Below are 118784 nucleotides of genomic sequence, written 5' to 3'. Positions count from 1 at the left end.
CACTGATCTGTATTGGCAGAGGGAATTTTCTCCCTGGGAAATGTTTACATCAGCAAAATTACAGGTCCTGACCAACCCTCCCTACCCCATTAGAAACTTAACATCAAAGATCAATACAAATAACTATGCTTGTTTAATAATATTTCTGTGGAAAATAATTCATTCAAATGCACCCATTTTCGGTGCATTTAATTTTTGTGTCTCTGTGTCTCCATTCAGATCCTCTCTATCCAATTCTTTGCATTACAGTATTGCTCGCTCGCTCTCATGAGTGGGAGTAATCTCAGATAACTTAATATTTAACCAGCTAAAATGTGGACTAGAACAAGAAAAGCAATGATAGAGAACATTTACTTAGCACTTAACTATGTGTCAGGCACTGAGTGCGAAGTGCTTTACAAATATTTTCTCATTTGATCCTCATAACAACCCTGGGGGGGGGTCAGTAGTATTATTATCCCTATTTTACAGTTGAGGAAACTGAGGCAGGCCATTTTATTATCCTAATTTTACAGTTGAGGAAACTGAGGCAGGCAGTTTTATTATCCTCATTTTACAATTGAAGAAACTGAGGTAGGCAGAAGTTAAGTGACTTGTCTAAGGTCACACAGCTAGTAAGCATCTGAATCCAGATTTGAACCCAAGTCTTCCTGACTTCAGGCCCACCTAGTTGCCTCATAGAAGGACTAGACTTCTTGTGTTTTGACTGGAGAGGACAGAACCAGGAGCAATGGAGAGAGGCATATTTCAAGACCTAGATCAAGTGTGAAGCTTTGCCCCTTGCATTCTCCTCCCTATTGTATCCCCTTATCTTGTACAGTAGACTGGCCAGGGCTTTCTCTGTTTTGTCTTTGTTTTACTATCACACCCTCAGTGGCCTAACAAATGAATAATAGGCAAATGTTGGAATAACAATGAAAATGCATGTTATAAGAGTAAACCACCCGAGAAGTGTCATCATCTACAAGCCAAGTGGGCAGCCTTGGGACCTTGTGGGCTCCCTCTCATAGAATGTCTTCAAGCAGAGGCAGGCTGTGTAACCACCTGACAGGGATTTAGTAGAGTGGACTTGTGTTCAGTATGCTTGGACTAGATGGCCTTTGGGGCTCTTGCCCTCTCTGACACTCTATGATTCTTTTGATAATCTGTGTATCTGGATTCAATTTTGAGAATCCTCTAATAATCTCTATAATTGATGCCTCCACTCAAGGACATGATTGTATGGAAACATCAGGATCTGGTTCATGTCCCTATGATGGCCCTCAACTCTTAGCACAGTGCCTGGCACTTAGTAGGCACTAAATAAATGTTTATTAACTGACTGCAAGCATTAGACTAACAAGCACAAAACTTTAGAACAGCTTATTTAAGAGTAAGGAACACAAGAAGGATTTTAATCTAGACCTTTAGCAAAGCCAAGATCAGAGAGAACCCCTCCTGGTGAGCTCCATTTCCCATACCACAAGTTTGGCTCACAGGCCTTGCAAACTCAGGACAGCTGGTGAAATCTCTGCCTCCTGGGATTCCACTTGAGATTTAGTGGAGGACCAGAATCCCTGGAGCAGATCAAGGTTCTCAGTGCCACTATCTGCCAGTCCAAGGAGGAACCTTCTGCCACTGTTCCAGATAGGCATTGGTTGGTCATTATCATGGCTCCCCACTCTATCTCATAGTCTGTCTCTAAAACTTATCTGCATCTGTCCAGCTTGGCTCTTGGTCCACAGTGTTAATGAGGGCATTATAGGTTTGAAGTGATGCCAAGTCTGGCTCATTCTCCAAACTGGAAACCTACAACATGCTTCCTGCACAGGTGCCACCAGACACTTGTGTGCCTGGGGACAAGTCCCTTCACTTGTGGAAACCTCAATTTCCTTCTCTCTAGAATGAGAACAATAATTCCTGCACTGGTTCCTGAGCTCTAGTCTCACATCACCACCTACATATTAGTGTCTCAAACTGGATGTCATCTTATAGGTACATCTAAAACAGAACTTGTTATCTTTTTCCTCAAACCCTCTCCACTTCCCAACTTTCTGATTACTGTCCAGGGTACCACTGGGCAATGAGCAAGCCTTAGACTGACTGTCTGGGCCAGGGGTGGGGAACCTGTGGCCACGAAGATGTGGCCTTGAGGCCACAGATTTCCCACTCCTGTTGGGCCCCCAACCCTAGTTTAAGGCGGCTTGGTGGGAACACTGGCATCATTCAAAAAACCCAACAGCTAGACCTCTGGGGTTGCCCCTCTCCTGATAAGCCCCTGTGAGAGAATAAAATGCCCAGCTCCAACAGGACAGGGCTACTCTTTACCTGGAGACAGACCATCACTGAAGGTGCTTGAGAAGAAGGATACCCATGATGTGGTGGGGCTGAGCATTTCCCTCATCTCCCCATATGGACCACTCCTTCTTCCCCCCTCTCATGATTTCTGTTGTGTGTGTGTGTGTAGGTGTGAGTATCCCACTGTGCTGCTGGATTGGACTGCCCAGACATTCCAGACCCTGTAACTCCCCTCGCAAGGATAATAAAACATTGTAATAGTCAGCACTTCCAGGTGTCCCTCCTAATTTGGCCAGACCAACCTTCATCCTCCCATCCAGGCTCCTTCCTTGGTGCATCATCCTGGACTCCTTGCTTACTTTTGCCTGCATAAATCCAATCAATAGTTGTAATACTTCCCTTTCCCTGCATACTATGCTTACTTTCCCTACTTCCTTTTCCACTCCCAGAGCCACCAACCAAATACAACAATACAAAACAGGCCCGTGGGAGGAATCAAGACAGCAGCATGGAGACATCAACCCAGCCAAACCCAGATTGTTCTTATCTTCCTATTGCATCAGGCAAAGTCTTCACATTCTTGGGGTAGACACCCCCTAACTCACCCAAGGATTTTGGACCTGTCAGTTACCCTCAACCAGATTTAGCCCATCTGCTGAGAAAGTTTTACCAGGGTGTGGCTGCTGTGCATGCTACGGCTTCTTGGAACCATAGGTGAGAGTTAGGTGCCAGGTAGACACCTATGGGGTGTTCAGGAAGGACTAGCACTTCTGGTGTGAGGGCTTGCTGAGCTCTTTAAAAAAAAAACTATATACACATATATATTACATAATACATACATACATACATATACATATATGTAGGCAACTAGGTAGCTGAGTAGAGCATTGGCCCTCGAGTCAGGAGGACCTGAGTTCAAATCCAGCCTGAGACATTTGACACACTAGCTGTGTGACCTTGGGCAAGTCACTTAACCCCAATTGCCCTGCCTTCCCCCCTCCAAATGTGTATATATATTGTTTCCTCCCCCCCACCAATTTCATGCTAAAACAATTTTAAAACTTTTTTTTTTTTAGTTTTGAGTTCCAAATTCTTTCCCTCCCTCCCTTCCTTCCCTCACTCCCTGTGATGGTAAGCAATCAGATATCAAATAAAAGAAAAAAAAAGAAAGTGAAAAATAAGCTTCCGTCTGTCTTCAAATAATATCAATTTTTTCTCGGGAGGTGGGTAATATCATTAGGTCTTTGAGATTGTCTTGGATCATTTTATTGCTGAGAGTATGTTTCAACAATGCGGCTAGCAGCTTCTGTGGGGGTGTAAGATCCACCCACAGCCAGCACCCAGAAAGCTGCCGGCACGCTGGGAAAGCACAGGTTCTTTTGATCTGCTTTAATAAGGAAAGCAAGGTTGAAGGGGTTGACAAGTTTACTTTAATTCAGCATACAGACAGCATTCATTTAGTTCAGGGGGAAAAAGCCAGCACCCTGAACTTCAGAACAAAATACAAACAAATTACAAATATCAACAGACAGACCCAATACAATTCATAGTTACCAACATCTAGCTTCAACCCGGGAGCTCAGAACAAGGGCTGGCCCAGAGTCACACGCACCACCACTGCTGTGGGTAAGGGAGCTCCAAAGAACAGACAGCCAACCCTTGGTTTTTATATCTTTTTCAGCATCAGGGGTGAGTCACACATGTGACTCACCCACGTGACCTAGAATCGTCACAAAGAGGCGGACTTAAACCCACATGGTCTGACAGCCTCTGCTCTCCCAGACATGTAAACTAGGCCCTCCCTGGAGTTAGCCCTACCTTGGGCCCCACCTTAGTTGCCAATCCACACCCACTAAGGTTTTATACCTAATAGGGGTTTGGGCCCTGGGGCTTAGCACTTAGTAAGACTCGATGAAATACACTCAATTAATCAAAGAAAACAAAGGCCATTTTGCTTACTAACACAGAATAGCAAAGTCATTCACAGTTCTCCACTGAACAATATTGCCATTGTGTACATTGTGTATAAAGTTCTCCCAGTTCTGTTCACTTCACTTTGCATTGGTTCATGTAAAAACCTTTCCAGGTTTTTCTGAGATCATCCTGCTTGTCATTTCTTATAGTACGAAAATATTCCATTACAATCACATACCATAGCTTGTTTAGCCGTTCCCCAATTGATGGGCATCTCTTTGATTTATAATTCTTCATTCCAACTTGGATTCACAAAAAGATATAAATATTTTTGTACAAATAGGTCCTTCCTTTTTTTGGATCTATTTGGGATATAGACTTAGAAGTGGAATTGGATCCAAGGGTAGGCACCGTTTTATAGCCCTTTGGGAATAGTTCCAAATTGCTCTACAGAGTGGTTGGATCAGTTCACAACTTCACTAACAGTGCATTAATGTCCCAGTTTTCCCACATCCCCTCCAGTATTCATCATTTTCCTTCTATGTCATATAGTCAATCTGATACGTATGAGGGAGTATCTCAGAGTTGGTTTAATTTTTTCCTGAGCCCTTTTCAGAGCTACTCATCCATCTTTCATGAGGTCACAAATCCATAAGAGAGGAAGGCAAATGTCTTGCCTCCTTTTCCCTTTCTATTTCCCTCATCTGGGCTGAGATGAAGCAGCTAGGTGTCACAGTGACAGTGGCACTGGGCCTGGAGTCAGGAAGACCAGATTTCAAATCCAGCCAGAGACACTTCCTAGCTGGGTGACCCTGGGTATGTCACTACAACTTTGTCTACCTCAGTTTTATCGTGAGAACCAAATGAAATATTTATAAAGTGCTTAGTACAGTGTCTGGTGCATAGTAGGTGTTATGTAAATGTTAGCTATTATCATTATTTTAATAATAGTAGTAATTATTATTATCATTTACCCCCCACCCTTGCTTCCAGCTGCTTTATCTGAAATCAGGTTACCAACCCCTCCCTGCCCTCTTTCCTTTTTTCCCACTGGGATCACTGTCTCAACTTGATTGTTGATCAGTAGGAGGTGGGGCTTGCAAAGAGTCTTTTCTTAGCACCTTGTTTCCCAGAAATAGGTTGAGTAGGCTCATCTGATACCCAGGGTGTCCCCTGGAAGCTATTGCAACTCCAAGCTGCCTCCACCTGGGCTTCTTATCAGATCCTGGCATGTTTTGGGCATTTGGTTCAAATCGAACATTTGCATCTGGCCCTCTCTCTCCACTCAGCAATCTCTACTCTAAGTCAAGCCTTTATCACCTTTCTCCTGAACTATTGGAATAGCTTTCTACTTCATCTCCCCATCTCTGAGTTCCCTCTTCTCTACTCTATCCTCTAAACTGATATTCCAGCTGCCAAACCAATATTCTTAAAACGCAGGTCTGATCATGTCATCCCTCCAAAAAAAAAATCTTCAGTGGCTCCCTTGGGGAACCTGGGGTAAAATACAAACTCCTCAGCCAGGCATTTAAGGCCATTATTAGCACCTCTCCCCTTTGAAATGATTTTTTATTATAATGCGACACAACACAACACAATGCAACACAATGCAATGCAACGTCACAATACAGCACAACACAACACAACACAATACAGCTTTCCTCTGGATTATCGCAATAGCCTCGTACTTGGTCTCCTTGCCTCCAGTCTTTCTCGTTTTAATCCACCCTCCATGCAGTTGCTAAAATGATTTTCCTAAAGCCTAGATTTGACCGTGTTCCTTCCTGTAAGCAGTGCAATACAGTAAACATTTATTAAGCACCGATTAGGTGCCAGGAACTACGCTAAGTGCTGGGGATGCAAATTAAAAAAAAAAAAAAGACAGCCCCTGCCTTCAAGGGTCTTACAATTTAAAGGGGAGGAGACAAAACTTAAAAGGAATTTGGAAAGGGGAGGGGGCACCACCAGGTGGTAGCTGGAAGAGAGGTGTCATATTCCTTGGATTTCAAACCAAGCCAGGCTGCCGACAGAAAGGGCTAATTTACTTAGAATCCAGATCCAGTCCTCTATAGGGCAGCTAGGTGGCTCAGTGGTTAGAATGCTGGGCCAGAAGTCATGAAGACTCATCTTCCTGAGTTCAAATGTGGCTTCAGACGCTTGCTAGCTGTGTGATACCCCGATTGGGGTCATGAAGAATTGGAAATGACTGAACAACAAATATATGTATGATATATTAATGATATGTAATATAATTATATTATTAATTACACAATATAAATTTATTATACATTAATATCATTATGCCATTAATGATACAACATACATTGTTGCATGCTAACATATTACATGTTGTTATAAACATTAATATATCATTATATAATTAATAATATAATGATATGCAATAATAATTATAAATGCATCTAGATGGCACAAAAGATGTGAACACTGCCTTGGAATCAGGAAGACTCATCTCCATGAGTTCAAATCTGGTCTCAGACGCTAGCCATGTAACCCTAGGCAAGTCACTTAACTCTGTTTGCCTCAGTTTCTTCATCAGTAAAATGAACTGGAGAAGGAAATGGCAAACTACTTCGGTATCTTTGCCAAGATAACTCCAAAATGGGATCATGGAGAGTCAGACATGACTGAAGCAATTGAACAAAAACGACAACAAAATAACCACAATATATCAATTATTAATTATACAATAATGTAGCTCATTTTGTAACTCTTTGAGCACCATGTGAACTATTCTTGTTATTACTGATTCTCGCCACTTTGTATCCTTGTAACCTGAGGCACTTGACATAACTTTCCTGAGCTTGTTTCCTCACTAAGGAAATGAGATAAGAATGTATTCTACTAAACCTAGTGGAAGTTATGAAAAAGTGCTTTCGAAGTTTTGAAGTTCTGTGAAGATGGTAGCTATATCTTGATTAGGCAGCTTCTAAGATCTTCCTGCACTATTTTATCATGAGGTGGAGATAAGGTGGCTGCTTGAAGGCCTTGCTAGCACACCACAAGCTTTGGCCAGCTTCAGCAACTGAGAAAGGCTTTGAGCATGTGACTGGGGTTCAACTGTCCCTCTGCAGATCTGGGTTCAAGTGTTGCCTTTTTCCTCATTTGTAAAACAGGGAGTTTGCTTGCTGGCCTTGAAGCTTTCTTCCATCTCTAAATTTGTTATTTCATGACCAGCCTGGCCAGATTCAGAGAGGCTCACTGCCAGTTTGACTGAATACAGGGTGATAAAAATTTGGGCCATAGCAAACTTCAAATGCCATTTATTAACTGAGAAGGTTGTTATTGGTGGGAAGAGGACCCTTAGCACCAGAATTGCTGACTTTGAAATTTAAAAAGTATTGTTATTATTAATTATAGCAGATGGAACAGCTGACAAACAGACCCAGACTTGGCACCTCCTTGTTTTGGGTGCCTGTTCACCTTGTAACCCCGTGCCAGCAGCTAAGCCTCCAGAGCCTGGGCCGGAGCCCAGCTATGACAGAGAAAGAAGTCTCTTAGGTTTGATAATGTGGATTCGGGTTAGGCCACATCCTGAGAGAGGCCAGGTGGCACCACTCAGCCGGCCCTTTTGGGTTGGTTCATTTCTACGTCTTTGTTCCCTAGCACACACCAAACAGGGACTGGGGGCCTCCTGTCATAAGAAAGGACTTCTCAGGAAGTCAGAACTGAGCTGCAGAGCCCAATGAGGTGTTAATTACGTTATTCACACTTTCCCAGGCTTCAAAATGATTCACTTCAGTGTGAAAATATTTTAGCTGGCTGCTCATGTGACAGCTGCCTTCTGTCAATGGTGATGGGGTGAGAGGAGAGGGATGGGAAGAAATTGGGGTTACCTGGGAAGGGAGGTGCTCAGGAGTCTTAGTGCATGTGGGTGACTGTGAGGAATTGTCTGGGGCTGCCTGGGAGGAAGCATGGCAGTAGAAAGTGTGTGACAGAATGTCTGACTATTGACTGACTCTTGAGGGCGGGAAGGAATCCCAGAGACTTGTACTCTCTTGTCTGGCAGATGAGGAAACTGAGACCTAGAGATGGAGATCAGCTCCGTGAAGTCTCTTCTTTATCCTCCCAGTTGTTAGTTAGGAAGGTACCAGTTCACCATCATTCAAGTAGGAAGCGGAAAAACTGAGATTTGAACTCAGGTCCTCTGCCTTCAAATCTAGAGCTGTTTTCCAACAATTATTATGAGGAAGTACTTTGTATCTTAAAATGCAATAGAAATAAGACCTGTTATTATCATTACAGGATATTACTATTCAAGTATGAGAGATAAATGCTATCCCCTCAGCCTTCACTTCCTACTTCCCAATTTGGAATCTGTCCATTGGGTTCCAGCCCTGGGTCTTTGGTCACTGCTTCTGTCTTCCCAACCCCAGATGGTTGAGGGCTTTGTCTAAAAGACTCCTTTCTTCATCTTTCTCTCCCTCTTCCCCTATTTTAGTTTGCTAAGATGAGGTAGCAAGAAACATTGATTTGTACCAAGGCCTAGATTCTATTCCCTAACTCTGTTACTGCCTGTCTCATGATGTAGCCTCACCCAAATCCACATTATCAAACCTAAGAGACTTCCTTCTCTGTCATAGCTGGGCTCTGGCCCAGACTCTGGAGGCTTAGCTGCTCGCAGCAGGTTACGGGGTGAGCAGGCACCCAGAACAAGGAGGTGCCAAATCTGAGTCTGTTTGTCGGTTATTCCATCTGGTGTAATTAATAATAATAAGTGGGTAACAACCCATCCCCTGAACCTCAGTTTCCTTATCTGTAAAATGGGCATATGAAGACTTTGTGGTATTTTCAGTCAACTATCATTTATTAAGCATGTGCTATGTGATGGGCACTGGTGAAGACCTAGCATTTATATAGCATTTTAAAGTTTGTTTTAGGGTCATGTGATCGCTAAGTATCAGAGCTGAAATTCAAATCCAGATCTCCTGATCCCAAGGGCCCTAACGGTTTCCATGAATTGCTGTGGCCAAAAGTCCTATCTCCTGATGGCCAGCTTTCAGTTTCTGAGCTGTTCCGTGTTTTGGATGGTTCCTGGACAACAGATGGAAGGTTGAGGAAGGCCCGTGGTCGAAGGGTTTCCTGGGTGGTAGTGACCAGGGAAGCACCACTTCCCTGACCCGGGCTCTGGGAAATCCAAGGTCTCCTCCAGAACATAACAGAGGCATATGTGGGCAGATGAGCATTTATTAAGCACCCACTGTCTGCCTACTATGTGCTAAGTTCTACAAATACTATCTTACTTGATCTGGCCAAGAACACGGTGAGGTAGTTGCTGCTATTGTCCCCATTGTGCTGAAGGAACTGAAGCAGACAGAGGTTAAATGACTTGCCCAGGGTCACACAACTAGTGAATGTCTGAGGTTAGATTTGAACTTAAGTCTTCCTGACTTCAGGGCTGGTGCTCTATGCACTGTACCACCTAGCTGCCCTAGGAAGAGGTATATGATACAGAATGAGGGAGGAGAGAGTCCCAGTGCCCTCTGCTTTGCTCAGGCCCGATTTGTAGTATCATGGTCTGTGTTTTAGGAAGGACAATTGCAAACCAGAGAGAGTCAAAAGAAGGTCATCCAGGACTATTTAGGATGGAGGAGAAAAGACTTGGGGATTGAGAGTTGTGATCATTGTCTGTGTTTGAAGGACTGTCATGTGGAAAAGGAATTAGCTTTCTCCTGCTTGGCTACAAGCCCTGGTCATAAAAACTTCTCAAAATTTCAGCTTACCCCAGAATAGAATGGAGAGCCTCAGAAGGTAGCAAGTTCCCCCTCATCTAAACAAAGCTTGGGTGGGCCACTTAGTAACATTGCAGAGGAGATTCCTGTCCCAGTATGGGGTGGACTAGATAGAAGGCCTCTGGGTCCCCTTGGATCCAGCATGAAAACGACCAGTCTGCTCTGAGATTGGATGTGTGGAGATTGAATGAAGGCTTCCTTCTTTGACAGAAACTGTGTCTTAGAAAGGGCAAAGGCAGAAAGCTCTTCTTTCCAGAGGTGATGACAATGTGTTTCTTAAACAGTTACTGAGGGATTCCCAATGGCTCCATAAAAGTGTGGTAAGGCAGGCAGATGGCATGGTGTCTAGAGGCTGGCATAAGGGCATCCAGGGTCTGGGTTCGCCACAGTCCCTTGGCCTGTCTAGCCTCATATTGCTCTCTTTGCCACAGGATCAGCTGCTCTGGGCAGTGATGAATTACACTGGCATTTCCACTAGGATTTTTAGGGGTGCCAGGGAGTAGGAATGTTTCTGGTGTACAAAGGATTTGGTGGAAGATTAGCTATTATTGGGAGGGTATATAGCAAGTGTGCAATGGAGTCTTATTTGCTGTGCAGAGAATATTTGGAAAGAACTGGAAGAATGAATACCTGGTGCATAGTAAGCTTAAGAAATGCTTACTTATTTTTTGATTTGGGAGCACAGGAAGCTACAGTCAGTCAGTAAGTCACCAATATAATTTATTAAGCACTTATTATGTGCCAGGCACATAAGGCAACTTGGTGGCAAAGGGGATAGAGTGTGGAATCAGGAAAACCTGAGTTCAAATCTGGCCTCAGATACTAGCTGTGTGACCCTGGGCAAGCCACTTAATGCTGTTTGCCTCAGTTTCCTCATTTGTAAAATAAGCTGGAGGAAATAGCGAACCACTCCAAGTATCTTTGCCAAGGAAACCCCAGATGGGGTCACAAAGAGTTGGACACAACTGAGATGACCTAACAGCAACAACGATAAATGATAGTGGGGATAATGAGGTGGAGAATCAAGATGGCATGTAGGGAGGTTGGACTTGGCAACTGATATGAGTGATAATCAAAAGATAAATTGGGGAAGATGTATGAGCGATGTGAAATGAGGAGGGGGTGGGGAATAAAGGGAACAGCTTTAGAGAGCTGTGTTCCCCATGGTGTTGATATTGCAACAGTATTAATAATATTTATATGGTAATTTAAAGTCTGCAAAATACCTTACGCATTCTCTCATTTGATATGCAAATAACCCTATTAGGCAGATGCTATTCTTCTTCTCCAGACAAAGAAACAGAAACTGACATTAAGTGACTTGACCAGGGTAAAGTTCCCCAAACAGCTAGTTAAACGTCTGGGTCAGGACATTTCCAAATTTGAAGTCCAACACTATGGAAATTGAGGTCTAGAAGGAACCTTAGAGCATAAAATGTCTGCTGGGAGCAAATCTCAACCTAAAATATTGGCATTCTTCAGGACCTGAAAGAATATTTAGCCCAGCCCTTTCATTTTACAGATAAAGAAACTGAGGCCCAGAGAGATTAAATGACTTGTATGAGCTGGTATAGCTTCACTTAATTTAGTAGTCCTTGAAGGCATCGCTGCATTACAACATGGTACAATGCCTGTTGTGGGTAATGACCTTGAGTTTTTAAGAAAAGGGTAAATTACATACACCATACATTGCCTCCTCCACCAAAGTCCATCTCTTGTGCTTCTTTGCGACCTGAAGACAGCCCTGGGCTCATTAAGGCTATCTCCTCCCCCTTTCAGTGTGCTATGTGGGCATGGTTAGTGGTACAAGCTATGTGTACACACCATGTCATGTTCTGTGTGTTGGTCACACACAGCAAGTGTCGGTTTGGGGAAGAGATGATGTTGAAGCTGTGATACTAGAACTTGCCTCTCTGATCTGTCCATCTCATCCTTGTTGTTATTGTTGAGTCATTTCAAACTCTTCATGACCCCATTTGGGGTTTTCTTGGCAAAGATATTGGAGTGGTTTGTCATTTCCTTCTCTAGCTCATTTTACAAATGAGGAAACTGAGGCAAACAGGGTTAAGTGACTTGTCCAGGGTCGCACATCTAGTAAGTATCTGTCAGATTTGAACTCAGGTCCTCCTGACTCCAGGGCCAACATCCACTGTGCCCCCTAGCTGTCCTTTATCCCATCCTTCCTTTGAGTAATCTGATAGATATTGGATCACAGATCAAGAACTCAAGGGGACCTAAGAGGCCATTTAGTCCAACTCTTTCATTTCTCAGTTGAGGAAACTGAGGCCCAAGGAGGCTAAAAGTAGTAAGGTTAAGAAGCAGAATTAAAATCCAGGTCTCCTGACTCGTCATAACCTTTTGCACCATCCCACAGTCACTGACAAGCATCCCTTGGGCAACTAACATGCCTAAGGTGGGTTCCCTATGATTGGCAATTTGCTTGACTCAATTGTCTCACTCCTTGAATGTCAGAACCCTGCCACTGAGATTCAGACTAGCTTGGGTGTGGTTGGATGGGGGTGTGGGAATTCAGCAAGGATACTCTTTTAAAGAACCCGACTCCATTCAGGGCTGGGAGATGGGCAGCCTTAGAGAACAAGGTGAGTATGAAAGGAGCGAGGGAGGATAGTACAGAGGTAGAGAAACCAGGTTGCCTCGATTGGAGTCTCCCTTCTGGCCACTAGTCCCACTGTAGAGTGCAGTACAACAGCGGTCTGGATGAAGTGCGAAACAGTTCTTTATTGTGTAATTAAAAACAGCTCCACAGTCAACTCTTGATACATGTCTTCCTGGTGGTAAAAGCCAGAATGACCTGAAAGTTGAGTAAGGACTATTCTTAAAAAAATGTGTGGTCCCCTGAAGACCTCGGACCCAGTACTGCTGGAACAGGGCTGAAGATCGTAATCTGTATCAGGGACCCACACATTTGCCATAGTCTCAAAAAAAAAAATGATGCCAGGTTTCAGTTGAGATTAAAAAAAAAGTCATTCCAGCAAGTCATTTACAGCACATAACCAGCTGCAAAATCATCCTGTGTGAACAGTAAAACACTTTGTACCACTTACAGATTCTAATTTTCAGAAACATTCAGGTGAAGGCTTGCTGGGTTAAAAGTTATTTGCTAAATCGAGGCATTTGCATCAGCTGCTGTTTTTGCCGTTTCCTTTCCTTACAAGTTTCAATAAGGCAAGAAAAGCCCAGCTGTGCACTCGATTACTAAAGTTACATCTACAAGTGCTACATTGTTAGTTATTTATTTAGAACAAAGAAAGAATATATTGTTGCTCAATTCAGAGCCCAGCTCGAGAAAGAAAAATGTCCAGCTCCGTCTCTGTAGCCAGCTGCAAAAGCTGATGAGTCCTGAAAGTTTTTTGGTTGGTTCCCCACGCTTGCTACGGTGTGGAAGGAGGACAGGTTTCTTAGGAGACTCAAGGCCCTGCAGTGCATGTAAAAATCTATACAGTACGACAGAGAGAGAAGATAGATACATTTCCCCCTATAAAACAGTAATACCACCAAGGTGAACAGATAGCTGTTTGTAAACGATCCCTAGTATCCACAGAATGAGTAAGAACATCAAGGCGGAAACAGCTAAAGAGAGCCTTTGAAAAGCAGTGAATAGCACTGGCAGAAATTCGAATGTTAAATAGAGTAAAATATAAAAATCTTCATTTTTTCCTCCCCCCTCCTGTCCCCCAGCTCCTTAAAAAGTGATAGAAGAAAAGTCATAGCCCTTCACTGGAGTTGGAAAATTTAATGGAGGTGGGAGGAAACAAGAAACAGGATGAAAATCCCGGTATTTAAAAAATGGGCCATAGGGACCTAGGATTAGGGGACTGAGAGTTGGCAGGGACCATGAGGAATCATCTAGCCCAACCCCCTTATTGTACAGGTGAGGAAACTGAAAGTTTCAGAAAGGTTGTGCCTTGTCCAAGGTCACACAGGTAGTAGATAGAAGAACAGGGATTCCGCTTCAGGTCTTCTGACTCCAGCTCCCATGCTCTTTGGAAAATGCCACTGCCTCTAGAGTAAAAGCCCCAGCTTTGGGGAGAAGCAGAAGGAAGGTTAGGAGACGGGGTGGGTGGGTAAAACGGAACTTCTGGGTTGTTTCACTTTGCCTTTTTCAGGACCAACTCTGGAACAATGGCTCCTGGCAGTGGAGGTGGCCAATGTGGGTGGTTGTCCAATACCCAAAGCTCCCCCCAGTGGAGGAAAGTGGTGGAGGTTTTCAGCACAACTCCATTTTGACCCCACATCCACGACAGAACTCGATCAGTGCCTTTTTCCCCTCCTGAGACAGATTTCCTTCCTTAGCCTCTGTCTGTCCTCTGGTCTGGCTAGTTGGATCCCAGTCTGAATGTTCTCATGCTGATCAGAAGGAAGGTTTCTCATCTTATGGGACTGGAAGGGGTGCCAGTGGCCGGAGGATTCTGGGGCTGATCCCACACTGAGTTTCCCTCCCTCTTTTCTGGACTGTGTCTTTCTCACATTCTTTCTAGGAGATTTAAAGTCAAAGTCGTTTGGCCCATCATCCATGTGTTAACTAAATGTGCTTGTAGGGAATGAGAGGGATGATTTAAACACATCAATTTCTCTGGGAAAGCTCGCTTCCACAGACCCAATAAAGATAGGCTTGTGTATGCTGCCCAATCCATCTTATAGCCAAAAGGCTATTTTCTCCCTGGTTAAAATATCACTTGGTAAGTTTCTTTAGACTCTAGCTCCATAAGGACATGGACCTTACATAAACTTTATTATATCCCCTGGATCCCAGCATAGGGGACTGCATACAATAGGTACTTAATAGATATTTGTTTAATTGAACTAGCAGGTAAACCACTTGTCAAATATTGAGGAGTGATTGGGTCCAGGACACATCACCAGACCAAGGCAACTCTCACTCTCTTGTTAGGGCATTGTCCATTGGATCTACTAGTCCAAGACTTCAGAGAGGCTTGTGACAGAGGCTATTAATGCCAGAAAATGAGGGCCATGAGGTTTAGCTCTGTGAGGGGCTGCCTCCCTTTAAATAAACTCAGGCCCTGCTGACATTGGGACTCCATAAGTTCTTCTTGGCTGCCATTTTCCCCCACAGGCCAGCTCACGAGGTGGGCCTTCTGGGAACAACTTGACAGCATGGCTTACTTGGGTTCTTCTCATCCTGGCCAGCCAATGCTAGGGCTGTGTCAGTGGCCTGAGGATAAGTTCTGATCCAGGTTCTAGTCGTTGGTTTGAAGGGACCAAGGGTGCCTACCATTGGGCTCCTGCCCGGGTTGAGTTTTGTGGGTGGTGGATACCACTCTGTTGCCTCTTCAAGTTCATTTTAAAAACTCATTTGGAAGAGAGAATTCTTTTTCCATCGAGAACATGAGCCACTGTTGACAACACCTGTCTATTTCCCCGACCTCTGGCCCATGCTAGCACTCTCAGATCAACCAGTTTGTGTCTCTCTGGGGAGAGGACAGGGATGGGGGCAGAGAGCGAAGGGGACCTGGAGTATGGCAGAAATGGCCTAGGGACTGCCTGGGCTGAGGCTATAGCAGGCTAGGAAAGAATTCCCAATTCAGAGATCAGACTTTGATCACCCGGGTAACACCAACTTTCAGAACCTGCTGGGAAAGTGTGGGGAGTAGAAGGGGCTGGAAGGAAAGAAGGGCTAATGCCCCTGCACGTCCCAGATCCTGAAAGGGACAGGGAACAGAAGGGAGTTTTGTATGTTGGGCTGGTAGTGAAAGGTTCATTCTATTATTGAATGACCCCCGCCCCCAACCTCGAGGGTTTTGTGTTGTTGTTTTTCTCTGCATGTGTATACGTGTGTTTGCAGTTAGTTAGGCCCCGCTATGGAGTGGGGCTAGGGAAGGCCTCCCCTGGTTACACAGTCCTATCAAGAAGGGTCTGGTACTCAGCTGGGGAGCTCTTCAGACTCTGAAGGGGAAGGAGCACATTAGGGTCATGCACTACAGTTTCATAGGGAGGCACAGTTTCTAGGGCAATAGTGGAGATGACCGCCTGTCCTTGGGGAGATCTGATGGAACAGCCAGGATCCCCCTCGGCCACAGGCAAAGAAGCTCCCTCTTCATCCTCATCCCTCTCCTCTGCCGCACTGATCTGGATGGAGACATTCCTGTCCAGGCAAGGGTCATTCAGTGAGTATGGTGGAGGGTCTTCAGTGGGGATGTAGATTTGAGTTGACCCTGGTCCCACACACTCCTCGTAGCTGAAAAAAAAAAAGAGAGAGAGAGAGACTTCTAAGGCCTAGGTCTCAGATAAGGGCCCTTCCACCTCTCAAAGTATTGTTTTCTCTGTTTTCACATTTAAAGCTCAAGGGTCCTTCCCAGTTCTGACATCCTGTATGCTGACATTCTATGCCTTTAAATCTCTTCCAGTCAACATTCTGTGTTCTAACACCATCATCATCAGCATCATCAATGCCTAACATTAAGATAGTACCTACTGTGTGTCAGATACTGGGCTAAGTGCTTCACAAATATTTTTTCATTTGATCCTCACAACAAGCTTGGAGGGGAGGTGCTATCACTATCCCTATTTTACAGATGGGGAAGGGCAGCCAGGTGGTGCAGTGGATAGAGCACCAGGCTTGGAGTCAGGAGGACCTGAGTTCAAATATAGCCTCAGATACTTGCAAGCTGTGTGACCCTCATCTGTAAAACGAATTGGAGAAGGAAATGACAAACCACTCCAGTATCTCTGCCAAGAAAACTCCAAATAGGGTCACGAAGAGTTGGACACGACTGAAATGACTGAACAACAGCAGATGAGGAAACTAAGACAGAGATTAAGTGACTTGTCCAGGGTGACACAGCTAGGAAGTGTCTGAGGCTGGATTTGAACTCTGGTCTTCCTGACTTCAGGCCCTGTGCTCCATCCACTGTACCATCTTGCATCACTAACATTTTGTGTCCTAAGATTCCTTCCAGGCCTGATGTTCTATATTCATGTATTCTATGGAACTATTCTATAGTTCCAAGGTACTTTTTCATCTTTGATATTGTCTGCATGGCCTACGAACATAGCTCTGTCCTTGACCAGTCTGAGATACAAGAGGGGATGAAATTGTCCCTGCCCTGAAGAACTTACAGTCTAGACCAGGGGAACAAGACACATAGAGAATAACTGTAGCATAACATTCACAGTGAAGGAATAACTCAAAGTAGAGTATGAAGTGAAAGTGTTTTTGGAGCTAAGAAGGGAGAGAGAAGAAGACTTGGAAGGAACCATCATGGAAGGGGTGGAGGAGGAGGAGGAAGTGGGGGAGGAGGAGGTGGGGGAGGAGGTGAGGGAGAAGGAGGAGAAGGAGGAGGAGGAGGAGGGGGACAATGACAACAACAACGACGAAATTGACCTTGAAAGATGGCACAAGGAAGCGCCAAGGGAACTTTGGGTCAGGCTGGCGCGACATAAAGTTACAATAAATCAGGCACAGGATTCATAGACTCAGACTATTAGAAATAGAAGGGGCCTTTGAACAGAAAATGCTATCCCAGAATGTTAGTGGTGGAGAGGACCTTCGATAACGGAATGTTAGAACTGGGTGAATCCTTATGGCGGAATGGTTGAGCTGGATGGAACCCTAGAATGTACAGTGATAATGACACAGCCTATTTGAGCTCAAGGGGAACTTAGAACATGGGATCTTCGTGAGGGACCTTTGGACAGTGATTTGAGAGATAGAATAGAGTAGGGACCATAGAGGCCAACCTTCTCAGTTTACCTTTTCAATCTTACTGCCCCTTACTCCCCTTCACAAACTCTATGGTTCTGTCACACTGGCTTTTTTTCTGTTCCCCACAGAGGATGCTCCATCTTCTGTCTCTGGATCTTTGGACAGGCTGTTCCCCATGGCTGGAATGCACAACCATCTCAACTCCACCTCATAGAAGGCTGTGTCTCTTTAAGGCATAATTCAAGTCAGACCTGAATGCAAATCCCACCTTGGACATGTCATAGCTGTGTGACCCTGACAAGCTGCTTTGCCTCTATTTTCTTATCTGTAAAATGTGCATAATAATAGCCCCTGCTAGATTTATTGTTGGGATCAGATGAGATAATATTTATAAGGCACTTTGCAACCTTTAAAGCACCATGTGAACGCTATAATGATGATTGTAATCACTATTATTTGAAGACTCTCTTGATCTCCCCAGCTACAAATGCCTTCCCCATAAAAACTGCCTTGTGTCCACTATATATACGAATATATAAGATACTATATGTAAACATGATATATACATGTCTCTAGATGGAAATGTCATGTCTCTTTTTAGAATATAAGCTCCCTGAGGATAGGGATGATTTCATTTCCGGTTTTGTATCCCTAGCACCTAACATATGCATGACATACACCAGAGACTTCAGAAATACTTGTTAGTTGATTGACTGATCGAAGTGATTTGCTCAGGGTCCCAAAGTTCGGTTGTGGCACAGTTGAGTCACTAGAATTCTGTGTTTTTGAAAAGCTGGGGCAAATCTGCTGTAGAACTTCTCCTGGTTGGGGTTGGGAGGGTGGTTCTTGAGTCATTTTTGCCAGTTGCTTTCCTCTCCAGGATCATCAGCATTCCTCTCTCTTTATCCTTTGATTCTTTATTTTATTTTTTTTAAGGCAATCAGGGTAAAGTGACTTGCCCAAGGTCACACAGCTAGTAAGTGTCTGATGCTAGATTTGAATTCAGGTCTTCCTGACTCCAGGGCCTTTCATTCTTTTCTGACACTTCCCAGAAGCCCTCATCACCCTTCACACTCTTCCTGTTCTACACCCCATCTGCCAGACTGCTTCACCCTGCTCACTTGAACCCCATCCATGATCCTACCTCCACCATGATGCCGTCCTTGATTAAGAGGAACAAAAAGGATGTCTTCTTTGCTTTTCCTCTAACAGATCCCTAGCCAGGATGACAGCCTTTGAATATTGATAATTTGATACATCAGGTCATTTTACTTAAAATAAAAATCTCCCCCATGGATCCCTGTTGTCTATCACATTGAGTTCAAACTCTTCTCCCTAGCATTGGGGGTTCTCTAGTCAGCTGCTACCCTCTTTGAAGTCATTATTTTGTTGCTGTTGTTCAATTGAGTCTGACCCTTTGTGACCCCATTTGGGGTTTTCTTGGCAGAGATACTGGAGTGGTTTACTATTTCTTTCTCCACCTCATTTTACAGATGAGGAAACTGAGGAAAACAGGGTCAAGTGACTTGCCCAGGGTCATACAACTAGTAGGTGTCTGAGGCCAGATTTGAACTCATGAAAGTGAGTCTTCTTGCTTCCAAGCCCAGTGCTCTATCTACTACGTAGTTCATGCTATGGCTCTCCATGCACTCTGGTACAGCTAAAACACAGAACTCTGTCCCCTGCACTCTCCCCATGCCTTCACTAAGACTTGTACCCTGCCAAGAATGTTTGCTTCTCTTTCTTTGAATGCTGAATTTCTACCCATCTTTTAAATCTCGACTCAGATGCTTCGGCCTCTAGGAAGCCTACCCTCATTCTTCTTCCCTTGCCCCTTTCCCATCAGGGCTCCTGGGACCTCAGAGCCTTCTGTTTATACCTCTCTAATGGACTTATCATGCCCTATTGTGAATCCTATTGGGTTTGTGTCCTATTATCCTGCTAGACTGTGAGCTGCATGAGGGCATGGACTATGGCTTCACCTAAATGATGCATCTCTCTCTGGGTCTAGCACAGTATTCTGTAAATAGTGCTTGCTTAATAATGTCTGTTGAATGAATGTCCAAGTCACCAAGCAACTCAATAGCAGAGATGTCACTGGTATGTGTCTCCTGATTCCTGACCTGTTATTCAAATATTACACACTTGTCCCTGAGTGTCAGAGAAGAGGGACAGGAGCAGGGGTGAGGAATAGTCTGTCAGCCTGGACAACAGCACCACTCTGTGGAGAGTGGATGACAGATGGGCAAAATGATGCCCAAAAAAAGTGACTTGTGAAAGGTTGTGACGCCCTCTGACCCTGAAGAAGTGTGTATATCTGCTTGGAGGTTAGCAGTTTGCTCTCAGGGCTCACTCATTGGAAGAGTGTTCATGTGACTTGGCCAGAGGAGACTCTGGGTAGCCGTTAAGGAGCCCCCGAGGTTTTGAAAACCTAGATGTTGGTGCTTCTCTCTGTAGTAACTATGTATGTATTGCTATGGACAGATAGAAGCCCTGTCTGCTGATTTGTGTTATTTGCTCTGTTTATATAATTTCTGTTTGTGTTTTCTCTGAAGTTCAGGGTGAAGACTTTTTCCTCTGAACTAAGTGAATGATATATGCATATTTAATTCAAATGGGATTGTAAACCCCTTAAAATTACTCTCCTTAGAAAAGCAGATCAAAGAACCTGTGCTAGCAGCCCTGCTGTGTGCTGGTGTTATTGGCCTTACACCTCCACAGCAACTGCAAGCAGCATTGTTGTTACACCAGGGCTCAGTGACTTGCCCAGGGTCACATAGCTACTAAGAGTCTGAGGTCACATTTGAACTCAGGTCCTCCTGGCTTCAGGCCCAGCATTCTACCCACTGTGCCACTTAGCTGCCCTGCAGAGGATTAATACTGATGAAATCATAGATTATTGAATCATTGTGCAAACAAAGAGCAGACATTTATTAGGCACCTAGTAGATGCTGGTGCTATGCTAGGTGCCTGAGATACAAAGTACGGTTATTATCTAATTTGCATTAATATGGTGCTTTGTAGTTAGGAGGCCTGTCCACATACATTGGAGCTTCACAAAAACTCCACAGTAGGCAGGAAGCCCATTTTATTTTGAGGAAACTGAACCTTCAGAGAAGTCACGTGCTTTGATAGAGGTCATATAGGCAATGACATGGGAGGTTAGACTCAAAGGATTCCAGTGGTCCCTTTTAGGTCCAAGAATGTGTCACAAGGCCAAGACTCAGGTTTTTTCCTTTATATCATATTTTCTGAATTTGCATTTGGGAGGACCTGGGTTCAAATATCCAATCTGTCACTCATTAACTGCATGACCTCGGACAAGTCATTTTTATTTTCTCAGTCTTAGTTTCCTCATCTGTCAAAAGAAGGGATTGGACTAGACAAGCTTTAGGATCTTTTCTACTTTATTTTTTTTTGGAGGGGGGAAGGCAGCGCAATTAGGGTTAAGTGACTTGCCTAAGGTCACACAGCTAGTAAGTGTGTCAAGTGTCTGAGGCCGGATTTGAACTCAGGTCCTCCTGACTCCAGGGCTGGTGCTCTACTCACTGTGCCACCTAGCTGCCCCTATCTCTTCTAACTGTAGATTCTAGGATGTGGGGGGGGGAGTCTTTCAATCCCTCTTGTTCGAACGTGGCAGACCTCTTTTGGAAGCTAAGTGTTTTAGACGTGGTGGCAAAAACAGGGTTAACATCTCCATCTGAGGTGATTCCCTCTGCACCAGGAAAAGAAGGTGACTGTGGGGACAGTGAGTGGGGGTACCAGGGAAAAGAAATTCAGATCTGGCTTTATCGTCTTCAGTGGGACTGAGTATAAGTTGGGTTTGCTGCCATGGAAACCTAAGAGAGTTTAACTAAATAGCTGTCATTCATGAAGAATGACCTTGGGAGGAGGGGGAGGCTCTTGGGAGGGGAGGCTGAAAGTTGGGAGAACTTCTGGCCTTCAGGATCTAGGTGCAAAGCTGAAAAAACAATATGTATCTTTGATAGAAATGTTATTTTTGGCTTCATAAATCATTCAAGAGCCAGATTGCCAGAGAGATTCAGAAAAAGGAACAGGAATCAGAAGACCTGGGTTTGAGTCTTGGGTCTGACACTGTGACTAGCTGCTTAGCTCTGGGTAAATCCCCCAGCCTCTCTGGCCCTTGATTTCCTCCTCAGTAACATGAGGGGCCTCAGTGAGATGATGTCTTATGGTCCCTTTAGGAATGACCTTGTCTGTGTTTTGTCCTAACTTATCTGTATATGTGTTGTTTTCTCCCAGTAGGATGTAAGCAGTGACTGTTCCTGTTTTATCTCTCTATCTCCAGCGTCTACTACAGTTTTCTTGCATACAGCAGGTGCTTAATAGCTAGCATTTATAGAGCACTTGAATGTTCTATCATTTGAACAACCCTGGAAGTGGTGTGCGTGTGTGTGTGTGCGTGTGCGCACGCGCGTGTGCTTATTCCCATTTCACAGATGAAGAAACTGAGGCAGACTGAGATTAAGTGACTTGCCCAGGGTCATGCAGATAGTAAGAGCCTGAGGCAGGACTGAAACTCAGGTTTTCCTGACTCCAAGTTCAAAACTCTTAACTACCGCACCACCTGGCTGTCTAATACACATGCTTGCTGAATGGAGTTGAAGTCTAGGTTTCCATATACACCATCTGCATCTATCACATTTGTGCCCCAAAGGAGCCTGGGGAGCAAACAGTGTTTCAAAGATTCTGCCAATTAAACCCAAGGAGAATTTGGCATCCTCAGCGAGAGTGAGGTTCAGGGGCTTGTGTAACATGATGGCTTAGTTAAGACCATCTGTTCTAAGCGTGAGGCCTGTAAACCTTACCAGTTCTCAGCCACCAGTGTTGGCACCATACCCATCAATTATCACCATCATTCATTCAAAAGTCATTTAAGGGCTCACTATGTACAGTGGCACAGCGGATAGAGAACTGGGCCTGGAGTAAGGAAGACCTGTGTTCAAATCTGGCCTCTGACACTTCCTAGCTGCATGACCCTGGGCAAGTCACTTCACCCTGGTTGCCTCAGTTTCCTTAACTGTAAAATAAGCTGGAGAAGGAAAAGGCGAACCACTTCGGTATCTCTGTCAAGAAAACCCCAAATGGGGTCATGACTGAAAATGACTGACATATAGTTTCCTGAGGACATCTTGAGACAAAAGGGACTCCACTTACATCCTCACGGAATTTCACAATTGAATTACTAGCCTCCATTTCTGTAATACTTTAAGGGTTTTAAATTACTTTCTTCACAAGAAACCTCTGAGGTCAATAGGGCTTCAAGGGCTTCTTCTCCATTTTACTGGTGAAAAAACTGAGCCTCAAAGGGAGGAAAATGACAATTTCTCTAGGACTCAGTTTACCTAATTGTAAAATTAGGGGTTTGGACTAGATGATTTCTTTAAGATCCCTTCCAGCTTTATACCCTGTGACCCCATGCCCCTTACCAATGGCAAAGACCTGACTCCCCAATCCCTTGCTCTTGCTACTTCATCTCAGGACACACCCACATTCACACATTATCACATGAGATAATATTTGTAAAGTACTTAGCACGTACACAGTAGGTGCTTATTAAATGCTTCTTCCCTCCCCTCTCCCAATAACTCTATAGTCACAGTTCTAATTAAATGTGAGGTCCAAGGGAAGGAAGGTAACTAATTTCCAAGGTGGGGATCAGGAAAGCTTTCTTGGGATTGGCCCTGGAAGGGTTACAGGGCAGGGAGCAAGGTTAATGTTCAGTCTGTGACCAAGGTTAGGGGAGGTTTTCAGTCCATCAGCCAAACAGCATGCTCTATGTCAGGCACTGTGCTAAGTACTGGGGATACAAAGAAAGGCAAAAAACAGTCCCTGCTCTCAAGGAGCTTACATTCTCACTGGGGAGACACCATGCAGGCAACTCTGTCCAGACAAGATATAAACAGGACAAGGGGGTAATCTCACAAGAAGGCACCAAATAAGCTTAAAAAGGGCTGGGAAAGGCTTCTCATAGAAGGTGGGACTTTAGCAAGGGCTTGAAAAAAGCCAGGGAAGAAAGGAGGCAGAGATGCGAAGGGAGAGTGTTCCAGGCATGGCAGACAGTTGGTGAAAATGCCTGGAGTTGGGAGATGGAGTGTTACTGGATTACAGAGGTCAGATTTGAATTCAGGTCCTCCTGACTCCAGGGCCGGTGTTCTACTCACTGCGTCACTGAGCTGCCCCCTTTTTAATTTTTATTTTTTAGAAAAACTTTTAACTCTGTTGGTAGATGAACTAAGTTACTAAGGACCTACTATGTGTATGGTAGTGGATCAGTCTCTGGAAACACAGAGACAAAAAATGGCAGCCCTCGCCCTCAAGAGGTGCCATTCTCCTGGAGTGGGCAGCATTAGGTACTAGACTTGGAGTCAGGAAGATGGGTTTGAATCCCATGTCAGACTTGCTGTGTGACCTTGGGCAAGTCACTTAGCACTATCATCTCAGTTTCCTTGTACATAAAATGAGGGAGTTGGATTTCATGGCTAATCTAAGGTCCCTTCCAGGTCTAAAACGATGATTTAGATTTAAATTACATTGGGGGCAGCTAGGTGGCACAATAGGTGGAATGCTGGGTCTGGAATCAGTGAGACCCGAGTTCAAATCCAGCCTTAGATACTTACTTCCCTGGGCAAGCCACTTAATTTCAGTTTGCCTCATGTCCTCATCTGTAAAATGGGCATGATATGAGCACCCGCCTCCCAGGGTTGTTGTGAAGATCAAATGAGATGATATCTGTAAAGTGCTTAGCACAGTGCCTGTTGCATAGTAGGTGCTTTATAAATGTGCTATAACATAACATAACATAACATAACATGACATGACATAGCACAACATGATCTACGATATGATGTATAATATTGCTACATAAATATAATCATAATTATTATCTTGGGATAGTATGAACTCATGGCAGCCAGGTGGTGCAGTGGATATAATGCTTCAGAGCCTTACTAGTTGTGTGACCTTGGTTTTGTGTTTGCCTTGGTTTCCTTATCCGTAAAATGAGCTGGAGAAGGAAATGGCAGACCACATAGTGAAGAATGCACACAACTGGACAACAAGTATGAACTCAGAGGTGGGGACATTTCCTTTTCAATGCCTTCTCTACGACTGATATAGTCTTAGTTGCCTAGAAGAGTAGTGTTAAACTCCAATAGAAAGGGATCCCTGCAGGGTACAGGTTGGTTTAGAAAACCACAAATTAACACCATTTATGTTGGATTGTACATTTATTTCTTTTGTTAAACATTTCCCAATTACTTTTTAACCTGGTTCTGGCCCAAGATGCTAGGACTCTGAGCTGAGGTCTCTGGCTTTGCCCATTCAGAGGTTTGGTGACTTACCCGGGGTCACAGAGGTGCCACATGGACCCAGGTTTTCCTGACTTCAGAACAAGCTCTCTAACTACCACGCCATGCTCCTCATTTCATTTTTGCCCTTGTATACCCTTGCCTAGCACAGTGTCTGACACATATTAGGTAATTAATAAATCCTTGTCGATTGACAGGTTGGCCACAGACATAGGCAGTCACAGGCTATTCACTGGTCTAGAAAGGGACAACTTTGTGTTTAAAGGGATTAATTAACCTCACAAATGAAGGCCAAATTTAAAAAACAAAGAGTTCCATTTGAGCAGGTTGGTGAAAAATAACAGAGGTTTAACCAAGAGGCAGCTCCAGGGAGGGGAGATAAGGAATTTAAGAGTCTGGTTCCCAGCTGCTCCTGGTGGATGAAAAATAACCTTTCCCCCACAAATTTAAGGTGAAATGGAAACCTATTTCCTAAGAGATTGAGATGGAGAGAAGTGATTGGAACACTTAGCATCTCTGTGGCCCTTGGTAAGGCTTTTCCCAGTTGTTTGGTGGTGATTAATCAGTGAAGCCAGCCTGAGACCTCCAGAGATGGCCAATATTATCACTGCTGTTTTCCTAGGCAGGGGAGGGAGCCACAGAGGTTAAGTGGTTGGCCTTATAGCAATGGTGCTCCTGTCCCAGAGCCATGAGCTACAGCTGAAAAGGGCTCTAATCTCCTTCTCTTCTTTAAGGATAGTGGATTAATGGATTGCATGTAGTAGGTGCTTAATAAATGCTGGTTTTCTTCCCTTCCTCTTTCTTTCCTTCTTTCCTTCCCTCCTTCCTTTTTTACTCTCCCTTCTCTCTTTCCTTTCTTCCTTCCATCCCTCCCTCCTTCCTTCTTTTACTCCCTCCATCTCTCCCCTCTTTCCCTTCTTCCTTTTTCCCTTCCTTCTTTCCTTCCCTCTCTCCTTCCTTCCTTCCCTCTGCTCCTTTCTCCCTCCCTCTCTTCCTTCCTTCTTCCCTCCCTCCCTCCCTCTCTTCTTTCCCTCCCTTCTTCCCTTCTTTCCTTCTTCCCTTCCTCTCTTCTTTCCTCCCTCCCTCCCTTCTTTCCTTCCTCCCTCCCTTCTTTCCTTCCTCCCTTCCTTCCTTCTTTCTTTCCTTTTTGCACTGAATGACAGGCCAGGATCTTCTGCCCAGACCAGCCAGACTTTGAGGGTGCTTTTCTTCTGGTATGCCATGCTGTATAAGCAACATGGGGTGGGAAAAAAATTCCCAGAAAAGAATAAGGCAGTTTGGATTCTAGTGCTGACTTTTTCATTAACTAGCACATGAACTAGCTGTTAATCACCTTCCCTCCCTCCTTGGTTTCTTCTTCTGTAAAACATGGCATTCGATTAGATAGTTTCCCTAAAGTCCCTCCTGGGAAAGCTAGGTGGTGCCATAGCGTATAGAACACTAGGCCTGGAGTCAGGAAGACACCTTCATGAGTTCAAATCCAGCCTCAGACACTTACTAGCTGTGTGACCCTGGGCAAGTCACTTCCCCCTATTTTCCTCAGTTTTCTTATCTGTAAAATGAGCCGGAGAAGGAAATGGCAAACCACTGCAGTATCTTTGCCAAGAAAACCCCAAATGGAATTACAGAGATTTGGAGCTGACTGAAGAACAACAACCAAGTCCCTTTTGACCCTAAGGGTCTATATTCCAAGATTTCTTCCTGCTCTAACATTCTATGTCCTGCTGGTTGTGGTGGAACATGTCTATAATCCTTACTTCTGGGAAGGCAGAGGCTAGGGGATTGCTTGAGCATAGCTCTGAGCTGTAGTAGGCTAAGCCAATTGGGTATCTTTGCTATGTTTAATACCATAATGGGGAGTCACTGGGAATGGGGGGCACCAGGCTGCCTGGGGGGTGAACCAATATAAATTGGAAATTTGAGAGTAGGCCATAGTTTCCATGCTAATCAGTAATGGGATTGGACTGGTGAGTAGCTATGGTCCAGCCAGAGTGAGATAGGGAAACCAAGTCTCAAAAATTCCCTCAAAAGTCAACCATTCTATGTACAATGTTCTAATATCCCATGTTCTCAGGTTCCCTTCAGCTTTAACATTTTGTGGTCAGAAAGAAAGGAGAGAAAGGAGATTTATTACTATATGGTATTGTTTTTGTTGTTGAATGAGAGGGAGAGGGGAAGGGAAAGGTATGTATTGTGGGAGGGGTAGAGAGAGAAACTCTCAACAGTGTCCTCAGGGGTGCTTGGTGATATGGGGCCTCTTGTCAGGCCCATAGGTTACCTCCTTGCCTGGGGTTTACAAGTGTCTTAGAGCAGAGGAAGCTCTCCAAAGGAATGGGACAAGAGCATGTCTTGTCTGACTAAGCCCACTGGAGACTGTGAAGGGCAGAGATACATCAGCTTGTCTGCTTTCCCTTCAGGCCTGTCATCTGGCAGAATATCTCACATGAAATCAATATGACAGGCAGTGCAGAGGCTTGCCGATTCATGAGGGAATCAGCAGCCTCTGGGGAGGGGTGCTGGTGACCTCTTCAGGGTTGTCAGGATGAATTGAGCAAACAGCTATTTGGGGTGGGACAATCCTGGAGCACTTCAGGACCCTGACCAAACCATGGGGCTCTGAGGCCCAATTCCTCCTAACTCGGTGTGGAAAATCATTTCAAAAAGCATCCAAACTCCTTTGTGCAAGTGGCTGCTTTTAAAAAATGCATAGGAGAGGGATCTGGTCCAGCTGCTGCCCCTGTGTAACCTTGGACAAATAATTTCCCCTCTCTGGGCCTCAGTATCCCCCCTCACTCAAATGAGAAGGTTTGGCTAGATCCTGCGTAAGGTCCTTTCCAGCTCTGACACGCTATATGTCTACTTTCAGATTTCCTGACACTGAGCTCCCAGGACACTGAAGTCGGGCAGGAGATGGGAGAGAGGAATGACAAGTGATGAGGACCTCACTTATCTGGCTTTTTACCAGTCATATGGTGGGCTTAAGCCCTCTGGTTCCATCATCCTAGGATTCCAATGCTAGAGTTCATCCAGTCCACTCTTTCATTTTAAATATGAGAACATAGGCCCAGATAAGGAAAGCAACTTATTTCTGATCAATTTAAGTTAATAAATGGTAGAGGCTGGAATTTGAACCCAGGTGTCTTCCCACAGTACCATACTGCCTCCTAGTCAGGATCTAGGCTGGGAGGCAATGTATATTACCTGGCACCCTGTAAAAAATCAGGTCTAATTTGACCTCCTAGGACACCATTTCTTCCACTTGGAGGCTGTCCAAATGACAAGAACTGGGGTCAGAGAACCTGAGTTCTAATCTCGCCTCTGTCACCTATAACTCAAGTTCACCATCTGCGTGGCTTTGGCTAAATTGTTTAACCTGCCTGGGCCTCACCTGCCTCATCTGTCAAAGGGAAATGGTAATAACACCTACCTTATGGGGTTGCTGTGAGGACTGAATGAAGCTCTCTGTAAACCTTAGAGAGCTATGTACATGGGAGAGAGCCAGGGATAGGATCACAGGGTCATCGCTTTAAAAGTCCTGGGGGTGCAAAGAAAGGCCCAGAAATGGGAGCTCCTAGTCTAATGAGACAACATGCAAATAGCGATGTACAAAGAAGATACAGACCAGAGACAAGGAAAGACTGGAAAGGCCCCTTGCAGAAGGCAGGGTTTTAGCTGAGACTTGAAGGAAGGCAGAAAGGCCAGGGGGCAGAGGTGAGGAGGCATGGGGGACAGTCAGGGAAAATGCCTGGAGTCAGGAGATGGGGGTATCTTGTGTGGGGAATGGCAAGGAGAGGAATAAAGTGTAAGCAGACTGGAAAGGGTGGGGAGAGCCAGGCTAGGCAGGACTTTAAAAATCAAATGTAAGATTTTCTATTTGACTGTAGGTGTAATAGGGAGCCATGAGAGTTTACTGAGAAGAGGTGGGGTGGGATGCAGAGGACTGCACTGACATGTTCAGATCCTAAAAGAACCAGAACCAGAACCAGCTCCCTTGCCTCCAAGTTCAGGGCTCTTTCCAGTACAGGATGGTGCTTCTCCTAGTCTTAACAGTCTGTTCTGAGCCAGCCTAGCTCCTTGGTTTAGAAATCTGTCACATTCAATTCATAATTCCCTCTCCAGTTTTTTTTCCCTGTGGCCACAGTTCAGCTTTGGGCCATTGGAGTGTGTTTTCTAGGGTTCATTCACAAAGGAAATAGAATATACAAAATGAGAAATGATATACCAGGGGAAGGTCATTAGACGTGCAGATAAAAGCAATCTACTCAGTTCCAGACTGCGTGGCACCTAAGCTTTCTAACCTAATCCTTAAATTAAATTCCCCAGGCTTAGCATGTCCTGTGTTCTTTGCTAGGCCAGAAACCCCAAGCCAGGACGCCAGGCTCCTTCACTGCTGCAGATGCGAATGATGTCTCTCTCCCTCAGCACCCTCCAACACTGCAGGGCTGATTTGAACATTCACCCATCTGTGCTCAATGGACCAAGCTTATTGGTTCATCTTTCCAATCAGACAGTTAGGAAGCCACCAGATGGCATGAGGGGATGGGGGTGTTTACTCTTCATGTTTCCATGGCATCCTGTTTCTGATTGATTCTTCCCTCAATCAAGAGGGGAGAAAATGACATATAACCAATATAGGCCGTAGTCCTATCATCTCAGAAAAATCAGAATCATTCAACCCGACACTTGGCTCAACCCTGCAGTTTGAAAAACACAACTTTGTTCCTTGAAGCCATGTGGTGGAGTAGAAAGGGGAAGAATTTGGAGTTCCGAGACCTCGGTTTGAATCCCAGCTTTACCACTAGCTGGGTGAGCATGGGCAAATCACTAATCCTGTCCCAAGTTTCAGTGTCCTGGTCTATAAAACTGTTGTTGTGAGGAAGTTCTTTGCAAAACTAAGAACTATGGAAATGTTGGCTGGTTTAACGTCATTACACAGCCCCACTGCCATACTGCCCTCATAGCTAATGAAAGCCTTGTCAAGGTGGGCCACGTTATTATTGTGTTGTTTGTGCTTTGTTCTTGAAGAGGAGACCATGACATCAGGGAGGTGATGCCATGACATGCAAATGAATTGGATTTAAGTGAGGGAGGGCTGTGCAAAGTCACCAGCTTCACTTTCTTCTCTGGAGCCATCTGGGTCCAGTGGCAAGATATAGATCAGGAGGACTGGAGATGGCCCCAGATGCAGTGGGAGACCTTGGCCTTTTTAAGCTAAGGTCTTGTCCAGGTCTCAGTTTGACTGAAGCAACACCCATTCAGTAATTAAGGCTAAGTAGGAAATGAGGCAAAGAATGGCTTCTTTTACCTAGTCAAAAAAAAAAATCAATCTGGGAGGGGAAGACCCCCAGGGTTTCTGGCCAAGATAGAAACAGTTGCTAATTCACATTCACTCTGAGCCATCTGGGCCCAAACAATGACCAGGTTTGGGACTTATCTAGCCCATAAACTGAGAGAGGTTTCCTTGATCAAAATTTACATTCCTTTGGGCAGAGCACCCATAGGTAAGGGAATTATACCCTATGTGGACAGAGGGAGAAGAAGGAGAAAAGGAAAGGAGAGGAGAAGAGAGGAGAGGAGAAGAAAGGAAGAGGCAGGAAGAAAGAGAAGGAAAAGGAAGGAAGGAACTGGCCAGCTGGGTCCCCAGTGGGGTAGTTCGTACTACTCACAGGTTGTTAGCAACATGGAAATGAACAAGAGAACTCCCTGCTTTGTTCTCCCCGCTCCTCCATCCCAGGAAAAGTATCAGGCCCTTTTCCCCTTCTGATGGGAGAAAGTGAAGCAGAATTAAGAAGCCTCTTGATGAGAGTGTAAAAACTGGCTTGAAGCTTAACATCAAAAGGTCTTGAAAACTAGTCCCATCACTTCCTGGCAAACAGAGGGAGAAGAAATGGAAGCAGTGTCAGATTTTATATTCTCGGGCTCAAAGATCACTGCAGACAGCGACTGTGGCCATGAAATTAAACGATGCTTGCTCCTTAGATGGAAAGCTTTGGCAAATCTGGACAGCATACTAAAAAGAAGAGACATCACCTTGCTAGCAAGGTCAGAGCTGTGGTTTTTCCAGTAGCAATGGATGGCCGTGAGAGCTGGACTATAAGGAAAGCTGAGCACTGCAGAATTGAATTGTGGTCCTGGAGAAGACTTTTGAGAGTCCCTTAGACAGCAAAGAGAACAAATCAATCAATACTTAAAGAAATTAATTCAGGCCCTTTACTGGAAGGTCAAACACTGAAGTGGAAGCTTGAATCCTTTGGCCACGTAATGAGAAGTTGGGACTCATTGGAAAAGACCCCGATGTTTGGAAAGATTGAAGGTGAAAGGAAAAAGGGACAGCAGAGCATGAGATAGCTCGTGTCATGGAAACAATGATCATGAATTTGGACAGATTTTGAGAGATAGTGGGGGACAGAAGGGCCTGGAATGCTGTGGCCCATGAGGTCATGAAGAGTTGGACATGACTAAACGACTGAACAACAACAACTTTCCTCCAAGGTCCCCAAGTTAGTATGGATCTGAGCCCACATTCCTTCCCTCCACCAGGACCTTGAGAAAAGATGGCTTCTTCTTACTTGGTTTTTCCTTTGGAGTAGGAAGCATTTATAAACCTTGTTTAGTGAGAACCTTGTAGACAAGAACTCTTCTGGGTTCTCAGGTTGAAAAAAATCATGACAGAAGGAGGATATTATCATATTCCAGCTGCAGTAAGTCTAAGAACTGGCCCTATCCCAGAGGCTACCCTTCGTCTTTCATTCATTCATTCATTTATTCGATAAGCATTTATTAAGCACCTATTCCACGAAAAGTAAAGTATAAGCAAAGCTTAGAGAGATGCAGGATTCTTGGCTCAGTAAGAAGGCAGATGAAATTCAGTTTTATGCTGATAGCAACAATCCGAAGCACTTTTATGATTCCCCGAAGACGATTTATGGGCCAAAGACCTATAGTGTATCTCAACTACTCAGTGCTGATGGAGGCACATTGATTAGTGATAAGCACATGATCCTAGAGAGATGGGCTGGACACTTCCAGAGTGTTCTCAACAGACTGTCATCAATCAATACTGAGGCCATCGACCATTTACCTCAGGTTGAACTCAATTCCTCCCTAGCTGAAGTTCCAACTGAAGAAGAGGTTTTGAATGCCATTAGGCTCCTTTTATGTGGCAAAGCACCTGATGCTGATTCCAGTCCAGCTTAGATTTACAAGGTAGGGGGTCCACTGTTCATACAAAAGCTTACTGAAATTTTCTGGATTATATGGCAAGAGGAGGTTATCCCCCAGGAGTTCAAGGACACCTCCATTGTCCATCTCTATAAAGGTAAAGGAAATAGACTGTCTTGTGACAGTCACAGGGGAGTCTCTCTTTTAGGTACAAAAGCACTGTACTCACTGGAATACCAGGCAAATGAAACAGTCTCTGCCTTCATGCAGCTTCTGTCCCATTGGAGGGGAGAAGTTTGCAGTACAACCCATACAAGGGGCAATTGTTTTATATCATTAGAGGCCTAGCAATCATCAAAAAAAAATAGACATTACAAAAATCCAAAGTAAGGTATAATATCCACAAGGTAATAACAAGGCATTTTCCCTTGGAAATCTCTGTACTTTTTTCCTATGGTTCTTCCTGCCATGTGGAATTCAGTTAACACTTAGGATGTGGCCATTATCTATCACAACATTATAATCCTCACTCAGAAGGCCCCAGTAATAGGTAATTTCACTAATATTTAGATAATAAGGACTTTAATGGAAAGACCATTAGCTCATGAGTCAGAGGACCTGGATTTGAATTCTACCATTGCCACTTGCTACCTGTGTGACTTTGAGCAAGTCAGGTCCCCCTTTCTAAGCCTCCTTTCCTCATCTGCAAAACAAGGGTATTTGACTAGCTTAAAATCCTCCAATGAAATTATCTCTAAATTCTGTGATTCTTTGATCCCAAGATCTTTGAGAATTCCTTACCCTGGTGGTGAGTCTGGGTACAGCACATTGACTTGGGACAGCGTCTCCATGTAGGCACCAAAGTCGAAGGCGGGAGGGAACTCCTCGATGCAGGTGGATCTCAGCTCTCCAACAGAGCCACCATAGGAGAAGCCATCTGGAGCTGGAAAAGAAGAGTTAAGCTCTCATTCCCTGAGTCCAAGAAAGGGAATGACAACTGGTTTGAGAGAGAAGTAGCAGCAGCCCTTGGCTGGAAATGTCTGGTGAGGGTAGTGGTGGAGAGAACGCAAGCCTTGGTGTCTAGACGGGTGGGTTCAACTCTTGGCACTTACTGCCTTATGACCTCGAACAAGTTACTTCATTAATGTAAATGTCTTTCTTCAACTATCGAAATGGGAATAATTCTATGTGCTCTATCCAACACACGGGACTGTTGTGAAGAAAGACTTTTAGAAGCTTCAAAGCCTTATAGAAATGTGAATGGTTATTATTATCATTATTATTATTAAGCAAAAGTCTGAGCTAAATAGGGTTAGAGTGGTCACACCATTGGGGAGAGGACATATAATCAACTTAGCTTTCTTCCTATAGATTATTTGGTGTAAGCATTATCACTGGAGTGATAATGTCCCTCCATGTGCTTTTTGGATGCCTCTCTCAAAGGTTATAATGGAAACTCATCTGAATATCTGACTAGGGAAAAAGGATTGGGGTTGTCAGCCATCATCCTAGAACTGAATTGAACTGCTTTTTGGGATCAGATTCCATTCTAGTATTATCTAGCTTCTCTATCAGCATGGAAAAATAGAGAATTCAGCTCTTTTCTTAAATTTTGTTCCTCCCCTGCCTTCCTTCAGTCTCTTCTTACTCCACAGTCCAGCCATACCCAGGAAGGCACACACATAGGTCCTCCTGAAGGTTCTGAGGAGGTCTTGAAGTATCATGGCTTCAGGGATCCATACTGCTGTAGGCACCTACAGTGATACCTTGATTTCCATTTCTTTATTTGTAAAATGGCAGGAGGGGGGAAGGAAAGGGAGGAATTGTCAGATTGGATGACGTCTAAGGCATTTTCTAGCCTCTGAAATTAAGATTGCTTCCATCTCTGCCATGATACATTCTAAGGTTCTTTCTACCTCTAACATTTGATTTTTTAAACTAGAACGTTTTATATTTTTGGGTCTCTTCCACCAGTGATATATCTCATGTCCCTTCTGGGTCTAATATTCTGGGCTCTATGGTCCCTAACATATCGATAGTCTCTGTTCTGAGGTTATTCCAGCTCTAACAGTCTATGTTTTAGGATCTCTTGGCTGTCAAATTCCATGAATACTCTATGACTGTTCAGCACATAAGTTGAGTTCCATTTAGTGACTTATGGTCTGGTGGCCCCGGAATGAGCAGCTACATTATTCCTTCTCCAAACCAGTAGCCTCTGAATGCCACGGTGTTCTCTCATCTCAGCTTATTTCACTTATATCAGTCAGGTTAATCTCTCCATGCTTCTTTGGTAGAAAACCATGACAAACATCATGTTTATTGTTTCTTTAGTACAAGTAATAGGCCATTACATTCAGGCACCACACACAATTGGTTAGCCATCCCCCAGCTGATGGGCACCAATTATGTCTCTAGTTCTTTGCCACCCTTAAAAGTTTTGCTATACAAATGTTGGTGTATAGGGAGTCTTTCCTTCTGGCAATGACCGCCTTGGTGTATATGCCTAGAAGTGGAATCTCTGGGGCAAAGGGCATGGACAACTTATCCGCATTATTTGTATAATTCTGAACTGTTTTGTAGAATGGTTGAAATAATCCAGTTTCACCAACACGGTATTAGTGTGGCCCAGTGTTTTTGGCTCAGTGTTTTGATCCCAACATGGTCTCCATCTATGGAAAGGTTGGTTTGACACCCAACAGGGGAAGTGGCTACATTTGATTGAGGGAGCCATTTCCATCTTGAAATAAAATTAAAAATGAAATAACTAGTTTAGATTGGTGAAACAGAAAACACAGAGCCAGGGCCAGCGGGATCTAGAACCACAGAATCTCAAGGATGGAAGGAACTTTTAAGATGGATGATTGAGTCCAACTTCTTCATTTTATGGATGAGAAAACTGAGAAGGCTCATTGGATAGAGACAGTGCTAGGCCTGGAGTTAGGAAGACCTGGAGTTAGGAAATTTGACCTCAGCCACTCAGCTGTGCGACACTGGGCATGTCACTTAACCTCTCTGCCTCAGTCTCCCCCTCTGTAAAATGAGGATAGTAATAGCACCTACCTCCCAGGATTGTTGTGATGCTCCAAAGAGATAATACTTGTAAAGCACTGAGCAGTGACTGGCACATAGTAGCTACTATATACAGGTGAGCTAGTAGTAAGACACAGTAGTAGTAGTAGTGGTGGTGGTGGTGGTAGTAGTAGTAGTAGCAGTGGTAATACATAGTAGGGCTGAGGTTTAAATCCTGACTTCTAGGCGGGTTCTTTGTGTTATACCACATTGTCTTTTGGGCACAGCTGCACCCTAGGTCTGCCTGTATCTTTGTGTGTGTGTGTGTGTGTGTGTGCATGTATCTTTGACGCCACAGATTGACAATGGCTGTCACTCTGGGTAGGGAAAGGAGGGCCCTGGGTGTGATCCTGAGGTCAGGCAGAGAGGCTCCTGGACTCTACTGAGTTTCTAAGCTAATCCACCATCCTGCTCTACTCATCCCCTGTGGAGCACCAGAGCTTTTGTTTTAGAGATAGGCCAGCTGACCAAATGGATCCAAGACTAATTTACTAACATACTGAGTCTGCTGTCCAGAAGGTCAGGGCCTCCAAAGGTGAGGCAGAGAATCGAGTAGGCAGGACATCTGTCTCCCTGGGCTGCTGACTCTCCTAGGATCACGCCCCAATGCCAAGAGCCTCCTGCCTCTGCCTTCCTGGCAGTGAGAGCCTTCTTTATGCCTTGAGGCATTGTGAAGAGTGACTCACGTTAATAAGGTAATAATAACTCCCAATTATATAGGACTTCAAAGCAATTTGGGCCCATCATCTCCTATTAGCTGTATAACCATGGGTAAGCCACTTAAAGCCAGTGGCACAGAGAATACGGAACGCTGGACCTGGAGTCAGCAAGAGTTGAATTCAGATCTCGCTTCAGACATTGACTAGTTGTGTGACCCTGGGCAAGTTACCCTGTTTCAACTTCAGTTTCCTTATCTGTAAAATGGGGAAAATAATCACCTCCACTTCACAAGGTTATTGTGAGGATCAAATGAGATTACAGACATAAAGAAGTTTTTGAATCTCGAAATAAACATTAACCATAATTATTAGTAACCTTTTTGAGTCTCAGTTTCCCTACATGTAAAATTATTATTATAAAACTTCTCCTACCTAATAAAATAGGAGAAAAGCCCTGGATAAAACTTATAGTACTATAGACATGGTAATATTTATTACTGTTATCAATCCTCACAGATACACTATGAGGTAGGGAATGTAGATATCAATTCTGTTTTATAAATGAGGAGACTGAGGCTCAGAAAGATTCATGGGATCACAGAATCACAGATTTAGAGCTAGGAGGGACCTTAGAGGTCACTGAGTGTAAATCAATAAAAGCTGAGAAAGGTTAAATGATTTTCCAAGGAAACAGGACTAGAAAGTCTGAAGTGGTATTTGAATTCAGGTCTTCCTGATGCCACTGCTGGCTGATAGACACATTCTTAGCAAATGTCATAAAGACCCCAACCCAGGTGCTTTCTTAACCAAGTGCTAGCCTTCCTCAGTCTGTATGCCCTGCCTCTTCCCTGGCTGCATCCCCCATCAAAGAGGGGGGAAATCCTGCCATAGCCATCACAATCTTTGTTGGGCTGCTGGGTTGTATGTTATCTGTAGGAACATTTCCCAATCTGTCTCTTTTCCTGTTCCCTCAAGCCTCAGGGTGAGTTTTTTTAACAGTCTTTTTTATCTTGTACATGTCCTCATTTTTCCACTCGATCCAAATTGTCTCTGCCAGGGCAGGCAATCTGATATGGCACATGCCAACTTATCTCCCTGACACCATAATGTCCTGCCTCTTCTCTGGATGTCTAAACCCTCGTACTCACACAGCTTAGTGAGCGTGAATGATTACAGATCAGAGAATGTTTTAAAGCTGAGGGAGCCCTGAAGATCATTGAATCTAACCTTTCTATTGACAGATGATGAAATTGAGGCTTAGAGATGGGGTCATGGTCAGGGTCATTCAACGATTTGGTGGCAAAGCTGAGACTCAAGCCAGGATTCCAAATGGAAATGAATTGAATTCATTGAAATAAATATCTATAAAGTACCTTACTGTGTGCACAGGAACTGGGGATACAAAGATGAAAAACAACAGTCCTTTCCCTCAAAGAGCTTTCAATTTACCACGAGGGGAGAGAGGCCATAAATACATAGAAATAAGATACAAGATGGCATTTGGTAGGCACAAAGTAGAGATTCAGGCAAAGTGATCTGGGAAAATCTGAGGAGGGAGACTACTTCCATCTGAAGGAATGAAAAAAGGCTTCATTGAAGATGTGGCCACTGAACCCTGAAGGAGGAGATGGATTCAGAGAGGCAAGCTGAGCCAAGGACATCTAGGCATAAGGGATGGCTTCCATTAAGGCACAGAGGTGGGTGATGGAATGTCAAGTGGCAAGAACAGTCTAGTTGAGTTGGAATGGAGGGTGCATGACGGGTGAATGATGTAAATAAGGCTGGAAAAGCTGTTTGGAGCCAGGTTGTAGAAGGCCTTCAATTTTAGGATAAGGAACAATATTTATGCGCCAAATATGTTCTAAAGTTATACAATTGTCTTCCTAATGTACCATGATTATGCCACTCTTCTATTCCAAACTTAGGGTGGCTTTCTGATGTTGTTGTTCGCCCTTCATTCTTGAAGAGTACCAGTGACATCAGGAGGGCGATGTCTCGACTTGCAGGTGAATTCGATTTAAGTGAGGCAGAGCTGCACAGTCATCAGCCTCACTCTTTCCTCCAGAGTCATCTGAGTGCAGTGGTAAGGCATAGGTCAAGATGACTGAAGATGGTCCGGGACGCAGTGAGAGTCATTGGCCTTTTTAAACTAAGGTCTTTCCCAAGTCTCAGTCTGTCTGAGGCAATACCCATTCAGTGATTTAAGGCTAGGTAAGAAATGAGGCAAAAGATGGTCTAGTTTTTTTACTAAAAAAAAATTAACCTGGAAGGGGAAGACCCTGAGGGTTTCTGGCCAGATCAGAAACAATTGCTAATATTGCCAGCAAAACCCAGACAATGACCAAGTGAGGTTTTGACTAGGACCTGTTATTGGCCAATCTGTGAGAGCCAGAGTGATTTGAGTTTAAAGGCATGGTCAAGTAGCTCCATTTGAGTCCCAATGGGCTTTATCAAAGCCTGATTTTCCAAAGCTCAATTTCAAGAAATCATAAATGAAACTACATGAGACAAAAGAGTTAATTGTCCTAGTTTTTTTAAATGATAGAATAAATAATTAGGGGAGAGAAAAAAAGAAAAAAGAAAAAAAATCTAACCCCTAAACCCCAAGATATCTTGCGAGGTTTAGGAGATTTGGCAGAGAACCCACATGGAAGGGTATAATTCCCCATGTGGACAGATGGAGAGAAGGAAGAAAGGAAGGACTCTCCGCTGTTGAGTAAAACAAACTCACAATTCTGTCATTCAAAAGTTTCCACCATTGTGCTGTAATCTACAAGTCCAGTATCATCTCAAGGATTCTCCATGTGTTCTGTGTTCCAGCTCAACTTTCCGTCTCTGGTTTCCTTTTGCCCTATCCCATCTCTGTGCTTTTGCTCAGGCCCTCCCTCGTGCCTTGAATATTCTACTTCTTCTAGGAAGTCTTCCTGGAAGCCTCCACACCACCCTTCACCCCTCCCACCATGCTGCCTCCCACAAAAGTGAGTTCTCAAATATCTTATAGCACTTATCAGGGAACTCAATTTTGTATATATCTCACTGTCTCTTGTATCATACACACTTGTGTATTTCTTCGTTTCATTAGACTGTAAGCATCTTGTAGACTGTACTACACAAACCACTGTTTCCCCAGTGTTAGGCACAGGTCCTTAGACACAGTAGGTACTTTAAAAATACCCATTAAACTGAACTGAGCCATTTGTCTGAAAGACTATCTTCATGGGCTTATGTTCTAGATAAAGACTAGGAACCCCAAAGTAACCCTAGCAATGAAGAACAGCTCAGTGTATAACAACAATTCTAAGTTTCTTTACGGTGATGGGACCATACATACAGAACTGGAAGGAATGTCAGAGGCCACCTAATCCAACACTCTCATTTTACATGTAAAGGGGAAAAGAATAAGCATTTACATAGTGCCTGTTATGTGCCAGGCACTGTGCTAAGCACTTTTTTTACAAATATGATCTAAGCACTTTTTTTTTTTAACAAATATGGCAACTCTGTGTGTGAGGTAAATAAAATGTGAAGACTTCACAGGGAAGATATGTATAAATATATATCTATAAATGTTTAAAAATCAAGAAATAGGGAAGCAGAAAAATTCTGAGGCCATGAGAGTCTGATGGCTCAGCCTCTGGGAAAGTTTACCCTGAAACTTTTTGTTCTTTCTTCTGGTTCTGGTTTAAAGATTTGCTCAGTAAGGATAGGGTCACTGTGACCTGTTTTCCTTTACTGTAAAAGTACTGTAGAAGAATGGAGAAGGTCTCCCCCTCCCCTTATCCTATTCTCCTTCTTTAGATTTATAGATGTCACCTCAGTTGTAATCATTAACTAAGGGAATGGGAATTGGAGTTTCTGTGCCTCGATTTCCCGGTTCTTTGTCTGGTTTTTCACGCTCACATTGTAAGCCTACCTCCCAGACAGTGGTGAGAAGGGTCAGAGGTGGGAGGGAATTCTCTTGTGTTAGGTATAATTATTGGTGCTTTGCCTCTCGTAAAGAGCCTCCTTTGCTGGTTCTGCTCTGTGCTAGCAGAGGATGCCCAATTCTTGAGAACTGAATAAAATCTATTTCTGTTCCCACCCTGAGATGACTCCTTATTGACTTTTAATTGGTGAGGAGCTTTCATCCCACACACCTGGAATACATAAAGAAACAGAAGCCCAGAAAAGTTCAGTGAGTTGCTCAAAGTCACTTAGGTAGTAAGTGATAGGTAGGATTTGAACACAGGTCCTCTGACTCCTGACCCAGATTTCTCATGTATCATGAAGCCTTCCATTGATACTTATAATTTGTATTACTCATTATTTTTAGTAGAAGTGAGTCATTGTGCTTTCATCAGGGGGACTACTACATGGATCCTTCTGACAAGCCAGCTCCCTGGTATGAAAGGGGAAGTTTCTGAAGTTAATATTCAGCATATGTTACAAAGAGCTTTAATTTCTAGAGGGACAGACTCTTACTTAAATATTGGACTTTCTTCAAAGAAACATAAATGAAAATACAAGGAATAAACATGCTATTTATTCTTCTCCATTTTACAGCTGAGGAAACTGAGGGAGAAATAGGTTAAATGATTCACCCAGGGTCACATAACTAGTAAGGTTACATTTGAACTCAGATCTTCTTGACTCCAGACCCCAGTGCTCTATCCACTGAGTTACCTAACTGCTGCTAAGTGCTAGAGAAGTTGGTAAAGTACCATGGGGCATTCAGAAAGGGAGTAATAGCTTTCCACCTGGGAAAATCAAGGAGGGCTTAATGGAAGAAGTAGCACCTGAGATAGACCTTAAAGAATAGGTAAGGTTTCAACTGGCACTAGTCTTTAGCCATCACATTTGAATGAATGTGTGTAGATGGTGTAGTATGGATAGAGTGCTGGGTCTGGAAGGTCGTAACACTTACTAGCTGTGTGACCCTGGGCAAGTCACTTAACCACTGTCTGCCTCAGTCTCTGCAATTATAAAATGGGACTAATAAGAGTATCTACCTCCCAGGATTGTTGTAAGGATCAAATGAGATAATATTTGTAAAAGCACTTAACATAGTGCCTGGCACACAGTAGGTCCTTAACAAATGCTTGTTTCCTTCCTCCTTGCTACTCACATTGAACAGAATGTATCCCAGGGGAGTAGCAAGAATCAGTGACTCAATATATTGTTTTTCCTTGTTTTTGGCTGGGACATGATAAGTCACACTGGGACTTTGAGGGACACTATTTGGGGGTGCTCTCGACACAAACGGAAGCCTCCCTCACCAACTGCCCCAGTGACTTATGACTTGAAGAGAAGGACACCAGAATGATTGGATTTATGGTCAGAAGATCTGAGTTTAAGCCCCAGGTCTACTATTAGGTTGGGGGAATTTGGGCAAGTCACATTACCTCTCTAAAGCCTCAGTTTCCCTATCTGTTTGATGAGGATATTACTCTAGACCAGAGGGGTCATGGCAGCCAGCAACACTCCCAAGAGTGGACACTACTGCTCTAAATCACTAAAATGCCTTCTAATATTTTAAATTCCACACTCTAACATTCTATGTTCTAAAGTACCGCCCTGCCCCCGCCCAGCTCTAATTTTTAGATTCCATTTATTGGTCACTGGAGTAACTGACTTCAATCTCTGGCTGCTCTGCCACTGAGTCCTTAAGGCCAAGCGAGGGCTTGTGACGCCCTAGGCATCCAGGAACTCAAATTGGCCCAGAGGGGAGAAGTCACTTCTCTCTTACCATAGGTGGGGTCCCTCCTCAGGTGTGGGTGGTTCCGGAGTCGTCCATCTTTCCGAAGGCTGCCCACAATAATGGTCACACAGGACAGAAATAGCACCAGGCCGATGACCACCCCAGCCACCAGCAGAGGGGACACCAGCAGGCTGGGGTCGCCGGTGCTCTCTGTGAAGACTGGGTACTTGTTGATGGGGCCGCTCTGGTTGGAATGAATCTCTGTTGGCAGGGATGATGAGGGAAAAAAAAAAACATCTGAGTATATCTGGTAGATAAGGGAGTCAATTTTACTTTAGCAATGCCTCATGAATCCATCATTTCTTTATTTTCAGGGTCATAACCTTGGTTCTAGGCCTCGTCATCCCTCACCTGAACCATAACAACAGCTCACATTTTTTTTTTTAGCATTTTAAGGCTTACTAAGTGGCTTTATCATAACAACCATGAAAGGTAGCAAAATTGTTATTACATCCATTTCAAAGAAGAGAAAATGGAGGATATGAGGTCAAATGATTTGCCTGTTTCTACATAGCTAGTACTGGAAAAATAAGGTTAAGGGGGGCAGCTAGGTGGCACAGTGGATGGAGCACTGGTCCTGAAGGCAGGAGGACTTGAGTTCAAATCTTGCCTCAGACACTTACTAGCTGTGTGACTCTGGGTAAGTCACTTAACCTTGATTGCTTCCCCAAAAGAAAAGAATAAGATAAGAAATAAATCAGAGATCCACATAGGGGAAGCAGTTTGCCCAGGGTCACACAGAGAGTAAGCAGCAGAATTAGAATTTAAATTCAGACCTTTGCCTCTATATCCAATGATATATTTACTATGACTACCACCTCTAGGGGCAGTTATGTGGCACAGTGGATAGATAGAGCACTGTGCTTAGAATCAGGAAGGTTCATCTTTATGAATTCAAATCTGGCCTCAGACACTTACTAATTGTGTGACCCTGGGCAAGTCACTTAACCCTGTTTGCCTCAGTTTCCCAAATAGGGTGACAAAGAGTCAGACAACAAACAACAGCAAACTTATAATTGTTAAGGGTTAAAGCTGATTGAGTAAATCCAGCAAGTAAACCCAACCCACTGAAAATGATAAGGTGTCTATGGTCATGCAGCTTGATGAGGTGAGAACAAATGTTATTTGACCAATCACTGAAAGACTTGAGATTAAGGGTGAAATTCCTTGGATGTACTAGAGTGATATTACTAGGAAGAGCATTCTGATTGGCTGAGGAAACTTAGTTATGCTCTGTGAGTTATCTCTAAAATTCCAAGTGAGTGGCAAGAAAGGAGAGACCATTCCAGATAACCCTCCTGAGAAGCTGCTTGGGATGGGGAAGAAAGGACTTTGGACTGGCCTTGGTTTGACTGTGGAGGAAGACCTTGTAAGTTTCAAAGGGTCAGGAGGGGCTTGAACTGCCCTCATTCCCATTAGTATCCTAGCATAGTCCCCGGGATAGCAATGATGGAGGTGACATCTGCATGGGGAGCCAAGGACAGATTGATTGATCCTGGTTGACTAATTGAAAATTAATTACTAATTAACTAAAATTAAAACTAATTGAAAACCAAGCCACAATCATGGCAGGAAGTATTCTGGTGGGTGCTGGTGAACTCTACAATACTGCAAAGATGACCTCCAACCCCTAGAGGCCTGAGGGGACATAATAGCCATGCTCTGGGGATCTGACTAGCCAGTCAAATAGAAGCTGGGATAGTAGCTTGAGATCACAAACTTCATGCTTAATAACACACCTGTTATAGTCTCCCTTTTAGATTGCAAGCTCTGTGAGAACTGTCTTATTCTTCTCTGTATTTCCTCCTGTGGCTGTCTAGCAGAAATCTTGGTACACAAGAGACACTGAGTGAAAAAAAGATCTGTTGAACTGAATGTGGAGCCTCAGTTCCCAGAGGATTTCCAGGGCTGCCTCTGCTTTCTGACTCATATTCCAGATTGCCTTCCTGAGTTATTTGACCCTATCCAAAGAGGCGCTCATTTGGCTAAGGCCAAGTCAATCTTTTGTGGCTTATCAGATGACATGTTGGGGCAAGATGTAGCCATCTGGTTCTGGGACCTTTAGCAGCTGCTGACATTCTGGGTCCATTTCTCCCTTTCCCCTTTGCTGTTGGGCTAGAGAGGACTAGGGCTGAGTGCAGGAGGTAAAAAAGAGTCAAGCAATGTCAAGGAACATTTATATTAGGCATTATTAAGTACCTACAGGCACCAATCACAGTAGGAAGAGAAATAAAGATAAATAAGGATTCATGTAAGTCATAGAATGTTAGACCTGGAAGGGGTGTCAGAACAGAAAATGTTAGAACATAGACTATAGAACATCTGGATGTGCTACTCACCCAGACCCTCTTTTCTGATCACTTTTCTGTGTTGAGCTTCCCCCATTAGAATGTGAGGGCAGAGAGTGTCTTGTTTTCCTACATCTGTCATCCCATTATCCCTAGTATTTCATCAATGCTTATCTCTGTCTCTGTCTCCCTCTTTCTCTCCTTTTTCCTCTCTCTCTTTTCTTCTCTTTCTCCTTCCCTCCCTCTCTTCTTCCCTCTCCCTCTCTTTCCTTCTCTCTCTTTCTCTCCCTCTCCATCTCCTTTTCCTTCTCCCTCCCTTTCCTATTCTCCCTCTCCCTCCCTTTTCTTTTCTCTCTCCATCTCCCTCTCTCTCCCTTTCATTTTCTATCTTTCTCTCCCTCTCCCTTTCCCTCTCTCTCCCTTTTCTTCTCTCCCTCTCCATCTCCCTTTCCTTCTCTCCCTCTTTCTCTTCCTCTCCTTCCCTTTTCTTCTCTTCCTCTCCATCTCCCTTTCCTTCTCTCTTTCCCTCTTCCTTCCTTTCCTCCTCCCCTTCCTCCCCTCTCTTAGCTGTGAACATAAAATGGCAGAGCTGGAAGGGCCTTTAAGACATAGAAGTAATCACCTCGTCCAGTCTCCTCATTTACACAGTCCCTGACCTTAAAAGGGTTTATAATCTCATGGGGGAATAAGATATGTTTGCAAATAACTAAGATACAAAGAAATGAGATAAGTGTAAGGAAGAGATTTCATTGTTCAGTCGTTTCTGATTCCTCATGACCCCCTTTGGGGTTATCTTGGCAACGATACTGAAGTGGTTTGCCACTTCCTTCTTTGGCTCATTTTACAGATGAGGAAACTAAGGCAAACAGAGTTAGGTGACTTGCCCAGGGTCACCCGGTGAGTAAGTGTCTGAGGCCAGACTGGAACTCATGAAGAGAAGTCTTCCTGAGAGCCCAGTGCTCTATCTCCTGAGCCACCTACCTGCCCAAGGAAGAGATACAGTGTCCAAAGAGTCAGTGAAATCTTCCTAGTTTGGGGGATGGATGGAGAAGGTGGGATCTGAGCTGGGCTTTGAAGGATAATGGTAGCAATAGCTAACATTCATGAAGCTCTTTAAGGTTTACAATGTACTTTACAAATATTATCTTACGTGTATCTTTAAAGCAACCCTGGAAGGTAGGTGGGGTTATTCTCCTCATTATACAGCTGATGAAACTGAGTCAGATAGAAAGTAATGACTTGCCCAGGGTCACCCAGCTAGTAAGGCTCTGGCAAGATTTGAATTCACGTCTTTCTGAGTATTAGTGCAGTACTCTGTTCTCTAGACTACGCAGCTGTAGGTTCTCAACAGGTAGAAAGGCTGCATGTGTATGTGTGTGTCTTCATGTGCATGTGTGTCTTCATGTGCATGTGTGTGCATGTGCGTGTGCGTGTGTGCATGTGCGTGTGTGTGTGTGTGTGCGCGCGCGCGCACTTGGCAGGGGGTTAGGAAAGGCTGGATGGGAAGAGGGTAGGGAAAATTAGCATCCCAGGCATGGTGAACAGTACGGGAACACCCAGGATGGACAGGGATGATGGGATTATGGGAGCACAGACCTAGAGTTGGAAGAAATGTAAACATCTCCTAGCTCAATTTACAGATGAGGAAACTGAGGCACGTAGGATGTAAATGATCTGTCCAAGATCACTTGGTTAGGAAGTAGCAAAGTCAGAGCTGTGTTGAGCATGGCTGGTTTGTAAAGTATGCAGGGTGGTGGGGGTGGGGAGTGGGTTGGAAAAATATTGGAAACATTAGAACAACCAGCTAAGGAGGCTGGTCTTCCTTTCACAGACAAGAGGGTGTCTGTAGAGGTTTTTTAGGCAGGACAGTTAAGAGTGGGTAGATGGGAGGAAGGGCAGAGAATGTGGGTTTTAGGAACCTGAATGCAGTACCTCACTTTTTTACTGTTTAGGGGGAAAGGGAACAAAGCATTTTTTAAGGACCTACTATGTGCTGGGCATTGTGCTAAGCACTTTTACAAATGTGATCTCATCTGATTCTCACAACAACCTTGGGAAATAGGTGCCATGATTATCCCCATTTTAAAGTTGGGGAAACTGAGGGAGAAGGGGTTAAATGATTTGCCCAGGGTCACCCCACTAGTAAGCATCTGAAGCTAGATTTCAACTCAAGTCTCTTTGATTCCAGGCTCAGCCTGTCACCTAGCTCATTGCAAAGTACTTTCCTCATAAGTACCTTGTGAAATTCTAGTGCAAATATCATTGAGAACATTGAGGCTCAGAGAAGGAAAATTACTTTCTCAGGGTCACAAAGAGAACGCACAGGTCGGAGTTAGGATAGACTTGAGAGGGAATGATGGGTTAGGAAGCCATTATAACATTCCAGGTAAGAGGTTCTTCCCCCAACTCTGTCTCCCTCTCCCTCTCTCACTCTGTCTCCCCCATCTCCCCCATTTCTTCCACTTTCTCCTCTCCCTCTCCCTCTCTGTCTCTCTCCCTTTCTCTGTGCCTCCCTCCTCTCCCTTTCTCCCTCCTCCTCCTCCTCTGTCTCTCTTTGTCTCTCTCTCTGTCTCTGTGTGCGTCTCTCTCAGAGTAGGGACGAAGGAGACTCACAGTGCTTTTTCCTTTTGAGGGAGAGAAGCTTTGGGATGAAAGACTTCCTTTTGCCCGAGTGGCCATGTACGAGAGCATTTCTAGGCTTTCTGAGACAGCTTGCATTCCTGTTTGCTAACAAGGGCCGCCAGATTGGAAAGCTGCCCTAAGTCACTCTGATAGGCTAGGAAGAAGAGTAATTACTGAAGCTGGCCTAGTAACCTGTCTGTGATTGGGGATGGGGTAAGGAGGAGAGTGGTCCATCCAGGGGCAAAGTCTTCCTTCCTTGCTCCCACTGTGGCTTGGCCAGCCAGACCAATCTGCCCGGCCACTTCCCCCCATTCTCCTGGGCCCACTGGGGAGCCAGGGCAGGCAAAGGTGACCTCATTACCGGGACCACTTAGCATCTGAAATTCATCCAAGATCCTACCCTTGCTCCTCCTGCTAAATCCTGGATCCCTGCAGGCCATAACACTTCTCACTTTCTGAATGAATCACAGAATTAGCTGTTAGAGATGAAAGGAATTTGAGAAGGTTGACTATTAGAGCTGGAAGCGAGGGACCTTAGAATTTAGAATGTTAGACCACAGAATATCAAAGCTGGAAAGCACCTTAGGACACTGAAAGTTAGAGTTCTTGGGATTTGCTTTAGGGATTAGGATTGGTTAGGGTTCTTAGAGATCATCTAATGCCACCCCATCATTCTACACAGAAGAAACTCAGGCCAGTGCTGTCTCTCTCATACCACACTGGGAAATTAAGCTTTACAACGCGCAGTATTGGTGGGTCGGTCCAACCCACTCTAAAGAAGAAATGTGCTTTGGCTCCTAATGGAAATATTGTTTGCATGCTCGGGGGGCTCCCAAAACATTGATTTCTTTTGGGTGGGTTAAAAACGGACCTTGCAAAATCCTGCCTTTGCTATTTATTTGCTTAGCAAGCTCCTCTTCTTCCTCTTCCTGCACAGACAGACACCAGGTCACAAACCTTTGAAGATTCCTGAATCTCACTGAGCTGATGATAATTGAGTAAAGGACACGCCCAGGGGCCCGAGCTCTACCTAGATCTGGCTCAGCCTCTTGTCAGAACTCCATGGAGAAGGCTGCTAAATTGAATTTGTACGCTGTCAACTGGTGTATTTGCATTCAAATCCCTAATAAAATAATCTTTTAAAAATTATTATTATCTAGGCATTACTACTAGTCAATTTTCTTAGATTACTGAGACTGGTCTTGTAAATTAGTGATTAATTAATATCATTCTCTGATAGCAAAGTTTCTCTACTGAAAAATCTCCAATGGTTCCCCATGACCTATTGAATAAAGGATCAATTCCTGCTTAATTCAATGCCCTCAACACCCTGGCTCCTATTTATATATTGTAGTGGGTACAAATGCTGGCACAAATCTAGCCTCAGGTATTTGTTAGCTATGTGAAACTGGTCACTACACCCAACTTTTCTGGGTCTTCATTACCTCATCCGTAAAAGTGAAGAAGTTGGATTTAATGACTTCTAAAGTTCTTTCCAGTTCTGAATCTATGATCTTATGATTTCATACTAACTGCTTCCCTTCATGTACTCTCTGTTTTATCCCCTGAGCCTGGATCCTGCCTTCTCCTTTTTCCTTGTCTTTTCTTACGAATCTTCTCTGCCTATTGAAGTTTCGTGGTCCTTCAAGGCCCACCACAGATACCTCTTCTTCCATGATGGCTTCTCTGATATTGTCGACCATCTCTTCTCCTTTCCCTCCCCAATTGCTCTCTCCTTCCTTAAAATTCTGATAGCAGCTTCCTGGAGCTCCCTCCCCCTAGTTCTTTGTATAAATAAGCTCCTTGATGGTTGTTTGGTTGTTTCTGTCCTGTATGACTATCCATGACCCCATTTGGGGGTTTTCTTGGCAAAGATGCTGGAATAGTTTGCCATTGCCTTTTCCAACTTACTTTATAGATGAGGTAACTGAGGCAAACAGGGTGAAGTGACTTGCCCACGGTTACATGGCCAATGAGAGTCTGAGGCCAGATTTGAACTCAGGATGATGAGTCTTCCTAATTCTAAGCCCAATGCTCTATTCACTGCAACAGCAGGGATTGTTTTATTTTTGTCTTTGTATTTTCAGTACCTGGAACAATGCCTGGCTCTCAGTAGGTATTTAATAAATGCTTACCGATAGACTGTTTGATACACGCCTCCACCACCTACTGCCTGTTAGACAGCTGGACGCTTGAGAGCAATGTCTTTGTTACGTCTAGCTTTGTATCTCTGGCACCAAGAGTATGAATTTGCATAGAGTAAATACTTAAGAAAATATATTCAGAATTGAATTGAATTAATATCTGGTATATTTCATCAAACAACAGAGAAACATTTGGAAGTATTTGCTATCAAAACAATAACAGGAATTGGGTCCCCTTGGCATTTGGAGGAGAGAGTTGTGTGTTGTCCTCACTACCATCCCCCTCCCCACCTCTCCTCTATCCCACACAGAGTGTGGGTCAGAATGCCTTAGGCGGCCTGGAGGTTTGCTCACATTTGTCTAAGTGACAAGGCCCATGAATCCTTTCAAGCCCTGCAACTCCCCTAGAATGCGCTTTTCTCTGAAAAATCAATATCCTCTATAGATTTTTTTTTCCATCTTCCCTTGCTTTCTCCCCATGCACACTGTCTCTCCTCCTTTTGGTCCCTGGTTATGAAGCAATAACTCAGAACCTTGCAGCTCAATGACCTAGATTAACAGCAGCCAAGTACAAAACTCCAGCCTTATACTGAGGGAATTCTCTAGCTTCCTCTCTTTTCCCTACAATTTCAGTTGGCTTTGGTCAACCGAAACAAACAAGATATGTATGAGTCTAACATTGCATGCATCTACAAGCATTTAAGTTTTAATTTTCACCCTCAGTTCCCTAGGTAAAGCTAGAATGGACTGGAAAACAAAGAATGGTAGAAGGCAGAAGGTTGGAACTAGAAGAAACCAGAGAATGCAGAATGTTAGAACATAATGAAAGATGAGTGTGGTAAGGGAGAAAGAACTATACATATATGTGTGTGTGTGTGTGTGTGTGTGTGTGTGTGTGTGTGTGTATGTATATGTATATGTATGTATATATAGCTTCTTGAGGGCAGGGTTTGCTTTTGCTTTTTCCTTGTATCCCCAGTGCCCAAAGGAGAGGGCACGTTCAGTCCTGTCTGGCTTTTTGTGACCCCATTAAGGGTTTTCTTAGCAAAGACACTGGAGTGTTTGCCACTTCCTCCTCCAGGTCATTTTATAGATGAAGAAACTGAGGCAAACGGGTTGAGTGACTTGCCGGGGTCACACAGCTAGTAAGAGTGTGAGTCTGAGTAAGAGTCTGAACTCAAGAAGCTGAGACTTCCTGACTCCAGGTCTGGCACTTTATCTACTGTGGCACCCAGTTGCCCCAAAGATAGTGCATGGAACTTAGTAATTGCTTAATGAATGCCTAATGATTGGTTGGTTGAATGCTATGAATAGAGGGGGACTTTGGAGATCATTCAGTCCAATCTCATCTTTTTTTGAGGAACTAAGGTGACTTGTCATACATTCTATTCAATTTAAATGAATGATAATTTGTGAAGCACCTCTATGCCAGGCACCATATGTTGAGTACTGAGGATGCAAAATTGAAAAAGCCCTACGTGGTCTCTGCCTACAAGGTGCTTACATTCCACTAGGGGGAATATATTGCAAGCATAGATAAGTAAATATAAGTTAATATGAGAAAACAAAAAGGAACAACTTGGGGTGGGGATCAACAAAGGCTTGTTAAGGAGGTGGCATCTGAGTTGAGTGTAAGAAGCTAAGGACTCTAAGAAACAAAGGTGAGGAGGGAGAACATTCCAGACATGGAGTACAACCTATGCAAAGCCATGAAGCTGTAACATAATCTTGAGTTTCAGGGAGTAGCTAGTATTCCAGCCTGATTAGAGTTGTTAAATTAGTCTGGTAATGGAAGAGATAGAGTGCTGGTCCTGGAGTAAGGAGGAGCTGAGTTCAAATCCAGCCTCAGACACTTACTAGCTGTGTGACCCTGGGCAAGTCACCCTGTTTGCCTCAGTTTCCTCATCTGTAAAATGAGCTTGAGAAGGAAATGGCAAACCACTCCAGTATCTCTGCCAGAAAAACCCCAAATGGGACCATAGAGAGTTGGACATGACTAAAATGACTCAGCAAAATGTAGGCTGGAGCCAGAATGTGGAGATACTTAAGTGCCAGACTGAGCTTGTTTTTAATTCTAGAGGCAAGAGGGACCATTGAAGATTTTTGAGCTAGAGAATGCCACTGTGCTTTAGGAAGATTATTTGTGCTACTGTGGGAGGTTGGATTGGGGAGTGACTGGAAGCAATCTGGAGGTTATTATAACAGTAGAGATATATTATATACTATATATGAAATATATAATATATATAAAATATGTATATAATAATATATATTATATATTACAACAGATAATGAGAGCCTAGACTAGGGTGGTGGGCTGTATGAAGGAGAGAAAAAGGATTGATAAAGGGATTTTTTTTCATTTTAAATGTTTTATCGATACTCTTATTTATTAATACCACTGTTACTTCCCAGTGATTAGTCCCCACATGACTCCCCTCCTTCCATAGAGGCCTCCCTTGGAATACCTAAGTAAAATCGGTAAAAAAAAAAAATCAACGCATTGGCCATATCTGAACAACGTTGCCTTATTTCTCTTATGGTTTGCTATGTTTACACATTAAGATGAGAAGTCTGCTGATGTGACAGATGCAGATATGGAACTGACAAGACTTAGCAATTGCTTGGGTAGTGGAGGTCATGGAGGGAGAGGGGGGATTGAAAGATAACTCCAAAGCCATGAATCTGGTGCTGTCCTTGACAGAAATTGGGAAGTATGGGAGAGGGGTGAATTTATGGGCAAAGATGAGCATGCATTGGGTAATTAGACAGGCCATTGGATTTGGAGTCTCAGATATGAACTGGCTATGTGATCCTGACCAAGTCACTTAACCTCTCCATAAAATGAGGGGGCTATCTTGATGGCCTCTGAAGCACCCATCCAGATCTCTAAGATGCTGGGATGAGTGGCTTTTTGGTGTTGAGTTTGAGGTGTCACTGGGATGCTTTATTGGCAGACTCAGCATTAGAACCCGGCCAGTGTCTAAGGTATCTGACCTTGACGGTGACCTTGAGGAGCTGAAACAAAGCAGAAAGGGTGGTCTGTCCTCCTGAGATCTCTAACTCTGCTTCTCCTTTATCGTGTCTGCCAGCTATCAGATAATGACTTCTCTCTTCTTGCACTGACATCCTTATTATAAAGGCAGGATGGATCAGATTGGCTCACTGGCTGCCTGCAAATTGAGAATGTCAGAGGCTTGCATGAGGGCCCAGAGAATAAATCTTTCCAGCTGCTGTGGCTTGAGTGCATTATACTGACGCCACACCAGGCCTGGCAGGGGCTGTTTCAAATTAAGAGGAAAAATCTTCCAATTTTCCAACCCGAGGCCCATTTTATCAACAAGATAAATATGACTGCAGTAAAACAATATAGTGAGAAATCTCCCCTGCTCCTGCTACCCCATGCCTTCCACCCACACCAGCAGAGTTCAAATGGACCTTACATACAGAACTCTGGTGGCAGTCTCTCTCCCAGGAGTTCAAGAGTTGTGCACATGGGAAGGGTGCCGCAGGCAGCCACTGGTTAAAAAAAAATTAAGTGTCTTCATACAAGGTAAAAAGATAGATCACTGAAACACCTGAATTCACTAGAGCCCATTGGAAATTATAATTTAGGTTTAACAACAGTAGATTTTTCTGCAGCTAGAAAAAGACTGCTTTCTTCCCTTGGATTAATTCATCTTAAAATAAGGAATCAAAAGGAATTGGGAGACAGCAGAGAACAAAAGAAAACTTACAAGGAACTGAAGAAAAGATGGACAGCTCTCAACACAATGTGTAGTATTTAATATATAGGCTTTTTTGAAAATGAAATTTATTGTTGTATATTTTGAATCTTTTTTTACGTTCTGCTGTGCACATGACATGTTTTCTTTCTTTTCCTATTTTACATTTAAGTTTTAATACAGAAGTTTATAATATGTTTCTTTTTCTTTTCTTATTATGTATTTAAATTTTAATTTAAAAAAAGAATTGGAAGAAAGAATCAAAGAACTGTGTCTGTCTTTGTCATTCCATGTGTAAACCAGAGGGTGAAGCTTACATTTGTCACTTTCTTTATACTGCTATTCGGGGGTGGGAGAGAAGTGGGAAGAACATGGGATTTGAGTCCTGGCAAGGTGGAGTAGTGGATGGAGTGCCAGGACTGGAGTCAAGAAGTAGTTGTTTGGTTGTTTTCAGTGACTCTTTGTGACCCCATTTGGGGTTTTCTTGGCAGAGATACTGGAGTGGTTTTTCATTTCCTTCTCCAGCTCATTTTACAGATAAGGAAACTGAGGCAAACAGGGTAAAGTGACATGCCCAGGGTCACACAGCTAGTAAGTGTCTGAGGCCAGGTCTAACTTGTGACCCTGGACAAGTCACTTTACCTGTGTGCCTCAGTTTCCTCATCTGTAAAATAGGGATAATAATAGCAGCTCTCTCCCAGGTTTGTCATGAGGATCAAATGAGATAGTACTTGTAAAGCACTGAGTCCGGTGGCTGGTGCACAGCAAGCCCTATATAAATGGTTAGATATCATTACTATTACCTGATACCCTTGGGATCCTGGGCAGATGATTTCCCTTCCTGAGCCTCAGTTTCATCATCTGTCCCATGAAGAGACTGAGGCGGTGATCTCTAAGTTCCCTCCCAGCTCTGCCGTACTAGGTTTTGTGTCTTAACAGTCTACGTTCTGAGGTGTCTCCTAGCTCTGACCCTCCAAGGTTTTCCTTCCCTTCTAGCTCCATAATCCCACGAGCCGTTGGTTAGCCATAAACATGCAGCCCCGGAGCCCAGACTGACTCCACATATGGTCAGTCTCTCCCATCTGTCCCCTTCTCCCTGTTAACACAGCTGCCACTCTCAATCAGGCCCCATGGCTTCTCTCCCACAACACTGCAATAGCCTCTTAATTGATCTCCCTGCTTCTAGTTTTTCTTCTCAACAATCCATCTGCATGTAGTAGGTCTGACTGTGTCATTGCGTTGCTCCAAAATGTTTAATGGCTCCTCTTTTCCTCTAGGATAGTACTTAGCCTGGAATTAATTCCAAGCCATGGATTCCATTCTCTAATCTGCCTCCCACCTGCCTTTGTGGACTTGGTTCATTTTATTTCCCTTGACACACTTTACATTCCAACCAATCTGGACTAATAGTTACTGTTTTAATACAACATCGTGTCTCTTATCTCTCTCCTTTTGCACAGACAGCTCTATGGGTCTGGAATGCCTTCCCTCTTGGCATCCCTAGCTTCTTCTAAGATGCAGGCCAAGCCACTTCCTACCAAAAGCTTTTCTTGATTCCCCAGTGATAATTGCATTTATCATCCTTCTCAACCTAGATTCTACCTATCTATCAATCATTTATTTCTCTCTATTCCTTTACTGGTATCTATCCTCTCTCTCTCCTTTCTCTCTCCCTCCCCCTTCTCTCTCTCTCTCTTTCTCTCTCCCCCTCTCCTTCTCTCTCCTCCCTCTCTTTCTCTCTCTACCCCTCTCCTTCACTCTCTCCTCTCTCTCTCTCCCCCCTCTCCATCCATTTGTATCTATCTTTTATCTGTATATCTATTCATCTGTCATCTAGCTATCTACCATCTATTGATCCATCTGTGTACATGTTGTATCCCACCCTATAGAATGTCAGTCATTTGTTAAGCATTTATTAAGCACCTACTGTGTACCAGGCACTGGGCTAAGTGCTCAGAGAAAGGCCAAAACATGGTCCCTGCTCTCAAGGAGCTCATTGTAATGGGGGAAAGATAGTATGAAGACAACTATGTACAAACAACTGGATATATGGTGAATGGGAAATCAGTAGAGGAAGACTGTGAAAGGCCTCTGGTAGAAGGAGGGTATTAATGGAGACTTAAAGGAAGCCAGGGAAGCCAGGGGGTGGAAATGAGGAAGGAGAGTATTGAAGGCATGGGCAACAGCCAATGAAAATGCCCAGAGTTGAGAGTGTGTCTTTTGTGGGGAGCAGCAAGGAGGCCAGATTCTTCAGATTACAGAGCATGTGCAGGGAGTAGGAAGACTGGAGAGGTAGGAGGGGCCAGGTAGTGAAGGGCTTCAAAAGACAACTCGAGGATTGGATGTTTGATCCTGGAGGCCATAGAGAGCCCATGGATGTAATTGAACAAGGGCTGGTGCGATGGTCAGACTGGTGCTTTAGGAAGATCACTAATGGCTGAGGGGAGGATGGGGAATGGAAGCTCTCTGGGGGGGTGGCGCTGCTTCCCCTTTGTCTCTGTACTCTGCCTCTAATAGCGCCTTGCATATACATATATAATATATGTGTGTGTGTGTGTGTATATATATATATATATATCTCATATATGTGTGTATATGCATGTATGTATGTGTGTATATATAAATATATTCATCCATTCACATATATACACATACACATACATATGTGTATGTGTATGTATGTATGTATGTGTATGTATGTATGTATGTATGTGTGTGTGTGTGTGTGTGTGTATATACACATACACGTATATACACACACCTGACTGGATATTTCATTGGCATGAGGTACTCTCAATGAACAAACTCTCTCTATGGAAGCTGACCGCCTCCTGTTCTGAACCTTAGAGTCTTGGGGAGCTGCCTAGGGCAATGAGCTGTTAAGAGGCTCACCCAGGGTCACACAGTCAGTGTATATCAGGGGTTGGAATTCAACCCAGATCATCCTGATTCTAAGGGTGGCTCTCTATCCACCATGCCATGATGCTTTTAGCCTTCATTATGGAAAAAGGAAATAAGTATTTATTAAGTGCCTACTATGTGCCAAGTACTGTGCTTTACAAATACTATATCATTTGATCTTCACAACTCTGGGAGGTAGGTGCTATTTTTATCCCCACTTTATATTTGAGGAAACTGAGGCAAGCGGAGGTTGAGTGATTTGCCCAGAGTGCCTACTGGTCCTTAATGAATATTTGCTGACTTGAATCACAGATGCCAAGGTTCTCCTAGAGACCTCAGGGACCATCTAGTCCAGCTCCTTCATCGGACATAGGAGGATAAAGGGAAGTGACCTACCCAAGGTCACAAAGTGAATTAGGGGCAGAAGCAGGAATAGAAACCAGATCTCCTTACTCTTCATCTGGGACTCTTTCCCATACATAATTCATCATTTACGTACCTCACACCAGAAAGAAGCACCACAATAACAATAATACCCCCCCCAATAATTAGTAGTAAAAGCTCCATTTCCCATAGCCCTTACAAGTTTGCAAAGTGAATTCTTCACCAGAACCCTGTAAGAGAGACAGTACAAGTATTCTTCTCCCCATTTTACAGATGAGGAAACCGAGTCCCAGAGAAAGAAAATGACTTACCCATGGTGATACAACTGGTCAGTGACTGAGCCAGGCCTGGAATGAAGGTCTCCAGACTCTTTCACCAGAGTCCTTCCCATTACACTGTGTGGCTTTTCTTAACCTTTACTCAGTCCATCTTTCCATCAATAGTCAGTCCATTAATAATCAATACTGTGTGCCTGTTACATGCATAGCACAGTGTCAAATGACAGACACCATCTCCTTTCCAGGGAGAAAAGGGCTTGATGTCAGAGCTGAGCTGCATAGCAATGATCTATGAAACACTGAGTTTCATGAAGATCTGGAGCGTGGGGCCACTGGACCTGGGGGTAAGGGATGGAAATGGGGGTTGAGAGGGACCTGGGTTTGGATCCTGGCTCTGAATCCAGCTGTGTGACCCTGGGCATCCCACTTAGCCCCTCTAACTAACTGATTCCGTTTTCACCCTTTGCAAAGTGGAGAAAATACTTGATCTACCCAAGAATCAGAAAATAGAATGTTAGCAGTGGAAGAGATAGAGAGAGAGAGAGAGAGAGAGAGAGAGAGAGAGAGAGAGAGAGAGAGACACAGAGAGAGAGACAGAGACAGAGAGACAGAGACAGACAGAGACAGAGATAGACAGAGACAGAGACAGACAGAGACAGAGAGACAGAGATAGAGAGAGAGAAAAAAAGAGAGACAGACAGACAGAGAGAGAGAGAGACAGAGAGAGAGAGACAGAGAGAGACAGAGAGAGACAGAGCGACAGAGATAGAGAGAGAGAGAAAAAAAGGAGAGAGAGACAGACAGACAGACAGAGACAGACAGAGAAACAGAGAGAGAAAGACAGAGACAGGGACAAACAGATACACAGAAAGAGACAGACACAGAGACAGACACACAGAGAGAGATAGGAGAGAAAGAGAAAGGGAGACACACACAGAAACAGAGACACCAAGACACACACATACCACACAGAGATCCAGACAGACAGAGACAAAGAGATAAAGAGACAAAGACACAGAGAGACAGAGACATGGAGAGACAGAGACAAAGAGACACACAGAGACAGGGCTACACAGACAGACACAGAGAGAGACAGACAGAGAGTGTCTAGTACAACCGCTTTACTTAATAGATGAGGACACTGAGGTCCATAGGAGATAAATGCCAGGAAGGTGCTTTCTAACCCTTAAACTCATATGCAAACATGTTATTGTTATAATTTATAATCTGTATCATCTTCATCATTTTCTTCTTCTTCATCATCACCCTCTTATATGAGTTTGGTTGGTAGACAATAGAATGTCCATCTATTTCAGGACATGGGAGGATAGGACTGGAAACCTATAGATACCTTTCTCATACCCTCTTCTCTCCCTATAGAAGGTCCTGGCTGTGAAATAATGGAACAAAAGCCCAAGGTAATGGAACATGTTAACTGATGCCACTTGTCCCAAGGATTGTCAGGTACATTAGTTCCAGCCTCCTTTTCCCTGGTGAATTCAGCAGCCAGCTACCCTCCTATACTCCTGTACTCTCCTGTACCCAAGATGAATATAACCGGAGGAGGGCAGGGAGTGCCCTGTCTTTGCTTTCCCACCACCACCTCCGCCTACAGTTCTGAGAAAGCCACCATTACTCACCAGAGACCCAACTTTGGTGTACAGAACAGGTTTTGGAGAATAGGGGCTGAGAGGCGTGCATCACCCCCTAGGGCTGGCCCAATCTGGGAGGGACAAAGCTTGGGTTATTAGTGGTCACAGAAGGGAGCAGCCATCCAGACCTGCAGGGGTGATAAAGTGATTTGGAGTTTGTTCTTTTCCTGTTTTCCATTTCTCTTTCACTGCAGAGCTGCCTAGGGGTCTGTGTGACCTCGAACAAGTCCCAGCCTCTGACTAGCTCTGCAAAATGAGGAAGGTACAGCAAGGATTTCTTTCAGGAATCAGCTGGACTGGATAGTCCCTTTATGACTCAAAAATTCTGTAATTCTGTCAAGTTGAGCTGAATGATCTCTAAGGTCCAGCTCTATTTTATAAAAGGTGTTCCAAAAGTCTCAGTACTGTTTTAGGCTATGAAAGCTTAAAAAATATTTATTTGGTTCCATCATTTAAAGCTTAAGATGGCACTAAGACTTTTGGGATGCCTTGTATTCTAATATCCCTTTGTGTTTTAACCTTCTACATTCTAAGGACCCATTGGAGGTCTGACATCCTCTCCAGCTTTGATATTCCGTGTTCTGAGGTCCTTTGGAATTCTAAGTTCCTTCCAGCACTGACACTCTATAATCGGTAGTTTTGAGATTCACGACTCATCATGGGTAACAGCAGAAAAGTCAGGAACATTTGCAGGGTTTCTTGTGAGGTAGAGTGGCTTATGGCCTCCTAACATGGCCAGGGCCAGAGGGGAGGCAGAGGAGAGAAGGGCAAGTTCCTTTAAGAAATTCCAACCTTTTTCTTTTAACAATAACAAAGCTATCATTTAATATAGTCCTTTAAGGTTTGCAAAGCACCTTATATTTGACTTCTCATTTAATCCTCACAACTCTGTGAGGTAAGAGCTTTTATTTTCCCAATTTACAAAACAGGAAACCAAGGCCCAGAGAGGCGAAGGGCCTTCTCCTAGGTCACAGAGATAAGTGTCTAAGGCAGGATTTGAACCCAGGTCTTCCTAACTCCAAGTCCAATACTCTACCTACTACACCTTGCTGCTTCCCATTACAGAGCCATTTATGGCTGAATTAGAGGTATTTTGAAAAGAGATGCTCTTATTCTGAGAAGTAAGTTCTGTCCTCTGTTAATTCCTTTTAGTGGCAGTAAAGTCCACTTGAAAAACCTCAGTGTCTTCAATGATTAAGGATGACAAAAGTGGGCTGTCCAAGCTTAGCTCAGGAGGAACTGGGGAATCAACGTTCCTGGAGGTTAGGCACTATTAGCAGCAACAGGAAAGCAAAACAGAAAAGATTGAATACTCAAAACTTTGGGTACTTGTCAATAAAGGCTATTGTTTCATGTGTGTTTGTCTTGTCTTCCTAATTAGACTCCAGCTTACTGGGGACCAGGAATTTGTCTCTTCCATCTTTGTGTCCATCTACAATGTCTACCAGAAGGGTAGGTACATAGTAGGTATTCAAAAAAGATTTGTTTGTAAAAGGAGGAAGATTTGGGTCAGTTGGGTTGGATCACACATTGTCCTTCTGACAGGAAGCTCCTTAAATGACTTTCCCTGAATCAGATTGGTTCTCATTGTAAGGAACTTGGGAGGCAGCACAGTTTAGTCAGTCAACAAGCATTTATTAAGTGCTGACTATGTGCTAGGCATTGTGCTAAGCACCTGGGATACAAAGAAAGGCAAAAAACGGTTGCTGCCCCAAGGAGCTCACAATTTAAGGAAAGGATGTTGGACTTAAAAGACAGAAGAGTTGGTTTTGAGCCCCAACCTTGACAATGTGTGACTGTAGAATAGTCACTTCTCCAAACTTTGACTTCTTCATTTGTAAAGTAGGACTAACAATACACTCCCTGCCTCTTGAAATTATTGTAAGGGAAGCACTGAAAATCTCAAAGGGTCACAGAATTTTGTGAGCTGTTATTATTGTAAAGTTTCTTCCTTTTTAATTTTTGTTAATTAGATCATATCTAACCAATGCCTATGAGTCACAATGACCTCAGCTTCATTCGTTTCATGTATGTTTGTCTCATCTCCTTAACTTGACTATCAGCTCATTGAGGGCAAGGATTTTTATCTCATCCATCTTTATTTCCATCTATAATGCCTGATAGTAGGCGTTCAAAAAAGGTTTGATTGATTCAATTCAATTCAACTCTCATTGATGAAGCCCCTACTATGTGCTAAGCCCTGTAGTAGGTAGTGGGAAGTCAAAGAAAAAATTAAAGTCTCTACCCTTAAGAAGCTCACATTCTACTGGAGGCAGAGAACATGTATACAGATAAGTAAATGGGGGAAAGGAACAAGAATTTTTTTAAGCACCTACTATGTGCTAGCCTGTATGTTTCTAATCTAGCTTGAACTTGTTGCTAGATCATCTTCCTTATGCATAGATCTGATCATTTCTCCTTGGCCCATGGACTACAAAATAAGGTTCAAACTCAGCCTGGCATTCAGGGCTATCTGGTCAGATACCAGCCTATCTCTGCAGTCTCGATTTGGGCTTCTCCACTTCATGCCACATTGGACTACTCAATGGTCCTTATTTTGTCCTGCCTTTTGTGCCAAACCCTTTTTCCCTCTCTGTTATGCTTAGAATGGAACCCAGAATGAGTATGAATAAGGAAGATGAACTCGCAGTAGGTAGAGATGATCATCTCATTTAGGTTATATGGTTTATACAGAAATCCTGCTTATACAACTCTCTCCTGGCTTTTCTCTTCCCTTTCTAACTGCTCCTTCTCAATCTCCTCTGCTGTGTCATCATCCAATGTTATGCCCCCTAACTGTGGGTGTACCCCAAGGCTCTGTCCTGGGTCCTGTTCTTTTCTCTCTCCCAATGACCTCATCAGTTCCCATGGGTTCAATTATCAACTCTACGCAGATGACTCACAGCTCCACTTATTCAGTCCTAATCTTTCTCCTTAGCCCCAGTCCTGTGTTTCCAATTGTCTATGGGTTATTTCAAAGAGGATGTCCCGGAGGCATCTGAAACTCAACATCCAAAACACTCCCCCCAAACCCATTCCCCTTTGAAAGTTTCTTATTTCTTGCAAGTCTCCCAGGTTAGTAATCTTGATTTGATTCTCGAGTCCTTCTTTGCTCTTATCTCACATAACCAGTCAGTTGTCAAATCCTACCATTCCTATCTCTACAACATCTCTTGCATCTGACCCCTAGACCTAGAGGCCGGAAGACCAGAGTTCAAATCTGTCCTCAGACATTAGCTGTGTGGCTCTGGGCAAATCACTTTACTTCTGTATGTCTCAGTTTTTTCATCTGTAAGATGGGGACAATAATAGCACCTACCTCCCAGGGCTGGTGTTCAAGATCAAATGAGACGATATTTTTAAGGTGCCTTGCAGACCTTAAAGCACTATATAAATGCAAGCTATTGTTATTATTTTTATTATCTCTGATGCCTGGAATGTATTCCTTCTTCCTGTCTACCTGCACCTCCACCCCCACTTCCTTAAAAATGTGGCTTAAGCACTACCTTCCAAATGAAGCCTTTCCTCTCTGCCCCCTCCCAATAGTTACTATTCTCTTTACCCTGACTGCCTGGTAGCCCTTTTGCAATCATTTTATAACACAAGGTGTCCCCAAAGTCTAGCGCAGTTTTAATACTATTTATGCTTAGAACTGCAAGAAGACTTTTTTGGGGATACCCCATACTTATGTATTTACATGTAGTCTCCCCTGAGAGAATATGAACTTCACAAGAGCATGTGGTTTTGTTTTTATCTTTTGTTTTTCGACTTTGTATCCCTGGCACTGGGCACAATGATTGACACGCAGAAGGAACCTTAATAAATAAATGCTTGTTGGTTGCCTGATTGATTTAGGTAAAGGTCAACACAGGGAGAAAGAGCAGTTCTTTTGCCATCAAAGTATACTCCAGACTATTCAGAAGTAAGAAATGTATGAGGAAGCTAGCAAACAGATCACAAGCCTGGCAGGGAGAAATGATAGAGTACAGATGGGCGGACTTCATTTATTCAGGCATTCTCTCTCCCTCTCTCTCTCTGTGTCTTTCCTCTGTCTGTTTCTCCTGTTTCCCTCCTTCTCTCTCTCTCTCTCTCTCTCAATCTCTGTCTCTCTCTCTCTCTCTCAATCGCTTTCTGTCTCTCTCTCTCTCTCTCTCTCTCTCTCTCACACACACACACACACATACACAAAACTTCTTTGCTCACCCTAAAGAGTCATTCCTCAAACCAAAGTGAAGAAATGCAATCCTAACTAACAGGAATCAAGAGGCTTGTTAAAGTAGAAATGTCAGGAACCTGGGGAGAAGCAGACACTCCCTTCTAGAGTTTACAAGAGGCAAGAAAAGCCAGACATAGTCTGCTCTGCATCCTAGATTTTGAAAGAGTAGATTTCAAAGGCTTCAGAGGGCAGACAAGTAGAAGCCCATGGCATAAAACCCTACTAGAAATCAGTCCAGAAGGGATAGGAAACTCACAAGAATAAAATTCTGAAGACACAAAGGGAAACAACTATGAGAAAGAAAGATAGGAGTTGTTTGAAGAGATCAATGTGGATGCATAGGGAACTCACCAGTCAATTCAGATTTTAAAATTATATGTACAGTAAATAGAAGTGAGGGCAGGTAACAAAAGAGAAATCCAAGTCCTTTAAGAAAAGCCTTAATGCTCAGGATGAGCTGAGGCTACTGAGCAAACATAAACACAAAAAAAAGGTATGTTGAGTTATGTTAGGGAAAAGAGGATCAAAAAGGGGATAGGACTGCTGCTTGAGGTGGATGAGATGTCACTACAACAGAGAGAAGGTAGAGATGCATGTGTGATTCCTATTATACCAAAGAGAATGGTCTAACAAATAGGACAAAAATGGTGAATAGAGAGTGGATGCCCAAGACAAATGTGTAGTTAATATGAAATCGCTTCAAAGAATTCAAGTCACCTTGACCAGAGGAACTACATCCTTTAGTATTGAAAGGACTGATAGAATGCTGAGAGGCCATTAGTGATATCTGAATGATGGTGGAGAATGAGAAAAATATCTTAGAACTAGAGAAAAACAAATGTCCCAGTTTTCAAAAGAAAGAAGGCCATTTCAAAAAAAATTACTTGTACAATCTAGTCTGGTGAGTTTTATTTCACTTCCCAGAAACATTATTAAAAGGATTATTAAAGAGATGGAGAGGGTTTCATCAAGAACAGGTCATACCAGTCTAAACCTTATCTCTGTTTAATGACAGGGTCACCAAACTCATAGATCAGGAGAAGTTTACAGATTTGGCTTATTGAAATTTTTTAGCAATGTGTGATGCTCCCCTAGGTCTTCTCTTCATCAGGCTAATCATTCCCAGCTCCTTCAGTGAATCTCCCAGAACGTGGTTTCCAGTCTCTTCTGCAGTGACTCAGGGATCAGAAGTCTTTGTTCTGGATTCCTAGGGTCACCGGTAAGGTCAAAGAGTTTAGAGCTGGAGGGGCCTTAGATGTTGTCTAATCCAGTGTTTAACAAATGATGAAACTGTGGTCCAGAAAAGAAAAGTGACCAATCCAACACAGGAAATAAGTAGCAGTACCAGCAATGAACCCAGATCTTTTGTCTCCAAACTCAATGACATTTCCATTATGACACAAGGTTAGTAGCATACAGTTGGTGCCAATTAAGGGATTCTTTCATTTTCTATCTGAAAAATAGCTGCGCTGATTTCTTTTGGAGAGGGGGAAGTCTTTTGGTACCTTTTGTTCTTTTATATCATGGTATTCTGCTGATGTAACTTATTCCTCTACAGTGGCACAGTGGATAGAGCCCTGGGCTTGGAGTCAGGAATACTTGAATTAAATTTGGCATCAAATACTAACTAGCTAAGTGGCCCTCGGCATGTAATTTAACCTCTGTCTGCCTTGGTTTCCTTTACTGTAAAAGGGATAGTACCTACATTGCAGGGTTTTCATGAGGATCAACTGAAATAATATTTGAGTTAGCTTTTCCTTCCTTCTTCCCTCTCTTCTTTCCTTCCCTTCCTTTCCCTTCCTTTTTCTTCCTTTTTTCCTTCCTTCCTCCCTCTCTCCTTCCCTCCCTCCTTCCTTCTTCCCTCCTTGCTTCTCTCCCTCCATTACTGCTTCTCTCCCTCCCTCCCTCCTTCCCTCTTCCTCTCCCTTCCTTCCCCCATCCCTTCCTCCTTCCCTCCCTCCTTCCCTCCTCCTCTTCCTTCCTTCCTTCCTTCCTTCCTTCCTTCCTTCCTTCCTTCCATCCTTCCTTCCTTCCTTCCTCCCTTCCTCCCTCCCTCCCTTCCTTCTTCTCTCTTCTTCCCTTTCTCCTTCTTTCTTTGGATTAAAACAGGGTACTGAAGTAAAAATGACCAACAAAGAGGCCTTGCCTGACAGTGTATGTATTTCCACTCCTATAACTCTTGATTCTCTACTGAGAAGTCATAGGACTTATTTTCATTGATTAAAAGAAAATTAAGCCATGAATTTAAGATGAGTCATAAGAGAAATAAGTAAAAAATCAGAATGAATGAAGCTTTCCAATTTGGGGTCCTGGATTTGAAGGTTAGGTGGGTTATAAGCACATAAACTCTTCTTTTCCTCTCAACAATAGGGCCTGAAGCAGAATCACCTGAAATTCTGTACAAAGCGGTCGAAATGTAATTTTCTTTCACTTAAAAAAAAAACTCTTAAATAGAACAGGTCCTGACTGTGTCTGCCTCTGAAATTGTTTTAGCCTCAAAAAGACCAGAGTACCAGTGAAAATCTAATAAGGAGACCAAACTACTTTATTTAACACTCTTGGGATTAAAGAAGGCTGTTCAGCATTGGCTTCAGATGTTAGCTTTGGAGAGGACTGCTTCAGCCAGAGAATTTCTCACTCGTAGTGTACTCTCAGAAACAGGCCTAGTGCATTCATTTAATGAACAATTATTAAGTGCCTTCTATATGCAAGACATCGTGCTATGTGTAAAGGATACTTAGATTAGAAAACAAACAAACAAGCACTTATTAAGTGCCTACTATATGCTAGGCACTGGACTCTGCTTTACAAACATTATCTTGATTTTGATCCTCATAATGACTGTGGGGCGGGGGGTTAGGGAGGATGCTAGGATAATTCCCATTTTATTGTTGAGGAAACTAAAGCAGACAGCGATGAAGTGATTTGCTCAAGATCAAACAGTTAATACCTGTCTGAGGCCAGATTTGAGCTCAGGTCTTCCTGACTCAAGGCCCAGCAGTCTATCCACTGTAGCACCTAGTGGTTTCGAGATAAAACACAAGGCAACCCTGAAAGAGATTATATCCCACTAGGGAGATACATGTGGTCCAATGCTGGAGGAGAGGAGAGCCAAGAAGAGGACGGGTGGAACGTGTTGTCTAAGAAAGTTTGAGGAGGGAAAAAAAACCCTTTCAGCTAGAGCACAGCTTCTGAACCTTTTTGGTGTCATGGAGACCTTTGGTAATAGTCTGGTGATGCCTATGGATCCCTTCTCAAAACCGCATGAAATAAAATATATAGGATTACATAAGAAATCAATTATGTTGAAATACAGTTATCAAAATACTTTTAAAAAGCACAAAACCCAAAAACAAGTTCATGGACCAGGTTAAAAAGCCCTGAGCTAGATGGATCAGAGAAGGCTCTCATAGAGGGTCGGTCATCTCATCGGCTTGGATCAGCCCTACAACTGCCTCTTGCCTTCAATGGATCAGCAGGACCCCCATTAGGGATCCTGGATCTTCTGGAGATTCATCTTCCCTGACCCAGTGGGAAAGACACACACACACACACACACACACACACACCCCTACAAGGACAGGCTTGGGCAACATTCATTACTGAAGAGGTGGAGATCCTTAGGAGGTCTGAGCTTATCTAATCTAACTCTGCCTGAGGGTCAGGTCCCCTTGTCCCCTTCTATTTAAATCAGTGATCTCAATGTCCCTTTTTTTTTCTCAAACCTAGGCTAACAATAGTTCACATCTCCATTTAGCACTATCAAGTTCACAAAGTATTTTGCATATATTATCTCGTTTAATCCTCAAAACAACCCTGAAAGCAGATATTCTAGACATTATTACTCTGATTTTATAGATGTGGAAACTGAGACTCAGAGAGAACAAATAATTTGTTTACTATTACCCATCTATTAAGTGATAAAGGCAAGATTAGAACCCAAATCTTTCCTGACTCTAAGCCCATGCTGCCTTGCACAGTAATAATTGACATAATGGCTCACCTTTCTATTGTACTTGAGTTTTCAAAATGCTTTCCTTCCAAAAACTCTGTGAGTACAAATATTATGGATACTCATCTTATCGATACAAATATCAGCCATGATGTGACTCACCTGGCACCACATAGGATGGGCATGACAGAGGTGGTCCATGAAACTAGGTTTATATTATGACACCCTGCCTATAGTAAGCTATATAGGCTGCACAACCTCAAAGGGAATTCCAAAGCTCATTGCTAGTGGATAAAATCCGGATGGCTTTAGCTTAGAATTCTCCAAAGAAGGGGATGCCATAAGGAAGGATGAAGGACAGAACTCTGGATTCCTGGTGCCTGCTTCCGCACTGAGGTGAGGGCAGAGGGGGACCATTCCTTATCTTGAGGACTAAACATCCAACCCAGCTGGGTCTGTCAATGAGATGAAGAGTAAGAAAGGTGGCACTAAGGTTGGGAAAAATTTAAAGCTTCTTCCTCTCTCACTTATCCCTTCCTTTCATCATCCATGACCAACTCTAGAGCAGGCTGCCATTACTTCTTACATTAACTATTATAATAGCCTTCATCTATTATCTGCTACTATCTGTGCAGCCTTGGGCAAGCCACTTACTTCCCTTCTGAGCCCAATTCTTCATCTGGAAAAATGAAAAAGCTGGACCAGATGACATCCATAAGGATATCTCTAACTCTAACATTCTCTGTTCTGCATACTAATAATACTCTAGGACACTTGCATCCCTATATTTATGTCTTGAGTTTTCTTCCACCTTCTATGTTCTAAGGAACCGTATGGCTCTGACAGTCTATGTTTGAGGGGCCCTTCCACTTCTGCCATTTGATGATTCTAAGGTCTCTTTGCCTCCATTTGCTTCCTTCTTCAATCTACCCTGTTACCTGTTGCTAAATTAATCAACCTAATACACAACTCTGATCACATTACTTTCTTGGTCGAAAACTTTCAGTGGTTTCCCATTTCTAATGTAGGAAGACCAGGAAGGGTTTTGTTAGTTGGAACATAAGACATCAGGATGAATATTCTTGTTGTTTGCAGCTATGTAAAATAAAATGAAGCAGGGAGAGGGTGATGGCCCTGATTGAGTCAAATGGCTTTTATTCTTGTCTCTCATTTTTTTGGCCTACTAATCAAAAAGAATCTTGACAGTGGAAGAGGGAACATTACTACTCCCTACCCCTATACAGTTCCTATGGGATTTTTATTGGGTGGGGGGGAGCATAGTCCCTGAAATGGGTTTTGGAGATACAGATTCACAGGCATGGATTTAATAGTAGCCAAAGGGAATTTTCTAACCCTAAGTCAGATAGATGTCTGAGACCAAAGCAGGGCCTGTGTCATTTTTCATCTTTGTATCCCCAGTGCTGAGTTCAGGTCCTTACACAGAGCAAACATTTAATAAAATACTTGTTAATGTGGCAGAGACTACACTAAAATGTTCTAAGGTAGTCTACTATTCTGTAAATATACACAGGTGGCAAACTTTCCCACATCCTGATTTAAAAAAAGAAACTAAATGCATATATGTATATATGTGTATATATGTATATATATAGATATATATAGATAGAAAGTAGATAGATATGGTACTGTTCTTTTCATATATGAACAGTTTGACTGCTGAAAAGAGGCATAAAAAACCACTTATGTAAGGAAAATTAACTAAATCTACTTGTGAAAAAACGTATTCTCTCAGATAAAATATTGAGGAGACAGAATAGTCTGAGGACCAAATGGTAAACTGCTCCTCGAAGAATGTATTATGAGGATATGTGCTGAATGTACTAAAGGCAGAACAATGAGTTTAAAATGTCCTCGGGACATTGTGGTCCATGAGGTTATGACTGTTTTTAGAGTTTTAAAGGTTATAACTGACAAAATTATAAATTAAAAAAAAAAACTGGGATGGAAAGAGTCTAAAAGGATTGTTGGTTTCATACCTGACAGAAATGTAGATTTCTTGAGCTTTACCTCATAGGGTAGAAGATGAGTCATCGACCACAGATAGGCTCTGATTGGAAACATTGGAAGATGAGAGAAGCCAGAGAAGAAACTTTGAGAAGAAACTACAGGGAAGAGAAAGAAGCTCAATGTGGGAGGAGTTAGAAGAAACAGGGGACAAAAGATACAGAAAACTTCCAGCTAAGACAGCTAACTCTTCCGATGCTTTTGTGGGAGCTTGCTGATTGGAAGAGAAGCACTGCTTTGCCCACAGGCTGGAACAGCTGCTGGAAGCTTATTAGACAAGAGTTTAATCCTGCTGCTGTGTGAAGAGCTGTTGGAGTTGGCTCTCTAGGGCCACCTATAGCCTGATAGAAGAAAAACCTTTTGGGGTACCTGAGAAGTTGACCCTCTCAATGCTTGCGATCTTTGCCTAGAACCTCCCTATTATGAGAAGGCCCAGTTCTGGTACTTTCAGTCTCTACTTCTGGATCACTGTCTAGCCTGCTCCACCTCTACACTGGCTGCTTGGTGTTAAGACCTTCTTTCTTCTCTCCCCAGCCCTGCTTTCCAGTTTTTCTTTGTTTTTGTCTTTCCTGAATAGAATATAAACTCATTGAGAGTAGGGGCTGTTTTGTTTTCTTGTTTTTGTGTCCTCGGCACTTAGTGTAGTACCTGGCACATAGTAACTGTTCGATAAAAGTTTCACCTGTCCATCTATCTATCTATCTATCATCTATTATTTACCATCTATCTATTCTCTACCATCTATTCATTCTCTCTCTCTCTCTCTCTCTCTCTCTCTCTCTCTCTCTCCCCCTCTCTCTCCTGTCTATTACTGCTTCATTGGTTCAAGAACAGAAGCTCAAGGACTTTGGCCAACAGAAGAATAAGAGGAGACCAAAAGGGAGTGTGCTGTAATGAAGAAAGCATAGAACTTGCAGTCAGACAGGTGATGTTGTGGATAGATTTACTAAACCTGAGTTCAAATCTGGCTTCAGAAACCTAATAGCTGTGTGACTCTTTGCAAGTCATTTAACTTCTGCTTTCTTCAGTTTCTTTAACCATGAAATGGGGACACCAATAGCATCTTCCTCTCAAGGTTGTGGTGATGATCAAATGAGACTATCTGTGAGCTGCTTAGCCTAGGGCCTGGAACATAGGGGGCACTTAGGAAATGCTTGTTCCCTTCCCCCCATCCCTCCCCCAACCCAAGAGTCAAGTTCAAATCCCATTTCAGATAATGTGGGAATCTGGGCAAGGCTCTTTGCACCTCTTATTTTCTTGTATGAAAAATGGAGGAGTTGGACTTGATGGCATCAGGTGGCTTCCAGTACTAAATTTATGATCGTATGGGAGAAACTGGCTGAGAAGCAGCTTTGTATCATACAAACTGATCCTGAAAGGACCATGGATATCCAAATCTTTAGTCAAGAGCTGAGTTACCCCGAGGTGATTTTGGGAAAAGGGAAAAAAAACTTATACATTCTAAAATATTTATAGCAGCAATCTTTGTGGTGGCAAAGAACTGGAAATTGAGGGGATGCCCACCAGTTGGGGCATGGCTGAACAAGTTGTGGTATTTGATTTTGACAGAATACTGCTGTGCTATAAGAAAGGATGAGTTAGTTGATTTTAGAAAAACATGGAAAGACTCGCATGAAATAATAAAGAGTGAAATGAGTAGATCCAAGAAAACGTTGCACACAGTAACAGCAATATTGTTCCATGAACAACTTTGAATGACTCAGTTATTTTGAGTATTATAAATATTCACATCAACTACAAAGGACCTATGAAGGAAGATACTACTCATATCCAGAGAAAGAACTGATAAATAGAAGTTTGTATAGTACTGTTTCACACACACACACACACACACACACACACACACACACACACACGTTAGTATCTAATGGTAGTCTTCTCTAAGGCAGGGTAGGGAGGGAGGGGGAAAAAATAAAAAAGAGCAGTGTAGCTTTGAAAACGATGTCAGGGGGCTGAGTCAAGATGGTAGAGAAAAGTCAGGAAGTTGCCTGACTAGTTTCCAGTGAAATAACTTTAAATCAAGCCTCAAAATGAATCCTGGAGTGAAAGAACTCACAAAAGGATGGGGTGAAACAATTTTCCAACTCAAGATAACTTAGAAGGACTACAGGAAAGATCTATCTCACTTGGGCAAAAGGGGAGCACAGTCCAGTGCAGGCAGTGTCTGAGCGAGTGAGCAGGAGGCTCCTAGTCTCAGTACAGATCAGCAATCAAGGCCCCTCAGTCCTGGCTTAGCAGGCCAGCAGCACTGTGGACCAGCTGTGAGGCCTCCAGCCCTGGTACAGCAGTAGAACTTTAAGCCCTGGAACCCCTGATGCAGAAAGCCAGTGACCAGGCCCTTTTCCCATGGTGGAAGAAGCTTGGGACGATGCCATTTGTATCCTAGAAGCAGAGCTCAACTTTATAAGTCACTTAATGGGCCAGAAAAATGAGCAAACCCCCACCCCTCCCCCCAAAAGCCCTGACTGTAGAAGGCCACTATGGTGACAGAGAAGATTGAAACACAAACTCAGAAGACGACAACAATGTCAAAATGCCTACACGTAAAACCTCATAAAGAAATAAGAATTGGTCTTAAGCCCCCAAAATCTTCCTGGAAGAGCTAAAAGAGGATTAAAAAATTTTTTTAATCAAATAAGAGAGGTAGAAGAAAAACTGGGAAAAGAAATGAGAGTGAAAAAAGAGTCAACAGCTTGGAAAAAGAAAACAACTCCTTAAAAAGAAGAATTGACCAAATGGAAAATGAGGTACAAAAGCTAACTGAAGAAAATGATTCCTTAAAAATTAGAATGGGAATGCGGAAGCTAATGACTCCATAACACACCAAGAATCAATCAAACAAAATCAAAAGAATGAAAAAATAAAAGAAAATGTAAAATACTTCATTGGAAAACAACTGACTTGGAAAACAGATCCAGGAGAGATAATCTAAGAATTATTGGACTGCTTGAAAGTCATGATAAAAAAAAAAAAAAAGAACCTGGATGGCATCTTCCAAGAAATTATCAAGAAAAACTGCCCTGATATCCTAGATCCAGAGAGTAAAATAGTAATTGATAGAATCCACTGATCACCCCCTGAGAGCGATCCTGAAATGAAAACTCCCAGGAATATTATAGCCAAGTTCCGGAACTCTAAGGTCAAGGAGAAAATACTACAAATGGCCAGAAAGAAACAATTCAAATATCAAGGATTCACATTTAGGATTACACAGGATTTAGCAGCTTCTACCTTAAAGGACTGGAACGCTTGCAATATGATATTCCAGAAGGCGAAGGAGCTTGGATTATAACCAATAATCAACTACCCAGCAAAATTCAGCATAATCTTTTAGGGGAAAAATAGATGTTCAATGAAATAGGGGACTTTCAAACTTGCCTGATGAAAAGACCAGAGCTGAACAGAAAATTCAGTTTTCAAATACAAGACTCAAGAGAAATATAAAAAGGAAGCTCTGCAACCACAAAATGTCAACTAGAAACAGGAGCATCTGGAGGACCTCAGTATCCATAGGGAACCCTTCTTTGACCTGGATTCTGTGCTAGATCTTCTTCATCACAGTGGCATGCTCCTTTCTTGAGGTCCTTTGTTCTTCCTAATGTTTACCATAAGAGGGTCACTTAACAATTACCCTCATTACCTCTTCTAAGGAAATCTTGACTAATTATGATACATGGACAGGAGATACCTTGTAAAAGAGTCCTTAAGGTGATGTTTTGTTCTGCCAAGTCAAATGGTTTCATAATCAACAAATAAGCACAATCCAATCTTATATTCTCTACATCTTTCAGTCAATTGTAAAATGGTAGATATAGAGTTCACTGTTGACTATTATTTATGGAAACTTGCTTGTTCCATAATAGAAGCTAGTTTGTGCAGGTGGTTAAGAGTGCTGGACTTGGAATCAGGAAAGCCTGAGTTCAAATCCAGCTTAGACACTTACTAAATGTGTGACTTTGAGCAAATCGTTTAACCTGTTTGCTTCAGTTTTTTCATCTGTAAAATGGGGATGATAGTAAGAGCACTTACATCCCAATTTTGTTGTGAAGCTAAAATGAGATAATATTGGTTAAGTGCTTTGCAAACCTTAAAGAGCTACTTTTTGTGGTGCAAAGAACTGGAAATTGAAGGGATGCCTATCAATTTGGAAATGGCTGAACAAGTTGTGGTATATGATTGTGATGGAATATTACAGTGCTATGAGAAATGAGGAACAGGATGATTTCTGAAAAACCTGGAAAGACTTACATGAACTGATGCAAAGTGAAGTAAGCAGAACCAAGAGAACAGTATATACAGTAACAGCAATATTGTATAATTGTACAACTCTGAATGACTTAGCTATTTTAAGCAATACAATGATTTAAAACAATTCCAAAGGACTTATGATAAAAATGCTATCCACCTCAAGAGAAAGAACTGATGGGGTCTGAATGTAGATTGAAGCATACTTTTTTTTTAAAAAAAAACTTTCTTTTTCTCCGGTTTTTTTTTTGTGTATGTGTGTGTTTTCTTTCACAGCATGACTACTGGGGACATGCTTTGCATGACTGCACATGTATAACCTGTATTGAACTATTTGCCTTCTCAATGAGGGGGAAGGTTAGGGAGAGAATTTGGAACTCAAAATTATAAAAAGAGAATGTTAAAATTGTTTTTATATGCAATTGGAAAGAAAAATAAAATATTTAAACCTTAAAGAGCAATAAAAAAGGAAAATGATGTCGAGTATTTATTACATAGTTTTTCAAAACAAATAAATATTGTGAAGTGTAAATGCATGATTTTATATTGAATCCTCTTTTTATGTTGCACTGCATACATGGAAATGTTTGGTGTTTTTGTCTTTTGTATTTAAGAAATTCAAAAGGAGTTCAAAAGGAATAAATATAATTTTTTAAAAGAGTTACCCTGTACATATGGGTTTTCCTCATTTATGTGTCTTCCTCCCTGGTTTCTATAAGTGTGTGCCTACCCTACCATAAACATTGTATGCATTGATGGGAAGTAACCCAGGTTTATAGGTGGCTTACAATATTTTGATTATTTCTGCTTTTTTTCTATGGAGTAAAAGTAATGATTAGTTCTGCTTTTGCCTTTTCCTTTAATAAAAGTTTTATATTTGAGAATGCCTAGTTCCATAGTGACTGTTTTGTATAAATGGAAAGCCTACCCCAGGGCCTCAGGAGCCACAGTGGTGAGTAATAGGATAATGTTCCCCTCTCCCCCAATCAGAATTACCCCCAAGGGCCCTAAGATAGTTTAGAGCTGTAGCCAAATGGTGTATACCCCTCTCTGAGTGCAGCAGACCTGCCAGTGAGTTTATATTGGAGTGAGTAAGGCAGCCAATAAAGCAAGAGGGAGGGCTCATATCATATCCAGGTTTCATAAGTTTAAATTTTTTTTATTGACAACTTTTGCTTTTATATCACTGTAGTTTCTAAATATCTCTCCCTTCCCCCATGGATCATTTCTTAAAACAAAGAATAAAAAAAGAGGGGGAAAGGGAAAGCAATTCAGTCAAACCAATCAGCTGAATTTGACAGTGAATACAATATTCTACAACCATAATCCACTACCTCTGCAAAGGGAGGGAGGTTCATTTTCTCCACTCTCCTCCATAGCCAAGCTTCTTGCTCATTATAATTATACTGAATTGTTTTGGCTTTTTGTTCTTTCCAACTACATTGCTGCAGTCATTGCGCATATTGTTTTCCTGATCCTACTTACTTAACTCTGTACCAGATCCTGATTCTGCAGATATTTTTTACAAATGCCAGGGGATTACATGTTGCATACATAAGCATTGCTGGGAAAAGGTGCTAAACACTAAATGCCTTTGCCTCTGAAGGATTCCAGCAATAAACCCTTGGGAACCGTTCCAGTTGTGCTGGCATTGGTCATGGTGATTTGGTGATGAAGCCAGTAAATAAAAGATGAATCCCAATTATGTTCTGCCTCTGGAATTCATGAGAAGAGGCAGTCAGTGTAACAAGAAAGGAACCATTTCCAAAGGTCAACACAGTTTTAGCTTGTAGATTTTTTAAAAAGAATGTTTGCATGTGACCCTTGAACATACATTACACTCTACAATCCATGTGGTTCACGCTGTTCCTTTCACACAACACACCATCTCCTGACTTCATGCTTTTGCATAGGCTACCCCTTCTCATGCCAGAAATGCATTCTCCTCTTCTCTACCTCCTGGCTTCCTTCAAGACTCACCTCAAATCCCACAATTGCAAGAAGCTTTTCTTTCCTATATCTCTCCTACTGCTAGTACCTTCCCTATGAAATCACCCCCAATTTATCCTGTATAATCTATTTTGTTTGTACGTAGTGGTTCTCACATTGTCTACCCCCACTAGGCAACATGTGAGCTCCTTGAGGGCATAAATGGGTTTTGATATGGGTTGGTTGAGGGAGTTTCCTACATTGTCAAAACTGCAACCCTCTAAATATCCTGGGTTTTCTGCACTATGGTACCACAAGGGGTATTGTAAGGAAAAAGCCTTTGCAAAAGTGAAAGTATTACAGAGAGTCCATTATCCACCTCTCCTTTCTAGAGAGTGAGGAACAGTGGCTTAATGAAGGCTTTGCTTTAGAGAGTGAAGACAAGATAATAATCTAAATGACAATCAATAAAAGAACCCAAATCAAGAGATTCTTATCATCAGTGTCCAAGGGCATAGAGGAATGCCATTCTCTGTGCCTGGAACATACTCCCTTCATCATTTCTGCTCCTGGAAATTCTTCATTTCCCTCAGGACTCAACTTTTTGCCTCCTCCATGAAGCCCACCCTGAGCCCCCAGTTAAAAAGAGATAGGAAGAATTTTGTAAAGTGCCTACTATGTGCCAGGTACTGTGCTAAGTGCTTTACAAATATTACCTCATTTGCTTCTCACAACAATCCTGAGAGGTTAAGGCTATTGTGTTCCCCATTTTATAATTGAGGAAAATGAGGCAGAAAGAAGTTAAGCGAGTTGGTTCTGGGTCACATATAAAGTATCTGAGGCTGGATTTGAACTCAGGTCTTTTTGCCTCTAGGCCCTGCACTTTATCCACTGCACCACCTAGCTGCCTTTCTCCCTTTCTTTTCTTCTCAAATTTTCCTGGAGCACTGACTCCAGATCTATCTTTGCTCCCCATTACTCTACAACTTGCTTTGGATTTATCTGTATTTACCAGATCCTCACTATTCTTTCCTCCTGGTTGGAATGTGGCATCCTTTGGGCCAGAAGTTATATTATTTAAATATCTTTGCATCAGCATCACCCAGCCTAGGGCCTCCTACATCATCGTTCTTGTTTGGCCATTGTTTTTGAAGAGGACCAGTGACATCATAGAGTGAATGTCTTGACTCATGTGTGACTTGGATTTGTGGAACAGAATTGCACAAAGTCATCAGCCTCGCTTTCTCTTCCAGATTCATCAGAGTCCAATGTCAAGACAAAAGTCAAGATGACCACAGACGGCCTGGGATGTAGTGGATGACCCTGGCATCTTCAATGTCTGACCAAGCTCTAAGCGCTCTACAGTGCCTGCTTTAGCCACTTTCATGGCCATTGGCACAGATTGTTCTCATCCACCCATTCTGCCAGGGGACGTCTTCATGTGCTTGGGGTAGATCCTAACTCGCTGATGGTTACCCTCAGTCTACTGACTACCCTCAGCCCATCTAACTGAGATGGTTGTACCAGAAGGTGGCTGCTGCATATGTTGCTTCTTGGAGCCACAGGTACAAGCTGGGTGATTGATGGACAGCAAAGGTAGATGAGCAGCCCTGAAGAGGGCTTAGTAAGCCTTCACACCAGAGGTGCCAGTCCTTCCTTAACACCCCATATTTACTGAATTGACTTGTTAATGGTTTGGGGAAACGAAGACAAATAAAGCTGGGTAGTTGCGGTGAGGCATGAATTTGTTCTGGTTGGCCCTTGTAGGAAGAACCAGAACTAAAATTAAGTACAGGAGTGAGCTCCCTATCACAGTGTTTGACCAGGAACCTGTCCATGTGGCCAGCCCCATATTCCTGAAATGCTCACCCTCTTCACCTCTGCTTCCTGGCTTCCTTTGAGACTCAGTTCAACTCCTACTTTCTGCAGGAGATCTTTCCCAGTCCCCTCCTTCATCCCCCACCCTCCACTACTGGTGGTTCCCTGCTCTGATTCTCTTCCATTTACACTACCTTGTATATACATAGCTATTCCCAAGTTGTCTCTCCTGTTAAAAATGTTAGTGCCTTGAGAGCAGGGAGCGTTTTGCTTTTCTTTGCATCATTGGACCTTAGCACTGTGGCACAGTGCCTGGCACATAGTAAGTACTTTACAGAAGCTTGTTGACTGACTGACAACCCTGTTTGGGTTGATAAAGATGACCAGTGAAATCCCTTCCAGCTCTAAGAGTCTATGTTACAAGGTCATATTTTACCCATGAAATAATAATTACTCACATTTATATAGTGCTCGTAGGCTGCAAATACTTTTCTCACAACTACAAGGGCAGGTATTACAATTCTATTTCGAGTCATGATAAAAAAGAGAACTTTGGAAGGTTCACCACCAGGTGATTTAAAAATTTTTAAATATAGCAAAGGTATGAAGGGATCACAAACAACACCAAAGGAGGGAGTACTCACGCTCATGCATTCCTAGTTTCTTGGAGTGAATAATTATCTCCATTTTACAGATGAGAAAACTAAGTCTTGCCCAACACCAACAGCTAGCAAGTTCTAGAACTAGGATTTGAACCCAGATCACCTGCCTCTATGCCTAAGGGTCTGTCCTGCAACACCAGCTGGCCTTTCCAATGCAAAGGCAATGAATAAACCTAATAGTTAAGCCCCTCCCACAGGGCAGGTGCTTACTGATGACCATCTGACTGGTGGCCATCTACAAGGTATAAATTCAGCATCCACATCTCAGTCTAGGCAGGCTCTCAAACTAAAAAAAAAAAAAGGCATATATGTAAATCCATTATGTCAGTTTATTTTGCATAATGAAATGGAAAGAAGTTGGAATATTAGAAACCCTGAGAATATCAGACAGTTGAAATCACTGCCTTTCCATCTGATCTACCTTTAAGTGGATCAGATGCTCCTACCTTTACTATTTTTAGGATTTGTCTGAGTTTGGTGAGCTCAGTTGGTAACAGCTAATGAGGCCAAGGTCATAGGTGTGGTCCCTCAGCTTCATTCCACTCACAGAAAACAGGCCCAAACCCAAGTCACAGATTGAACTCTAACCCTTATCACAGATTAAACCTTAAGCCCAGTCACAAACTAAGCCTCACACCTGATGACTGCACAGGAGTTCTTAACTTGGGGGTTGTGAACTTTAAAAAAATATATATATTGAAAACTACATTTCAATGTAATTAGTTTCCTTTGTCATCCTATGAATTTAACTTCATGCATTTAAAGACATAATTCTGAGGGGGTCCATAGGCTTCTCCACGCTGCCAAAGGGGTCCACGTCACAAAGGTTAAGAACTCCTTTGGAAGCCTGAGCTCTGCTTCTGTAAAAAACTAAGGCTAATTCTGGTCACAAATTTAGCTCTAAACCTGTCGACATGCTGAACCCTAACCCCAATGATAGCCATAGTGATGATAGACTGAGTTTGAACCTAAATTAATGGTCATACAAATGTGGACTGACAGCGATCAAGAGGACAAGGACACAGGGTAAGAAATGGCTGAATACCTCCTATCGCCACCAATGGAAAAACTCTCCTGGACCTATGCCCCTTTGGCATTGTCCCATTGGCCATGACACCACTGAGGGGTCTGTGATACTTTATGGTTCCAAGATATCTCACGTGAAAAGTACCTTGTTGGACCCTCCTTCCAACTCTGTGAGGCCAGTGGCACAAGGAGCAGCACCCCACTCCTAAGTGTCAAGAGGCAGGTATCCTCTCTCCCAGTTCATCCCAACACTCTTTCCTGTATATGATGCCAGTCCTTTGATTCTGGGAGTGACAGCACCCAATGAATGAAATTAGGCCTATATTGTAGCTTTGTCTGCAACATCCCATCTGATTTACAAGCAGACAAAGGAGTTTCCAAGGAGGTGCAATCAAGCACATGATAGCCAATTTCCACATCCAGCTTGCAGATGGTTGGATTATTCTGTGCTCTACATTTGAAACTCTGGGACTAAATTGATCAGTAGTCAGCTGATCAGTCTGTGAAAGCTAAGTGGCTTGGTGGATTTGAAATCCAGAAGATCTGAGTTAGAATCCGGATTTGGATACTGATTAGCTCTGTGACTTTGGGTGAGTCACTTAACCTCTGTCTTCCTCAGTTTACTTATGTGTATAATGGTGGTGAAGATAACACTTACCTCCCAGGGTATAGACCCTGGAGTCAGGAAGACTCACCTTCCTGAGTTCAAATCTGACCTTAGACACTCACTAGCCATGTGACCCTGGGCAAGTCACTTAACCCTTTTTGATTTAGTTTCCTCATTTGCAAAATGAGCTGTACAAGGAAAGCGAAAACCACTTCAGTACCTTTGCCAAGAAAACCCCAAATGGAATCACCAAGAGTCAGACATGACCAAAAAATGACTGAACAACAACCACCCAGGGTTGTGAAGATCAAATGATATAACACATACATATATATAATATATCTATATATACACATTAGATATGTATAAAGTACTTAGAATATAAAGTATATATTATATATATTACAGATAATATACTAATATATATATAAAGTACTTAGGTTATATATATAAAGTACTTAGAATATAAAGTGTACATATTATAGATAATGTAATATATAACATAGATTATATATAAAGTATATATAATATATTATAGATAAAATAATAATATAATATATATAAGGTACTTAGATTTTATATATATAGTACTTAGAATATAAAGTGTATATATTATAGATTAAATAATATATAACAGATTATTCATATAAAGTACTTAGACTATAAAGTCTGTATATAATATATTTTCTAGATAATATAATAAATAACATTATTATATATAAAGTATTAGATTATATATATAGTACTTAGAAAACCTTAAAGTGCTATATAAAAGCTTATTATTCTTATTCCCAGGACAATGGGAGACAGTTTCATAGTCTCCTAAGCACTGGTTAGAGCATTTATTAAGTACTTACTCTGTACTAGGCTCAGTGCTAAGTTCTGGGTATACAAATACCAGCAAATAGGACAATCCCTGTTGTTGAAGGGCTTATGTTCTATGACACCAAAAAGGGAGCTAGGAAAAGGGAGGTGGAGGCTGGGACGTTCCCATGGCATGGTGAGGAGTTGGCAAAGAAGCAGTGTGGAGGCCTGGGCTCTGACCAGCTAAGGTGAAGGCTTACTTCTTAGAGGAGCTTGGACCCAGGGGCAGAGTCCAAGGTTCTGGTGGGAGGGAAACGAGGATGATGAAGAGTGCAGATGGCATATTTGAATACAGCAGGAGCCTCCTATGCCCATGAGACTCTCATGTCTAGGCACTAAGGGACGTGTTCCCAGCAGAAATCAAGAATAAATAATAAGTGTATGATAGTTTGAGGTTTGTTTAGAGATTTCCTCACAACAATCCTATGAGAGAAAGGTAGTACCAGTGTTGTTCTCTCTGTCTTATGGGTGAGGAGACTGAGGTGGTGAAGTGACTTCAATATTCAGCTAGGAAAGGACAGAGCCAGGATTTGAACCCCTATTTTCAGACCCTGGGATTCTGGCCTCTTTTCTCTCAAATAACCTAAGCTTCGTTGCAGAGCTGTGCCGTAACCCTGGGAGACAGCCTAAACAAGTAGGAGTGGTAAGACTATCCTATTTGGATGGAAGGGCATTGGTGCTCAGGCAGAACTCTGGAGCATCCATGAATGCACACGTCTTTTCCCTCTCTTTGCATTATCACCAGCTGCTTGGGAATAATATTAATTGGTTCCATTATAAAAGTGCCCTACTAATTACAGGAGAAAATAGTTTTCCTTGCAAGTCGTGCTCGGAGGATTGAGTTGACATCTGGCAAGTCCTCTCAGCCATGCACCAATATCTTTCAGTCCTCCTTGGTACCTATTATAAATTGAGCAGGGTCCTTCCTAAGGACAGCTCCAATCTTATTGAGGAGATGAAGCATGGTAAATGAATGTGCTTACAGCCCGCATCTGCCCATGGATCTGGGTCCTCTTCTTAACTGGAAAGGAAAGCTTGGGTGTCAAATAAACTACAGTTAAGCTGCTAGGTGGTACAGAGGATGGAGTGCTGGTCTTTGGAATGAGGAAGGTCTGAGTTCAAATTCCATCTTAGATTCTTCCTTAGCTGTGTGACCCCGGCCAAGTCACTTAACTTTGGTCATCCTCAGTTTCCTGATCTGTAAAATGGACATTATAATAGCACCTATTTCACAGGGTTGTTGTGAGGATCAAATGAGATGACATGCGTAAAATGCTTTGTAAAACTTAATATTATTCTTAATATTCATTACAGTGTGGTGGAGAATGTAGAAAAAGGGAGGCAAGACAACCCCAGCTTTGCCAATTACTACCTGGGTGCCTTTAGGAAAGTCGATCCTCTTCTCCGGTCCTTGTCTCGAAAATGAAGAGCTTGTCCTAACCTTTTGTGCTCTAAGTTTCTGATCTTCTGTGTTTTGCATTCCGATGTTTTGTGATTGAAGGGTCCTACCAGCTCTAACATCAACATGCTATGTTCCAAGGTTCCTTCTAGCCCCAACATTACATGATAAACATCGATCGTCACAGCAAGTGTGACTACTCATGAGTGACAATTCCCAGCTCTCGTTTTGTTTAAGCCCAATGTGTGGTTCCTGTTATCTCTCAAGGTGGCACAAAAATCTCAAACCCAATTAATGTTAAGATACTTTAATTTACACCCTAACTTTAGCCAGCTTGCACATGCTTGCTGTTGGTTAAACAGTGAGAGATCATGAAAAGGCTTAAGTGTGGCCCACTCCCCTCTGCTGGAGGAATATCTTGAACCAAGCACATGACCAGCTGATGCCCTGTTTGGAGCGCCAATTCTTTTTGTTTTTAACCTATGGCTTTACATATTTGCATTAAATTATAAAAACTTCACTTCGAACATCTCAACAACTAATTTCACTTAGTAAGTCAAGGTCAACAAGCATTTATTAAGTGCCTACTATGTACTAAGCACTATGATAAGAGCTGGGGATACAAAACTAGGCAAAAACTGTGCCCGCCCTCAAGGAGACAACTTGCAAACACACAAGATATGGACACACTATAAACTGGGGATAGTCTCAGAAGAAAGTCACTAAGGAGGACCTGGAATAGGTAGGGATAAGGACTGAATCTATCATTATTTTTTTTATTAGTAGGGAACTCCTTTTACTAACAGCAGTTAGGTGATGCAGTAGACAGAGTGCTGAGCCTCGAGTCAGGAAGATCTGAGTTCAAATGTGACCTCAGATACTTGGTTGGTTGTTGTTCTTTGCTCTCGGAGAAGACCAAAATGACATCACCATGCTGGGGTCAAGGTACAATGTGTTGACCGTGGCTGATGAGACTGATGCAGGTTTGACTCTGTCACAGGTCTGGCACAAATAGCCCTCAGACACTAGCTGTGTGACCCTGAACAAGTCACTTTACCCTGTTTGCTTCAGTTTCCTCATCTGTAAAATGAGCTGGAGAAGGAAGTAGCAAACTACTCCAGTATCTTCGCCAAGAAAAACTCCCAAGGCGATCATAAAGTAGGGGACACAACAGAAAAATGTCTAAACAACAACCTTTAACCAATGCAGATCAAACATCACATCAACTTAGAACCTCAGAGAGATGCCTAGAGCTCTGAGAACTTATCTGCTCTAGGATCACACAGCCAGTATGTGTCGGGGGCAGGACTTGAATCTGGGTGTTTCTGGGTTCAAGGCCAGCTCTCTCTCCACCATGCTCTACTGCCTTATTAATTTAATTAACATCAGTACATAAAATATCATATCTTTTCAGTCCTTCTCTTTGAACCCTCATTGGGATTCTTGGTTTGCTCATTCTCTTTCACTTTTCCTCTTGCATTATTCTGTTTCCTTGGTTCTGCTTTTTTTCTTTGCATCATTTCATAAATCTCCTTCCACAGTTTTTAATATTTTTCATATCTGTCAATATTAATTGTATTCTACTATTCCTTACTAATGTATCATAATATATTTGACCATTCCCCTAATGTTGGATATTTAGGTTATTTCAAATTTTTTTCATTTATAAATGATTTTGGAGGAGCAGGTGGGTGGGAGAGCTGGTGTCCAGACTTGTGATTTCATTAGTGTATGGAACTTCTGGAATGGAAATTCCCTGTACTGATACAGATTATCAACTCATCTATGACATCAATAAAGCACCTGATATCTGGATACTTTCCTTGTGCTGGGGATATAAAGACAAAAAAGAAATAGTTCTTGTCCTCAAAGAGCTTACATTATATTGTGAAAGATGGCAAGTACATTTATAAGTATATACAATGTATATATAGTATATACATCTAGAACTATATACAATATTTTTTTTTGAGGAAGGGTAGGAAATCAGGGGGAAAGCCTCTTGTGGAAACTCTGGGGTTGAGCTTTGAAGAGTATAAAGGATGCAAGAGGCAGTTAGGGTAAGGAGGGGAGTGCATTCTAGTCAGGACAGTTTGTACAAAGACATAGAGACTAGAGGTAGATGTAAAGAGAAGAGAGATAGTTTGGCTGAGCTACAGAGAATGTGAAGGACAGTAATGGAAAAGTAGGTTGGAATCAGGCTGTGAAGGAATTTGAGTGGCAGACAGAGGAAACTGTATTGGAATCTAGAGGTAATAGGGAGCCATGGTAGTTTTACGTATAAGGGAGAGTGTCTTGGGCAGACCTGGGTTTTAGGAAAATCATGTTGGCAGCTGTGTGGAGGATGGTTTGGAGAAGGGAGAGAATTAAGGCAGGGAGACCAACTAAGAGGCTACTGGAATGACCCAGGAGAGGAGAGATAAAGAATTAAGATAGAGTGGCAGATGTGTGAGCCCAGAGAAAGGGATGGAGATGAGACACTGGAGAAGTAGAAATGACAAGACAATGACAACTGATTGACAATGACAACATGGAAAGTGAAGGAGCGTGGATGTGGGTGACTGGCAAGATGGTGGCCCCCTATTACTTCTACAAACTCCTGTTTGTTATTGAAAGCCCTTCACAATTTGGTCCCAATCTACCTTTCCAGTCCTATTACATGTGACTTCCCTTCATGCTTCTCCCTGTGGTTGAGCCAAAGTGGACTGCTACCACCTCTCATAGACATCACTATCTCTTGTCTCCATGCACAGACTGTCCGCCATGCCCAGAATGCGTTTTTTCCTTACCTCTACTTTACAGAATCCTGTGTTTCCTTCAAGGCCTAACCTACATGCTGTCTTCTATATTAAGATTTTCTTGATCCCCTTCCCCACAGCTACTATAGCCTTTCTAATCCCCAACCCCAATCACCGTCTCCATTTTGTGTATTTATTATATGTATATGTATGTGTATGTCTATATTTATATGTACACAGCTATTTTTCAATTGTGTCTGACTCTTCATGACCTCACTTTGTGGTTTTCTTGGCAAAAATACTGGAGTGGTTTGCCATTTCCTTCTCCAGTTCATTTTACAGATGAGAAAACTGAGGCACTTGCCTGAGGTCACACAGCCAGTAAATGTCTGAGGACAGATTTGAACTCAGGAAAATGAGTCTTCCTGATTCCAAGCCCTCACTCTATCCACTGTGTGACCTAGCTGAAAACATGTATATGTATACACACACACACGTATGCATACACACATGTACATATATACACATACATATGTATACTATGTGTAGGCATATGTTTATGTGTGCATATATGTATACACATACACACATACATACACATAGGTATAATATGTGTATGTGTGCACAAAATTTTATCTATGTATGTATACACGCATATATGTATGTATGTATGTATATACTCACATATGTAATATATATTCCTATGAAATAAAATATAAGCCCTTTGAGGGCAGGACTGTTTAGCACTTGGCACTTCATAAATGTTTACTAATTGACTTAAAGAAATAGAGAAGTTTGGAAGAGGGGAAAGATGATTAAATCTGTTTCAGATCATGTTGATTTTAAGATTCCCGAAACAAGAGTATTCAGTTTGCATATTCAAATTGGATATCCAGCTTGAAAGTCCAATACAAAGTTGGTGAGGTGGGTCTGGAGCTAATCAGTAAGAATAGATTATATAGATTTGGGAGTCACCCACAGAGAGATAGATAAATCCATGGGAGTTGATGATGCCAATAGGAATAAGAGGGGAGAGAGGGAATAGAAAGGAGCCACAGTTACAAGGTGGGATTTTGACATGACCCATCAGAGGAGACTGAGAAGGAGCAGTGAAACAGATAGAAGCAGATCCAAGAGAGATCAGTGTCATGAAAACCTTCTGAAGGATATAAGATAGGAGGAGAGTTGGGGCAGCTAGGTGGCGCAGTCAGTAGAGCACCGGCCCTGGAGTCAGGAGGACCTGAGTTCAAATCCGGCCTCAGACACTTGACACAAGTACTAGCTGTGTGACCTTGGGCAAGTCACTTAACCCCAATTGCCCTGCCAAAAAGCAAAAAAAAAAATAAAAATAAAAATAAATTACTGTGATATAAAGTCATCAATAAAACTTTAAAAAAAAAAAAGATAGGAGGAGAGTGTCAAATGATGCAGAGACCCAGAAGGATGGAGGAGAAAAGACCATCCCATCTGGCAATTAAGAGATCGGTGGTAACTCTAGAAACACAGCAATTTCAGCTGAGTGATGAGGTCAGAACCCAGGCTGCAAAAAGGTCGAGGAGAGAAGAGTTAGTCAAGACAGTTTTTTCTAGGAGTATGGCTTTGAAAGAGAAGAGGGCGATAGTGTACGGATATGATAGAGTTGTTTGTTAGGTATCAGGGAAGGAATGAGTATTATAATAATGACAGTCAGCATTTATGTAGCACTTTGAGGTTTTTTACAAAATGTTTAATGTATGTGATCTTATTTGAGCCTCACAATAACCCCAGGAGAGAGGTGATTTTATTATCCTTATTTTACAGATGAGAAAACTAAGGCTGAGAGAGGTTAAGTGACTTTCCCAAGGTCATACAACTGGTAAATGGTAAACTCTGGTCTTCTTGATGCCAAACTTGGGGCATTATCATCTGTGACACCTACATGCTAGTATACAGGGAGAAACTAAAGGACCATGGGGGCAATCTGCTGGAGGAGATGGGATCAAGGGCATACACAGAAGTGGAGAGAAAGGTCATCTCTTTGTTAGATACTGGAGTGAAGTAGAAGAGAAAAAGGATAATGTTAAGGGCTGTTTTAGATGTAGAAGAGGGGAGAAGGAGGAGATCAGGAGGAATAGTTTTTCTTTTTCTGTTAAATATGAAGCAAACTCCTCAGCTTCCAGGGAAGAAACAGAGGGATCAACTGGAGGGAGATTGACCAGTTGGAAGGTACGGGACCAACTCACAAAGTGAGGGATGGCCACGGGACACTAGTAGGGTGGAGAATCTTCGTAGAATGGCCTTCACCCAAGCTCACTCACGTTCTCTCTCTCATTGATACTGCTCTGTAAAGTCAGCAAGGTCAGCAAGGCTTGGAAGTGGATGAGCATGTAATAATGACAGCAAGACAACCTTGTGGTCACCATGGAAAAGTCCCCGGGGTGAAGTCCCTGGTTTAAGAAGGATGATTTCCAAGCCATCTGTTAGTGTCCACTGGGTGCTTTCCATTACCGAATGTCATATTGCATAGAAAAGTCCAAGGACGGCAATCTGTCTTTGTGAAGAAAGCAGCAAAACACATAAACAGCTGCTCTGGTCTCTCTTTGCTTCTCTCTAGTCAATGTATCAGAACTGCCAAAGAGGGTGAGAGAGCCCAGCCTTCTTCCTTAGATATCTTCCCTCAATAGTACAGATGGCATAGCTTCACTGAGTCTCTCTCAAGTTAGGGGCCAGTTTTCATCTGTGGCAATCATCTTTTAGCAATGTGACTTATTCAATTCAGGTCCTAGATTTTTTTCTCGATATCCACAGATGGACAAGTGGGGAACCCTATCTATAGGTTCTGCTCTTCTGAGGAAATCTGAACACAGAAAATTCTCTTCCTTGGGTATTTCTTGGTTGTCAGAGGGATTCACACATGGATTATGTGTGTGCCATAGGTGGGAGAAAGTGAAGTATGGTGGAAAAGATGGCAGCCTTTGAGTTGGAAGACCAGGTTTTGAGTGTGGCTCTGACACGTCCTAGAAGCATGTTTGTAGACAGGTCACTCTGACCCTCAGTCTCTTCTTTGTTTTACAGAGGAGGACTGGACTGGATGATCTTTAAGATTTGACCTTCTGTGGAACTGGAAAATACTGAAGCCCAGGTGAGGAAGGAATCCCAGATGCTACTGGGGCATAATCCTTCAGGGTACATGGCCCCCTGTGAGTGATCTGACTGTGGAATTATAAAGGATTTCTGGCCTTGCAGTCACTTCTCTCAGAAAGGCTGAGAAAGTTGACCTGTGAGATCACCAGCACCAGGAATCTTTAACACAGGTAGACAGCCTCACTTTAATGGCTTCCAATTAGTAGGGGATGTTTTGCCCCTGCTACATGCCTCTCAGTTCTTCTGGCTGCTATGGTCTTGTGGAGGTGGTTTTCACCAAGTGTGTGGCCACATTGGTCAAATGCCAAAATGTCATTTTGCCAAATGCCAATAGTCATTTGCCTAAATGACTATTTTATAGAGAACTCATACAAAGCAAGCACTCACATGGAGGGCAGAAGAAGCGATACAAGGATGGTCTCAAGGTCTCTCTGAAGAGCTCTGGAATCGATTGTGGGACATGGGAGACCCTGGCACAGGACTTCCCAGCATGGCATGCCCTCATCAAAGATGGTGCTGTGTTCTTTGAGCAAAGCAGAATTTCAGTAGCTCAAAAGAAACGCGAGATGCTCCAATTTAGAGACATCGCCACTCCAAATGTTCATGTGGACTATTTGTGCCCAACCTGTGGGAGAACCTTCCAAGTTCGTATTAGTTTGAACAGCCACAATCAGACACACTGTACTTTGACCCTGACATTAGGATGTCATTTGGGTCCTCTTTAAATATGAAGGACAATATATGTGATGTGTGTGTGTGTGTGTGTGTGTGTGTGTGCACGTGTATGTGTAAGTTTCTTATTTCTTTGTTAGGTACATGTACTATTAGAGCCTCAAGGCTGTTTTCTCACTGACAGCTCTGGAGTAAAAGTTATAGTTTCAAGGAGACAAGGTGATTTGATTCAAGGAATCAAAGATATGCCAGGGACTGTTGACTCAGGGTATCCTGGCAACACATTCTGGATGTCTGGATACGGAGGCAGGCTCTTTGGAGACCTGAGAATGGGAATGCAGTCTCTTGCAGGGGTGACTAGGGCTCCAGGTGTTCACAGTTTCAGCTGAAACCTTTAGACAGAGGTGGGTTGAGCCGTTCACATTCCTGTCAACACAGCCAGCCTGAGCTAGGTGCTAGAGGCAATCAGCGACAACACTCTCTCCAGAACCCACAAAAGGGCCTGGCCACAGTTGGCACACAGCCTTTCCTTGAAATGGACCAGAAGACTCCTTTATTTGGTCACAACTGTTGGTGACAAGGAAGTATATTCCCCTGGTGAGGGCTGTAACCTCTGGGCTCTTCTCTGGGAAACAGATCAGGTACTTATCTCCTGGGAGTGGTTTCTGTACACGATAAAGAGACAGTGTGCTATCCAGTGGAAAGCAAACCGAACGTGGAGTCAGAGAATCTAGGCTTGAATCACACCTTTGCTACTTGAGCAGTCACTTTGGACTCATTGCCTCAATTTCCAAATTTGTAAATGAAGTGGGTTGGGGGGGAGGTTGGGGAATGATGTTATTGCTGGCTCCCCAGATCTGAAAGGCTGTTAAGTGGATGAGGGAAAATACTTGTTCTGTGACTCTAGAATTAGAACCAAGGCAGGAAAAGGACAGAAGCATATTTTGGTTCAATTACTCAATTCAGTAAAAATTCATTAGTTGTTCAAGGTTCTCTGCTGAGCTCTGGATATAGAAAGATGGAAAATGACATAAACTCTGCTCTGAAAGAATTTACATTCTATTAGGAGGATGAAAACATATAGACAGATGGGTGTGATACGTGGTAGAATGAGATGGTGGCAAAGGAAGGAGTCATGAGAAATGCTCTAGAAAAATTTGAGACTGTAGAGAACCCTTCCTCCTAGACAGAGAGACAGTCAAGGCTTTATGGAACAGCCTTGAGCTGGGCCTTGAAAGAGAAGGGTTTTAATAGGCAGAAAGAGCAGTTGAGTATATTATTGGTATGAGAGATGATTTGCATGAAGGCATCAAGTCAATAAACATTTATTAAGTACTTAATTATTATTGCTTATTGTATATTACTGATTAATGCCAGGTACCATACTAAGTGCTGGAGATAATAAAAGGCAATAAAAGAGAGACAATTCTTGTCCTCCAAAGGAGGGGGAGGAGAGGGTACCAGAGCTGGGGCATGGATAGAGTTCAAAGAATGAAGCATGGCTGGTCTGGGTCCTTGCTCAAAATGGAGTCTGGTAGGAATTCACTGATGACAAAGGAGACACAAAGGTGGGGTGGGGGAGAAGGCAGCTGAACCACAGGAAGAGTACAGGATAATAAGAGAAAACTGGATGAGATGGAGAAAAAGCTAATAATCTGGTCTGACTGGCACAGAATATGAGAAAGTAAAAAATATGCAATAAGTCTGGAGGGCTGGGCTGGACTCAGGTTGTGGAGGGACGGCCTAAAATGTCAAAGAAATTTGGAATTTATCTTAGAATCAACGGTGAGCCAAAGAAGGGTTCTGATAAGGGAGGGCCATGGTGAAGAATCACTGGGGGGACAGGAGGGAGACTGGAGGCTGGAAGATTTAATTAAGGTTCTATCACACTGGTCCAGAGAAGAGGTGACAAAAGCCTGACCTGGGCTGGTGGTTATGGGAGAGAAAAAAAGGGATTCGAGAGATGTAGAATAAACAGGGCTTAGCGGACAGAGGGGGAGCAGGGAGAAGGGAGAGGCAGAGACAGCTTGTAGGTTTGTGGCCTGAGTGGTACATGGATGATGGGTACATGGAGTGAAATTTGGAGGTGGGGCAGGTTTTCGGAAGATCAGTCCTGTTTAGACACTCGAGCTGGAGGGGCTGACAGGAGAAGGAGGAGTTTTGCCCTTTGGTTGTTGTATTCTCATCACATATACCATTCTTACACATAGTAGGCACTAAGAAATGCTTGGTGATAAGAACTGGACTGGCGGTATATTTTGGTGGAGCTGTATAATAGCAGTCATTTAGAGATGTGAGGGTAGAGTTCAGGGAAGAGAGATTAGCTCTGGATATATAGACTGGGGAGTTATCAGCTTAGAAGTGATTGATGCACCCACGGGAGTAGAGGAGACCACCAGGAGAAGAGAAATTGGCTAAAAACAGTAATTGGGGAGAGGGGCACCCTTACTTGAAGCCTGAGATGGAAGGTGAAATTTCAGAACTGCTGGAAAATGGAACCATTTGCTTCAAGGCTAGAGAGTTCCCTGTTACTGGAAATATTCTGGTAGAGGATGGAAAATGATTTGAAGTGTTGCTATAGAACAGTTTTTTGAACTGAATGGGAGTCTGGACTAGCTGCCTCCCAGTTCCGAAAGTCTACAATTCTATTCCTACTTGAGAACAGTAGGATTAATTTGGACTAAAATTCATTGCCTTTTTATACTCCTATATCCTGGGGTTGCCTTCAGATCCTTCCTTCCCCCAAGGGCTCCCTATGGAGCTGATGGGGCAAAGATGAAGAATAATTAAGTGGAAAGTCCCAGCATCTCTACTCCCCCTCCCTGTTCTTTTCAGCTCCAATCCCTATACATATTAAAGGGAGAAGGTCCCCTTCTCCTCCTTCCCATGAAAGCATAAAGTTTGAAGAAGCTATGGCTAAGATTTAACAACCAAGGAGAGAGATAGGGTAAAGGGGATGGTGTATATGTGGGGGGGATTGTACAGGATGGTAGTTTGTTGTTGTTTAGTTGTTTAAGTCATGCCCGACTGTGACCCCTTTTTGGAGTTTTCTTGGCAGAGATACTGGAGTGGTTTGCCATTTTCTTCTCCAGCTCATTTTACAGATGAGGAAACTAAGGCAAATAGGGTGAAGTGACTTGCCCAGGGTCACACAGTTAGGAGGTGTCTGAGGCTGGATTTGGTCTCAGGAAGAAGAGTCTTCTTGACTCCAGGCCCAGCACTCTATCCACTGTACCAGCTAGCTGCTCCAACTGTAAAAGGAGGGATTTGGACAAAATGACCTTTAGGGGCCCCTTCCCACTCTAAATCCATGATTCGACAATCTGCTGAGTCACACAGATAGGATGCAATCTTCATTGGTGGAGGGGATTCCCATGTTAGGAGTCCACATGCTGTAGAAATCACAGATCTTTCATTTATGTACATTTAGTGTTTAATACTTCAATGTACTTTCCTAGGACCAGAGAATGTGAAAGCCGCAAAGGGCCTTAACACTTAGAATGGTACATAGAAGATAGACTCTTGAGAGTTGGAAGGGACCTGGCACAATAACCTGGTCATTAACAAAAATGTATTGACTGAATATTTATTGATCGATGGAATATAGTGTTACCTTCGATGGGACCTTAGAACATAGAATGTCAGAGTTTTAGAGATTATCCAATCAATCTCTTCATTTTTCAGTTAAGGAAACTGAGGCCCAAAGAGTTAAGTGAGCCTAGCTAGACATGAATCCAATTCTCCTGACTCTGAGCCTAGTATATAGACGCCTGAATATAGATTCATTCTGTCATTAATGAATATCCTTTAGATCTGGCACTTCCTTTTACTTTCTGTTGAAGGTTGTAACTTCCTTCTAGGGGCAAATCAACTTTTCTTTTTTTCTCCTTGGTTGATGCTACTGTCATGGTATCTCTCCCACCCCCACCCCCTTTCACTGTGTGTACTGGGGTGATATAATCTTATTGTAAAGATGACCTTGGAAGAGGAGATCGTGTGCTATGAAAATAGGGTCGGAGGCTCCTTCTGGGGAATGTTTGGCCATGATCAATGGTGCCAGAGCCAGTCAGGCAGACTTTGATGGAATGAATGCTGACAACCTTGTCCTTCTGGCCTGGGTAGGCCCAGGAAATCTTAATGTTAATTTCAAGGTGGAGGAGGACTGCCCAACTCTCTTCTTCCTCCCCTCAATTTTCTTCCTCCAAAGCAGTTGAACTGTTTATCATGGTGGGGACAACAGTTAAGGCAGGTCTACAGAGCTGTGCAAATATCTAGCCAAGCTGGTAAAGACTTGTCCAAGAGATTCTGGCAATTCTGGTCATCCTCTCTCCTGTCTTAGGTTGACTTCCTTCAAGAAAAGGGCCCCTGAAGCATTTCTGGAAGATTTCCTCCTTCCTTTCATCTCTTTGTCTGGCAAATGGTGAGGATAATACCTGCCCTACAAGTCTCCAGATACAAAAAGGCCAAAAGGAGCTTTGTTTTTTTAAGAAAAAGTTTGCTTTCCTCTCATTTCCAAACCGTACTGGGGGAAAAAAGGTGGAAATGTTTAAAAAATTTAAAAATGCAATCAGTAAATTAAAAAAAAAAAAAAGAAACAAAAACCTTTTTAGGAGTTGAAAGGGACCTCAAAGGCTATCTAAGAAGTAGCTGGGTGGTATAGTGGATGGAGCCCTGGACTGGAGTCAGGTAGATCTGGCTTCCTATCTCAGACACTCAGCCATGTGACCCTCCAGAGCCCACTTAGCCTTTTGGAGACTCAGTTTTCTCTTCTGTAGAATGGGGCCAAAAATAGCAGTTCAGAGGGTTGTTGTAAAGGCCAGATGAACACATGCACATGCATGTGGTCAAGTGCATGCATGTATGCCCCTCCCACACACAACGTTTCATCTTAGTACACTTAAAACTGTACTAAGTGCTGTTTACAAAAACTCATTCATACATACAAACACACATACACACATATGTGGATATACATACTTAACGTTATTGTTCATCCTCTGTTCTTAAAGAGGACCAATGACATCGTGAGGCTGATGTCTTGACTTCCACGTGAATTGGATCTGAATGAGGCAGAGCTGTGCATAGTATAGATGTATATATACATGTGCTTGCTGTTGTTCAGGCATTTTCAGAAGTGTCTGACTCTCTGTGACCCCATTTGGGGTTTTCTTGACAAAGATACTGGAGTGCTTTGCCATTTCCTTCTCCAACTCATTTTACAGATGAGGAAACTGAGGTAAACAGGGTGAAATGACTTGCCCAAAGTCACACAGCTGGTCTGAGGCAGGATTCGACCCCAGGAAGATGAGTCTTCCTGACTCTAGATTTAGCACTCTATCCACTGTGCTACCACATATACATACCAACCACACATACATGCATACACAATGCGTATATACATACTACATGTATATATGTGTATGTAAATGTGAATTACTATTAATAAATAAATTTCAAAAGCTACTTTAGAGCAGGTCTTTAAGAAAATTTTTTTCCTCATTGTTAAAATAATTTTTTACATTTTAAAAAAAGTTTTGAGTTCCAAATTCTGTTCCTCTCTCCTTCCTTCCTCGCCCCCCTTCCTGATACAGCAAGCAATCCAATACAGGTTATATGTAGGAAATCATGCAAAACATTTCCATATTTGTCATTTTGCACAAGAAGACTCGAATAAAAGAAAAAATGATAAAGAAAGTGAAAAAAAAAGGATGCTTCAGTCTGTATTCAGACAATATCAGTTCTTTCTCTGGAGGTGGATAGTATGACTCATCATGAGTCCTTTAAGATTGTCTTGCATCATTGTATTGCCGAGAATAGCTAAGTCATTCACAATTCTTCATTGTACAATACTGCTGTTACTGTGTACAATGTTCTCCTGGTTCTTCTCACTACACTTTGTATCAGTTCATGTAAGTCTTTCCAGGTTTTTCTGAAATCATCCTGCTTGCCACTTCTTACAGCATAATAACATTCCTTTACAATTGTATACCACAGCTTGTTCAGCCATTCCCATTGATGGGCATCTCTTTGATTTCCAATTCTTAGCCACCACAAAAAGAGCTGCTATAAATATTTTTGTACAAATAGGTCTTTTCCTTTTGAGCAGGAGTTCTTAATGGGGAAATTTCATGGAGTCCATCTACTTGAATGGGAAAAAAATAACATCTTGATTTTCACTAAACTTGGCTTTCCTTTATTTTACTGTTGTTCAGTCATTTCAGTCATGTCTGACTCTTCGTGACCCCATTTGGGATTTTCTTGGCAAATATACTGGAGTGGTTTGCCATTTTCTTCTCCACCTCATTTTACAGATGAGGAAGCTGAGGTAAACAGGATGAAGTGACTTGTCCAGGGTCACACAGCTAGTAAGTGTCTGAGGCTGGATTTGAACTCAAGAAGACTCATCTTCCTGACTCCAGGACTGGCACTCTATCCACTGCACCCCCTAAATGCTCATAATTTATAATCCTATGAATTTTATTTTATGCATTTAAAAACACAATTCTGATGAGGGGTCATAGGTTTTCCTGAGCCGCCAATGGCCCCAGGACATCCACAATGTTAAAAACTCTTGTTTAGAGGCAGAGATCACCAAAATAAATGCATATATTTCTTTCCCCCCACCCATGCACCTTCCTCTCCTCCTTGTGCCAAAGCTTCAAAATTTATGGAAATGTTCCACCTTTGCCTGATTCAAAAAATGACCATGAGAATGAAATGAGATAAGTGTGATAATGAAAAACACACCAAGCTCAGTCAGAAGAATTGGATTCGTGTCCTGGCTCACTTAACCCTTTGGGCCTCAGTTACCTTAACCGCAAAATGAGGAGGTTAGATTAGTCTCTGAGCTCTGACATTCTGTTTTCTAAGATCACATCGAAGGTGTTGTTATTGTTTGGCCTTCATTTCGAAGAGGACCAATGGCATCGAAAGGTTAATGTCTTGACTTGTATGTGAATTGGATTTAAGTGAGGCAGAGTTTCACATCAGCTTCACTAGCAAGACAAAAGTCAAGATGTCCAGAGAGGGCCTGGGATGTAGGGGATTATCTTGATGTCTTTGATGTCCGACCAAGCTCTAAGCACTCTATAGTGCCTCCTTCAGCCTCCTCTATGGCTCTATGGCCTTTGGAATAAATTGTTCTCATCCACCCATTCTACTAGGGGAGTCTTCACATGCTTGGGGTAGACACCCCCCTAGCTCACTGACAGGTTTGAGGCCTGTTAGTTACCCTCAATCTGGTTTATTCCATCTGCTAAGATGGTTTACTGGGGTGTGGTCTCTGCACATGCTACAACTTCTGGGAACCACAGGTGAGGGTTAGGTGAAGTCAGACTCCAAAGATGGATGAGCAGCCCTGAAAAGGGCTTGGTAAGCCCTCCCATCACAAGTGCACCCCAAGGTAACACTATATTCTAAGAGACTATCAATCAATGTTTGTTAACTACCTACTATTTGCCACTTTCAACTCGAACACTACATTTATTTCAAGGCTCCTTCCAATTCTTAAGAATCTATACTGTATTTTCTATTTACCAGTTTAAGTGTTAAGACCCTTTCCAGCTTTGGTATCTTCTGATTCTATCAAAGTGCTTCAAAGTTTGTTGCTGTTGTTGAGTTATTTCGGTCATGTCTGACTCTCCATGACCCCATTTGGGGTTTTCTTGGCAAAGATACTGGAGCGGTTGGCCATTTTCTCCTCCAGCTCAATTTGCAGATGAGGAAACTGAAGCAAACAGGGTTAAGTGACTTGCCCAGGATCACACAGCTAGTAAATAAATGTCTGAGGCCAGATTTAAATTCAGGAAGATGAGTCTTCCTGACCCCAAGCCCAGGGCTCCATCCAATGTGCCACCGAACTACCTGCTTCAAAGTATTAAACAATATACATATATAAATGAAAGAACTTGTGATTTCCACAGTGTGAAGACTCCTAGCATGGGAATTCCCTCCACCAGTCAAGATTACAACCTCTCTATGTGACTTATCAGATCATAGGATCATGGATTTAGAGTGGGAATGGACCATTAAAGTCCATCTTGCTCAAATCCCTCCACTTACAGATGAGAAAATTGAGGCCCAGAGAGGATTTTGAGGTTCAGGGTCACATAGCTAGTAAGTTTTAAAGCTAGGATTTGAATCCAAATCCCCTGACTCCAAGCCCAATACTTTTCTTACCACACCATCACCTTAAATCTTAGGGAATTATCTGAGGTACACAGAGGTTAAATGACTTGCTCAGGCTCACGCAGCTAATAAATGTCTGAGGCAGGATTTGTACCCAGGTCTTCCTCGTACTCTCCCCACTGCACCACACTGCCTTTCTACGAATGTAAGTTGTCATTATAGTTGTTATCTAAAAGGACCTATGGATCGAGTCCAGATCCCAAATGATGTAAACAGTTCCTGGTGTTTCCTAGGATATTTGGAAGATAAGGGCAAGCAGGTGCCGTAGTGGAAAAAGTTCTGGGCTTAGAGTCAGGAAGACATGAATTTGACACTTATTAATTGGGTGACCCTGGGCAAACTACCTAACCTCCCCCAGCCTCAGTTTCCTCATCTGTAAAATAGGAATTGTGTTGTTGTGAGGATTAAATGAGATAACATATAAAGCACTTTGCAAAACGTCAAAAGCTGTATCGTTGTTGTTATTAGGGCTCGGGACATTGTTTTTGTTAGTTGTCTAGAGTTGAGAAAGTGATGGGGAGAATGGTAAAAATGCAGATCAAATTTAAAATTAAGGATGCCTCTACCGTCCGTCTCTGTAAAGGAAATAGACTGTCCTGTGACAATCACAGGGGGAGGGGGGAGGAGGTGTCTTTGTCTTAGTCACTGCCTGCAAGATTCTTGCCAGGGACCTCTTTAATGGGCTGATCCTTCACCTGGAAGATGGTCATTAATCTGAGAGCCACCGTGGCTTCAGAAAGAGTCGAGGAACAGATGATACAGTATTTGCTGCCCGACAACTCCAGGAGAAATCCCTGTGCCCCTGGTTGAAGGTGGAGTGGTGGGGCTGATGCCCTGCCAAACCTCACCTGGATCTTCGGTCTGTCTCTACCTAAGGCTGCCCTGAATGGGGCATGAAGCCATAGGGATGACCCCTTTGTTCTACTTATCCATATTGTACAATTTGGAGCTTCAGCATTGATTATTTTGATCCACTCAGAACCCAGTGAAGTAGGTAGCAAAGATATTAAGGTCTCTACTTTATAGACTAATCAATTAACCGAGCTGGTCAACAAACTTACTTAGGAAGCACTTATTAAGGGGTACAGAGAAAGGCAAAAACATGGTCTCTGCCTTCAAGGAGTGAACATTCTAATGGGGAGGCAACATGTAAAAATGATGTATGTTTGATATTTATATATATGTGCATTTACATGTGTCATATATGTATTTATACATACATACATATAGAAAGTAGGTGAAAGTAATTTGAGAAAAGAATGATAACAATATCTAGCATTTATATAATGCTTTAAGGTTTGCAAAATACTTTACAAATATAAGCTCACAATTTTATCCTCACAATAACTGTGAGAGGGAGGTGTCATTATTATCCCTGTTTTATAGACGAAGAACCCAAGAGACGGAGCGGTTCAATGACCTGCCCAGGATCACAGAGTTAGTGTCTAAGGCCAGATCGGAACTTAGGTCTATCCTCACTACAGAACCAGCACTCTATTGGGCCACCAAGTTGTCTCTACTAGGCACTACGACCTTGGGGAGGGCACCCAAAATAGCCTCCTACAGAGGTGCGATTCAAGCTGAGCTGGGAAAAGTAAAAGGCTGAGGTGGGGGAAGCAGAGTGTTCTAGGTATGGGAGGACTTTGTAAGTGGAAAGGCAAGGAGAAGGGAGACAGAAACCATAATACTAAAAATTACAACTACAATAACAATAACACTGGTAGTAGTATTAAAAAACTAGTAGTAGCTAGCATTTATAAAGCGCCTATTATGCGCCAGCACCGTGCTAAGTGCTTTCCAAATCTTATCTCATTTTCTGCATTCAAAGGATCGCAAGTAGGCCATTGTAGATGGATTCTAGACTGTGTGAAGCGTAATGAAGCATAAGGAAGGTAGAGAGGCACCAGGGGATGAAGACTTTAAATAGAAGACTTTATATTTTATCCCAGAGGTAACAGGGGCTATTGAAGTTCATTGATCAGGGAGCTGATGTGGTCAGAAATGTGCTTTAGAAAAATTGCTTTGGTGGATGACCGGTACGTGGTTTGGGTGGGAGAGACTTGAGGTAGGAAGACCAGTGAGAAGGCCATTGCAGTAATCCGGGTGACCCAGGATAAAGACTTGAACTGAGGTTGTCTCTGTATGAGTATCAAGAAGGGGACATATAAGAGATATTATGAAGGTATGAATGGTGAGACTTTGGGGTTGAGTTCAAGAAAGGAGCTGAGGAGAGACAATGAGGCTGGGAGACTGATGATGTCCCTGACAGTAATAGGGGAGACTGGAAGGAGGGAAGGTCTGGGAAGAAGGATAATGAATCCTGTTTTGGACATGTTGAATTTGTGATGTCTATGGGATATCCAATTCAAGAGGTCCAAAGGGCTGTTAGAGATGATGAACTGGAGACTCAGAAGTTAAAATGACTTGTCCATGGTCCTACCATTTAAGTGAGTAGCAGAGCTGGGGCCTTTTGGTTCCATGTCTGGTGTTCTTTCCACTATACTGCAAAAGTTTCCCACCCTTTTTTTCTCCTCCCTGCCCTCCCTGGGCACCTGTTATTTGATTAATTTAATTCTCTGGCAAAACCCATGATGTCTTTAATAAAAACACCATCCCTCTTCCCAAAGCATCCAACCCAGGGCTTGGCTGGAGAGTAAGGCGGCCACACCAGACAGCCCAGAGATCACGAGGTGGTATCCTTGGGGGATGAGGTGAGGAAGAGGACTTACTGGAGCAGGTGATTTTGATGGACATGTAGTCTCGACTACAGTCCTTCTTGTAGTGACAGCGTAGCCAGTTCAGCAGGCACAGCCCGTTGTCACACTGCAGCTCCTCCTTCTTACACGGAAGGATGCTCTGCTCATCTGAAGGACACAGACAAAAACAGTGGCTTTTAATCCCTCTACTTAGCTGGAAGGAACCTTAAAAACATAGAATATCAGAATGGTCATAGAACGTCAGAGTTGGCTGGCTGGGATATGAAGGATGATCTAGTGCCAAATCCTGGCTTTATAGATGAAGAAACAGGCTCAGAGTGATTAAATTACTCACCCAGGGTGACACAGCTATTTAGTCACATATCAGGCTTAGAACCTGGGGATGTTCCAGCTTCCAATCTGGCTCGTTGCTTTGCATGATGCTAGCTCCTTCTGAACCCTGTATCCCTCGTCTGGTATAGCCCAGGACCATGACTCTCCCAGACTGATTTCCAAGAGATTTGTGACATCACTTTATCTCTCCTCTTCTTGCCTTTGGACTAGCTAGCCTCCATTCCTAGAATGCTCTGTTCCCTCACCTTGGCCTTTTAGTTTTCCTGGCTTCCTTTAAGACTCAACTCAATCCCACCTTGAAAGGAAATCCTTCCTGGTCCTCCCCAAGCTGGTAGTATCTTTCCCTTCACCTTGGAAAGGTGACTTTGGTCTGGACATAGGAATAAGCCAACTATGGATTTTTGCTGAGCAAGGACTGGGCTCCAACGATATGTACCCAAGGGCCAAATTTATCTGGGTGTCCAAGAGAATATGACCTGGTTACTACTAGAAGTAAAATCTAGTCAAATCATGACTGATCCCATGAGGATAAGCACCCTCTACCCCCACTCACACACACAGACACACACACACACACAGAGACACACACAATATGCTCTTTAAGCCATAACTAACTTTCATTTGGACAACTAACATGAAATACATTTTAGGATTTTTTTTTTGACAGGATCTATGGTTTCATTAATGTAGGGAACTCCTCATCTGCATCTGCCAATGCAAACTGTCACATGCTCTGAAATTATGGTGTTAGAGAATTGTCTAGGGCACTAAAAAAAGGTCAAGTGACTGGTCTAGGATCACATGACTGGTATATGTCACAGATGGGACTTGAGGCCAGGGTGTCCTGGCTCAATGGCCAGTTCTCTGTCCACTCTCCATGCTGCTTCTCATGGATCTTAGGATAATAAGCATTTTTTGGGCATTTATCATGTGCTAGGAACCACATGGAGACATATGAAATAATCCTTTGCTTTGAGAAATTTACAGTATAGTTGGGAAGCTAGATATGTACAAATAATTAGGATGCAAATTACAGGATGGTGAGTCCATGAGAGAGGTACCAACAGTATCAAGATGTCCCCAGGGATCAGTCACCAAGCTGATCACTAGACAAAAGCCTTCAGATCCAAAGATTTTGAAACATGAGGACTGTTTAACTTGAAAAGGCTACAAACCAAGACAAAAGTGGAGGGAGAGTTGGTACATGAATTTTTGTTCTCAGAAACACTATCAAGGTCTCTCTGAAGAACTTTGGAATGCGTTGTGTGACATGTGAGATGCTGGCAAAGGCCCATCCAGCATGGTGTATCCTCATCAAAGAAGGCGCTGTGCTCTATGAGCAAAGCAGAATTGTAGTAGCTCAAAAGAAAGGTGAGATCAGCAAATTTTGAGACATCTCCGCTCCAAATGGACTATTTGAGCCCTGCCTGTGGAAGAACCTTCTGAGCTCATATTGGTCTGATGAGCCACAGTCAATACACTGTGCCTTGACTTCAACATAGTGATATCATTTTGGTCCTCTGAGAACAGAAGGACAACAACCAGCCTTCCAAAGAACTCTGGGAAGTTCAGCCAGGAGATGACAGGGAATATGATCCCTGCTTCTGAATATCTGGGAAGTGGGAGTGGGGTGGATTATGTACTTTCTCTGCTTGATTCCAAAGGACAGAACTAGGTTAGCCAATCATTCAATAAGCATTTATTAAATGCCTACTATGTGCCAAGTGATGTGCAATGGGTACAAGTTACAGAAGGGTCAGCTGGCTCAATTTAAGGAAGACCTGTCTAACAAACAATGGAATGGGGGGCTTGGTAGTGAGTTCCCATTAGTGGAGGTATTCAAGCAGAGGCTGGATCATCGCTTCTAGGAGATATTGTGGATGGCATTCTTTCTTCAAGTAAAATTTGGACTAAATGATCTTTGATTTTCTTTTTAGCCCTGAGATTTTGTGATTCTATTATTTCCCGGAGAATAAAAAAAAAAACCCAACAACCTCTCCTGGTTCGAAGAGGTAGGGCAGTGGTGGGGCCTCAAGGCCACAAGGGCCTCAAGTGTTCCTGCTGTCTGTCTGGATTCAGTTAAAGGGCCTCACTTGAGGACCTAGAGGGCCACATGTGGCCCTGAGGCCCCAGGTTCCCCACCCCTGAGGCAACTCATAAAAACAGGGAACAGAATTTCAAAAAATTTCAACAATCTGTCCACTTTCTGTAATCCTATCATTAAAAGATCTTCCTGGTATGTCTTGGAGCAGTATGTGAATGTGTGAGATAGAATGCAATTTGGTGATTATTTATTTGGGAGTGTGGTCACTTGTACACCACCACCAAGTAAACTGCAGCTGATGAAAATGTTGATTTAATCTGTGCACTAAGGACTTAATTAACAATCAGTCATGCTCACTGGAGGTAAAAGCTGTCTTGCCAAGGGAAAACAGACCTCCCTGCTTCAGGGCACACAAATCTCTTTCAGCTGCTGGGGGTGGTGAGTCAGAGTGCAAACAATGCCAGCCTCTGGGACTGACCCAGTAGTTCGTTGGTTCACTCATTCATTCATTTGTTCATTCATTCATTCATTCATTCATTCTTGTAGTGGGGGGGTTAGAAAAAAAGAGATGCTTGAGTCCTTGAAACACCTCAACTGCCCCTGAGGTCACCACCTATTACAATACAGGATACTCTTGACGAAGATCCTAAGTCATCGAGATAAGATTAAATCACAATATCTTTTGTTCCCAAAGTTCCAGAATATCAGAGCTCAAAGGGACCCTTAGACTTAGAAGGTCATAGAGGATGTTAGGAACCATACTGGGAGGACCTTAGGACTCGTAAATAATCAGGGGCCGGGATTTTAGTTTTTCCTCACAGTCTGGTGTACTTTTCACTAAACCAGAAAGCTGCTGGTGGAAATACTGCTCTGAGCTTGCTCCAGTCCCATGTATCTGTCACTGACTCCATTCACTGAGCCGTGAGGGAACGAGTCCATGGTCTCTGAGCTCCGATTTCTTCATTTTGTGGCTGAAGTACAGGAGGAGAGTGCTTCCATCCCGCTCTCTGACTCATCTCTAATTGGATTTCCTAACAAGGGGAATTCAGCGTGCAGTACTTTGAGCTATTAAGTGGTTCTGTTATATACACGAAAAGTCTGCTTCATTTCCCTCTCATTTCCTTGTTCATCAGCCTTCCACTCAAGGGGACTCTTAGAAATGCAGACCTAAAAAGGTACCATGCTAATTAAACCATCAAAGACCCCCCTCCCTTCTTAACTGAAGTGAATTGGGGGGGGGGGAAGGGGAAGAATTGACTCAGGGGAATTTTATGGCTGAGCAGGGCCCAGCTTTCTCACATTGTACCTAGGAGACATCCATGATCATCCTAGAGGAGGAAGATTTATCCTGATCAGGATACACACACTTGATGCTTTCATTACAGGCAGACAAAAGTGTTGTTGTTTGGCTGTGTCCAGCTCTACATATCCTCTAGACTTTTGTTCATGGGGTTTTGTTGGCAAAGACACTGGAGTGGTTCGCCATTTCCTTCTCCAGCTCATATGACAGATGAGGAAACTGAGGCAAATAGGGATTAAATGACTTGCCCACATACAGCTAGTCAGTGTCTATGGCAAGATTTGAACTCAGATATTCCCGACTCCAGGCCCAGTAGCTGGTCATTTACATTCAGTAGATTTTTAAATGAGCTGGCTAGTTCCCTTCCCTGGAAATATCCTTTCCACTAAGGTGTCACTGTGTTTGCTTCGCTTAAATCCAATTCACTCTCATGTCAGGGCATCGCCCGCATGATGTCTCTGGTCGTCTTTGAAAATGAAGGACAAACAACCACAGTCACCGTGTCTAAAATTCCATCACTAGGAATGTATTTATTGGAAGATAGAAGCAGAAGTCAGACCGACGGGTAGACGTTAGAGGGAGGAAGATTTCTTCAAAATGAGAGGGGTCCAACCATGAAATGGTCGGCCTTGATAGGGTATGAGATTTGTTATTGAAAATTTGTAAAGAGAGGTGGGGGATTCAATGGAGGGACTACAGAGGGGATAAATGCATCAGGTAGGTAACAGGTTAACGCCTTTTGATGTCCCTTTCAACCTTGAGACTCTGAGATTCCCAGGACTCCTTTTGAAAATACACATATATCTGGGAGGGGCAACAAATTAAGCCATTAGAACCTTGGCGTTAACGAACTTACCATAAATACTAGAGCTGGGAGGGACCTTATATGAGATGACGTGTGTGTGTGTGTGTGTGTGTGTGTGTGTGTGTGAAGTGTTTTGTAGACCTTGTTTTGTTCGATCATTGCTGACTGCTTATGACCCCCGTGGACCATATTGTCAGTGTGGTTTTCTTGGCAAAGATTTTACAGTGGTTTGCCATTTGCTTCTCCAGGGGATTAAGGCAAATAGGGGTTAAGTGAATTGCCCAGGGTCATATAACTAGAAAAACGTCTGCAAGAATTTGAATCCTATATCCCGCATATATGCTTACCTGCCTGATCCAGTGTGCCAGTCCTCATACGTGTTAGGTCATGGTTTTTATCTCACCTGTACCTGGGCAGCTAGGTGGTGCAGTGAATAGAGCACTGGCCCTGGAGTCAGGTGGACCTGAGTCCAAATCCAGACTCTGGCACTTAGTAGCTGTGTGACACTGTGCAAATCACTTAACCATGTCTGTCTCAGTTTCCTCATTTGTAAAATAGGAGTCATAAGAGTGCCTGCTTCCCAGGGTCACTGGAGGATCGGATGAGATACACTATGTAAAGTGCTTTGCAAATCTCAAATCACTAGATACATGCTAGCTATTATCATCATTCCCTCCCTTGCACTTGGGGTATCCCTAGCTGCTTCACAACTCCTAAGAAATCCAAGTCTAGCCTTCACTCTGGAAAATGAAGCTCCTTGGCAAGAAGAGAATTTGTAATAGGGGAACATGTGGCCACATTAAACAAATTGCGCTCAGTGAGGGTAAATGGATTACCATAGAGAAGCCCCAGAGAAGGCACTATAATTCGGTCTCACTTCACATGTGGGCGATAAACTTTTCTTTATCATCTCAAAGGGAGGATGAAGACTCATTAGTTTTAAGGAAAAAAAAAACCAAGAAAGGAAAAGATCTGTAAAATGCAACTGGGCCCTTTGGGGAAAGGACTGTTATCTCAGTCACCGCCTCCTTCCATGAAACCTTCCTTTCTACTTACTGAGCACCTAACCGTTGATGTACAAACAAAGACTGGGAATTTCTAGGGCTCACACTCCGCATAATGGGCCTTGTACTAATAGAGGGAGGGTGGTATGCTGGCAAGAACGATGGATTTAGAGAGCACCTGGGTTCATTTCTTGGCCCTGCCCTTCATTACCTGTGTGACCAAGTGCCTAGGCCCAGTATTCATAACCATAAAGTAAGAGAGCTGGACCAGGCACTTTTTCATCTCTAGGTCCCTGTGGCTGAGAATGGGATGAAGGTTTAAAGACCCACAGATGGATACTGGCAAACTGATAGATAGGACCTGCCCTAGGCCAGAACAAAAATAATTAAGTTCCATTGTGCCCTACAGCAATGAAGCACTTTCTATATATTACCTCACTTGATATTCACAGCAATGATAATAGCGTTTACAGAGTTCTTTAAGATTTGCAAAGTGCTTTACAATTTCCATTGTACAGATGAGGAAACTGAGGTCCAAAGGGAGAACGTGGCTTGCCTAAGATGACACAGAATAAGTAGCAGAGTCTTGCGAGTGATACCGTAAAAAAGCACTGAAGAAATTTTTTTAAAAAAATCCTTTTTTGAGTTAAAAACCAGTGAGTGAAAAAATAATTGAGTAAATAAAAGTCTCACTCTTTTTAACTTAATGAAAGATTTCTTGAATTAATGTCATTGTTTTCTCCGACACCATCTGCCGACTCAATAAAGTTGTTTTTAAAATTAGCTTAATCGTCTATGAAGTTGCTGTGTTTGCACTCAATACAAAACTTTTTAAAAATGATCTTAGTTGTTTTAAAAATCTTGACTCCCTGTAATTGGGTGACAGGGTGCTCAAAGCATGCCCTTCCTTGGTGCCTTTCACATGTGCCATGGGTGATGCAAAGATGGATATAACATTGTCCCTGGCCTCTGAGAAATTGGGGTCTTGGGTGTGAAGGAGGAGGGTGAATATCCATTTGATGTCAGGAAAAGAACAGTCAATGGCAAAGAACCTTGGGCCATACATGGTAGACAATGTTGGCGCTAGGTTGTTTAAGCTAAATCACATGTCCTTCCTTCTTTTAAAACAGGGCCAATTATAAAAACTGCAATTACATGTCCTAGCAGTTACAATCAATTGTGAATTTGGATGACTCTTATAATGACTGCATGACTCTTGGTATTTACTCATCTGTATATTGAAGTGGCACGGACAGCTTTCAGTTTGTCTTTGTATTCCCAGCACTTTATCCCTTGTTCTAGTTAGAGCCAAGGTGGAATGAATCATTGTTGAATTAAATGGAATGGTGTAATGGAAAGAGCCCTGGCTTGGGGGTCTGGGATGGAGTCCTGAGAGGAGTGGGTTCAAGTCTCAGCTCTAGTACGAATTAGCTGTGTTACCCTGGGCATGTCACTTCTCCTCCATGAACCTTAATAAAATGCAATAAGAGGAGGTTGGATGAGATGCTCTTTGATGTCCCTGCCAGTTTTCAGAGTCTAGGATTCCAACTCTTGTGTGTTAATTTGTTTATGCATGGGTTAATAAAAAGAAGATAACATAATGCAAATCAATGCAATGGACTAGGACACATATGAATGGATTTCTTTTCCTTTTTGGTGATCTGTGCATCTGTACAAATAGACATTCTTGTTATTCAGTCATCGCTCAGCTTTGTCTGGCTCTCTGTGACCCCATTTGGGGTTTTCTTGGCAAATATACAGGAGTGGTTTTGCAATTTTCTTCTCCAGCTCATTTTATAGATGAGGAAACTGAGGCAAACAGGGTTAAGTGACTTGCCCAGGGCCACACAGCTAGGGAGTGTCTGAGGCCAGATTTGAACTCAGGAAGATGAGCCTTCCTGACTCCAAGCCTGGTACTCTAAGTACTATGGTGCCACCTAGCTCTCCCTAGGCACTGGAAGCAACCCATATCACTGAGTTTCATGCTCTTTCTCTCATGATGGGAGCCCTAGTAATTTCCACAGATTTCATTTCTACATCTTAGTGCCCAGTAAGTGGAAAGGAAGGCTTCATGGAGGAGGTGGTACCTGAGCCACTTAAGCCACACCTTAAAGGAAGGGAAACATCCTGAAAGGTAGAGAGGAGAAGGCATCATATGCAGTTGACACCGGTGGTTCTTGAAATGTGGTTCAGAGATTTCTGGGGGTCCCTGAGGCCCTTTTAGGGAATCCATAAAGTCAAAACTATTTTCATAATAATACTAAGATGTTTTAGTCTCTAAAATGTTCATGTGATAGGTATGACCCATATCAACCAAAGCTCTTTAGGTGGTTCTCAACAATTTTTAAGAGTGTAAAGGAGCCCTGAGACCAGAAAGTTTGAGAATTGCTGAACTCTACCAATCCTTAAGAAGAGGAACATAAACTTGGACCAGAGAGAGACCTTAAAAGTCATCTTATCTGATCCTTCTCATTTTAAAGAAGAAGAAACTGAGGCCCCAGAAGGGTGGGTGAGTTACCTAAGGTCCCAAGGTGAAGTGGCAGAGCCAAGATTCAAACCGAGGTCCTCTGACTTGACATTCAATGCTCTTCCACTCTACCCTGCTGTCTCCCAGAATAGGGTGGGATGAGAAAGAATGAGGAGTCCGGTCTGCTTGGAACATAGAATGTGGGAAGGGGAATGATGGGAAATAAGACTGGAAAGGTAGGTTGGAACAAGACTGTCAAGGTTCTTCAGTGCCATGCAGAGAATATTTGTCCCTTCTTTGTACCTCATCAAGGGCACTGAACATTGGCAGGGGAAGTGCCTTAGGTGACTGCCTCTGGGGGCATCAGATTAAATATTTCCATGTGGCAGATGACAATTCAAGTTTCCCCCATTATCCTTAATGACTTTTGTTTCCAAACACTGTGTCAAACAGTAGACATAAAACCCTTAATTAGTTCTCAATTAATTAACTCCTTTGAGAAAAAGAGGAATGAGGATTATATAAGATCAAGTGATATGCCACACTCAGCAGGACTGGGGAGGGAAAAGACATACATGGCACCAGTGCATCCCCCCAAAAACATCAGGGTTAGGAAGGACCTCTGTGGGTTTCTAGTCTGACCCCTATTGAGCAGGAATCCTTCTTACAATATCCGTTGCAAGTCTTCACTTGAAGATCTCCATTGCTGATTGGTCAATAAACATTCATTAAGCACCTGCTATGCGTCAGGCACTGGGCTAATAAGCTCTGGGGATGAAAATAAGACAAAAGACAGATCCTGCTCTCAGGGAGCTCACAGTCTAATGGGGAAGAATCCCAGAAGAACTAGGTACAAATAAGATCTATACATTGGAAATAATCAACAGAAGGAAGGCACTAGTTTTAAGGGGGATTGGGAAAAACTTCCTGTAGATGGTGGGATTTTAGCCGAGGCTTAAAGAAAGCCAAGAGAGTCAGGATTTGGGGATGAGAGGAAGACCATTTTAGGCATGAGGGACCATCAGTGAAAATGGCCAGAGACAGGAGACCAAGCATCCGGTCTGAGGAACAGCCAGGAGGCCAGTATCACTGGATCAAAGAGTACATGGAGGTGTGGAAGGTGTCAGAGAAGCAGCTAAAGGGTGCAGTGGATAGAGTACTAGGCTTGGAGTCAGGAGGATGTGAGTTCAAATCTGGTCTCAGACATTTACTAGCTGTGTGACCCTGGGAAAGTCACTTAACCTTGTTTGCCTCAGTTTCCTCATCTGTAAAATGAGCTAGAGGAGGAAATGGCAAACCACTCCAGTATCTCTGCCAAGAAAATCCCACATGGGGTCACAAAGAGTCAGACATGATTGAACAACAAAGCCAGTCCATTCCATTACAGGACAGGCGTAATTACTGGGAAGTTTTTCTATCCACCAAATCTAAATCTGCTTTTCTACAACTTCCATCCTTTGCTCTTAGTTCTTGTCACTAGGGCCAGGCAGAATGAGTCTAATACCTCTTCCATTTGACTGACCTTTGAATACTTGTACATTAGCTATCATGTCTCTGCTAACTCTCTTCTCCAGGTTTAACTTGTTCCTTGTTCCTTGAATAAATCCGCATCTTGTCCAGTCTCCAGTCCTCTCCCCAGTTTGATCACTTCACCCTCCTTAGAACCCTCTCTGGTTCATCAATATCCTTCCTAAAATGTGTGCTTAGAATGGAACATAACACTGCAAATGTGGTCTGACTTGGGAGGGGCAGGGGGCGTGTCTCTCTCTCTCTGTCTCTGGAAACTTGGCCTCTCTTCATGCAGTCCTGAATCTGTGACAGAAACCTGGAGTTAGCCTTCTGGCATGTCCTGATTGAATCTAACCACAGCTATCAAGAATATTCAATATTAGGATTATTATTGGCTTAATCAAAACTAAAGAGCTGACATTAATAGGGTGAAGGACTTGGAGTCAGGAAGACCTCAGTTCAAATTCAGACTCAGGCACTTACTAATTGGGTGACCCAGGCAAGTCACATAAAGTCTTCCTGCCTCAGTTTGCTCATCTGTAACATAGGTTTAATAATAGCATCTATCTTACAGGGTTGTGAGGATAAAATGATATAATTTTTGTGAAATGTTCTGTAAACCTTAAAGTGATAGATAAATGCAATTACTACTACTACTACTTCTACTACCACTACCACTACTACCACTACTACTACGACTACTATGACTACTACTTCTACTATTACCGCCATCACTACTACTATTACTACTACCACCACCACTACTACTACGACTACTACTACTACTACTACCACTACTACTACTACTACTACTACTGGATTTTCAAAATGCATAGTTCCTATTACCTTGTTTGAGCTTTTCAATAACCTAGTAAGGTAGGAATTATTATTTGCATTTTATAGATGAGGAAACTAAGGTGAAGAGATATTAAGTGATTTGACTGAAGTCACAGAGCTAACAAGTGGAAGAGACAGGATTTGAACCCAGGTCTTATGATTCCAAATACAATGCTCTTTTCACTCCATCACAGTGCCTAGAATTACAGAATCACTTGGAAATGTTTAGCCTGGAGAAGAGCAGCTTTGTTCGTGGTGATGAGCTCTATGTTCTTATATTTAAATGTCAAAAGGCTATGACCATCACACAGGAGAGCGCTTGGATTTGTTCTCTTTCTAAGAGAATCTAAGCTCCTTGAAGGCAGGGACTGCTTTCATGTTTGTCTTTGCATTTCCAGTGCCTACCCCCATGCCTGGCACATATTAAGCACTTAATAAATGCCGGCTGATTTGAATTGCTTGGCTCCAAGGGGTAGAGTGTGGAGCTTTGGGTCGAAGTTGCTCAGAAGCAGAATTGTCTTGAAGTCTAGAAGTGTAAAGGCCAAAGACAGCCCAGTCCTTAGAACATGCTTAGATTGGCCCCTCCTAGTCAGTAGGCTTTCTTGCCTTGTTTCATTCCTACACGTAGAACTTTGGGGAGCCAGTTTCTGGCCATGAGTAATTGAAGGGTTGGTAGAATGTGATGGCAAAGAGTCTTCTAATTGGCAGGAGCCTAACGAAATAATGACTCAGGAGGGTTGAGCTGGAACAGAGTTCAAATACAAAGGGGGCTACTGATCTTTTCGTTTTCTTTCCTTCCCAGTATAGTGACGTTGAGGTGCCAGGTAAGGCGAGGAGTGGCTGCCTATCTCCCACTTGGCTGCTCTATGCCTACAGGCATTGTTTCTTTTGCGCTTCCCTCTGCCCCAATCTTAGGTAAATGAATATCCTGAGATAGAATTGTCCTGGCAGGAACCACGTGAGGTCCCATTAGAGTCATCAGAAGCTGGGTTCACAGAAACAGTAGTAGCCAGTGATAGAGAAAGTGCTTAAAGAGTTCCTAGAGGATTGTGGTGGCCTGGATTATCATGACCCTTAGTGGCAGAGAGAAGCATTGGCTAGGGACTCTCATCCTCAGGGCCTAGCAGTAAACTCTACCTAAGGAGAACTTCTTGAGGATAAAACAAAGGGAGAAAGGAACTTCTGAGGTCAGGAGGGACCCTTTTGCCAGATGTATGTTCTCTATGTGCACCCCATGGCCACTGTACCTTATTGTGAGCCCACTTTCAATGGGGTAATATTTGTAAAGCTCTTTGCGCAGTGCTTGATACATATAATAAATACTTGTTCTGTTCTCCTCCTCCCTGTCTCCTTAAGGACCTTGTATGTGCAAAGGTTGAGTACAGCACTGTTTGGGAAGATTGTTTTGTAACAACTGTTTTTTGCTATTCCTTCTTGGTAAACCCCTTTTATAAAGGCTAATAGAGTTCAACTGGCTGATTGGTAATGGGGAACATACTGGTGAGGGCTCAAGAACAACTCTACCAGAAATCTCAATCCCTCAGGGTTAATCCTAGAACCCTTCATAGTCAGCATCCTCTGGGGTCCCTGCCTGATCATGTAAGTGACAGTTGGGGAAGTGTCCCAGAAGGGAAGACACATAAGGAAATTGACAATTAAGGCTGTCTAAAAATGGAAGGAGCTACCTTGGGAGGTAATGAGTTCCTCATCATTGGAGGTTTTCAAATAGAGGATGGCTAATATATTGTAGAGGTGATTTCTGTTCAGGTACTTGTGGACTGGATTTTCTCTGGCATCCCTTTCAACTCTGAGATTGAGTGAACAATCCTTGTAAGTGTTCACTTTTGTGTGAAAAAAAGTTGAATTGGTTTTGTCTTATTGCAAAAAAAAATGCTTATTTTTTAGTCAGTCCTTATAAAAATTAATATAGCCTGCATACATATAGATTTTTTTAATCATGCAGGCTACTATTATAAAAGTTAGATGCTCCCTGGAGTACACTGGTAAATTTTTAACAAGTAGATCTCTGAAAAAAATAAGTGTGCCTACTCAAATTTTTAAGTTTATTCCGCGTTGACATTTTCTACATCGCTTTCTTAAGTTTAAATAATCAACAAAACAATAAATCAAGCCCTGATTTTTAGTTTTTGCTGATTTGGAGATATTTGCCAATTTCCCAGGTTCAAATACTTGCATTGAAAATTTAACAACTGACTCTCCCCAGCGCACAAGCTGGCACCAGCATACCCCTGGATGCTACTAAAGTACATAATCCTTCATCTCTAATATTCTCTGCTTTAAGGTTTCCCCCTGCCCCACACACCTCTAACCTTCCCTGATTACATATGAAGCCCCATTGAATTCGATTTGCTAAAAGAAAGTGTTGTCGTTCCAGTCTCTGAACACAATTTGGGGTGGGAAGGATACTAGCAAACTAGGAAACCTGGGTTCGAGTTCCAACTTAGTTTACAGTGTGCAAATCACAAGTCACCACCCCTTTTCAGACTGCAGTCCCTCCCCCTACTTTTTCAAAAGATAGGTTTAAATTAAATGCCCTTTAAGGTCTCTCTGGAGTTAACAATCTCTGATTTCCATAGATGCTCACGATTTCATTTAGCTCCTCACAATCATCATTTTTTTTTTTTTGCTCCAAGAATCAGAGGCAAATTCCAAAGGAGTGAATGGAATTTGGCTCTCTCCAATTTCTGAGCTTGCCCTCCCTGCAGTCAGTTCACTCATAAGGCTTTCCTGCTGATTGCCAGAACCACTGGAATTTCCCAACAGTCTTCAACATCATCTTTCCTTCCTGGGGCTCCAGCTAAGCAAAAGCTTCCAGCCAAGTGCTGAGAGGCTATCACTGCCCAAGATGGAAATGTAGCATGGTTCAGTGGAAAGAACTCTAGGTTTAGAGCCAGAAGTTCTCAGTTCAAATCCTTTGTTGTTTGTTTACTCCAAGGAGTCACTTTTTACCTCTGGACCTCAGTTTCCTCAAATGGTCAAGATGATCCCCAAAGTCCCTTCCAGCCCAAGATCCTATGATCCTATGTGTTAAGGGCATGGAAATAATACAAACACATCTGAAATGGAAAACCAATCCCAAAGGAACCATGAAGGATATGTGGAGAGGGGTACTCCTTCTAGCACATAGTTTTTTCCACCTTCCTTTCAGCAGAAATTAGTTTCCTTCTGCTTGCAATGACTCCCTGGCTCACTAGATCATTCCCAGAAGAATATTCACATTCATACAGCTGTATGTATTTTACAGTAAGGCAAGCCTTTATAGTGGGGAAAAAAAAGATTACTTATAGACATCAGAATAATTGCTTTTTCCAATATAAATAGAGATTTCAGAGACTCAGGAAAGTATGAAGAAAAAACCTGAGTATGTATGCGGGGTAAGGATTCAGAGTTTCTTAGGATTTCATCTTAAAAGGAATCTTAGGAATCATCTTGCCCAGGGGTGGGGAACATGCAGCCTTGAGGCCACATGTGGCCCTGTAGGTCCTCAAGTTCAGTCCTTGACTTGCCCAAGGCAACACAGGTAATAAGAAGCATTTCCTGCCCTAATAAGTAGTCAAAGGATGTGAGCCAACAGTTTTCCTCAAAAGTACTACAAACTATTAACAACCATATGAAAGACTGCTTCACCTTACTAATAAGAGGAATACAAAGCAAGACAATGCAGAGATTTCACCACACACCCAATAAATTGACAAAGATGACAAAAGATGGGAATTGTCCATGTGGGAGGGGCTGTGGAAAGCTAGGCATGCTAATTCGCTGCTGGTGGAACTGTAGCTTTGTCTACTAATACTCGATCTATGCTAAGACAGGGACTAAAATGTCCACATTCTTTGACCCAGAGATGCCATTGCTAGGTATCTATCCCAAGGAGATCAGTGACAGAAAGGTCCAATGTAATTCTAGCAGCACTTTCTGTTGAAGTAAAGAATTGTAAACAAAGCAGATATCTATCATTTGGGGGAATGGCTCAACAAATTGTGGTACATGAATATAAAAGAGTATTATTACTCCACCATTAGAAATGATGAATAAAAGCAATACACACAGACCTGGAAAGATTTAAATGAACTGATGAAAAGTGAAGAAAGCAGAATCAAGAAAACAGTATACACAGTGCCTGAAGCAATGTAACTTGGAAAAACAATAGCAATTAACATCAAAAATGGACACTTTGTAATTATCATGAGCAAGTCTGATCCCAAAGAGATACAAGAATGCATCTTCTTCTGTCTTTGTAGAGATGGGGAACTATGGAGGTGGAACACAGTATATACTGTCGGATTTGATTCATGTGTTGGTTAGTCTTGCTGAACTGCGTTTTATCTCTCTTTTAAGAAATTCTTTATTACAAGAGATAGTCAAGGGGGTTCAGGGATATAGTAGGAAATGAAGATGATGCAGAAAAGACAAGATACGACTTTTTTTAAAAGCAGAACCTGGGATCCAAATCCCCGCTCCCCTTTCCCCTGATTTCAAATCCAATGTTCTTTTTAGTACGCTGTACTCATTCTTAGGCATCAGGGGAGGGAAGAAACAAAGAGAGTTGGGAAAGACAGGGCTCTAGACAAAGTTCTTAATAATAGCTGATTTTTGTTTGGTTGCCAGATGTAAATAAATGACACATGTTGTTTCTAAAATCTTCCCCTCCCCTCTTTGCCTCCACAATTAGGGGCCTTTCCTGTTATTTCCATACCAGTCCAAAGTTCTGTTATCTATACATCAGTACAAATTGCTTTTGATATACAAATTTCTTTGGGGAAGGAGGTGCGGGGAGACTAGAATCTAAGGCCTACCCAGAAGAGACTAGGGGTCCTGCTGCCTTTTAAGAGTCGAGTGACAAGGCAGTCTCTGCCTCCTCTGGCTACCTATTCTCACAGGCCTGGTCTCTCACCTCCATCTTCCCTTCCCAAAATCTTCACCATTGACTGTAGGCATTAAGGACAAGGAAGCTGTGTGAAACCATGGAGAGAGTGCAGGTCTTGGAGTCAGGAAGACCTAGGTTCAAAGGTCACTCAGACACATACTAGCTATGTGACCCTGGGCAAGTTACTTAATTGCTCCATGCCTTAGTTTACTCATCTGTAAAAAGGCAAGGTTTGGTTTTGTTTATTTTTCAAAGTCTATGATCCAATGATTCCCCAAATACCGACTTGAAACACTGTTAATATGATCTGCTCTTGGAACAAAGGGTCAAGTGAGTCAGAGCAAAAGCCCAGATGAAATGCCTGGAGACCACCAAGTTAAATGCCCAGGAACCACTGACTAATCACCAGCTAAATGTTTCTTAAAGAGATTAGGAAAAAGCTGCCTAATTAGACAAAGAAAAGAGTTTTCTGGCCCCTGGGAGTTTGCCACCCACTAACCTACACCAGGAGCAAGCCCTGTTCTTGCACATAAAAGTCATCTGGAGAAAATGCAGCCAATGCTGACTTCTTTTTCCACAACGATCTTTTAAACACAAAAGAAGCACTTGTCTGTCTGGAAGGGGGTAGATAATAACAATCCACATGGATACAGCTTACAGGGAAAGTGCTTATTTCAAAACAACAGTAGAAAGGTAAAACAAACATTATTTTTACATTTTACAGATGAAGAAACTGAGGCTTGGGAGGAAGTATTCCCCATCCTGGAGACAGGTGAATGATTAGGTGAAATAATGAAGACTGTAAAGCTGGCAGGTCCCTTAGCCACCATCTAGTCCAAAACCTTTATTTTCCAGATGAGGAAACTGAAACCCAGAGTCTTTCTCCAGTTGACCCGGGGGCCACACGGGGACAGAGACAGGAGCTGTACCCAGGCCAGTGCTCAGCCCATCACTTGGACTCTATAAATTTTACAACAGGACGGGGGTGGGGGAAGAGGGAGGAGACACAGCTACTGATGTTCCCATAAACTTTTCTCTAAATGTTTTTTCTAGACAAACCCTTTTTCACCACTTGTGTGTTTGGATTTTCTCAGTAATAGAGGGTTGACAAGCTCGAGGGCCCTGAATACGATGGCGAGGGCCTGGGAAATGAAACCTTGTTCCCCTATTGAGGAAAGCTCCCCTGTGTAAGCGGCCTCTGTAGCTCTGACACCTGGGGTGAATTTTTATCTATACCCTCTCCCCCCCCCCCCACCAACAACAAGGACTCACTCTCTGATCTGGATTAGTTTTGCCCCCTTTGTGCCTCTGAGGTGGTGCTTTGAGGGTGGTACAGTAATGGAGAAAGGTTCCACAAGTTCTCTCCCTATATCTTGGCTCATTCCTCCACTTCTTAGAATCTTTCCAACTGGGACCCCTGACTCCATTCAGGAGCTTAATGAGAAGATTGGGAAAGAGAACAGGAGGGGAAGAAGGAGTGGAAGAGCAAGTTGTAGAATAGAAACTTTCACCAGACCTAAGAATGTGGGGGAGGGGGTGCGTGGGTTGAGCGCCCCCTCCTCCAATATCAGTGGGTTGGATTAGAAGAGATCTTTAAAGTCCTTTGCATCTCTAGAGCCTCTGATCCTAAGATTCTGCCTAACCACCTTATTTCACACATGAGGAAACTGAGTCGGGAAGGGATGATTCGCCCAAGGACTTGCTCACTCCTCTGCCCTGTGGCAGGGGCCACAACTTCCTGCCATAAATGGGGAGGGTGTCAGTGTGTCCATCTGCCAGTCCTTTCGGCAGCTGTGACCCAGGACTCGGTGAGCGCAGGCTGATGGGCAGAGGGGGGTGGGGGAGGGTGAGGAAGGGTGGTGGTGGGGGTGTTGCGGAGACCGGGAAAGGGACTGCGGGGAAGAGAGATGGAACGTTTCCCTTCCCCCACCCTCCATCCCTCATCCTTGTCCTCTTCTCCCCCCAACCCTCGACCCCCGTCCCCCATCCTCCCGCAGTCCGCCTCGCGCTGCGTCCCCTTACCCGGGCACACGCAGCCGGCCGCGGTCCTCTCCATGCGCCCTGAGCTCCTGGGAGACACCACGGGGGGCGGAGAGGGGGCCAGGCGTCTCTCCAGCTCTGCCTTCTCTGCCGGGCTGGGCGGGGCGCACTGGGACTGGGCGGGGCGGGGCCCGGCCCCCGAGGGCTCGGGCCCAGGGAAGAGAGGCCGGGAGGGCAGCCGAGAGCCAGCGGCGAGCGGAGAGAGAGCTGGGCGGGGGGCTGCTGCTCGCCTCCGTCTAAGAGCGCCCGGGGCGCATCTTGGCCACGCGGGATGCTTGGTCCCCTGGGGCCGGTCCAAGGGTAGACCTGGGCGCGCTCCTATCCCTTGCAGTTCAGCCCATACCCCGGAGAGCGGGGGGCGCCGGGAAGCAAGGGAATCCTGAGCTGCCTCCTTCAGGGTGAGCTCCGAGCTGGGCCGCTGGCCGTGGCGAGCGACGGCCGCCGGGATCGCTGGCCGCCGCCCATCGCCCCTTCTTTCCTTCTTTCCCTGGCTGGGTGCCTCGAGAGGTGCGGTGGTGTGCGGTGCCCCCGCGCTCGCTCCGGCTCGGGCTCGGGCTCGGGCTCGGGCTCTAAGGCTCCGGTGCGCTTGGCTGCTCCGCCCTGGCGGCGCCTACTCTGGGGCCGACAGCTTCACCCCGCGGGATGTGTCACATTTGAAAGAGTTCAGGGGAGAAGGGAGAGAGAGGGAGGGACACACGCGCGCGCGCGCACACACACTGTACACATGTACACACAGTATGTGCACACACACACACACACACACACACACACACACACGGAGATTAAGGGAGACAGGCAGACACGCACCGAGAGAGTGAGACGAGGGGAGACAAGCATATACACATAAAGGGAGACACAGATAGCAGGGAAGGGGAGAAAGGAGGCAACCCTTCAACTGGGAGGCGGGGGAGGACAGACAGGTTGAGAAGAGGGGGGCTGGGAAGAGCCCGAGAGCGGGAAGGGGGCAGGGAGAGGACGGAAAGACGGGGTGGGGGCGGGGGAGGTGCCGCAGGATCTGCAGTAGCTGTGCCCAGGGAGGAGGGAAGGGCAGCTGCTTCTTGAAAACAAACTCAATTGCTCCGCAAAGAAGGATGGCGTGGGGGTAGGGTAGGGGTAGGGGCGGGGGTGGGGGTGGCTCGGGAGAAAGCTACTCGAGTGCCAAGGTTTCTTAATTAGTTGGTTGGGCTCTGGTGTCAGGGGCTTGGGTAGCCCTTTGCCGAATCAGAATATCAGAGATGAAAGCGATCTTAGAACCCGCAATGTGAAAGCCCAAAGGGAATTTCGGATAGAAATGTTAGAATCTGGTATGTGAGAACTGGAAGGGACCTTTGACAACGTCGACCGTTTTGTGTCGGGGACCCTCTTGGCAGTCTGGCAAAGACTATGGACCTCTCAGAGGAATGGTTGTCAATTCATAAAAAAAAACATACGATTGCAAAAGGAAATACCTTATATTGAAATAGTTATTAATTTTTTTAAAAAAGCAAGTTCATGGACAACTCTTCCCCTCCTCCCCCTATTAATTCTAGCTCCTTATTTTACAGGAGAGGAAACACACTTTGAGAAGTTAAGTGACCTGCTTAAGGTCACACATAGCCTATTCCCATCCCTTTACAAAATTTCAGGAGAAATATAACGTTTCTTCAAATGCCAACTGTCCCCCCGCCCCCAACAAATGTTTAGTCAGCCCCTGGGTTTACCAAATTACAGAAGAAATGAAGGCAGTGTGAAGCTTTGCTCTAAGGTCTAGGAAATGTGGTTTCAGATTAAGATTGCTGCCTTAAACCTGGGCAATTTACTTTGGTGGTGGGGAGGGAGGAGGAGATTAATGTGGTAGAGTATAGAGAGGGCAACTAGGTGGTGGTGAAGTGAATAGAGCTCCAGGCCTGGAGCCAGGAAGACCTGAATTCAAATGTGACTTCAGACATTATTACTAGCTGTGTGACCCTGGGAAAGTCACCTCACCCTGTTCACTTAGTTTCCTTATCTGTCAAATGAGCTGGAGAAGGAAATGGCAAACCACTCCAACATCTTTGCCAAGAGAACCCCAAATAGGGTCATAACGAGTCAGACATGACTGAACAACAGCGACAGAATACAGAGAACATGGGATTTTGAGTCAAGCGACTCGAACTCAGTTTGAATCCCAGCTTAGCTATTTCTTCTCTGTGACCCTGGATAAATAATTTCTCCTTTCTTAGCTGCTGTTTCTTATTTGAAAAATGAAATGATTTCTAAGGCCTCTCCAAGTTGTAAATCATAATATATATGGTCAGGTTCTCTGATCTGTCCCAATGACTTGATGAGATGCTTATGTGGCTGAGATGAAGACCCTCAGAATGTGACATACTTTGCAAAGGGACACAGATTCAGGGAGAAGGGAAGGGCTGAGAGGTGCCTCTCTGGTGGAGGCTGAATTCTTGCCTTTGTCCCTGGCTGCTCATCTACATACATCCTCGATCCTCAGAGGAATATGGGAGCTAGAATTGACTGAATTAGATGTTATTGTTCCAAGTCAACGTGGAGTACCTTACTGAGGGAGGGGGACTTCTGAGTCAAAAATGATTATTGAACAAGGAACACTGTTTAACGCTTCCTTTCCCATTTCCTAAGTGGAGACAGAAGCTTCCTCTCCCACCTTCTGCCTGAAAGTGTAGAAGATTATCATCACCATCATCATCACCACCACCACCACCACCATCATCATCATCGTCATCATCCATACAGCATTTGAAGGACTTTAAGAATATTAATTATAAAAGCTAATATTTATATAGTGCTTACTATGTGCCAAGAACTGTGCTAAATGTTTTACCAATATAATCTAATTTTATCCTTACAGTAACCTTGAGAGGTAGGTGGTATTATTCTCCTTATTTTACAGAGGAGGATACTGAGGCAAACAGGTTAATTGATTTAACCACCATCACCGTTGGTGTCTGAAGGAGAATTTGAATTCAGGTCTTCCAACTCCAAGCCCAGCCCTTCTCTTTATTGTATCAGCTAATGAGACACTCGTTTGAAGACAGTGAAGTGCCACCCAGTCAAGCCAGTGGCTAAAGGTAGAAAAAAAACTTCAGTTGGCTGTTGAAGACTAAACCCAAAGAGTCCAGAGGATTGACCCATCTAGCAGAGATACTGTAGCCTGGGAAGAGCCCAGTGGTCAAGCAACATCACTGTCTGGGCTCAGCCCGGATGAACTTGGCGGCAGTAACCCTGTGGCAGAGAGCTTGTTTGTTCCCAATCCAGTAGCCTCTGCTCAGTAACAACTTTCATCATCACTTTTAGCATCTCAAAGCCATCATGGCAATATGGCACCCTTGTTATGACTTTGTCACTGTGGGTTGGTGCACAGACCCCAATTTTGCAAGTTCCACCCCTTAAGAGCCTTGGATAATCGATTGATTTGTTTGATAGAAGCTCAGGGAAGACACTTTTTCAGCTTTATGACCCATACTGCTCTGGCTTCATCTAGCTAAGTAAGTGTCAGAGTGGCCTATACAACCCATCTAGCAGCAGCCTTGGCGGCTGTGAGCCAGCATCACTGCCTAGCTATCTGCCTGAGCCCCAAAGTGGCCTCTGCAGCTGAGACACATTACCTTGTGAGAAGCAGACCCAGCTTAGCCACCTGTCTAGTGAAGAAAACATTCCCTGAGATAAGCCACTGCAGCTAAATACCGGAAGCAACTTGGCTTTCACTGATGCCACACTCCACAGACAAGGTTGTGTTGACCCCGAGGAAAAAGAAAAGGCAGCAAGGCCCAGTAATTCCTGAATTAT

At 43.2% G+C, this 118784-nt stretch overlaps 1 protein-coding gene across 1 annotated transcript; it reads right to left on the bottom strand.

The window, feature by feature from the left end:
* Positions 1 to 14200: 14200 nt before the first annotated feature.
* BEAN1 (brain expressed associated with NEDD4 1) lies at positions 14201 to 117458 on the bottom strand. Its single transcript, XM_036750051.1, has 6 exons — positions 117429 to 117458; positions 114987 to 115614; positions 97790 to 97924; positions 41571 to 41783; positions 32919 to 33060; positions 14201 to 16158 (listed from the first exon to the last, which is right to left on the bottom strand). Exons 1-6 carry the CDS (start codon positions 117456 to 117458, stop codon positions 15813 to 15815), a joined length of 1494 nt encoding a protein of 497 aa, XP_036605946.1. The 3' UTR covers positions 14201 to 15812.
* Between the last annotated feature and the right edge of the window lie 1326 nt (positions 117459 to 118784).

This window comes from Trichosurus vulpecula, chromosome 3, assembly GCF_011100635.1.
Source record: "Trichosurus vulpecula isolate mTriVul1 chromosome 3, mTriVul1.pri, whole genome shotgun sequence".
NCBI classification, from domain to species: Eukaryota; Metazoa; Chordata; class Mammalia; order Diprotodontia; family Phalangeridae; genus Trichosurus; species Trichosurus vulpecula.
Note: the sequence above shows the minus strand (reverse complement) of the source record. Positions and strands in the feature narration are given on the sequence as shown.

What these genes read in the sequence shown, in the direction of transcription:
- BEAN1 (XM_036750051.1), bottom strand. Translation starts at nt 117,458, where the DNA reads ATGTATGTAGATGAGCAGCCAGGGACAAAG. An exon ending in CATCAAAATCACCTGCTCCA is followed by an intron (nt 41,784 to 97,789) that starts GTAAGTCCTCTT and finishes CCCTGCCAACAG; the next exon opens with AGATTCATTCCAACCAGAGC. An exon ending in TACCCAGACTCACCACCAGG is followed by an intron (nt 16,159 to 32,918) that starts GTAAGGAATTCT and finishes TTTTTTTTTCAG; the next exon opens with CTACGAGGAGTGTGTGGGAC.